The sequence below is a fragment of the Schistocerca nitens genome, chromosome 1 (assembly GCF_023898315.1).
Source record: "Schistocerca nitens isolate TAMUIC-IGC-003100 chromosome 1, iqSchNite1.1, whole genome shotgun sequence".
In the NCBI taxonomy this organism is placed as follows: Eukaryota; Metazoa; Arthropoda; class Insecta; order Orthoptera; family Acrididae; genus Schistocerca; species Schistocerca nitens.
The window spans coordinates 1026489162-1026630040 of NC_064614.1; the positions used below are offsets into that span (position 1 = coordinate 1026489162).

At 40.7% G+C, this 140879-nt stretch overlaps 2 protein-coding genes across 2 annotated transcripts; both read left to right on the forward strand.

Moving 5' to 3' along the window:
* Window positions 1-978: 978 nt before the first annotated feature.
* On the forward strand, window positions 979-116078 carry LOC126196528 (estradiol 17-beta-dehydrogenase 2-like). Its single transcript, XM_049934572.1, has 8 exons — window positions 979-1091; window positions 33879-34061; window positions 62960-63092; window positions 68323-68434; window positions 77706-77798; window positions 107825-108015; window positions 108126-108221; window positions 115904-116078. The coding sequence occupies exons 2-8, from the start codon at window positions 33977-33979 to the stop codon at window positions 116004-116006; spliced, it is 813 nt and encodes a 270-aa protein (XP_049790529.1). The 5' UTR covers window positions 979-1091; window positions 33879-33976; the 3' UTR covers window positions 116007-116078.
* Window positions 11577-19201, forward strand: LOC126223086 (11-beta-hydroxysteroid dehydrogenase type 2-like). Its single transcript, XM_049942196.1, has 2 exons — window positions 11577-11724; window positions 19035-19201. The coding sequence occupies exons 1-2, from the start codon at window positions 11577-11579 to the stop codon at window positions 19199-19201; spliced, it is 315 nt and encodes a 104-aa protein (XP_049798153.1).
* Window positions 116079-140879: the final 24801 nt, after the last annotated feature.

Below are 140879 nucleotides of genomic sequence, written 5' to 3' on the forward strand. Positions count from 1 at the left end.
TCTATCGCTGTACGTAACAGAAACGAGACAGAGTGTCGAGACTGCTATGCTAGACTGTGTCTCTGGCTCGGACGGCTAATGTTTGCCGCCGGAAAGAGGAGACTCTTCGCAGCAACCTGCTCAATCTGTCAAGCGTGGTCCAGAGGTCGCTTTTCTACAACAGTTGCACACATCGAGACTTTAGTTACGGAACATACATACATTTATAACGTATTTAATTCTTGCCAGCAGCTAAGTTCATATGTCGAAGAGAATCAAAGCCCATGACGACACCCAAAAACTTTTGTCCCGTCACATCTGCTACCCACAAAATGTATTCTACCTTCTTATGTATTTTTAGTAACTTGGTATTTACGCCAATATTAAAGGTAACAGGTTTTTGTTCTAATTGCTCCTCAGTACGCATAGAAAATTGCTTAGTATCACCATATTGCACCGTGTGCAAGAGCTACAATAGTTTACTGCTTTCGTAATCGCCACATCTTCGACATAATTAATCATTATTTCCTCAGGCAGACAACAAGCAGGATTGTACATTCCACATCCTTTGTTTCCATTATTTGCGATCTACTATCCACCCGCCCAAACCTAAGTGCGTCTAAGCAACACGTTGATTTTGACTCATGATACCGCCACGTACCTACCGCTTTGTGAGAATTAGTTGCGAAGAGTGTTGATTAGGTTTCGGTGTCACTTCAAGACGTTCATTTATAACGAAACCGGTTAATAAACGTACCTGAAACATAGCTGTCATGGTTTTTGAATACCATTTCAAGGTTCAATGTTTGTGAATATTTGTCTAGGGTATTGAATGCCAGTAGTATTTCATCTCACTAAATGAGCCATCCTTTCTCACGAAAACGCTGAGCACACTCACTATCAAGTCCAGTCGGTGTGTGGTGGCAGCTTATCTTTGGTTACGTAACCTCCAAAAGTTTCTGGCCACGATGAGAGCGACGCAGCTGACTTTAAGTTCGTCTTCGTCCTTCGAACGGCTAATAGCGGCGAAGGACAGAGTTCACGCTAACGCATCGTTAACCTGCCTAACCGGGAATCCGTTGCTTACCGTGGTTTCCTTGGTTTCGCCAAAGGTAAGATTAATGCTTATTTCTATGCAGCATTTGATTATAATCTATTAGCTGACAAACCCGACATTGGCAGGGTATTCATTTTACCAATTTCATATTAGAAACGAAACCTTGTATGTACTACTAGAGTAGACTCGGTGTGAGATGAACCAGCATGGTTTCTGTACGCTAGACGCAGCTGTCTCGCGTGTCAGCAACACGGTTTTGTAAACGTCTCTATGGCAACGGCTCTTCATAGCAATACAGACGTTCGCGCTTGACAATTGAAAGCTATCGTAAAGTGCTGCCAGGATTTCCTTAAGCTGACTCGACTAAAGGGGTGTCGTAGTAGTAAAGACTATACTTAACAAAACCTCACTTGGTATTATTAATGTTTATGACGTCATATCTTTTGAAAAATTAGGAAATTTGTGGTAAGGTCTATGGAACCAAACTGATGAGGTCATCAGTGACTAAGCGTACACGCTACTTAATCTAACTTAAACTAACTTACGCTAAGGACGACACACACACACATCCATGCACGAGGGAGGACTCGAACCTCCGAAGGGGGGAACCGCGCGGACCGTAACAAGACGCCTAAGACCACGCGGCATATCGTTTGAACTATGTGTCGTAATGAAGGTACATTCAGCGGGATACGTTTACATTGCCTGCGAAATACGCTTCGAATAGGGATAGTAGCAAAGAAGTAATAACTTCAAACGTTATGCTTGATGCGGCAATTTTCCAGGCCTTCCAGTGCATACGATGTCATACCTTCTGAGCTGTGTGCCGTACATTGATATAATTTTGTAGATACATTCAGTGGTATATGTGGATACTGTGCCGGCCGCGGTGGCCGTGCGGTTCTAGGCACTTCAGTACGGAACCGCGTGACTGCTACGGCCGCAGGTTCGAATCCTGCCTCGGGCATGGATGTGTGTGATGTCCTTAGGTTAGTTAGGTTTAAGTAGTTCTAAGTTCTAGGGGACTGATGATCTCAGATGTTGAGTCCCATAGTGCTCAGAGCCATTTGAACCATTTTTTTTGTGAATACTGTATGCAAAATGTGTTGCGAATAGAGATAGTATCAAAGAACCAATAAATTTACAGTGATTCTTGAGTTTCTCCCGGCGTATTTGATAATCAAAATATCCACGGGTGTACTGCCGGTCTACAGTGTCCAACGGGCAAAAGATTTAAACGTCATGCACAGTGCAGCAGTTATTCACGTACCTCTGTATTTGTGACGTCATATCTCCTGAACTATCAGTGGTACCATGACATAACTTACTAGTTGTCATTAGCGTTATATGTGGATTAGTAGCACAGAACTATTAAATTTAAACGTGAAATACAGTGAGGTGACAAAAGTCTTTGGACAGCGGTATGCACATATACGGATGGCGGTCGTACCGTGTACATAAGGTATAAATGGGCAGTGCATTCGCAGAGCTGTCATTTTTACTCAGACGATTCTTGTGAACAGGCGTCCAACATGCTGCACTACAGGAATTAACAGGCTTTGAACGCGGAACGGTAGTTGGAGTTGGACGCACGGGATATTCCATTTCAGAAATTGTTAGGGAATACAGTATTCCGAGATGCACAGTGTCAAGAGCGTGCTGATGCTACCAAATGTCAGACGCTACCTCTATTCACAGACAACGTAGCACCCTACGGCCTTCAATTAACGACCGAGAGCAGTGGAGTTTACGTTAAGTTGTCAGTGCTAACAGACAAGCAACACTGCGTGAAATAACCACCGAAATCGTTGTGGGACTTAAGACAAAGTCAGGTACAAAGATAATAAGAGAAACTAAATTAGAAAGGAAAGAAAATGTAGTGTGGTTGCAAGGCTGTCGGAACAAACTACGTGGATTCTGTATATCATTGATTACGACTTCTTCTGGCATCATTACCTCTGAATGAAACTGGATATCAGTTAAAAATCCTCCCAAATTTCGACATTTAACTACATTTTCGATTACGAAAAATGCGGCGAAAGACGAAAAAAGATTTAGTTAACATCCAAGGAAAAAAATTACTGTTTTGTTAGCGGTAGCCGTGCGGAGTGGCCGCGCAGTTTTAGGCGCCATGTCACGGACAGTGTGGAAAAATGTGGCGTTAATGGGCTATGGCAGCAGATGGCCGACGCGAGTACATTTGCATCCATTCACGGACTTCACGTCCCAAACAACGATGCGCCATGTCATTGGGTCATAATTGTTCACGATTTGTTTGAAACTCATTCTGGACAATTCAGGCGAATGATTCGCCCAACGAGAATTCCATGGAACACTTATGAAACATAATCGAGAGATCAGTTCGTACACAAAATCCTGCATGGGGTACACTTTCGCAATTTTGGACGGCTACAGTGGCAGCATGGCTCAGTATTTCTGCAGGGGACTTCCAACGACTTGCTGGGACCATGCTGCAAAAAAATGGTTCAAATGGCTCTGAGCACTATGGGACTTAACATCTGAGGTCATCAGTCCCTTAGAACTTAGAACTACTTAAACCTAACTAACCTAAGGACATCACAGACGTCCATGCCCCAGGCAGAATTCGAACCTGCGACCGTAGCGGTCGGTTCCAGACTGTAGCGCCTAGAACCGCTCGGCCACCCCGGCCGGCGACCATGCTGCACTACGCCGAGCAAAAGGAGGTTCGACATGATATTAGAAGGTACCCCATGACTTTTGTCCTCTGCCGGCCGGAGTGACCGAGCGGTTCTACGCACTACAGTCTGCAACAGCGCGACCGCTGCGGTCGCGGGTTCGAATCCTGCCTTGGGTATGGATGTGTGTAATGTCCTTAGGTTAGTTAGGTTTAAGTAGTTCTAAGCTGTAGGGGACTGATGACTTCAGAAGTTAAGTCCCATTGCGCTCAGGAGCATTAGCACCATTTTTTGTTGTTGTCATCTCAGTGTATAATGCGGCAGTTTTTCATGCATCTCAGTGTTTACGACAACATATCTTCTGGACTAAAGTAGGTAGCTCTTACCCCTACAGGGATTGATGCCTGGCAATAAGGGACATGTGTACCATATTTGATTGAAATCAGTACAGTGGCTTGGGAGGATATGTGGAACACACGAACGTACATCCATTTTTATAATATGTGTAGGTGAATTCGCTTGAAGAAAGCTATTTTCACGTCTCTGATTTCAAACCCAGCTAGGTGGTATAGTGGTTAACCACGAAGAACCGTAGTCGGAAGGTGGAACACAATTACTATGGAGGGGTCTCTCAAAGAGCCCTTTTATTTTGGTATGTACTAAACTATTGTTTTCGTGTATAATTATTTTTGAGGCTTCCTATTGTTCATTGCACTTTTTGAAATAGGGATTTATGGAAATTCGAATTCTTTCCCTCACGCTGTCGCGCTTGTTTTCATAACGCTAGTATTCGCGAGGAGTGTTCCTGACACCCCAAATAAAAGCAACTATAATGATATAATTTTACATCTTATCCTTAATACAAATTTGCTTACCGAATAAATGTCTCTTTAGAACGCTGCCTCACCGTATAACTTTATGAGTGACTTTTTTATATTAATAAACTATCAAATCACTTTTTTGAAGCATGTACAATATTTGCCATTTTCTAACATTTTGTGAAATTATTTAATTTGGTACTCTTTATTCTGTACTACAGATTTAAGTCATTAACGTATAACCAAAAATTTATTCTTTCAACTCATACGGAGGTTCTACGAAGGCTCTAGTCACTTTCACTGGTTGCTATGGGTGCATTGTCATAAACTTTTCACGTACATTCTTCATGTACTTTAGAGACATGGCACTCAAACATCGGGCGCAATGCGATTTAAGCTTTATGTCTTTCTTCGAGGTCAAAAACTGTGCAGTGCATAGGCTTAGATCTCCTATGTTCTGAAGGGGTTGCCGTCTTCGATTCCCGCCGTTTTAGCAGCCTTCTGTGAAGTTTGAAAGGTATGAGACGAGGTACTGGCAGAATTGAAGCTGTGAGGACGGATCGTGAGTCGTGCTTGGGTAGCTCCGATGGTAGAGCACTTGCCCGCGAAAGGCAAAGGTCCCGAGTTCGAGTCTCGGCCCGGCACACAGTTTTAATCTGCCAGGGAGTTTCAATGCGAACTTAACTCACAATAAAGTGGATATTAGTAACATTGGCGACAATCAGCTCATGTTTCATGAGCGTTCTGGTCAGGCAACGGAAAATGGACGGGGTTTGTTTTAGTAATGACATTACGTAGCCTTTATTCACATTATTCAGTGTCGAGCCTTCTCTTACGGTATATGTGAGGAAGACAAATCGCGTTGCTCACTATGAAGCTTTGTGATGGAAGTCGCCGCTAGCACTTTCATACGAGTAACTAATGTCGACCTTGAACACTCAAACTTCAAGTTCAAAGAAGATATACCCAGTCATTCTAACAGCAGGGGTTGGGTTGGGTTGGGTTGTTTGGGGGAAGAGACCAAACTACGAGGTCATCGGACTCATCGGTTTAGGGAAGGACGGGGAAGGAAGTCGGCCGTGCCCTTTCAACGGAACCATCCCGGCATTTGCCTGGAGCGATTTAGGGAAATCACGGAAAACCTAAATCAGGATGGGCGGACGCGGGATTGAACCGTCGTCCTCCCGAATGCGAGTCCAGTGTGCTAAGCACTGCGCCACCTTGCTCGGTCTCTAACAGCAGGCCACTTGACTGACAGTTATTTGATTTGAAAGTGCAATTGTTTAGTGTTTAGGTCGTGATTTATATTTTAGTATTAGCTAAAATGAGTGTCAGTCTGAGATGAAAAAGTGGTTCTCGGTACCGGAAACTCGCGGTGGATAAGGCAGTGTATAAAGAGGAAACTATGAGAACGAGTGCAAACACCGATGTGCTATTTAAAAATAAAAGACAGCCACATAGTTCCAGCTAGAGATCGAGTCTAGAAACATCAGATTGTGATAACATGGGGCGTAATATAGTGGTGAACAGTATCTAAAATAGGACAGCCTGCGGCTTAGCGTGTGGTTTATCTGAGTTAGGCGCTCCCCACATTAGAAACAATGATAACGACGCTGAAACAAACACAAATGACTCATATAAAACGAAAGATGATAGTGATTCAGTTTCTGACGATCCTGCGAACAACTTGACGATAAACGAATACCTTCGCAATCATATCGCTAAACGAGGTCATGTGGCACAGAATATGGATAGCGATTTTCATAATTAATGCGGGCAATACGCTGGCCTTCCGAGATACTTAAATAAAGATTTATTTCTCGGAACAATCGGAAGGGTGAGAAACAACAAAGGCTATTTTTAGTATATTCTCAAAGCAAGGGTAGCGTTTTTTGTGACCCATGTTTATTGTTTACTGCAACATCACAGTTGTAAAAACCTAATGAGAGATTTAATGACCGGAAAAGCGGTCATTCCCGATTAGTTTCTCATGAAAATTCTGCTGACATAGAAAATGTGTGTTAACTTTAAAAGCTGGAGGATAAATCATGGGGGAAATAGATGAGAAAGTAACATCTGAGCTTGAAGCAGAAGTAAAATATTAGAGCGACGTGTTAAAACGAGTTACTGCTGTGATCAAAAACTTTTCCATGCATGGCTTCTCTTCCAGGGATGACCTGTCTGGGTTAGGGGCAACATATTGTGGAAATTTCTATACCTTTCTTTTCAAACGTGTGAAAAGTTTATATTCTGTCTTACAGAAAGCGTGATGAAGTACATTGTAGGTGAAGTGCTAGCTCGATCTATCACGTCTGTATGCCATCAGGATCTTGCAGAAGGCAGGTTTGACTCACCCCAGACACCACTGTAATGTTGAAGCATACGTGAACAGGATTCTGAGACAATGGCGCCACATGTTAGAAACTGCTTGCCAATGTGCTTCCTCAAGTGGAAGGGTAATGTTTAGCGTCCATAGGCCTCTGCTGCTTCAGGTGAGTTGGTGGGGTAGGATAACAGTGCAGAATATGTGACATGATCTGTGACGGCTGTTGGCCAGATTTCTGCGTTACTGGTCGCTGGGCGGAAGCTGCGTCTGACATATATCTAGTCCAGTCGACTGGCAGAGTGGCTGGTAAGGTGAGTATATCCATGATGTATGAGCTATGTGTCATGGAGTACCAGGTTATGTAGCAGCACGTGCAGAGCCAGACATGGGATGTGATGCAGTATCTAGTCTTTGGGCTGCAGTTCACTGTTAAAATCGCTGCCTACTATGTAATGGTCCATGTTTCCCTGCAAAAACGTTACCAGCTCCTCCGAATGGAACAGTACTTGTCATCAAGGTGTGAAGTACCTGAGGGTGTGGAGAAGTTAATGATGCTTATCGCAGCAAATGTGAGTGCTATGCCTCACACATTTGACAAGTATGTCACGACCATTGCTTCTATGCCGTCGCGGAGAAAGATGGCCGTTCCTCCTCTTCCATCTGACTGTATACTGTAGACGGCATAACCATGAAGGTATAAATGCAAGTGTGAATGATCCTCCCAGAGAAGAACAATGCCCAAGTCTGATGCTCTTAACATATCGTGTAACACGCGGGTCTTAACGGCTGAATGAGTAACAGACACTGTTCCCACGCGATAGGATTGACACATCTCAAGTGGTGGACGTAAAGAGTGGGCGCAAGCCCATGACGGGGCAGACAATATGCATCTGCCCAGTTGCATGATGTTCATTATTGTGCCGTATGGTCTCCCTCTGAACTCAGTGCCTCCCGTGGGTGTCGGAGGAGCTATTGATGTATGCTGCATGTCATCTGCCTCCATGTCACCTGCCCAGTCGCCAAGAGAGGATCAGAAGAAACGCTGCGGTAGTTTCGTTGTCTTTCCAATGCCACTTGGGTGACTTTTGCTTGTGGGTCCATGACTTGTGCATCCACTAGATGGCGGGTTTCGGCATTGGGAGTGCCTGCTCCCTAACCTGACAGTGATGGCGGCCAGGTGCGCCTGATGCCTAGATGTCCAGAGGATGCAACCCCTATACTGTGTAGTGGCTGTGGTGTCGGCGTCGCCATCGGTGCTGTGTCGCCAGCGGAACTTGTAGGGGCTTCAAATGGTTCAAATGAGCACTATGGGACTTAACATCTGAGGTCATCAGTCCCCTAGAACTTAGAACTACCTAAACCTAACTAACCTAAGGACATGACACACATCCATGCCCGAGGCAGGATTCGAACCTGTGACCGTAGCAGTCGCGCGGTTCCAGACTGAAGCGCCTAGAACCCCTCGGCCACCACGGCAGGCTGTAGGGGCGTCAGGTGGTATCAAGTCTGCATCATCCATCACACCATGCAGTGCCGCCTCCATATATATTAGCAGGAGGGAGGTCATTGTGGATCCCTGGGGAAATTCCATGTGGGGCATCTGGACAGGTATCGCTGAATATACTCAGATTGGAGATGGCCTTCCTGACCACAGCCCAAGCAGGTCCACGGTTGTCTTTCATATGTACCAATTGTGTGGCATCCGCCAACGAAAACGTATGATGGAATGTGCTTCTTAAGTTCTATGCATACCTGGCGTACCATGTTTCAAAGGTATTCCATTTCTCTTATGTGGGGCTCAAAACTGTGCCATATGGCCGCAGCGCATAAGCGACGAGGTTGGTGGGAGCTTCGAACAGTTGTTCAAAGATGCGTACGACATGCATCCCCAGACCACCATGGCCCACCACTTCCACACTCACATGTCCGTCAGCGTGGCAGAAGCGGAAGCCATTGTTAGATCGTTGTAGGATTCTGTTACAGGCCGCTTCGTCAATCAGTTTGAAGTATACTGTGCTGGATTCAACAGACAGAGGGGTGGCTATCAGTTCTTGGGGTTCTATGTGCATCTCGTCTCGAAGAAATCCTTCTATCTCATAGGCCTTCTGTCTTCCGTTAGTTTGATTGTAGCTTGTCGATACGATAATGCCATGGCGAGGCGGTAATATGTCAGTACAACGACACAGCACCCCGTGCTAGCAGGTAAACAAGCGTACTGTGGAGCGCTACCCGGTGTGCTGAGTCCGTCCGCACTGTCTTGGGTGAAATCCAACTACGACAATGCCATCAGGACACAGTGGCCATCGCAACTGCATGGACCACCCTAGCACGTCTCCCATCAGACACAAATTGTCAACTAATCCACACACACTAATGTAGTGCCTCTTGCCCATTATTCGTGACATTTCGCTGATTTCCATATGAGTTTGGGCCTGGAGAGCATCCACACTCAAGAGATCATTACCCATCCTTGCCTGAATTATGTATATGTGATGTCTGTTCTTTCGAATATGTCCGAGACCTGTTTATGACAATTGGCACCAGATGTACCGTGGACGTTCGTCCGCAGCAGGAACATCGCTGGGAGCAAACCAGTCATGCTGCCCGCGAGAATCAGGCTCCCTGGAGCGGCAGCGCGACTGGGAAGGGAGACGCGCTTTTAAGTAACCGTACATGAACTAGGTATTTTCACCCTCAGTGGGTGACTGTCTGGTGTGCAGTGTGCAGTCACGGAATAATCGGTGCAATATTCCTTGATGGCACAGTGACTACCGAACAGTATGTGAAAGTTTTGGAAGATGATTTTATCCCCATTATCCAAAGCGACCCTGACGTCGACAAGATGTGGTTCATGCAAGACGGAACTCGAGCCCTTCGAAGCAGGAGAGTGTTTCATGTCCAGGAGGAGCACTATGGGGACTGCATCTTGGCTCTGGGGTTCCCAGAGGCCACTGGCGTGGGGCTCCATTGGGCGCCATATTCTCTGGATCTGAACACATGTCACTCCTTTTTGTAGGCTATATTAAAGACAATGTGTACAACAATAACCCCAAAACCACTACTGAGCTGAAAGCAGCCATTCAGGAAGTCACTGACAGTATTGATGTTCCGACTCATCAGCGGATCATGCAGAATTTCGCTATTTGTCTGCCCCACATCATCGCCAATGATGGGAGTCATATCGAAAGTGTCATGACCTAAATCCGAATACCTGAAGTGACGTTTACATGTTGAGTAAAGTATGTACACGCTGTAGATTGTAACTGATTTACGTTTTTTTCATATATTTCAATAATTATCATCCTGTATATTAATATTTTCAAGCAACAGCGAGCTATTCATCAAAGTTGATGCACCCAGTCCTCAACAGACAAAGATATAGGGGAGGACAGAATGAGGGGGAGGAGGGGACAGAGAGAGTAGGGTGGGGGTTATCGACAGGGAAAGGGGGTGTAGCGGATGGACAGAGAGAATAGCAGCACGAGATGGACAGAGAAACGGAAGAAGAAAAATTGGACAGAGAGCGGCGTGAGGAGGAGGTAGACCAAGAGAGAATGGGGAGAAGCACAAATGGGGGGGGGTGGGGGAGATGGAAGAAGGAGGTGAACTAATAGATGTGGAGTAAATACATGCTGCAAATGCACAATATGTGAATTGTGCCGTCCCGTTACGAAAGGCTCAGTATATGCACAATTTATGAAGAACTAATTGATGTTATTTCATAGAGAGCGAATACTAGAGATTTCAGCTACTTATTGCATAAAAGTGTTGTGGGCTGTCGTCGTCCACTTTGATGAAAATCTAGTTGCCACTGAAAAAGACTAATAAAGGTGCAATGGCATGATGGGTGCGTGGATTCTATGGCAGCACATACACAATGAAAGTAACACAGAATAGTGATAGTAAAATATACTGCTCATCTTTGGTAACATTAGTTACAACACTTTTAGCCTACCTGTCTTGCGTTGACTATAGTGCATGAACACAAATTAAATTGTTTTCTGAACTAAAATCGGAAGAAAACTTGTCTTCTGTCTTAAGTTACCATCGAAGAACAGTCCCAAACTAACAGTACTAATTTAAATCTTTAGACAGGCGTTCTTTGTCCATACACAATAATTGCATTTGCTGTTCTGTTTCTACTGAAGATTAGTCATTGCCTATCCATCGGGCATTGTTTCTATGTTACTGGATGCCTCGACGACTTGAAGACACAACGAACGTTCTGCAGGAACTCCCTAGCAACACTCGAACTTAATTACAACTTGCAACACACAACTTCTGCTCGTGTGCGGTTGCTTAAGTGCGCGTCTCACTTCCTGGTGGCGCTGCCGCTCCAGAGGACGTGATTCTCGCGGGCAGCGTGATTGGTTTGCACACAGCTATTTGCCTGCTGCGGACGGACGTCCACGGTACTTCTGGTTACCAACTGTCACAAACTCTTCTTGTGCAGTATCTCAGTACACCACAAAAAGTATCTGATGAGCAGCTCCGTCCACTATTTAATTCTTATTACGAGTGCATCGATAGGTGGTTGTTTCCCTGAATAACTCAAAATGTAATCAGTTTCTTCCCACGAAACTTCACTCTTCACGCTCATACTATACCATGTATTGCTTTTCTTTTTACCAGTTGCGCATTCATGCTTTGTGTACCAGCGACTGGCTGTTCAGCGAAGCAGATGGCGAAGGCGGCCTTGTTACCAGGTTTTTCCTTTTGTAGCAGGAATACGAGGAAGGATGTTGGCAGCACTGGCGACACTGTGCCAGTGGGTGGGCGCTGTGGCGCTGGCGTCGCTGCTGGTCTGGTTTTTAGGCGTCGCCCTGGCCAAGCTGAGGCCTCAGCAGCTATTGGACCGCCTTCCGTCGCGTGCTGTCCTCATCACAGGTCAGCCTCGTCACCGAGTAACCAGCCCACATAATAACAATATTTCTAACGTGGTTTGCGGCTTTATATACACGGACTTAACAACTGTCGTAGGTATGAACCTAATATCGCTTGGGGCCTCCCCTGATCTTGAGGATTGCAGTGAGAGGCCCTGGCCGTGAGTCTACAGGTCCTGGTACTTGTCTGGAAGCAGCTTACACCGAATCATTTACAGAGCGGCAGCCAATTCTGCTCTCTTCGTGGGTGCAGGACCCATAGCTCGGAGCCTACGTTCTATGACACCTAAAATACGATCTATAGGGTTCAAATCTGGACTCTGGGATGGCTGCCTCAGTCTTTGAACCTGCCCTGCATGTTCCTGGAACCATCCCTGGTCGATGTGGGAGCGATGTGGCAGCGCGTTATCATCTTGAAACACTGCAGAACCGTCAGGATGCTGGAAGGCCAAAAACGGGTGAGGACAGTCTCCAAACAGGTCAAACATAGTGCAGACCATTTAAAGTCCCTTCCAGAACAACTAGAGGGCCCATTCTATGCCAGGAAAATGCGCCACACACCATAACACAGACACTAACGTCTTGGACCACGCCTTCTTGACAGGCGGGATCCAGCTATTCATGCGGTCAGCGCCACACACGCTGCCTCTCATCGGTGTAGTTGAAATCGTGATTCGTCTGAGCATCAGTGTTTCGTCATTGTTACAGTGTCCGTCCCTGGTGACTGTCGACAAATGCAAGCCGTTGTGTCCGATGACGTTGGGTTCCCAGCGGCAGCTGTATGTGGCGCTGGCACTCATACTTTACGGAACCCATGTTCCTACGGATTGTCCACTGGGAGAGGTGTCTAGCACGTCCTGTGTCGAGCTCAGTCATGATTTGCTGCACTGTTATCCTTCTCTCACTACTGACGATCCGTCTCAAATGTGCCAGCCACGGTCATAGAGTGTGGCTGGACGACCGATAGTTCTCCTGTTGTGGACTATGACACCATCATTCAATCATTCACGATACACCCTGGACACGGCTGAACGTATGAAGCCGAATTCCTGCACCACAGCCGAAATCGAAATTCCCATCCGTCAAGCACCGAGTACCATATCCCGTTCGAACGGCGTCAGCTCACGACTACGTTGCTTGTTAGGCAAATAACTTGCACAATCATTTCCCATAATGTCTCCTATATAACTTCAGCTGGCACAGAGGGAGTGTTGTACGCGTACAACACACCTGCGCCATTTGAGCCCCACTCTCCATGACATTTGATAACTCAGTGTACATCACATGCTACACGTGGACCACCGCAACATGGGCATAAGCTCTTTTAATCGAGATCACGGCCAACCCTCGGTCATCCTTTCTTTAATTTCTTTCGGTAATACCGGATGCCTGTACCCCTCGTGTTGCACCGTTGATGTTTTAGTCTTCTGTCCGACTTCACACGTCCTTAATGTTTTCCTCGTGCATCACGCCTTATCATGCAACTAACAATCTCTTTGGATTTTGTCTAAGCATTTCTTGGAGCAAAAATGTCCACAACTCCATTGTGTATATTTAATAAGCTCCTCAATTCCTTGTTCAGTTATACAGATTCCCCGTTCCTCCCTTTTTTCACTGATCCGATGATACAGTACTCCATCACTTATAAGGTAAAATTTCTTAATTTTTTCTTCACTGGCACAGCTGAAACTTCTTTTTTATCAGAACCAATTTTTCATCGTCATTCTGTCCTTTCTCATATTTTTGACCAATTTCTTCACATCCTTCGTAAGCTATCCCTTCTATCAAACACATGCCACCTTTTTTATTTTCGTCTCGTGTGGAGCCTCATTCATTATTGAAAGTAGTCTCTAAAGTGCATCTGGAACGACCTGTTCACTTCCAGATACGTATATCAAAGCAAAATTCCTGCAGTGTTAACGTCTATCTGATCAGTCTTCTATGTCTTGGTTTACTAGTCAACATAAAGGAATGTGCCCTATGGACTGTCACTACTGTAGATTTTCGACCAGCGAAATAGTATTTATATTTTGCACATCCAAACACTACTGCCAACGCTTCCTTTTCCGTCACAGAATACATTGTCTCATAATCGTTCAACATCCGACTTCCAAATGTGGTTGTCATTATCACTTCTCTCCCCCCTCATCTACTTCCTTCGGGTACAGCTGAATTCCCAGTCCATAATCCAGTGCATCGCAGGACAGGTAGAATGTTGTTTGTAGATTCGGCTGTACCAGTATTGGAGCATTACACAGGGCCTCCTTAATTTTCTGAAAGTCTTCTGACAGGACCATTCTTTATTTTCCTTCAACAGTTCCTGCAGCGCTTCGCTGTTCAGTTCTTGGTCACTTAAGAATCGTCATTAGAATCATAATAATCTGAAAAAAATTTTAAGCTTTTTTTCGGCACTGGAAATTCCTTTGTATTTCTCACTTTGTCTGAATTGGTCTGTACCATCAGAGTTGATTGCAAGATCCAGAAAGTTAATTTCCTGTCCTTCAGACTCGGATTTTTCAATGCTTCTTTTAAAGTCCCAAAACGTCCTTCCCAGTTTTCACTAGCAGTTAGTAAATCATCGACGTAAACTGTAATTTTCTTGAATATCTTTCCTCCTAACACTCCGTCTAATGTCCGAACGAACGTCTAAACGGATACATTTAACCCAAAAGAAACATCCGATTTCGGTAACAAGGACTTCGTATAGAATCGTCGTGAACGACCTTAATTTTGGCTCGAGTAAAACCTACTGATAGACGTCAAGCATAGACATGTGAAAATTCGTGGCCCTTTGAATTACAGAAATAGGCTATTTCTTCCTTATTTATTGGTCTATCTCGTTCTGGCTCGAATATTTTATTCTCTTGCTGCAAATCCAAACCTAGATGAAATTTTTCCATTTTTCTTGACAACAACCAACGTTGTATTGATTTCTGATTCTTTCGATCACACCTGACGACAGCTTCTTTTCAATCTTCTTTTCGGCAGCCAGATTTTGAGCTTGAGGTACTTTATATGATTGTACAAAACACGGCTTATGTACCTTTATTTTAAGTCTGTATTACGATCCATTTATGATGCCAGGTGTCTTACTAAACATTTCTCTGTATTCTGAAATGAAATCAATTAATTTCTCCGCTTCTTTGGATTCCAGACTTGCGATGCCTTTAATTTTCGATCTTACTTCTTCTGGAGTGAGTCCACCTTGTTCTTCGGATTCTGCTGGATCTTCATCTTCTACGAATTTGTTTGCCAATGTTTCGTTATTTTCATATACTTTCCATAAAGCCAGTCGGCAAATTCGTGAAAAATTTCTTCTAATACTGTTCTTTAAAACTCCCATTTTTAGTTTCCTCATTTTCTCCAATTCTCAATTCACTTCTTTTTTTAGTCAGTTTCCGCTCTTTTCTCTGTGAACCAATCACATTCAGTAATAAATTTCTCTTGTAATCAAAGCAGCACCATAGCATCGATGCAATAAGTTTTTTTCTCTCGTTTTCACTTCCAACATTGTTTGACAGTAAATAGTTTTTCTAGCCGCCCCAACAGCTCTTTTAATTTTAAAATCAGTTACAGGCAAACTTGATATTTCTATTCCAGATAGTAATAACTCATTATAAACATTGTTGGCTATCACACAAAGCTGGCTTCCTAGTCTACCAGAGCCCTCGTTCTTCTGCCATATAACTAAGTATTCACTACCAGCATCATTACCGCTCTGTCGTCATATGCTATCTATCAATTCTTCTTGTTCTTCATTTACTCTGTCTTTTGTTATTGCAAACAAACTTCCGCGTTTGTCCATGTTATTTAATTGATACCCTTCTGCGCTCGTTTCAGGCTGGGCGACTCTTGAAACTACTGCCTGTTTCCGTTTGGCCATTCATAAGATGAGCTGCATCGCGCCTTTGCGGTCAAAAAACTCCTTTCCACGTCCTGAACAAAAATCTTTAGCTCCTTCAAAATAATTATCATTGATGTGAAATGTTAACTATGATAAAGGGGGAATATTGAAACACCATCTTTTTATTATTCAAGCAAATATCACAGTTATATTTCCTATCTACCCTAGCTCTTTCATACTAACAAGAACTTTCATGCAGGATTTCTATTTATTTCGCAGAGCTGACCATTACCGCTATAATCCACATAATTGGGTACTCCTTCCACCATTCCATCTTATCACTCCTCTCGCTACCGCCAGAGTGACTTTGTGCACCCCGCGTAACGACTGACGCCAAACCCTGCACAACGGCTGATCCCAACAGCCTTATTCTGTATCGTTCAGTCGCCCTGCCAGTCGGTTCAGTAGGCGACTGCACCGTGCGGTAGGATTACCACAATCGAAACTCAGCGCAATTCCGTAAGCTCAAAATGTTCAAATGTGTGTGCATTCCAAACTGCTGAGGTCATCAGTCCCCAGACTTACACCCTACTTAAACTAACTTATGCTAATAACAACACACACGCCCATGCCCGAGGGAGGACTCGAACCTCTGGCGGGAGGGGCCGCGCATTCCGTAACATGACGCCTCAAACAGCGCGGACACTCCGCCCATCAATTCCGTAAGCCATTCGTTAGTGAGTCAATGCGCCCGTGCCAGGTTGCCATCTCCCCTTGCATCAGCCAATCAAATGCAAGTGACTACAGCTGCGGAGATGGTGATGATGATGATGTTTGGTTTGTGGAACACTCAACTGCGCGGTCATCAGCGCCCGTCAAAGTCCCAATTTTGACACAGTCCATTTTTTTTTCAGAATCCAATCGAGCCACTGTCACGAATGATGATGATGAAATGATGAGGATAACACAAACACCCAGCCCCCGGGTAGGGAAAATCCCCAACCCGGCCGGGAATCGAAGCCGGGACCCCGTGATCCAGAGACAGCAACGCTAGCCAAAAGACCAGGAACTGTGGACAGGTGCGGGGATACTCACGCAACAACTGCACAACCGGCACGGCGCACTACAGTGTGCACAGCATGTCACACGTGAAGCAGTCAGCTGACTGAAGTACCAGACACACTATATTCCCATCATTGTTTTCGACTACAGGCACATTGGGAGCCCTCATAATTTCGTCAGTGCACCTTGAGATGCTTGGCTGTCTCATGGCAGCTGAATTGTCAGCTCCTACCCCCTTTTGATCACACCCATTGTTCCAAGAGGTTAAAGATTTGTCTAAGTCCATAAGCAATAAAAAAAAACACTGTAGTTGATGTCTCATAAGAATTGTCCAACTAAATAAAGCGATTTCAGGACTTGCCGAACAAATGTACTTTCAGGTGCAAAATGCTGCAGCTCGTTAATGGCTCTCACGTACAGCCGCTCTTCCTCAACCAAATTACAGGCCGCCTCCCTGTTCAGTCTGTACCTCGCCACAAAGTTGCTCTCGGGCATTTGAAAGGGATTCGTCTCATGCCACATATTATTTTGTCACATGGGGCCACGTTTACATGAGCCACCTTGCCTACCTTCATTGCTCTTGCCTTAACAGTCCTGTGTGCACCGTGTACACAGCAATGAATCTCGGCAGAAATGCGTGTGTAATAACATTCATTGATTCACTTTCCACTTGGATGCTTCGCAGTGATTCTTCAGTAAAACCTAATTACTAAATCCAAAATAAAAACCACTTAGTTCTTCTAAAATAACATATTATCTCCGTAATCAAAACACATCAAACCAAACGAACGGCCTTACCGATACGTCACCGCCTCTTGGTACAGTAGACGAATAGTCGGCAGGCGGACCGATCGTTAACAGGCCTCAGTAGTGTACAGAATAGCAACTTCGTCTATCGAACTGAAAATGATGTCACTACGGAAGCAAACCAACAGAACCGAAAGGCATGGACGACACAGAACAGAGCTACAGAACTCTCGCTGTTTCTAGAATGGTGGGGGTTCTTCAGATCTGCGTACAATACGAATGAGAGCAAGTGCTGAGGCCACATCAGCTGTATACTTCTAGGAAGTATGCGATGGAGTTTTGCTACGCTCGAAGGGCATGTCAACAGTGGTAAAATAAAGTGATGTGAGAGATGGTCCATGAGAGTAGAGGCATTTGAAGGTACATAGGTTTCTGATTTTTTTTTCTTTATTCAGTTTCGATTCCCCCCGAAGGGGTCGGGCTGGCAGCAGCTTAGTATGCCACTCTTCAGCTTACAGAATTTGTTTTAAAAAGAGGAAGATAATAAATAACAAAAACAGGCGATAAAATCAGAGACTTAAATGGTAACATGGCGGAAAAAGTCGCGGAACTTAAAACATAGAAACAAAGGGATGATGATGCTAATAAAATACGTATGAAGCAGACAGGTAAAATAACAGACAGACAATTAAAACACGGCGACAGTCTGGTTTCTGTTCACAAGAGACATAAAATTCACACCCAGCGACAGCATGATTTCTGTTTGCAATACTTTGGAAAGACGAACAACACTGAACATTCACTTGAACACTGCACTAAAAAGTTAGCAAATATGACATACCACAGCCGAGGGCAGGTGGAGGTAACCTGGACAGATGATTGGAAAAGAAAAATGGGAAAAACGAAGGGTGTGGAAGGGGGGGAAAGGAGCCGATGGAGGACGAGGACCCATTAGAAGGGGGGGAGGGGGTTGCTGGGCAGGTGCGACAGGGAGTGGGGAAGGCAGAGGAGGGGAATACAAAAGGACTCGGGGGCGGGGGGGGGGGGGGCGGACAGAAGGGTGGAGGAAAAGGGAGCCATAGAAAGGGTAGAGGAAAGGAGGGGGGTGAGGATCAGAGTTGATAGGAGGGATAAATGGAGGGAGAGAGCGCATCATCTGGGAGGGCGAGTTGATGGAAGCCACCTTGGGAAAGGAGATGAAGGGTGTAGAGATGGAGGATAGGGGGGACACAACAGTGAAGGCATGGCAGGGGGCGGGGACGGGAGAGGAGCGGAGCAACCAGGGGGTGAGGTGGATCAAGGCGGCGGTAGGTGTAGAGTATGCGCAGATGTTCGAGAAATAGGAGCAGATGGGGGATAGGAATGAGGTCATAGATGATCCACGTGGGGGACGGGAGGCGTATACAAAAGGCAAGGCGGAGTGCATGACGCTCAAGGATCTGGAGGGACTTATAGAATTGGGGGGGGGGGGGTTGGGGGCAGATATCCAGGCGGGACTGGCATAACAGAGGATAGGTTTCTGAATTGAAGAAGGAACCATATTTTGACAGGAATACACCGTTTGTGATAGATATCGTCTCAGAAAACTAGATTTGATGTGTCTTACTGCAAGTATTGACTCTGAGGAGTGGCATATTTTCTAGCCTTATGGTGCTGCGCAGGATGCGACTCTGGCTTCGGGCACGAACTAGCACGCCGTCTGGACGCGTTGGGGGTGCCGGTGTTCGCGAGCTGCCTGTACCCCGAGGGTCCCGGCGCGCGCAAACTCGCCGCAGACTGCTCCTCCAGGTTGCGCGTGCTGCCGCTAGATGTCACCTCAGACCAGTAGATGGCTGACGCCGTGGTCTGCGTCGAAGCGGCGCTCTCGGACACAACTGGCGCCGGTATTTCAGAACTTCGAGCGGGTTCTTACAAATAGTACATGCTTTTAAAAAACAGTAAATGAAATTCTACTTTTGCCACAATGACCATATTTTCTACCGCTTTCAGAGGATTAATCCTCCACCTTCAGGCATTCTGAGGGAAAAAAATACCATACAAAAAATCCCATTCTACGACACTAGCAAACACCTAACCAGACCTCAGACGCTCAGTACCATTAACACAATAATATTTTGACAATATATTGCCTGAAAATGCGAAGTCAAGAACAGCATAATTTTATTGGCCAATATTCATCTCCAGCATACGCCAGTTAGGCCTCAGCTTTCATAGCAAATATGGCGCTCGACGAAGTCGGTGTGTACTGCAACTATGCCACTTGTTATGTAAAACAAAAATAAAAGTTATGCAGAAGGAGCGAAGTAAGTCCGAGAAGCTCTCGCTGAATATTTCAATGGCTCAGGTACGCTTTCAAAGCAGTACAGATTCGTAAAACACAACAGTTACAAATTAATCGTGTACATGTGGTCTTTTCTACGTATTTCTCAACTGTAATTACTGTTGGAAACGAAAAAAAAAATCGATGATGCTCATTGACAGTTTGCATTATCTTATATCTGTGATTTGACAACTGCATTCAAGAAAAATATACATATACGCTCACTGGACACCTAATCTGTTCTTATCTAGCCGAGCGGTTCTAGGCGCTACAGATTGGAACCACGTGACCGCTACGGTCGCAGGTTCGAATCCTGCCTCGGGCATGGATGTGTGTCATGTCCTTAAGTTAGTTAGGTTTACGTAGTTCTAAGTTCTAGGGGACTGATGACCTCAGAAGTTAAGTCCCATAGTTCTCAGAGCCGTTTGAACATAAAAATTTCTGTTTACTCTCGTAACATCGTGATCTTTATTTTCCTCTGCTGTTGTGGACGCTGAGATAACTGGCGTTTGCTGATCAATCAGGAAATTCATTTTTTCGAAGCATCACATGTGCTTTCTTACACATATCTACTTACACTTTTTTTCAGAAATGTATTCGAAGTTAATTGAATTTCTCTTGGTCTCACCAGGAACTGATATGTATTGCACAATAGCATCCATACTACGTACAATATAATCCAGCATACATTCAACAAGCGTCAATATTATTTTAAAGCTCTGCAATCCTCTTCAGTGTATCGTGTAAACTGTCAATACCGATCTCAGATGGTCAAAATAATAGCGCAATTACCTATATTCCCATGTAATCTCTCTGAGAATTTCCATAACATGCTGACTGAACCAAGATGTTACAATTCTAAAAAAGTAGCTTTCATTTTCTTCGGCATCGTCCCTTAATCTCACCACGTAACTTTCCCAGGCTCTACAGCATTAATCAAGAGTAGGTCAGTATCTCTGGTAACGAAATGGGTGATTTGTAGTTACGGTACTGTAGTTTAATGAAATTTCATTAAATTATAATCAGTTACCTTTTTTAAATTTGTTTTTAGTTAATTTGCCTTTCTTTCCTTCTGTACGTACGAACTTTGTTGTGGAAACTCTTATTTACGTGTGGTAATAAAAATTCATTTACACAGAATTAAGTACATTTAAAATTACGTGAATTCATATTAACTGATTAAGAATATTTAGTTGAGAATTAAATCCTTTACATAATTCGGCCTTGGCATTTTCTAAATGCAGTGTTTTTTTTTTTTTTTTTTAAATATTTACTGAATTCTTTCCCGGCGTTAGCTATGGAACACAAGACTGTCTCTATTAGCACAAAATGGTTAAATATTGCCAAGCCGACGTTTAATTATCATTGATAAAACACACTTCACTATACATTTAAGTTATTTGAAAGAACCAAAATTGTTAAATTTCAACGTTAACTATCCGCCTATGAATGCACAAATGTGAAACTAGTAATAAATTCCGTCAGTCTCAGGATCGCTGTAAAAGAAAAACATTTTCTTAATTCACTGCTAATTTTTATCTGCTCCCGATTTACGGGTTTGGTTAATTTTTCTTAGCGGAACAATTTTTTAAATGTGCCGCCGCTGCAAATCGTTCGGTCGTGGCACAGCCCAGCAACACCGCTAAAAATGCTGAAAATTCTTTAAAGAAATATTATAGATGACATGGGCAAGCTAATTTACATTAGTAATACACACTTTTGTTAAATTATAATGTATTTAGACCACAACAATAATTCAACTTACATTAGTTTGTAATTTCTCCTCTAATGGCGGCTACATCTAGATACAGACAAAAGAAGTCTACCCATTCATAAAATGCTACGTCACAGGCTCCTCTCACTTTCAGCTCTCCAGGAAGACGACAAAGAATACACACTACATGGTGCTTTTTATACTACTGCTGACCATTAACATCTCTTTGTAATCTTACAACATTATTTTCCTCTGTGGCTGAATTTTACATTTTTGTTATCGCAGATATTGACACATTTCTCAATTACATTATGAGTATAGAAATATTACAATCATAAATACATCGAGAATATTACTACAGAAAATATTACAATAATAACGAATGTCCTTTACACAAAATTAAATAATATTTTTGTTAAATAATTACAGTATATACAAATTGCTTCATAGCGACGTATATAGTACAATTAAAATTTAGTTTATTAATAGTGTGAGTGTTGCCAGGGAACGTTACATTGCCCCCTGGCAGCATTTGGCAAAGAGTTTCTATACTTTGACACAATGATGCCAATAACGTTCTTTACAATTCTGTATTTTTTTTATGGAATGGCTCTTTTAATTAGTCCCAGGTTTATATATGTTCATGGCTCCCCCATTTTGGCGAAGGCAGACAGGAAACCTGGGCAAAACTGTGCCGGAGCCCAGCCATCCCAGTTGATTCATGATTAATCTTGTCTCTTTAACAGTCATTCTTTTGAATTGATTTAGCAGTTTGCCATCAACGGTTACATAATATCACAGTCACATACAGTTCAACGAAAGTTTTTTGTGTGTGATTAACAACTCGTTATTATTAATTTTGCGATATACTGCAAGGTCACTTGTCCTAGGATATATCACTTAGTTTTTTGAAATCATTTAGCACAACGTCACTTTTCATAATGTTGCCGCTACCTACGTGTTACAAATCCATCTCCTACACTTGTTAGTGTTCATTTTCTCTTGTCAACTTACGGGTATACGTAATAAATGTTCAATGTTTATCAAAAAATCGAGTTCATTGAAATGTTATGCAGTTTGTGTAAATATTTAGGAATATGTCAATAATGCTGTAGTTGGTGAGCGGTGCGGAGTGATTGTTGAGCGGCGCTCGGCGCGGCGCGTCGGCTCCGTGTAGGTCACCGCCCCCGGTGTTAACAGCTACGGCGCGGAGATGCGTGTGGCTGCCTGGTCTGCTACGGGCTGCTGCGGCCGCTGCATGGCTGAGGTAGCCGGATGCGCGTTGTGTATCAGCTCGCCCGTGTGACATATTCTTGCAGTGCTCCAGCAAACATGCAACAAGTTCACAAACAGTGTACTATGCTTATGGGCATTTTTCCTGCTGTGGGAAAAAACGCACACAGTTTAATGGCAGTTATTATTCAGTAGGCCTTCACTAGTCTGGTTTGCACAATGTTTCGTTGACACAGTAACACTTTTTATGGGCACACAATATTTTTTCACCATTTCATGACTTGTTATTAGTCACACGCAAGTTTTCACCTTAGGATGAAATGTATCTCTGTAGTCAATGCGCTTTCCTAGCGTCCCTTGACACACAAAGAGTTATAGTTTGACTCTAACTTGGTCCACCGTCCGTTATCGGCTCACTGTTCGTGTCGTGCTAGTTCCTTGTCCACTTGCACACACGACGATGATACAGTTTCTTATTGCTTGTTCAAAACAACTTCGTGACGTATTGATGCAGGTTTAACAGTCACTGTCTGTCTCTGCCACACAATACTGCACTTTTGTTTAAGTTTTTTCATTTACAATGTCCGTTGTGCAATTTTTGTAACAGCACATTCGTAACTTCTTTGTTCGCTCTTTACCAAGGTGTGTGATATTTGCGTACATGGTAACAAATATTAAAATTTCGTATTAGTTTGCCAAAAAATCATCTATATTTATGTTCGAGTAGATTTTATTTGTGCATTCCAGTCGGATTCAGGCATATTGTTCAATAACTCCTTTGAAATTATGTCTCACTTTACTTGCAAGGTCCTACGTAACTACAGTGTAGTCTCTGTAGGCTAAAATTGACTTGGACTTTATCAGGCTAGCTCCTTTTTACTGATTGGATCTGCACATGCTTCAATTGAAGCTTCTTTGTGCGTAACTTTGCGCTACTTAAATTTGCAATAAGTTTGCCTCCCATGGTGCCCTCGGGTCACTACTGGGTGCATTATTCTCTTTGATAACACTGGTTTGAAAATAAAGTTCTCAGGGTCTCGTATTATTGATATTATTCTGGGTTCGAATCTGTCAATCTGACAGCGACACATATATACGTATATATATATTTATATAATAGAAAAGATTGTACCAAGAAATATTTCAAGTTTGACACACATATAGAATATTATGCTGTACACAAACTAATCATTACTAAAATGTTCCTCCTGACTGAACTCTGTCACAATTTAACACTATAAGTAATTGCACTAATCAGGTTATCTGTGCAGACATTTAGAGCATGTTTAAGCTAACACTAATTAAAAGAAGACATAACACAAATATTCGTAAACAAAAGAGAAAGTCAATCATATTGTTATAACTAAATACTTCTACACTAATACATTATCTCTACAGATCACACATCATTAATGTTCATTCATTTTCAAAAGAATGGTGTCCTTTTTTTTTTACACATAACACATAGAACTATTAGTCATTTACAGTAGGAATATTTTCACATCCTTACGCGGATACAGTCCTCGTACTCTCCGTGATTGGGGATCTGCTAAGAGATAGCTACTATTTCCTTCTTGGACTAAGGAATGGAGTATGAGGCTCGACAGTAGGTTTTGTGAGGCTTCACTTCGATATTGTATTGATATCCCTTAACAATTCCTGGTCGTTCTGAAAATACATCTGCATGGTTAGATAATAACTGTACCAAATCCTGCTGTTGCATTGAGTTCAAATTTTCGGACTGTGATACTTTGTTCACAAGTGCGTCCACATTTGCTTTTAATTGATCACTTTGTACGTCTGGATAATAGAGATTTTGTCCTAGAGAATGATTGTCTAAATGTAGTATCCACTGATTCCTACATTTTATGTTAATAACATTACAATTAGGCACAGGTGCCTCTTCAGATCTGAGCATGGACAATTCTATCCTCCTACCCGCGTTCATCAAACTTAATTTTCCCCGAGAAAGGTCGATTACTGCGTCCCTTTCTCTCAAAAAATCTACCCCCAAAATGCAGGCTACCTTTAAACCCTTTACTACCAGGAATGAGCACGCTATGGCTTCTCCCCCTGTATACATCTCTACCCGCACCTGGAGTTTAATTATTTGTCGCTGTGCAATGATGGCTCCAGTGACTTTGCAATTGTTCACAGGAAAAGTCAGCATACGCTTTTCTTTCCCCAGTACTCTGAATAAGTCCATACTCATGACACTGACAGTAGCACCTGTATCTACGATTGCTTGCACATCAATATTGTTAATTTTGATCTCTATTATCGCTTGTACTTTGTCTTTGTGCTCCTTTATGCACGTGGGTGGTTCAGTTATTAATTCATGTCCCATCTGTACCCCGTCATTATACCCGAGGATACAGATTCCCGATGTTTTGTTCTGTGTCGGGCTGATCTCACTCCAAACCTCAGCCGACGATGGAGAGCGTATCTCGGCTGAATCTAGTTTGTTGAATTATTACAGGTGGATGGGTGTGGCTGCTCTGTGTCGCTGACCTCCACTATGTGTAAGTTGTGTTGCGTCGGCCGCCACGGTTGCGCAATTGGCGCATTTTGTGGTGGCGGTCGGTTATCGTCATATCTTTCACTGTTTTGCCGGACTGGGCCTCTGGTTCTGTGGCCAAGTTCGGTTTGCATCGTTATAGGTATTAGTGTTCCACGGTCCCCTGGCATTTTTCCATCTACTATTGCTTGGTGGGCCTGTTTCATATCGGTCCTCTGACCTCCTTTTCCGGTCATTATTCACCGGCGGACTATTGCCATTCCGGTCTCTACCTCTATTCCTGTTTTGTACATAATCTTGTCTCCTATTGTTACCTCCGCCGTTTCCATTATTTGGCGGAGGCGTGTTATTTCGACCATTTCTGTAACCGTTTCCGTTACTTCTAGCCTGTTCAGAGGCTGCCTTAACATCCTCGTGAATCAGGTCAATTGAGTCCAGAACAGACAAGAAATGTTCCATGTCGGTTAAAGGCGCTGCAGTCTGGAACCGCAAGACCGCTACGGCCGCAGGTTCGAATCCTGCCTCGGGCATGGATGTTTGTGATGTCCTTAGGTTAGTTAGGTTTAACTAGTTCTAAGTTCTAGGGGACTAATGACCTCAGCAGTTGAGTCCCATAGTGCTCAGAGCCATTTGTTCCATGTCGTTCTCCGGTACGTGTATAAGATTTTCCTTTACGTGTATCGGCAAGTGTGATTTCAAAAGTCTGATCAAATCCCGGGATGAAATCTGCTCGTCCCAGTAACGGGTCTTATTAATATACTTCTCAAAATATTTTCGCAAATTGCCTAATCGTGGAGAATACGGCTCTGGATTATATACCTCTTTCCGTAATCTCTCCTGAATACATGTTGACCAATATTTGGCCAAGAATGCCTTTTCAAATTGCTCATATGTGTCGCAACTGTCAGCTGCTTCGGTTGCCCATAATGCAGCATCTCCTTGTATGTAAGACATAACGAACTGTATTTTCTGTGTATGAGTCCAAAAGCTAGGCAAAATGTTTCTAAATCCCTTGATAAACACTACAGGGTGAACAGATTTCTTCTCCGTTGTAAAGATCTGAAACTGTCTGTTTCTAATCAGGCTTTCTTCAATCACTATTTTGGAGTGACATTTGTTTGTTTCGCTAACATTGGTTGCCTGTTCTGTCTCGCAGTCGCAATTTTTTACTGCTGTATTTATATGCCTACCATTGTTGGACCTGGCTGGCGTGACACACGCCTGTGCGTCGCCGTGCAGCGAGCTGTTTTCTAGCTCCGCAAGACGACGGTTGACATTCCGCTGCCACAGCGGAATGTCAGTGTGCACTGCCTTTATTAGGTCCTGCACTTCCGCATTGAAGCCCACGTCTTTGGCTTCAATCGTGGCGTGCACCTTCTCGTCTATTTTTTTTTATAAATTCGTTTTCAATTTTGTGCACTTGTTCGGACATTTTGTGCTCAATTACTTGACTTGTGTCAATTTCTAATTGTTCTATCCTGTTAGCCAGTACACTGATTTCACCCACGATACCGCTTTGGGTATGGTTTCATAGTTTTGTTTCAATCTCACTTTGCATAGCTTCCAAAGACTGCATTAACTGCAAATCTCTCTCATGCTGGCGTCGATCATGCTCTGCTTGTTCATGCATAAACGTAGCTCGGAAATTGAGCATGCGCTCGAACATAACTCTTAATGATTGCACTTCTGTCACCTCACCACTCTCTGGTCCGTGTCTAGTGCTTGTGGGTGGTACAGTATTTCTACCTTCTACTGAATCACTGGCTGGCAGTGGCAACATTTCTTGCCCTTCTGCCCCCAGATTCTCACATTGTACTTCCTGAACTACGCCACTAACATTACTTTGTGCCCCACTTCCTAACTCGGTATCACTGCTTGCTAACTGCTGTTCATTATCCATGTTTATATCTTTCTGGCTACTCAATCTAACCATAGTCAACAAAAGAAACAAAATCTGAACTAAATATCCTAACGCTCAAGTTTCACTGACATAATCACACAAGAAATGGTCATTTGTTGAAACACACTTATTATATACTACAATGACTAACTACTCACATGTCCTGTTATTTTTAAAAAAGAACATTAACAACAAGCACACCACTAATGATCCGAGAACACTTCAATGAGGCTACTTTACTACCCACAGGACAACTACACTGTAGCTTTACCTTACGGTGATCTATCTTGGGTGCAGCTGCCCCCTGGTATTGTGGTAGGTAATTAATTTTTCGATATAATGAGCTCTCTTCTTCAGCTTGCCTCTGGGTATATAGTGTTCTCATGCAAAAAATCATATACACAATATTGGTTAGGCAAAACATACAATACATGAAAAAAATATTAGTTGTTCTCCAAGAAAGTTCGACTACAATAATTCCCTAGTTATCTCATGGGTATTTTGTGGCCACTGCATATTCGGGCCCCACGTTGGGCACCAATTTAATGAAATTTCATTAAATTATAATCAGTTACCTTTTTAAAATTTGTTTTTAGTTAATTTGCCTTTCTTTCCTTCTGTACGTACGAACTTTGTTGTAGAACCTCTTATTTACGTGTGGTAATAAAAATTCATTTACACAGAATTAAGTACATTTAAAATTACGTGAATTCATATTAACTGATTAAGAATATTTAGTTGAGAATTAAATCCTTTACATAATTCGGCCTTGGCACACATTTTCTAAATTCAGTGGTTTTGTTTAAATATTTACTGAATTCTTTCCCGGCGTTAGCTATGGAACACAAGACTGTCTCTATTAGCACAAAATGGTTAAATATTGCCAAGCCGACATTTAATTATCATTGATAAAACACACTTCACTATACATTTAAGTTATTTGAAAGAACCAAAATTGTTAAATTTCAACGTTAACTATCCGCCTATGAATGCACAAATGTGAAACTAGTAATAAATTCCGTCAGTCTCAGGATCGCTGTAAAAGAAAAACATTTTCTTAATTCACTGCTAATTTTTATCTGCTCCCGATTTACGGGTTTGGTTAATTTTTCTTAGCGGAACAATTTTTTAAATGTGCCGCCGCTGCAAATCGTTCGGTCGCGGCACAGCCCAGCAACACCGCTGAAAATGCTGAAAATTCTTTAAAGAAATATTATAGATGACATGGGCAAGCTAATTTACATTAGTAATACACACTTTTGTTAAATTATAATGTATTTAGACCACAACAATAATTCAACTTACATTAGTTTGTAATTTCTCCTCTAATGGCGGCTACATCTAGATACAGACAAAAGAAGTCTACCCATTCATAAAATGCTACGTCACAGGTTCCTCTCACTTTCAGCTCTCCAGGAAGACGACAAAGAATACACACTACGTGGTGCTTTTTATACTACTGCTGACCATTAACATCTCTTTGTAATCTTACAACATTATTTTCCTCTGTGGCTGAATTTTACATTTTTGCTGTCGCAGATATTGACACATTTCGCAATTACATTATGAGTATAGAAATATTACAAGCATAAATACATCGAGAATATTACTATAGAAAATATTACAATAATAACGAATGTCCTTTACACAAAATTAAATAATATTTTTTGTTAAATAATTACAGTATATACAAATTGCTTCATAGCGGCTTATATAGTACAATTAAAATTTAATTTATTAATAGTGTGAGTGTTGCCAGGGAACGTTACAGTAGACTATTACGATTTGGTTCTATCACGAGTGTGGTATTACCGAGGGGAAAGACACCAGGGCCTTGTTCGCGACGAGAGATCGAAAGTTGTAGGTATATTTGTAGATCTTCTGTCGAGACATGGTTGGTAAGTTGATGAGGAAGAGAAAGAGTTCAGGAAATGGAGAAACATGATGAAAGGATTAATTTTGTTGACTAAATCAGTTTGAATCAACAAATTAATAATAAAATACATCATAATCTTTCGCTTTGCAGTATTACCTCCTCACAAATGCGGGTTGGGTAATACGCTCGAGCAATCTTACATTTACAGTTGGTGAAAACTGGGTGGTCCATTGATCGTGACCGGGCCAAATATCTCACGTAATAAGCGTCAAACGAAAAAACTACAAAGAACGAAATTTGTCTAGCTTGAAGGGGGAAGCCAGATGGCGCTATGGTTGGCCCGTTACATGGCGCTGCCATAGGTCAAACGGATATCAATTGCGTTTTTTTTTAAATAGGAATCCCCATTTTTTATTACATATTCGGTTAGTACGTAAAGAAATATGAATGTTTTAGTTGGACCACTTTTATCGCTTTGTGATAGATGGCGCTGTAATAGTAACAAGCATATGGCTCACAACTTTATACGAACAGTTGGTAACAGGTAGGTTTTTTAAATTCAAATACGGAACGTAGGTACGTTTGAACATTTTGTTTCGGTTGTTCCAATGTGATACATGCACCTTGTGAACTTATCATTTCTGAGAACGCATGCTGTTACAGCGTGATTACCTGTAAATACCACATTAATGCAATAAATGCTCAAAATGATGTCCGTTAACCTCAATGCATTTGGCAACACGTGTAACAACATTCCTCTAAACAGCGCCTTCCGTAATGTTCGCACATGCATTGACAATGCGCTGACGCATGTTGTCAGGCGTTGTCGGTGGATCACGATACCAAATATCCTTCAACTTTCCCCACAGAAAGAAATCCGGGAACGTCAGATCCGGCTTCAGCGACCAATCCGCCTGTCAAGAAATATGCTATTCAATACCGCTTCAACCGCACGCGAGCTATGTGCCGGACATCCATCATGTCGGAAGTACAGTCGTGGACAAAACGAGCGAGACCTCTTGCCTTTTCGTTATGCAGATCCGCACACCTTTAAGGTCTGCTGCACAACATAACAGCCAAGGGGACGAAGTGCTACCAACATACTATGCACAGGCGTGAAATTGAAAAACTATCCGAACTTTGTCAGACTGTTTTCAATCATGTGTAAGATTATATTAATGCTGATTAGTGTGTTAAACACAACACGTAAATATAAGATATAAATGAAGAAAGGAACGCTAATTACTAAGAACTGTAGTAATAAAAATGAATTTCAGTTTATTGAGATAGCATAACTGTTTTAGTAAGACAAAGTACCCCAGATCGTTACGAATTAGCAAAATATTATGCGCGTTTGTCCGCGAAACGGTCTGTGTCAACGTTCAGACCAGTCACACTGGATTACCGTTGCTGACATACCCTGAAAGTGTGCAGATTTAGCAATGCGTGAAGATTCATAAAGAAATTCAGTTAAAAATCATTCAGTGCTGAAAATCATTCAGTGCGGAAAATGTAGGCAGTAACAAGTATGATATTCTACAAGATTTTCTTATTTGCATCCACAGGGCGCCGGTACAGAATAAAGGTAGCAATAAAACGTATTGGGGGTTCGAGAATTTCTTAAAATTGCTTTACTGGTAGTCTCTATGCCTCCATCGAGACTATAACCGAAAACAAACCTGACCTCCCCTGCAGTAGCGAAAACCTTTCACTACGCTAGCAGACAACCCAGGCAAACAGCCCTCTATTATTAACTCAGACATGAATAAGCCGGCAATTTCGCAATGAAAGTGGCGAAATGATCTTCAGTGTGCATAATATGTTGGTAACACTTCGTCGCCTTTCCTGTTATGCTGTGTAGCAGACTTTAAAGCTGTGCGGATCTGCATAACGAAAAGGCTAGGGTCTCGCTCGTTTTGTCCTCGACTGTACATCGCCATTCTGTCATGCAGCGTCTTGCAGTAACATCGGTAGAAAACATTACGTAGGAAATCAGCATACATTGCGCCATTTAGATTGCCATCTATAAAATGGGGGCAAATTATCCTTCCTCCCATAACGCCGCACCATACATTAACCAACCATCTGGCAATACGTGTAACGACAATTCTCTCAACAGCGAGTAGTTCGCCTTCTGTAATGTTCGCACATGCATTGACAATGCGCTGACACATGTTGTCAGGCGTTGTCGGTGGATCACGATAGCAAATATCCTTCAACTTTCCCCACAGAAAGAAATCCGGGGACGTCAGATCTGGTGAATGTGCGGGTCATGGTATGGTGCTTCGACGATCAATCCACCTGTCATGAAGTATGCTATTCAATACCGCTTCAACCGCACGCGAGCTATCTGCCGGACATCCATCATGTTGGAAGTACATCGCCATTCTGTCATGCAGTGAAACATCTGGTAGTAACATCGGTAGAACATTACGTAGGAAATCAGCATACATTGCACCATTTAGATTACCATCGATAAAATGGGGGCCAGTTATCCTTCCTCGCATAAAGCCGCACCATACATTAACCCGCCAAGGTCGCTGATGTTCCACTTGTCGCGGCCATCGTGGATTTTACATTGCCCAATAGTGCATATTATACCGGTTTACGTTATAGCTGTTGGTGAATGACGCTTCGTCGCTAAATACACTCCTGGAAATGGAAAAAAGAACACATTGACACCGGTGTGTCAGACCCACCATACTTGCTCCGGACACTGCGAGAGGGCTGTACAAGCAATGATCACACGCACGGCACAGCGGACACACCAGGAACCGCGGTGTTGGCCGTCGAATGGCGCTAGCTGCGCAGCATTTGTGCACCGCCGCCGTCAGTGTCAGCCAGTTTGCCGTGGCATACGGAGCTCCATCGCAGTCTTTAACACTGGTAGCATGCCGCGACAGCGTGGACGTGAACCGTATGTGCAGTTGACGGACTTTGAGCGAGGGCGTATAGTGGGCATGCGAGAGGCCGGGTGGACGTACCGCCGAATTGCTCAACACGTGGGGCGTGAGGTCTCCACAGTACATCGATGTTGTCGCCAGTGGTCGGCGGAAGGTGCACGTGCCCGTCGACCTGGGACCGGACCGCAGCGACGCACGGATGCACGCCAAGACCGTAGGATCCTACGCAGTGCCGTAGGGGACCGCACCGCCACTTCCCAGCAAATTAGGGACACTGTTGCTTCTGGGGTATCGGCGAGGACCATTCGCAACCGTCTCCATGAAGCTGGGCTACGGTCCCGCACACCGTTAGGCCGTCTTCCGCTCACGCCCCAACATCGTGCAGCGTGGTGTCACGACAGGCGTGAATGGAGGGACGAATGGAGACGTGTCGTCTTCAGCGATGAGAGTCGCTTCTGCCTTGGTGCCAATGATGGTCGTATGCGTGTTTGGCGCCGTGCAGGTGAGCGCCACAATCAGGACTGCATACGACCGAGGCACACAGGGCCAACACTCGGCATCATGGTGTGGGGAGCGATCTCCTACACTGGCCGTACACCACTGGTGATCGTCGAGGGGACACTGAATAGTGCACGGTACATCCAAACCGTCATCGAACCCATCGTTCTACCATTCCTAGACCGGCAAGGGAACTTGCTGTTCCAACAGGACAATGCACGTCCGCATGTATCCCGTGCCACCCAACGTGCTCTAGAAGGTGTAAGTCAACTACCCTGGCCAGCAAGATCTCCGGATCTGTCCCCCATTGAGCATGTTTGGGACTGGATGAAGCGTCGTCTCACGCGGTCTGCACGTCCAGCACGAACGCTGGTCCAACTGAGGTGCCAGGTGGAAATGGCATGGCAAGCAGTTCCACAGGACTACATCCAGCATCTCTACGATCGTCTCCATGGGAGAATATCAGCCTGCATTGCTGCGAAAGGTGGATGTACACTGTACTAGTGCCGACATTGTGCATGCTCTGTTGCCTGTGTCTATGTGCCTGTGGTTCTGTCAGTGTGATCATGTGATGTATCTGACCCCAGGAATGTGTCAATAAAGTTTCCCCTTCCTGGGACAATGAATTCACGGTGTTCTTATTTCAATTTCCAGGAGTGTAGAACGCGTGCAAAAAATCTGTCATCGTCCCGTAATTTCCCTTGTGCCAGTGGCAGAACTGTACACGGCGTTCAAAGTCGTCGCCATGCAATTCCTGGTGCATAGAAATATGGCACGGGTGCAATCGATGTTGATGTAGCATTCTCAACACCGAAGTTTTTGAGACTCCCGATTCTCGCGCAATTTGTCTGCTACTGATGTGCGGATTAGCCGCGACAGCAGCTAAAACACCTACTTGGGCTTCATCATTTGTTGCAGGTCGTGGTTGACGTTTCACATGTGGCTGAACACTTCCTGTTTTCTTAAATAACGTAACTATCCGGCGAACGGTCCGGACACTTGGATGATGTCGTCCAGGATACCGAGCAGCACACATAGCACACGCCCGTTGGGCATTTTGATCACAATGGCCATACATCAACAAGATATCGACCTTTTCCAAATTGGTAAACGGTCCATTTTAACACGAGTAATGTATCACGAAGCAAATACCGACCGCACTGGCGGAATGTTACGTGATACCACGTACTTATACGTTTGTGACTATTACAGCGCCATCTATCACAAGCGAAAAAAGTGGTCCAACTAAAACATTCATATTTCTTTACGTACTACACGAATATGTAATAAAAAATGGAGGTTCCTATTTAAAAAAACGCAGTTGATATCCGTATGACCTATAGCAGCGCCATCTAGCGGGCCAACCATAGCGCCGTCTGGTTTCCCCCTTCAAGCTAGAGGAGTTTCGTTCTTTGTAGTTTTTTCGTTTGATGCTTATTTCGTGAGATATTTGGTCCGGTTACTATCAATGGACCACCCTGTATATCTCTATCAGACAAAACATGCGTTCTGAAGGTACGCTATACTTTCGTTCTTATTCTAGAGTTATGGGCGGTGGTAAACAACGCATGAATCGGCGACTGCGGCGAAGTTGATATTACGCCGCTGGGGAAATTCCAGAAGGTGCTGGACGTGAACACGATGGGTGCCATAAGGGTCTCCAAGGCATTCCTGCCGCTCCTCAAGAAGTCCAAGGGCCGCCTCATCAACGTCACCAGTTCTTATGGTAAGTACAACCACGGGAATCTTTTGGGGCAAGTTAGTCTTACCATCAGTGAAAAGAGAAATATGGCGACAAGGAACGGTGTAACAAGTAATCTGCTAAGAAAGAAGAAGGTTGTTTACCGCAGAAAATTTGTACATACATATAAAGTTGAGATGGTACCTTGCAGGAACTGGTGTTTTCAGTTTGTCAAAGCGTTTCCGCCAAGACGAGTTTTAAGTGCCATAATCTAAAGTTGAGGCTTGAAGGAGGAGCACGTAATTGGAAGCTATAGGCAATAAAATGCTGCCTATGAAACGTATAAACCGGACTATATGAGCTCTTTTTGACTAAAAGTAACGGCAACCCCAGAGTAAGAATCCCATAAATGATTGAAATTGATGTCAGGCGTTATTGTTTTAGGAGTGTTACTGTTATTGGTACTTAGAACTTAGCGTCATTAGAGATGGAGAAAAAGACCGGATTGTGAAAGAACTGGAAACGAAATCGGCAGTGTCACTTTCAAAGGTACTTTTCCAGTATCCGCCGTTTGGACTAAGTAATCTGGGAAAACACGGAAAACCTTAATCTTGATGTCCGTAAGTGTAGTAGTTGTTCTTTTTGTTGTTGTTGTTGTTGAGGTCTTCTGTCCTAAGACTGGTGCGATGCAGCACTCCAGGCTACTCTGTCTCGTGCAAAGCCCCTTCATCTACTGCAACCCGCATCCATTTGAACTTGCTTACTGTACTCATCTGTTGGTCTCCCTCTGTAATTTTGGTCCCCCCACACTTTCCTTCAACATTAAATTGACAATCCCCTTATGTTTCAGAATGTGTCCTATCAACCGATCCCTGCTTTTACGCAAGTTGTGCCACAAATTTCTTTGCTCCTCAGTTCTGTTCAGTTCCTTGTGATTAGTTACGCGATTTACCCACTTAATCTTTAGCACTCTTTTGTAGCACCACATTTCAAAAGTTTCTTTCTCCTATTGTCTGAACTGTTCACCGTCCACGTCTCATTTCTGCACATGGCTACGTTCCAGACATATACCTTCAAAAAATACTTCATAACATATTCGATGTTAACCAATTTATCTTCTTCAGAACACTTTTTCTGCCATTCGCATTCTACATTTTATATTTTCTCTACTTCGGCTATCATAAATTATTTTATTGCGCAAATGGCAAAATTCATCATATACTTTTATTGTCTCGTTTCAAATCTAGTACCCTCGGCATCGCCTGATTTATTTCGACTACATTCCATTACCCTTGTTTTGCTTTTACTAATGTTCCTCTTTCATCCTTCTTTAAATACATAGTCTATTCCGTTCAACTGCACTTCCGAGTCCTTTTTGCTATCTCTCACACAATTACAATGTCGTCAGCAAACCACAAAGTTCTTCCTTATCCAATTTCCTCCTCACTTTGCTTCAATGCTTGCTCAGTGTACATAAAAGTGCTATATAATCATTTGCTAACCCTATTTTAACCCTGATAACTTCATAAATTTGAAGAATTTATTCCAGTCAACATTCTCATAAGGTTTATACTAACATACAAATGAAATAAACGTAAGTTTGCTTTTTCTTAAGCTACCTTCTAAGTTTGGTCTTTTAAATTCTTGTCGCAGTATCATATCTTCCGTCTTGTCGTCATCTACTACCACTTTCCCGTCCATAAAGCTGCCTTCAAATTCATTTCCCTTGTACAGCCCCTCTATGTATTCCTTCCACCTTTCAGGCTTCCCTTCTTTGTTTAGCGTTAGTTTTCCATGTGAGCTCTTGATATTCATACAGCTGCTTCTCTTTTCTCCAAAGGCCTCTTTAATTTGACTATAGGCGGTATCTATTTGTACTTTCCCTAGTTATACATGGTGTATCCTTACATTTGTACTTCCTGTCAATCTCACTTTTAGATGTTACTATTCCCTTCCGCCTACTGCGTTTTTATTTCCTCCTTTCATCAATTAAATTCAGTATATCCTTTGATGTCCAAGAATTTCTACTAGTCTTGTCTTTCACTTACTTGATCATCTGCTTTTTCCACTACTTCATATCTCATGTCATTCTCAATGGAGAGAGGTCTTCCGAAGTAAGAATGATTTCAGGTATGCCGCAGGGGAGTGTCGTAGGACGGTTGCTGTTCACGATATACATGGATGACCTTGTGGATGACATCGGAAGTTCACTGAGGCTTTTTGCGGATGATGCTGTGGTATATCGAGAGGTTGTAACAATGGAAAATTGTACTGAAATGCAGGAGGATCTGCAGCGAATTGACGCGTAGTGCAGGGAATGGCAATTGAATCGCAATGTAGACAAGTGTAATGTGTTGCGAATACATAGAAAGAAAGATCACTTATCATTTAGCTACAATATAGGAGGTCAGCAACTGGAAGCAGTTAATTCCATAAATTATCTGGGAGTAGGCATTAGGAGTTATTTAAAATGGAATGATCATATAAAGTTGATCGTCGGTAAAGCAGATGCCAGACTGAGATTCAGTGGAAGAATCCTAAGGAAATGCAATCCGAAAACAAAGGAAGTAGGTTACAGTACGCGGGTTCGCCCACTGCTTGAATACTGCTCAGCAGTGCGGGATCCGTACCAGATAGGGTTGACAGAACAGAGAGAGAAGATCCAACGGAGAGCAGCGTGCTTCATTACAGAATCATTTAGTAATCGCGAAAGCGTTACGCAGATGATAGATAAACTCCAGTGGAAGACTTTGCAGGAGAGACGCTCAGTAGCTCGGTACGGGCTTTTGTTGAAGTTTCGAGAACATACCTTCACCGAAGAGTCAAGCAGTATATTGCCCCCTCCTACGTATATCTCGCTAAGAGACCATGAGAATAAAATTAGAGAGATTAGAGCCCACACAGAGGCATACCGACAATCCTTCTTTCCACGAACAATACGAGACTGGAATAGAAGGGAGAACCGAAAGAGGTACTCAAGGTACCCTCCGCCACACACCGTCAGGTGGATTCCGGAGTATGGATGTAGATGTAGATGTAGATGTAGATCTCAAAGCTACCCATTCGTTTTCTACTGTATTCTTTTCCCCTTTTCAGTCAGTCGTTGCCCAGTGTCCTTTTGAAAATCTCAATCTCTGGGCTTTCAATTTATTCAGGTCCCATTTCCTTAATTTCCTACCTTCTCACAAATTAAGCTATACTTATATGTAGTAAATGGTTAAGTATATGACGTTAAAGGACTTCTGAAGCTGTACGTAGATGTTGCTTTATAGATAGCGAAGTACAGCAGCGTAAAACTGTAAATAAATGCATAAAGAACTGAAGAAAATCTACTTGTGGTAAAGGTGGCAATTGACCCAATAGAAAACATAGGTTTGTGCATAAACGGGCGGGAAAAACCCATACTTATTCGATTACACAGCTGCCAATAAAACAATGGAAGCAGTAACAAGAGTATAATACACTGACAGTTCAAAACATGATGACCACTGCCCAACGCCACGTTGGATACCTCCAGGTGGCGTTGCGGGCACCTGACCCGATGGCAAAAGTACAATACTGGCCATTAAAATTGCTACACCAAGAAGAAATGCAGATGATAAACGGGTATTCATTGGACAAATATATTATACTAGAACTGACATGTAATTACATTTTGAAGCAAATTGGGCGCATAGATCCTGAAAAATCAGTACCCAGAACAACCACCTCTGGCCGTAAAAACGGCCTTGATACGCCTGGGCATTGAGTCAAACAGAGCTTGGATGGCGTGTACAGGTACAGTTGCCCATGCAGCTTCAACACGATACCACAGTTCATCAAGAGTAGAGACTGGCGTATTACGACGAGCCAGTTGCTCGGCCACCATTGACCAGACGTTTTCAGTTGGTGAGAGATCTGGAGAATGTGCTGGCCAGGGCAGCAGTCGAACATTTTCTGTATCCAGAAAGGCCCGTACAGGACCTGCAACATGCGGTCGTGCGTTATCCTGCTGAAATGTAGGGTTTCGCAGGGATCGAATGAAGGGTAGAGCCACGGGTCGTAACACATCTGAAATGTAACGTCCACTGTTCAAAGTGCCGTCATTGCGAACAAGAGGTGACCGAGACGTGTAACCAAGGGCACCCCATACCATCACGCCGGGTGATAGGCCAGTATGGCAATGACGAATACACGCTTCCAATGTGCGTTCACCCCGATGTCGCCAAACACGGATGCGACCATCATGATGCTGAAAACAAAACTGGATTCATCCGAAAAAATGACGTTTTGCCATTCGTGCACCCAGGTTCGTCGTTGAGTACACCATCGCAGGCGCTCCTGTCTGTGATGCAGCGTCAAGGGTAATCGCAGCCATGGTCTCCGAGCTGATAGTCCATGCTACTGCAAACGCCGTCGAACTGTTCGTGCAGATGGTTGTTGTCTTGCAAACGTCCCCATCTGTTCACTCAGGGATCGAGACGTGGCTGCACGATACGCTACAGCCATGCGGATAAGATGCCTGTCATCTCGACTGCTAGTGATACGAGGCCGTTGGGATCCAGCACGGCGTTCCGTATTACCCTCCTGAACCCACCGATTCCATATTCTGCTAACAGTCATTGGACCTCGACCAACGTAAGCAGCAGTGTCGCATACGATAAACCGCAATCGCGATAGGCTACAATCCGACCTTTATCAAAGTCGGAAACGTGATGGTACGCATTTCTCCTCCTTACACGAGGCATCACAACAACGTTTCATCAGGATACGCCGGTCAACTGCTGTTTGTGTATGAGAAATCGGTTGGAAACTTTTCTCATGTCAGCACGTTGTAGGTGTCGCCACCGTCGCCAAACTTGCGTGAATGCTCTGAAAAGCTAATCATTTGCATATCACAGCATCTTCTTCCTGTCGGTTAAATTTCGCATCTGTTGCTCGTCATCTTCGTGGTGTAGCAATTTTAATGGCCAGTAGTGTACGTAAGTGCAGCAGAGACGGACGGAGGATCACCCTGGCGAACATATTGGGTGCAAGTGGGGAAATTCATTGAGATAAGTGACTTTGACAAAGGCAGATTGTTACTGCGCAGAGCCTGCAGTGGACACAGGTCCATCGAGATTCGACCGTCGATCAATGGAGACATGTCGGCAATTCGGGTGATTCACATTTTTGCTGCTCTAGGTCTCTGGTCGTCTCCACAAATACCGTCATCGAGGTAAATAGCGACTCGAAACGTACAGCGCGCCACGGACTCGGGCTGATGGGAGGAGCATTATGCTGTGGGAGACATTCTACTGCGCTTACGTGGGACCTGTGATAGTAATCGAAGATCCGCTGAGAGCTGCGAACCACCTACATCCCTTCACGGTTGACTTCCTCGGCGGCGATGTTGTCTTTAAGCAGTGTGAATGACCACGTCTCAGAGCCAGAAATGTGCTACAGTGGTTTTGGGAGCACTATAGTAAACTCGCATTGATGTCTCGGAGACCAAATTCGCCTGATGTAAATCCTACGGAACCCATTTGAGCCGCTATATGGCGCTATTACCGCATACGCAAATTAGCGGCCAGTTATTTACGTGAATTACATGGCCTGTGCGTGTAAATCTAATACCACATTCCTCCACAAACATACCAACAAAATGTCGGATGCCTGATACGCAGAATCAGTGATGTATTTTGTTCCAAGGACGGTCAAACAAGCTATTAAGCAGGTGGTCATAATGTTTTGTCTCATCAGTGCATCTTAGACTAACTACACAGGGCGACCTAAACCGGTATGACAAAGCCGATACATTGGAAGAATCTTAACGAATTTTAATTCACTCACAGTAGATCTGGCGTGCAACATATCACATTGCTCGTTAGTTTGAGACCCTTATAAGTAGAAGATATACAGATATACAGATTCAAATATATGCGGCGCATCTGATCGCAATTTCGTTGACTAAGAGCGAGAGCGGCCTGGAGATAATTGAAGGCCAGTAGCAGATATTATAAAAAAAATCGTTGTGCAGCACAGAGAAATTACCTTTTAAAAGTCGGAAGGCGTACGTTTCAAGAAGCGTCAGGAAACTGAACTTATTCCCACATATGGCTAGCGAATTATCTACGATGTGAAATTAGAGGCATTAGAGCTAACATGGCGGCTCATACTGTCTCCGTTTCTGGGAAATAATCGCGAATGGAAAAGGCAGAGGAAAATGATAGTGGTGTCACGAGAAGTACCATGTGCCATACCATATGCCGTAAGATGGCTTGGTGACAATAGAAGTAGATGTAGATAAATGCCGATAAGCATAATCGTTCTTAATTTTATATTAATATGTACACCGGTATCACAACTAGGAAGGAGGTGATTTGTGACCCCACTTCCCACGATAACGACATATCTTTTAAGACTTCAAAATGTGAGGCACGTGATGTCACAAGGAGGGGAACGACTTCTAAGGGGTTGCAGGGAAGGAAGGAACCAAGGTCCTCCCGTCGACTCCCAGTGCATTGGCCACTGGCGTGTGAGGGGCAGTGAGGCAGTGCTGGCACTACACTTGCACTAATAACTCAACCTCTCCACCAAGTAGCGTTTAGGAGTGCCATCTACTGGTCGTTGTACGCCTACATACTACATGCTACATACAACACAACAGAGGAGTTTCTGTTGAGAGGCCAGGCAAACGTGTGGTTCCTGAAGAGGGGCAGCAGCCTTTTCAGTAGTCGCAGGATCAACAGTCTGGATGATTGACTGATCTGGCCTTGTAAATCAACCAAAACTGCCTCGCTTTTGCTCGTATTGCGAACAGCTGAAAGCAAGAGGAAATTACAGCCGTAATTTTTTCCGAGGGCATGCAGCTCTACTGTATGGTTTACTGATGATAGCATCCGCTTGGCTAAATTATTCCGGAGGTAAAATAGTCCCTCATTCGGATCTCCGGGCGGGAACTAAACAGGACGACGTCGTCATCAGGAGAAACAAAACTGGCGTTCTACGGATCGGAGCGTGGAATGTAAGATCCCTTAATCGGGCAGGTAGGTTAGAAAATTTAAAAACGGAAATGGATAGGTTAAAGTTAGATATAGTGGGAATTACTGAAGATCGGTGGCAGGAGGAGCAGAACTCCTGGTCAGGCGAATACAAGTTTATACATACAAAATTAGATGGGGGTAATGCAGGAGTAGGTTTAATAATCAGTAAAAAACTAGTAACGCAGATAAGCTACTACGAACAGCATAGTGGACGCATTATTGTAGCCAAGATTAACACGAAGCCCACACCCACCACAGTAGCACAAGTTTATATGCCAACTAGCTCCGCACATGAGGAAGAGATTGAGGAAATGTATTGTTTGATGAGATAAAAGAAATTATTCAGTTAATTAAGTGAGACAAAAATAGTTATGGGGGACTGGAATTCGACAGTAGGAAAAGGAACTGAGAGAAAAGTAGTTGGTGAATATGGGCTGGGGGAAGCAATGAGAGAGGAAGCCACCTGGTAGAATTTTTCATAGAGCATAATTTAATCATAGCTAACACTTGGTTTAAGAATCATGAGAGAAAGTTGTGTACGTGGAGGAGTCCTGTAGACAGCGGAAGATTTCAGATTGATTAATGTTTAGACAGAGATATAGGAACCAGATTTTAAAGTGCAACATATCTCCAGGGGCAGATGTGGACTCTGACGACAGTTTATCGGTTATGAAATCCAGATTAAAACTGAAAAAACTGCAAAAAGAGGACGGGATCCAGATAAACTGAAATCACCAGAAGTTGTAGAGGGTTTCAGGGGCAACATTAGGGAAAGGTTGACAAGGACAGAGGAAAGGGATATAGAAGATAATGGTTGGCTCTGAGAAATGAAATAGTGAAGGCAGCAGAGGATCAAGTACGTAAAAAGACGAGGGCGAGTAGAGATCCTTGAGTAACACAAGAGATATTGAATTTAATCTATGAAAGGAGGTAATATTAAAAGACAGTAAATGAAGCAGGAGAAAGGGAATGCAAACGTCTGAAAAATGAGATTGACAGGAAGAGCAAAATGGCTTAGCATGAATGTTTACAGGACAAATGTAAGGGTGTAGTAGGATATATTATTAAGGGTAAGATAGACACTGACTACAGGAAAATTAAAGAGACCTTTGGAGAAAAGAGAACCACCTGTATGACTATCAAGGGGTCAGATGGAAAACCAGAACTAAGCGAAGAAGGGACAGCAGAACAGTGGAAGGAGTATGCAGAGGGTCTATACAAGAGAGATGCACTTGAGAGCAATATTATGGAAATAGAAGAGGATGCAGATGAAGATGAAATGGGAGACATGATACTGCATGAAGAGTTTGACAGAGCACTCAAAGACCTAAGTCGAAACAAGGTCCCGGGAGTAAACAACATTCCATAAGAGCTACTGATAGCCTTGGCGGAGGCAGCCATGACAAAACTCTTCCATCTGGTGAGCAAGATGTACGAGACAGGCGAAAAACCCTCAGACGTCAAGAAGAATATAAAATCCCAGTTCCAAAGAAGCAGGTGCTGACAGATGTAGAAATTACCGAACTTTCTGTTTAAAAAGCCACGGCTGCAAATTACTAACAAGAATTATTCACAGAAGAATGGAAAAACTCGTAGAAGCCGACCTCGGGGAAGATCAGTTTGAATTCCGGAGAAATGAAGGACCATGTGAAGCAAAACTGACCCTACGGAATCTGCTCAGGGATTCTTCAGGGGGACTTCGATTCTTGTCTGCACACCGCCGTCACCTGTTGTTGATGTTGTTCAGGCAGTGCTTGCCACCTCTCTGCTCACAGCTGGTGCCAGCCACTTGTCTCACTCTTGGCTATTCTGGCAGTTCATAGGCTGGGGCAAATCAGATGCCTGTCTGCTGTGCCAGATGGCGGCGTTTTCTCGTCCTGCGGTTCATCTTTTCAGGCCCTGCTACATTTCCATTCGCGGGCGGTCCTCACCCATCACTCTCGATGGAAGGATATTCCGGTCAATCATAGGCAGGTGAGTCCGAGTCCGGCTTGCCTCTCTGCTGCGTCAGATTAGAGTCAGCCAGTTGATGGCGTTTCCGTCTTCTCTGGTGTGCCTTTTTCGCTGGTGCTGCCATCCCCCATTCCGTCTGGCTGCGGACTAAGACTGGCAGCTGTGCCAGTTTGCAACAAGGAATCCACCACAAGAGTCCCATCTTGGCCTCCCTTCCCTTTTTCTCTTTTCTTTTGGATAGAGTGGATAGGAATGTGCGGCTGTTTGCTGATGATGCTGTGGTGTACGGGAAGGTGTCGTCGCTGAGTGACTGTAGGAGGATACAAGATGACTTGGACAGGATTTGTGATTGGTTTAAAGAATGGCAGCTAACTCTAAATATAGATAAGTGTAAATTAATGCAGATGAATAGGAAAAAGAATTCCGTAATGTTTGAATACTCCATTAGTAGTGTAGCGCTTGACACAGTCACGTCGATAAAATGTTTGGGCGTAACATTGCAGAGCGATATGAAGTGGGACAAGCATGTAATGGCAGTTGTGGGGAAGCCAGATAGTCGTCTTCGGTTCATTGGTAGAATTTTGGGAAGATGTGGTTCATCTGTAAAGGAGACCGCTTATAAAACACTAATACGACCTTTTCTTGAGTACTACTCGAGCGTTTGGGATTCCTATCAGGTCGGGTTGAGGGAGGACATAGAAGCAATTCAGAGGCGGGCTGCTAGATTTGTTACTGGTAGGTTTGATCATCACGCTAATGTTACGGAAATGCTTTAGGAACTCGGGTGGGAGTCTCTGGAGGAAAGGAGGCGTTCTTTTCGTGAATCGCTATGGAGGAAATTTAGAGAACCAGCTTCTGAGGCTGACTGCAGTACAATTTTACTGCCGCCAACTTACATTTCGCGGAAAGACCACAAAGATAAGATAAGAGAGACTAGGGCTCGTACAGAGGCGTATAGGCAGTCATTTTTCCCTCGTTCTGTTTGGGAGTGGAACAGGGAGAGAAGATGCTAGTTGTGGTGCGAGGTACCCTTCGCCACGCACCGTATGGTGGATTGCGAAGTATGTATGTAGATGTAGATGTAGATGTCTTGTCGCAACTGCAACTGTCGTGATCGCCAGGGAATCCGACATACGTCTTCTGTGCTGCGGCGGTACTTTGCCACATGGTCCAGGATGGGCAGGACAGCTTATATGTCGGCAGGGAAGCCTAACAGCTTCCGTAGCTAGATCTCCTCCAGCTCTTCTCACAGTTTTTTTAAGGGGACCACACCCTGCCTATCTAACCCATGTTAATTTAGGCAAGTATTTGACCCATTTCCGAAAAAACTATTTGATGCATGATCTTAATATTTTTACTGCATGTTACATGATGCTAGTAGAGTCAACTGTACTAAAATCTACTTTATCCATTTTATAGTTTTTAAGATATACTTTTTAAATTTATTAACAAAAAATTTTAAGTTTTTCTGCAGAAAATATCTTTTGTGAACTTCCTAATGTGGGAATATTAATGAATGTAGTACCAGGGGTGGCTTTTTATGTTATGCAGTCTTTGAAAATATCATTCATTTATCTATGATAGTTTCTGATATAATGTGGCATATGTACTGAAAATTTTAGTTTGCAGGAAATTGCCTTTAAAGAAAAAACTTTTGAAATTTGTTACTTACAGTTAATTAAAACTGTCCTGCTGCATATGGTGGCCCTTCTTTGGCCTCTAGCAGGTCTTCCAGGTTCTTTTTCACCGTCCTGGATGTTTGTCTTGCTTTCTTGGCCATATTTGATGCAGACCTGTCTGCATCGGCTATACTCATTTTATCGCAATGTTGGAGCCCAGTGATCATATTTTCACCACGATTAATTCCCAAATTTTTTCAGTACCCAACACTTTCCGATATTACCACAATTGAACGTAATAACAGCATCATGAACTCCTAGTTTCATTGTATGCATGCCTACAAATAAAGATTTAGGAAGGCGGTTCCAACAGCAGCAGGAAGAGACTGCTGGTAATAAGATTCTCCAGTTGCCTGAGCCCTATTGTATTTGCACCACGAATTTTCTCCTGTTGGACAAAATCCATGACATGGCTTATCATCAGCAGAGGAATTATGGAAGAATATAGCCCAAACATCTCTCTTCATTGCCTACTGATTTTCTTTATTTCTCCTAATTGCCTGCTTATAGTATACCTGCAAGTTTTCAATTTCAGTTCTAGTTCACCGACCTTGTCCGGTAAACAATTTTCCATCTTCTAATTTTTTTTCCTCTCAAATCAATAGTTAGTTTTCTCAGCCTTGTTCCCAAACGTTTTTGAACATGGCCTACACATTGTATTTTGCTAATAATGGCCTCTCCATATGGCTTAGAGTTCAGCACATGGTTGTATGCCTTACTGACACCATCGCCCATATATTTGGTGTACCGTATGCCTCTTGTTTCTATGGATCGATGAAATATTTGTTGTACTCCATGAACTTCCATACCACCACTTGTTCCTCTAAAATTAGCCACACAGTTGTGTTCTTTATGTTCATTGACTTTACAACATTTTCAATATTTAGACATTATCTCCACATCTAACACTTTACCGGTGTCTACACTCGTGGCAGTCACTACTCCATTCAGAGAAGTATGTCCTCTTTTCTGCCAACTTCCATCAAGTACAACTGCAATATCCGAAAAACCATCATTTTCTTCCACTGCTTCCCTAGCAGCCAGTTTCATGCTTTCCTCACTGACCTCACATACAGTTTTCTCTAATATTGCAGTCAGTTTTTCAAATTTATTTGGTGGTTGATGTAAGTTCATTACTGAACAAAGTGTTCTCCCTGCAGCCATGCCCTTGCCAATGGATCGTAAGGCATAAACTAATCTAGTATTGATTTCATAAGGGCCACTTGCATCTGGTTTTGAAGAACTAATAAATGAAATCATAGCGGAGCATTTAGCGCAAATTAAATCTAAAGCAATTGCTAGGCCTTTTCTCTCACTGGCACTCTCACAAATTTTCACACTCTGTGACTCACCACACTGTCTACATTGTACAAATTTAGAAATTACATCTGATAATATTCTCAAATTTATAATAATGTTACTGCAGAGTAAATTCGTTGTAACTGTCTTGAAATGGTGAGAGCTTCTTTGATGATGCACTTGTTGAAGAATTACAATTAGAAACATCGTTGCCAGGCGACATAAACTCCTGTACAGAAAACTTTCTAAATGTGTTTCCTCTAAATTGTCGTTTCTTGAAAACGCCTTTACGTTTCGTCATCTTTTATAAACACAACAAAACACACGTAAACAAGCACTGCAAACGTAAGTAAAACAACTATTCGCAATCACACTTGAACAAAACTAACCGCGTGCTTGAAAGCGTGTAGTTTACAAACAGCAGAAGGAAAAGAACACCGACCGTTGCATTCCAAGGATAGCCAACACACTCTGGAGAAAAAAAAAAATCCCTAATGTGCGATGTAGGGGATATAAAGATCTGAAATATATCCAAAAATGTGGGTGACAGAAAAGTGGGCGTGGCACATAAACACACGTGGTAGGAAAATGCTCTTCAAATGCTCGAAAAAAAATTTTGTCATCAAAATTCTTTTCAGAGTACTTAAATAAAACCTTAATCCATCGAAATATGATGAAAACCGAATTTTTTCGTCGTCGTAACACTACAGTCAGCACGCAGCAGTTCTTCTTGATCGTGCGTTTGGAGTGAATAGCGCCCATATCGTTGGCCTGAGGTTTTACCTCAAGACTATATGTTTATCAGTGGGCTCTTTGGTTTTTCTGAATCTTAAGTGGGAGCCAGCGCATAGTTGTTGGGAGAGCCTGGAGAGAAGCTGGTGGACTGGCGGTGTTCGTTAGCAACACACAGAGGGTAGGGCTGGCTGGCACGTAGTGCGGCCGCATGTGTAAGGTCGGCCTTGGCAGAGCGTCGTGGGCAACGAGCGCACCTGGGCTGCAGTGGTGGCTTTAGAGCGATGAATTACTGTCGAAACACTACGCAGGAGTAGCAGTCGCATGGCTGAACTGGATTTCGGTTAGGGCAATGTGTGGCGTCTCATGGAATTGCTTGCAGTACTGAATCCGTGTGAGATTCTCTGCTGGTCGCTACCCACATTGATGAGCCACTTTGTTTGAAAGTTACTGGTTTGCAAGTTGTTCTTCAGTTCTCACCATTAATGATTACTGTTAAAGCTCCGTAGCCCACACTAACTGTGTTTTCCTATACCACATCTGCATAGATGTTATTTGATCTTACTTGGTTGTACCAGCATTCGTAGACCCCTCCAGCGTGTTAATTTCAACGGGACTCCCTAATTAATAGTTGTAAATTGTAATTCTGTGTCTTCTGCCCCTGAACTGGAACTGACCTGGAAGACAGCGTGTTCACCGTTTGAGGTTGGCCTAGTGCAACCTTACTATTGTCAAATTGTGAACATGAGTTTAAAATTTGAAAGGTTTAGTTTCCATTTGTAAGGAGGTTTCAGCGTAACTTTACAATTGCGAACTGTCCTTGAACTTTTGAAAAGTTTTTTAACTCATATCATAAGGCGCCTCAGGATACATATTTCTCTGTTTTAACCCACCGTTTAAAGGTGGCTTAATTTTTACGTTGTATGAACATCTATTTAAAGTTTTGGAAAGATTTTAATCCACCCTGTAAAGTTTGCTCACTTGAATTGTTGCCTTCGTAAGCATTGACTTAAACTAAACTTTAAAGTTTTCTTCTCTCCTCTTGTTAGTAGTTGTGTTAAAGTTAACCATAAGTCTTAGTCGCTTGGTTCACACTAGCCTGTTGTTCAGCAGAAGTAAGAGTATGATGTATTAATTACTGTTTGGTGTACTTAGATAAACTCAACTAGTCTGTGTAAAATTGCTGAAGTTATTCCATGTGTACCCTGGTGCCTAGGCCAATTAAAAGAACCAACTCGTGATCGCCATGTAATGCACTGTTCTTAAAATTGTGAGAAAATTTCCTTCCATCTAAGCAATGAGCAAATAGTTGATGAGCATCAGAATCTTGTTCTGCGGCAGGTTGAGTCACGCCAGATTAATATTGGAAATGGGCCGCACACTACCACATTTTGTTGAAGCCTAAGTAAATTTATGGATCTTGTGTGTACATATATTTTCAAGTATCCAAATTTTCTCAGTTTTACTACATTGAAAAATGTTTACTGTTTTCTGATTTCGCCAATTGATATTTTGCTTTAGTTAAAGTCTGTCTAAACATTGGTTCCAAGTCTCTGTTTTATGGTTCTGATTGCTGAACTTGTCTGTAAAACTGTATTTTGGTTAACTTTTTTATACATTCTACCAGCAGCTTGTGCACCGCTTACCTTCCATACGACTTCTTGTACTGCTGCCAGATCGCATGTCCAGTCCTGTGAGGAGTGCCTCGGTTGGCTTTTCCCACTGCTTAGGTGGCTGCGGCGTCTTCATCTCACGTGCAGCTATGACGCAGTCGGCAACGACATTCTTGACTGCTATCAGATCAGCCTTTCTTTGGGCCTGAATTTCGATCGTGGCATCCGAGTCAACAGAGCTCACACCGAAATCGAAATGACAGCTATTCATCAAGGCGTCATGCACCTCACTCCACCCCTTGCCTCTGCACCATAAATAGATGCAATCATTGCGTTTATTTATTTTTGCACATTATCCGGGAAGATAAAACGAATTCTCCGAAAACGCCAAGCGAAGACCAGCTAAAACACGGGAACTGCTAGATAGTGACAAAGACGATCTCGGACTAAGAATATTCTGGGTCTATCAGATACCCTTCCAGTGTGGAAGCTCAGACGCTGCGTATAGTCTAAGACCATTGGCGATAACACCATTGACACACGTTATTGCAGCAGCAACACATTTGGGTGGTCAAGGATCATTGCCTACCGGAATTACATGGAACGGATTACGACCCTACTAGCGTAATGACACAGACGTCAAATTTCTTGGACGGTGATCGAGCGAGGTGGCGCAGTGGTTAGCACACTGGACTCGCATTCGGGAGGACGACGGTTCAATCCTTCATCCGGCCATCCTGATTTAGGTTTTCCATGATTTCCCTAAATCGCTCCAGGCAAATGCCGGGATGGTTCCTTTGAAAGGGCACGGCCGACTTCCATCCCTGTTCTTCCCCACTCCGATGAGACCGATGACCTCGCAGTTTGGTATCTTCCCCCAAACAACCCAACCCTCTTGGACGGTGTCATTAAATAATCGAGTAAGGGAACCGTTGAGCAGTCGTGGTAGTGGCTACATCTTTAGTAAGGAACTGGATCCCGCAATGAGTGTGATTAAGAAGAGGAAAGACATATCCCGTAACGAGCTGGTTGCAGGGGCTACGTACTTGGCTACGAATCGACGGCGCAGTAGTGCGTCGGCTGGAGGAATGTGGAGGAGATGCTATCTACTGACAGCGGACAGACCGGCAGGGCGGAGGGAGTGGGGGAAGAGATGAAAGCCCATACCAACCTCTGAGCAGTCTGCAACCACCAAATCGCAATTCGCACATACAAGACATGCCACAGTACCCTTATGGGGCATAACAACCTTTGGACATTAACAAACAGCAGAACGACTCTACTCAACCAAAAGACGATTCTTACGTAGCATCTCCAGACGGCCGAGGCTAACACCCAGTGACGACGTACTGAATATGACACACTGGTGTGGAGTCACTGCAGATCAGACTGACCAAACTTAGAGCAAACTACGGAAGACACATACTTACGAAACGTCCACACATTGAAGACGTCCTGACAACGAGACCACGAACAGACAGATGACCCACATTCAGAGATATACAATCAGCGAACACAGTAGCCCACAGCACCAGCAAAGAATAACCGGACCTTGCCCCAGTATGGAACTCTCCGCCGGCCGGAGTGGCCGAGCGGTTCTAGGCGCTACAGTCTGGAACCGCGCGACCGCTACGGTCGCAGGTTCGAATGCTGCCTCGGGTATGGATGTGTGTGACGTCCTTAGGTTAGTTAGGTTTAAGTAGTTCTAAGTTCTAGGGGACTGATGACCTCAGAAGTTAAGTCCCATAGTGCTCAGAGCCATTTTTGTTTTAACTCTCTATCCGAGAGATCCCGCTCCCCCCCCCCCCCCCCCCCCACCCCGGCCACTTGGACCAAAATCAAAACAACTAACCACACAACACACACACACACACACACACACACACACACACACAACGCACATATTAGAGTTTAATTAGCCATAAAAACTAGCGTAGATTAAAAGTTTGTAACTGCCCACTACTGTTGTCTCCATATGGTGAGCGCGGCTCTACCCGTCGAAGGTTCTAGTCCTCCCTCGGGCATTGGTGTGTGTGTGTGTTGTCCTTAGTGTAAGTCAGTTGAAGTTAGATAAAGTAGCGGGTAAGCTTAGGGACCGATGACCTCAGCAGTTTGGTCCCGTACGACCTTACCACAAATTTCCAAATTTTTCCATATAGTGACAGGTGGGCGTGGCGGAGAATCGAGGGTCGCTGGGACAGGCAACAAATTGTCAATTGTACTCCAAATTCAAATGTAAATTATGCTAAAATTATCCCCGTCTCCCACCAATAGTTGACCACTATTAGGTAGCATAATATCGTAAAACGGCACAAAAAGAGCAAGAAATATATCTCCTGTCACGGGCACGCCAACGATACTACTACTATAACTTCATTAGTCTTTAATTTGTACAACTACTCCCGAACCCCATGTACCCGAGTTACTGCTTAGTTTTAGTACTTTGCTCCATTTGCTAACTGGTTTAAGCAGTAGCCTAATAGAAAGGGACCAACACAGACACATTCAAAACAAATGTAACACCACACACTTACATCAAAACACGTAAATCGGGCACCTCCAAACATTTGGCACTAATTTTATTGATTCAGTGACGTCGCTAAATTATTTGCAGCAAACCGATATAGTAAGTATCCATTTCAACTTCAAATTCATAACGATGGAAACCTGAGGTCTCCAAATTTTATTAATTCATCAACATTCTACCGCTTTACTAATTTTATAATTTACGCATGTATTGTAGTGTCTTTTCAATATCATGTTCAAAGCTAGTTTCATTTTTGTTTTGTCAGAATTTATTAATTGCACTTATGCATAAAATATGAATGATCATCATTTAACAGTTCCAGTTTCCCGGGTAATGAGCCTCTTCCACTTCGTCCTGTCCACACCTGTTCACGGAGAAAATCATCCATTGTCCATTCTCTGGTCACTAGATTAGCCTCAGTCAAGTCTATCACAGCGGGTTCGAGGTCTTCCTATGAAATATGAATAAGTAAAGAAAAAAGTTGTACGGCAAAAGGCGGAGAAGCGCAATCCAAGCCCTCAAGCAGCTCTCCCGTCCCCATCAGGGAAGGGGGAAAAAGAAGACTGATCAATCAGCTCATCAGCGGACCTGCTGATAACAACGTGATCACCTGCCACAGTATTGCAAAAAAAGTTCAAAAGTGTGTGAAATCTTATGGGACTTAACTGCTAAGGTCATCAGTCCCTAAGGTTACACACTACTTAACCTAAATTATCCTAAGGACGAACACACACACCCATGCCCGAGGGAGAACTCGAACACCTCCGCCGGGACCAGCCACACAGTCCATGACTGCAGCGCCTTAGATCGCCTTTTTTTTATCGTTGTGTTTGGTCGTTGCGGACGCTATATGACATCCGTTCAAGTTCGTTTGTTGATCCTTCCACTCAGTTTTTTTTTTTTATTACAGAGGCCAACCGGCTCTCTGGCCGAACACGCTGAGGTACCGTGCCGGCCAGTTAGACCGCTCGGCTAATCCCGCGCGGCGCAGTATTGCCCCCGCTCGACAATGACATCCGACCGTTCACCTGTGAACTATTTCGTTATAACGAAATTAGAATGTAGGAACAGACATCATCAACGGCAGGCATAAGGGAATAAATAGTGCTGGAAAACTATTCGAACTCAAACATCATAAAAATAACATAATAAAATAAATAATGTCGTATAAACTCAGCCACAGTTTAAGCAATAGATGTATGCAACCTGAACTGAATAACGCCGGAAACGAAGGCGTTAATAAACATAATAAAAGAGCATAGTAAAAATGTGTAATGTTGTACAAACGCGTTTACAATTTAAGAATTAGATGCATGTGTAACATAGTCTTACATCTCAGAACGACTAATGAAACGTGCGACGAGGTGGCACTTAAGTATTGGAAGTAAGACATTAAATACTGAATACATTCTCATAGGATTTTTCGAGCTGAAAAAACGCTCGACAATGTAAAATTGTGCAATGTATTTTAAACACTCAGGAAAACGCAAACTGTACACTATGTACAAACAAGACCCAAGAGGGAACAACAAGAATGGAAGGCCAAGAAGAAGTGTTCGGGTTAAAATGGATGTAAGATAGGGATGTAGTCTTTCGCCGATACTGTGCAACCTATACGTAGGTACTATATGAGAATGGTTAAAAAATGGTTCAAATGGCTCTGAGCACTATGGGACTTAACATCTGTGGTCATCAGTCCCCTAGAACTTAGAACTACTTAAACCTAACTAACCTAAGGACATCACACACATCCATGCCCGAGGCAGGATTCGAACCTGCGACCGTAGCGGTCTTGCGGTTCCAGACTGCAGCGCCTTTAACCGCACGGCCACTTCGGCCGGCCAGAATGGTTAAAGAATGAGATTAAAACTGAAGGTGAAATATTATCTATGAGAAGATTCGCAGATCATGTTACTATTTTCAATGAACGTGAAGATAATTGCAAGCCCTTTTGAATGGTCTGAACAGGCTAATGAGTACGGAATACGGAGTGATTTCAAAACGCATCACCCATGCTTAAATACGAGTATAGTCCGACGTGTCACAAGAGTAAACCGACCAAAACACGTCACCCACTCTCACATACAGTCCGTCGTGTCTTAAGAATAAACGGAAGAAAGACGAAAGTAATGAGGATTAGAAGATATGAGATTAGGAACTTGAAGTACACGAAATGAAGGAATTATGCTACCTTGGAAGCAGAACAACACATGGCGGACGAAGCAAGGAATAAGCCTTAATTTGAGAAAGAAATTTCTGAGATTATACGTTTGAGCACAGCGTTGTATGGAAGTGAATCATGATTTGTGGGAACATCGGAAAAGCAGACTCGAAGCATTTGAGATGTGGTGCTACAGAATTATGTTGAACATTAGGTGGACTGATGCGGGATGATGTGGTTCTTCACAGAATCGGCAAGGAAAGGAATATATGGAAAACATTAACAAAAGAGGAACAGGATGATAGAACATGTGTTTTAGACATCCATTGTACTAGAGGGAGCTGTAGGATGTAAAAAGTATAGTGGAAGACAGGATTTGGAATAGACGCAAATAAATAATTGAGGAGGAACAGTGTAAGTGCTACTCTGAGACGAAGAGGTTGGCACAGTAGAGGAATTCTCGGCGGGCAGCATCAAACCAGTCGGGAGACGATAAAAAAATAACAATAAAGTGGTAAGACACCTGCCCAAAACATGACTGACCCACATCGCTGCTGAAACGGTGGAAACGCATATCGATGCCTCCACCTTCTCCCACGGCTCTCACCTGCAGTCGCTGAAGAGTGCAAGATGTGATGATCCAGATTCCATTCCCTGTGTTCCCTTGCCCACCTCCTTTGAGAACCACGGCACTGGGTGTTTTTGCTGCTGTTGATGGACTCCTGGAGTCCAGACTGATCGTGTACAAACCGTTTCGTATTGTCTAGGTCGACACTGCCATCCAAGTTTCCTCCAAATCAGTAGCGTCCAGTTTTGTTTCATTTTCCTTTGGGTATATGCGGGCCCTGATTTGTAGGTCGCTGATGGCGTTCACCGTGTGTGACTACTACGAGGCAGATCATCAGTGTTTTGTGTCTCACAATAGCGGCTGAGTATTCGTATAGCGTCACTGTGCATAGACCGATTGGAGGATAACTTTATGTACTGACAAACCGTCTTGCCGTAAAGTGCATTGTCTGTGAGCAGACGTTGTCAGTTCATTTGTTTAATCACCTGCAAATTATTGTCCGTATCCTATAATTATTGACCCTCTTGAACGTGATGTTACGTCGCATGAAACTAATCTTCCTGCAAACTCTCTAAGAAACGATCACAGTGTTTCCTCGCAAGATGACATTCGTGACGTGCTGACAGAGTGAACACTTACGCAAGCTGCAGTGTCCGGTTCACGATTGGAAACACAGCACACCCCACTGGACTGCGCTGAGAATGGAGAAGTAATTACTTGTACCCCCTTTACACAGATAGCGATTTCCTGTGATCAAAAGAGTGATGAAAAGGAAGTTTCCGATATTGAAACAACCACACGGGCGCACACACACACACACACACACACACACACACACACACACACACACACACACACACACACACATACTGTACACCAAACTATGCAAAACAAGATGGATCTGCAACGTATTGACGCATGGTGCAGGGAATGGCAATTGAATCTCAATGTAGACAAGTGTAATGTGCTGCGAATTCATAGAAAGAAAGATCACTTATCATTTAGCTACAATACAGCAGGTCAGCAACTGGAAGCAGTGAATTCCATAAATTATCTGGGAGTAGGCATTAGGATTGATTTAAAATGGAGTGACCATATAAAATTATTCGTCGGTAAAGCAGATGCCAGACTGAGATTCATTGGAAGAATCCTAAGGAAATGCAATCCAAAAACAAAGGAAGTAGGCTACTGTACACTTGTTCGCCCACTGCTTAAATACTGCTCACCGGCGTGGGATCCATACCAGATAGGGTTGATAGAAGAGATAGAGAAGATCCAACAGAGAGCAGCGTGCTTCGTTACAGGATCATTTAGTAATCACGCAAGCGTTACGGAGATGATAGATAAACTCCAGTAGAAGACACTGCAAGAGAGACCCTCAGTAGCTCGGTACGGGCTTTTGTTGAAGTTTCGAGAACATACCTTCACCGAGGAGACAAGCAGTATATTGCTCCCTCTAGCGAAGAGACCATGAGGATAAAATCAGTGAAATTAGAGCCCACGAAGAGGCATACCGACAATTTTTCTTTCCACGAACAATACGAGACTGGAACAGAAGGGAGAACCGATAGAGGTACTCAAAGTACCCTCCGCCACACACCGTCAGGTTGCTTTCGAAGTATGGATGTAGATGCAGACGTAGATGTAGTGTCAACTGTTCATGAGATAGGGTATTCAAAATACCGTAGCTCAAACCATTTCGCTACGCTTATTGAAACCAATCGCCCTAAGTTCTCTGAAGCATATTTAAACTATACCACAGGTTTAAACGTGCGACGCCGGTTTCAAATAGAAACAATATTGTTACTCTTTGTTCAAAGAAAACCGAAATGTTATCCTACCTAAATCTTTTTTCTATGCTTTTTTCATTTTGGCATCTGAGCAGGACTTACACGTACTTCGCCATACATGTAAGGTTCAACACACTGAGGAGCAACGTAGACATTGGATTTAGTATCTTACACGTCGTCATAAACATAAAATTATAGTAGAATCATATAAGCTGAACGGCGCGTCCAACAAAAGGCATAAAAACGGCGATATACTCTTAAGTCTTTCAAGCAGCGGAGTACGGTAGCAAATGTCGGCAAAAGTAACTGATGCTGACCGGACAGCGTAGGAGGCCTGGCGTTGTATCTGCTCTTGCAGCCAAAAGGGAAATGATTGACATCATCCTCTTTACCACTGTCGCGTAACGGGTACGCGAAAGAACTTGCCCCCCTTCTAACAGCCGTGTACCACAAGTCTCTAGAGGAACGGAAGGTTCCAAATGATTGGAAAAGAGCACAGGTAGTCCCAGTTTTCAAGAAGGGTCGTCGAGCAGATGTGCAAAACTATAGACCTATATCTCTGACGTCGATCTGTTGTAGAATTTTAGAACATGTTTTTTGCTCGCGTATCATGTCGTTTTTGGAAACCCAGAATCTACTCTGTAGGAATCAACATGGATTCCGGAAACAGCGATCGTGTGAGACCCAACTCGCTTTATTTGTTCATGAAACCCAGGAAATATTAGATACAGGCTCCCAGGTAGATGCTATTTTCCTTCACTTCCGGAAGGCGTTCGATACAGTTCCGCACTGTCGCCTGATAAACAAAGTAAGAGCCTACGGAATATCAGACCAGCTGTGTGGCTGGATTGAAGAGTTTTTAGCAAACAGAACACAGCATGTTGTTATCAATGGAGAGACGTCTACAGACGTTAAGGTAACCTCTGGCGTGCCACAGGGGAGTGTTATGGGACCAGTGCTTTTCACAATATATATAAATGACCTAGTAGATAGTGTCGGAAGTTCCATGCGGATGATGCTGTAGTATACAGAGAAGTTGCAGCATTAGAAAAATTGTAGCGAAATGCAGGAAGATCTGCAGCGGATAGGCACTTGGTGCATGGAGTGGCAACTGACCCTTAACATAGACAAATGTAATGTATTGCGAATACATAGAAGGATCATTTATTGTATGATTATATGATAGCGGAACATACACTGGTAGCAGTTACTTCTGTAAAATACCTGGGAGTATGCGTTCGGAGCGATTTGAAGTGGAATGATCATATAAAATTAATTGTTGGTAAGGCGGGTACCAGGTTGAGATTCATTGGGAGAGTCCTTAGAAAATGTAGTCCATCAACAAAGGAGGTGGCTTACAAAACACTCGTTCGACCTATACTTGAGTATTGCTCATCAGTGTGGGATCCGTACCAGGTCGGGTTGACGGAGGAGATAGAGAAGATCCAAAGAAGAGCGGCGCATTTCGTCACAGGGCTATTTGGTAAGCGTGATAGCGTTATGGAGATGTTTAGCAAACTCAAGTGGCAGACTCTGCAAGAGAGGCGCTCTGCATCGCGGTGTAGCTTGCTGTCCAGGTTTCGAGAGGGTGCATTTCTGGATGAGGTATCGAATATATTGCTTCCCCCTACTTATACCTCCCGAGGAGATCACGAATGTACAATTAGAGAGATTCGAGCGCGCACGGAGGCTTTCAGACAGTCGTTCTTCCCGCGAACCATACGCGACTGGAACATAAACGGGAGGTAATGAGAGTGGCACGTAAAGTGCCCTCCGCCACACACCGTTGGGTGACTTGCGGAGTTTAAATGTAGATGTAGATATAGGTGTATGTGACCAGCCCAGTAGATGTGAATCCTTCATGTAACGGCTGCGGTTGAATGTCGGGCGCCTTTTGCTATCCGTGCGTCTTCTGGAGAATTGACTGTAAGAACCTCCTTATTCTTTAACAGTCCGCTAAATTCTCAGAATCCCCTCGCAACACACCATGCTTCGCATGTCTTCCTCTCCTGTTGCCCCACTTCCATACGATGCTATGGTCCAGAAGCACTTTCTGAGAAACAGTAAACGAATATTAATATTTTATTTCTCCCTGCGCTTGCAGTGTTCGATACACAAGATCCAGTTCAAATAGGTATATGGAATGGACGTAAGTCCCCGAATGTTGTCAGATTTCTCCGGTCAAAAGAATATTCTTAGCGTTCGCTCTGCCACTCAGCTTCTCGAATTACAGCTCTGCTCTCTCTCCAAGCTTGTCACCAATCACTCATGTCTAATCTACAGCATGGCACTTAACTAGAACAATGCGCATTTCTCCTAAGCTCACTTTTCCTTTCAGTATAACATTTTGATTCTACATACACGTGATCATTTGTTCAAAATCTTGTATCTTCAAAAGTTCTTGACCGATTGCTTTGAAATTTTGACACAATATTGCAGTCGAATACTCACGTGTTTTATATACCTACTGGAAAGTCATCTGATACATATGTAATAAAAGGGGAGTCGCTATAAAAATGTAAATGTTTGTATTTTCAGAATCGTGTATCTCCGAAAGTTCTTCGTCGATTGCTTTGTAACTTTGACACAACGTTCACTTCTAATACAGAGGTGTTTTTAGGCATGTAATTCTTTAATATACGATGTTTATTATATTTATATGTAACTTATTGAGATTTTTAACAGCATGTTCCCGTTGTTATATAGATATGATATCTGTTACTGTACGTTATCTGTCTTGAGCTGACTGCAATTTAATTAAAAAGAATTACATCAATTTTTTTTTTTTGAAGCATCTTCCGTGATTATTCTGCAAATCGGATCCATAGTTTTGTACATTTTTCATTTTTTTAGGTTAATAACAGCGATTTCTTTATAAAGTTGGTCTGCAAGTTACTTACGGTGTTTCTTTACGTATTCGGCTCCTTCCCTCCTTGCTAGCAGCGGTTGGCATCGAAAGGCTTCATTTCACATTTGTACTTGGCAGTTTTTGCCATTCTGCAGAATTTCCTGCACTGCATTATTTTCGCTTCACTTATAAACTGTTTCTCGTTCTGCACTGCCACAGCCTTTATGTCCGTTCGCTTGTTTTCGTTCGTGTTGTGAGTGTTGCCAACCTGTGAAATGAAACTATTGTATCTTTTGTGTGTGTGTGAGAGAGAGAGAGAGAGAGAAAGAGAGAGAGAGGGGGGGAGAGAGAGAGAGACAGAGAGAGAGAGAGAGAGAGTTAGTGCAATTGTCTTGTATGTAGGTAGAGAAGTGGGGATGGGTTCACATTTTTTTTGCACGGGGGGGGGGGGGAGGGGAAGGGGGGCAGGACGGGAATCTGGGAGGAGATGGTAGTGGCAAATGGAGCTTGTGGTTATATGTGTACATTTAATGTTACACCAAGTGCCAATCAGTTTAAAGAGTGTATGGTTTGCCATGTTGGTTTGATCATTTATGAGTTGTTTGATTTCTGTTATGGTTTTTCGGGTGTGGTAGTTGTCTTGTAAGATGGAGAGGTGTTTTTTGTTGTTGTTTATCCTTAAGATTTCCGTGTCTGTATCTCTGGCTGTAATTTTATGTTGCTGTTGGTGTAAGTGTTCTGCGAAAGTTGAGCGATTTGTCCTATACTTCCAAGCTCTTACATGTCCTTTGTACCTGGGTCAAATGTCCTCCTGGTTTGACATATGTATCCTCCATCACAGGTATTGTATTTCAATTTGTATATTCGTGATATCTCAGACAGATCAGTTTATCCCATTGTTTTTGGGAAGTATTTCTGAACGGAGTTGTTGGTTTGGTGTGCTATTTTTATGCCCTGTATTTCGAATACATTGGTTATTCTGTTTGTGTATTTGCAGTTGTATGTCATTGTGTACCATCTTTTACTTTCTGTTTCTTTCACACTTTGTGTTGTATCTATTCTTGTATTTTGTGTATTTAGTTGTGTGTGATTTTGTCCTTGTGTGGATGACAGCTGGGTGTTTGTTCTATCCTGTTTCTTGATTTTATTGTTCAGCTTTGTTACTCTCTTTGTATCCACTGTTTGTGGCTATTTGTATTATGGAATTCATTTCTTTTCTGTAATTGTCTGTATCTAATGGTACTGTGTTTAATCTGTGGAGCATGTATGTAAGTGTTGCCTGCTTTTGAGAACTGGGGTGTTCCGATGTCTCATTTATAATTGTAGCTGTTGTTGTCGGCTTTCGGTATATGTCAAATGTGTGTTGATTGTTTCTAATCTTTACCATGATGTCCAAGAAATTTAACTGTCTATTTTGCTCTTTCTCGACTGTAAAATGTGCCTTATCATGAATAGAATTTATGTCTGTATGTCACTGGTCAATTTTATTGTTTGGTTCATCTATCAGGCATAAGATGTCATCTATATATATCTAACCCAGTATAGGATGTTGTCCCTATTTGGCACTATTTTGTTGAATATAATCTATCCTACATGCTTCATAAATATGTCTGCTGTGGTTCCAGACACTGGGGACCACATTGGTAATCCTTCACTTTGCAGATAGAATTCATTATTGACATGAAATAGCTCTATAAGCCTGACTGTTTCTTTGATATATTAATGTGGGAGTGTACTATGTGTTTTAAGATTTTGTTCTGTAATGTTTATTGTTTCAGTTATTGGGATATTGGAATATGTATTCTCTACATCAAGTCAGAGGAGGGTGGCTGTGTCTGGAACTTGTATGTCTTTTACGTGCTGAATCAATTGAGTGTGATTCTTATAGTCCCATCCTCTTGTAAGTTGTAGTTTTCTGATAATATTTTCAACATATATCTTGCAAGTTGGCAAGTAGTGGGAGTGTTTCTTTAATTCACAATAGCTCTGCTGAGGAGAGCTTCCTTTTTAGCTGTGGTTAACATCGGAGGGAAGGTGCACTCGGATATGTTTGCAGCAGTTTTCTTTTTCCATTGTTTTCTATTGTATGTTGAATGTCTTTCAGAGAGTTCCTCAACTTCGTTTGGAATCTGTTAGCTGGATCTGATTATAGATTTATAATTTTATTTTTTGTAATGAACTCTTGTGTCTTACTGATGTATTGCTCTTTATCCATGAGAACCACTGTGTTTCCTTTATCTGCCCTTGTGATGATGGTGTTGTGTCCTTGTGGTTTCTTTCTAAGTTTTGTCAGTGTTATGGAATCTGTATTTTTTCGGTTTCCTCTGCTTGCTTTTTATGTTTTTGATTTCATTACTGACTAGCTCTCTCGTCACACCAATGTTACCTCACTAGTTTCGTTGCTGTTTTCCTGTGTCAGCTATGAGGTTTTCAATGTATTTTTCGTCGATAAGTGTGCTGACATTGTGTTTCAGACCTTTTTCGAGTAATTTTACTTCTTCTGTATGCAAAACAGTGTCATTGATGTTGACAAAGGCACTGTAATATCGAATGTTTCATTTTCTGTGACTCGTTGAATTTTTTATTCTCTGTTTCTCTCTTACTATACGAATGCTGAGCTTTTCGATGAAACCGTAGGGTGCTAGTTGGAAATTGCATCGCACTGGGGTTGGGATGACGATAGTATTGGGTGACAGATACTCCCCACTGTGACCTCAAATTGCCGAAGTGTTCGGAACTACTCAAAGAGAACATCAGTTACATATATTTGGCATTTGTTAGCAATGCAGAGGTGATTTCAAAACGGAAATACTTATGGAAGAGATTATTTTGATTTCATCTCGAAATGTTTAATTCATTTCATCAACCTCATTCCATCTAAATTCGTTGCCTTACCAATGCTAAAGTTTTTCAAGTTATTCCACGGTGATGTAGAGTCAGATGTATGGCCTACATTGCCATTTTTTTTATCTTACCCTATTTATTTGAACCTCGACTTTTAATTAAGCAAAAGCGAAGAGCAATCGTATCAGGAGACAAGTTAATGTGTGTGTAATTAAGCCCTTCCAATAGTCTCCAAGATGAAATGAAATTACAATTAGCGTTGCCTATTGAGTCAGATCTGACTACAGCTGCTACAATGTTTAAAATAACAATTGCACCTCGATAATTCTCATATGAAAGTTGTGATAGTCTGAGGGGATCACTAGTGTGAAACAACCAAGAGATAAGCTAAGGGTAAAATGCGCCAGCTGCGAGATATTACACAGAAATTCCTAGCCCACGCTTACCTAGGGTAAACCCTCCTAGATACTTTGGTTACTTGCTGTTTTACACTATCTGAAAATTGAGGAGCTCCTTCATTAGGCACTTTGTGCTGTTGTTTACAAAGCATCACCAGTAAGTACGCTGTAATCGTTGCGAGTAGACTATACTTTCCTTCTCTGGCTTTTTATATGTTGAATGACAGCTTTGCTGAAGAATTACACTTTTGAAACATTGCTATGACCATTTTTTACTCCTTGTTACACATTCTTATCACAACTGCTTCTCCTTTCATGTTATCAGAAGCAGGAATCGAACTTGCAATGCAACAATTCACTAGTTTAATCATCTTCGCGGCTTTTGAGTCCTATTCTTCGGTCATTGCAAAAAATTCCCTTGCACTGTTTGCTTTTATGATTTGAAAGTATATGTTATTCGCATCTTACGAAATTTGATTACAAAACACAAATGTTCACAGGTAGTGTCACGCTGTCTTTCCGTTTGTGTTATTACATACTAGATGTATTGCCAATGCAATCATTCATAAGGAAAACTGTTTTCAAGTATATAATTTTAAAATGAATGTTATTTATTCACAATGTTAATATTGTCTGGTGATGCTAGATAGAAAGCGTATCATTTTCGGTGAATGATTAGTTCGGTGAACAGTTATCAGTTAGCATAAAGATAGAGAAACAAAAATATCCATGAGTTTCTGAAGTCTGTGCATCTGGATATTATCCGTAAATGTTGCAGTCACGTATACGCTACTTCAGTGTAACTGTGGAAAGTGCGTATTATCCTCGTAATTTGTGAGAATTTGAGATATTTGGTTTTGTTTAAAAATACTTTTTTAACGTTATTAAGATGAGTTGAAATTTACTGCATAATTCAGTGCTTATTAAATAGCGCTTGTCCGCTAGTTTCTTGAAGACAGCAGATAAACATTTGAGATAAATTAATTAGCAGCAGTATAATCATTCACATTATCTAAAACAGTCTGACAACGCTCGGATGGTTTACCAACTTAACTTCCAATTATTCATTAGAGCTTCTGTTATTCTTTTGAATAGTAATTGGCATGTAATAATGGGATGTCGTACCACTATTTAAGTGAAATTTATTTGTACGAATTGAACAACGTATACGAATTTTGAATTCCCAGATTTGCACGATTGTATCCTCCTGCATAGAGTGCAGTCTCTTCACAAGGGCAACAGCATGCTCGTTCGCATTTATCGACACTGTCGTCTCGCTAAATGAGATTCGAACAGTTCTATCATCTCCAGCCATGAGATTCGTTCGTATTAAAGTGTATCTCGCTTTTAAGACCACCGCGAACTGTGTGTTGAGACTTTCATTTATATATGGTGTCCGTTTTAAATTACCCATATGAATATTGTGTTACACCTTTTCTTGTAAGGTTTTCGTATGAATGCCTGCTAAAAAAATACGGAGGGAGAACAATGACGCTAAGATGGAGTTTGTCGTTTGTGATGTTACAGGCAGATTGCCATTTCCGATGGTGACTACTTACTGCTTGTCCAAAAGTGCTCTGACGATGTTTACCGACGTCTTGAGAATGGAAATGAAGAAATGGTCCGTCACTGTCTGTGCTGTCGAACCGCTATTATATGAGTGAGTATATTACCATATCATATAAGTGTACACCTTGCGTGCGGCAAATGACACGGACTACCTAAAATATATGCAGAACGAGTAAATGTAACGAGTCGTGGTTTCCGCTACGTTATTGCGGACATTATGAAGAGTCTTCTGAAGTACGTAAGTAATTTTTAATTTTTATAGCTGCCGATTTATGACCTTTTTTTAACTAAGTACTTTTCTCTCTGGTGTTAGAGAGAGCGTACAAGTGCGGGATTTGATGAAATAGTAACAAGACAGCAGCGCCAAGAATGACTGTCTCTCGATCAGAAGAGATTGCTATTACGGCTGCCATATTAAGAGTAGTGATACCCACGTTAAAGATTCCACGCTGGCAATGCTGCCTGCTGAATTTCATTTAAACTTACCGCAGCCCAGGTCCTGTACTGCATATCAATGGAGTCCTCAGTGTTCATGTAGACGTGTTGTTTCGGTTTTTCCCACGGAAACTGCTAAATCTGGTGATCGTTCAATAAACTACCTATACGACCTATACTTGAGTATTGCTCATCAGTGTGGGATCCGTACCAGATCGGGTTGACGGAGGAGATAGAGAAGATCCAAAGAAGAGCGGCGCATTTCGTCACAGGGTTATTTGGTAAGCGTGATAGCGTTACGGAGATGTTTAGCAAACTCAAGTGGCAGACTCTGCAGGAGAGGCGCTCTGCATCGCGGTGTAGCTTGCTGTCCAGGTTTCGAGAGCGTGCATTTCTGGATGAGGTATCCAATATATTGCTTCCCCCTACTTATACCTCCCGAGGAGATCACGAATGTAAAATTAGAGAGATTCGAGCGCGCACGGAGGCTTTCCGGCAGTCGTTCTTCCCGCGAACCATACGCGACTGGAACAGGAAAGGGAGGTAATGACAGTGGCACATAAAGTGCCCTCCGCAACTCTCCATGCCTGTAACCTATGAAGCCTCTTCCTCTTTGAATAAGTACTTTCATCTTACATCCTTCTGAATCTTACTGTATTCATCTCTTGGTCTTCCTCTACAATTTTACCTCCCCCCCCCCCCCCTCCATACACAAACACACACACACTCCTTTGCAGTACTGAATTCGTGAGCCCACTATGTCTCAGAATGTATCCTATTAACCGATCCCTTCTTCAAGGCTGACACAAATCTTTTTTCTCCCCGGTTCTATTCAGTGTCTCCTCATTAGTTACGTGATCTACCCATCTAAACTTCAGAATTCTTCTGTAGCACCAAATTTCATTCTTCTGCAGCGCCACATTTCAAAAGCTTCTATTCTCTTCTTGTCTAAACTGTTTATCTTCCATGTATCACTTCCATACATTGGCACACTCCATACACATGCTTTAGAAAAGACGTCCTAACACTTAAATCGATATTCGCTGTTAACAAATTTCTGTTCCTCAGCAAGGCTTTTCTTGTCATTACTAGTCGACATTTTGTATCCTCTCTACTTCGGCCATCAGTTATTTTGGTGACCAAATAACGAAACTAGGTTATTGTTTCATGTGTCTTGTTTCCTAGTCTAATTCTACTACATTTCATTACCCTTGTTTTGCTTTTTTTATGGTTGTCTTACATTTTCCTTTCAAGACACTGTCCATTCCATTTAATACTATGCCACGACGTTTGCTGCCTCTGACAGTATTACAATGCCATCGGCAAACCTCAAAATTTTATTTCTTCTCCCTGAACTTTAATTCCTATTCCAAATTTTTCTTTGGCTTGCTTTACTACATGCTCAACGTACATATTTAATAACATTGGTGACAGACTTCAACCCTGTCTCACTCCCTTCTCAACCACTGCTTCCCTGTCATGCCCCTCGACTCTTATAACAGCCATCCGATTTCTGTAAAAGTTGTTAATAGCCTTTCGCTCCCTGCATCTTATACCTGATACTTCCAAATTTCAAAGTGTTCCACTCAACATTGTCAAAACTTTTTTCCAAGTCTACGAATATTATGAATGTAGGTTTGTCTTTCCTTGTCCTAACTTCTGAGGTAAGTGGTAGGGTCAGTTTGGCTCGCGTGTTCCTACATTTGTTCGAAATGTAAACTGATCTTCCCCGCGGTTTCCTTCCCCGAAGTGTCCTTATCTCTACTACAATAACTGCAGCAACACATCTGTTATAAACTGTAGAGTTCTACTAAAAAAAAACGGAGACCAGTTGCGCGATACTTGAAAATCCCGCATCACACGTTGACAGACCAAGGTCAATGTTTAATCAGTTCTTTGAGCCAATGCGGCCATCAAACTGACCGGTAGTGCATGTTGCCAAGACTTATTTGTCTTTGGTTTCTAAATGACGCAGCACTCCAATGGGTCATACAGACGACAAAGACAGTACAGCTATCGGAAGTGATCATGGCTGGCTGCACTCAACGCTGCTTTCCACTGACGTCACATTTCGTCAAGTTGTGTTACCTGAAAACTGCAGGTACCATACAACCTACAGAAAGCATCCCAACATGTCCCACATCTGCTCACTGGTGAATGTTTTTTGTTGTGCTGTAGGTCCACGCTGACAAAAACCTTATTTTGTTGAGATAGAGGTCTCTTACTGTCTGCGGACTGATTTTTTTATACGTGACTAGTTCAACGCGTATGCCAAACTGATATGCGTATTCACACATTCCGTGAAGTGTGAGAGAATTCTTTCTGAACGACAACCCTGAGCCAAAGTCCCCGTTACATCATGTCCCTGGTAGGATATGGCCTCACAGCACTGTTCGAGTTCGGTGGAAAAGGCTGTGGAGACTCCTTGAGGCAACCACTGAGGCGTGTTCATTTGCATTTCTTACGAAAAGACATTTACGTTTCGCCCAGATGGACATTCATTTCCGAATGGCGTCTTTTTCAGCAATGACGACGGCGAACAGGAAAACATTCCGTGAGGAAAATTTCAAAAATAGGCTAGCGCCTTGAGCCAAAGAATACGTTATGACGGCGAGCCTTAGGCGAGGTTTTAAAGGCTAGAATTAATTTAAAAACCAACCATTTGGTTGATACATGATGTACAAGAACTGTCACAGCAAGGAAAAGAGCAATGAGAGAACAGTGTACAAACCACTCGCTAGTTTAATATCTGTAAAACATTGAACTAATAAAGTGTGTTCCTTTTTCAACAAAATTATCAAGACGGCATCTGATTTTGATTTTTATAAATATAGTGTCACACAGATACCTAGAGGTGAACTGAAATTCTGTAACGTAAGATTTAAGGACTTAAATATTTTAAAACGATTGCCGAGTCTCTCACAGGGCATTCTTAGGATAAATAGTGCGCCTTTCCGTATTGTAAAAACCTCCAGAATCTCTAGCAGAAGGAGCAAATCATTTTTCGTTATTCATTAATGTCGAATTATGCAATATTTGAACGCAGACCGAGATGACACAATGATTAAGACACTGACTCATATTGGGAGGATACTAGATCAACCAGATTTAGCTTTTTTGCTGTTTCCCTAAATGCTGCGACAGTCCTTTCGTAAAGGACACAACGGATTTCCTTCCATAATCCAAGCTTGCAGTACATCTCTAATGATCTCGAACTCGACGAAATGTTAAACCTAATCTACATTCGTTCTAATACTTTAACCCTTGCAGATCTGTAGAGGATAAGCATATATTTTTTTGGCAGTGCTGTGAACTTTCTCAGAATGTGTGAAAGATTTGCTACTGTAACACTTCAGTAATATATGTTTTGCGAATCATTTTCTACTTACCGGTTTGCACAAGTAATTACTCCACAGGTCGAAAACTGGAGACAATCCTTCGTCCACCTACTCCTATGGATCAATACTTCTCTCATCTTACACTGAGGAAACTTATTAACCAGTTTCTAATAAAATGCTACTAAGCTACCAAAATAATTTTCCAACAGCTCTCTCTGATTGAGAGAGAGGCAGCTTCCCAACTTGCTACACTTATACAAAAAGCAGACTGATTATGACACTAGGAAAAACATTAGATGTTTGTTTCTAAGAACTGTCATATTGTATACCTCCCAGAAATGTTCCAGCTTCTTCTGAACGTGACGCGCTTCTTAACAAAACTTTGGTGAGGACTTTTGATATACAGGAGTATCATACGATCTAGAACGAAATATGACTGCACTCTCTTTATAAGAAATTTTGTAAATTTGTGGTAAGTTCCTATGGGACCAAACTGCTGAGGTCATCGGTCCCTAGGCTTACACACTACTTAATCTAACTTAAACTAACTTACTCTAAGGGCAACACACACACTCATGCCCTGGGGAGGACTCAAACATCCGGCGGAGCGAGCCGCGCGAACCGAGGCAAGACGCCTGAGACCACGCGGATACCCCGCGCGGCTCCTCATAAGAAATGCTATGTACAAACTAGAAAAAAATTCTGTTTAATTACAGTGGGGCCAGCTAAGGAGCTATGCGTTACACACTAACAAGCAGATTGCTGGTGAAGTATGCATAAATGTCAAACCGATATACCTGTCAGACACTTTCCTGTCCAAAATACATTCTAAAATGAACGACACAATAATAAAGAAACTGTAAACACTAATATCTTGAATTTCTGTATTCAGCCAGGTGATATTGCTCTTCTAGTTGAACAGTCCATTTCGAGAGAAGAAACTCCAGAACTACATTAACAGCGTTATCCACATTAAAGGAATACCATGTCAGTATGTATGTTTCAGAAAGATCGTCTTTACTAGTGTCCATAAATGTAACGAGATGTGATGATTGCACAATGAAGAATTATACAACCACCAACTGAATTCAAAGGCTGTCCAACTACGCATCTTACGGGGTCCACCGTGAGATGAGGAAGATAACGTGGTTGCCGACGAAAGAATAGTCCTCCTCCTTAGCAGAACATTTTCTCTCTTCTCTCTCTCTCTCCTTCTCTCTCTCTCTCTCACACACACACACACACATTCTCTCTCGACATTCATCTGTATTAAAGTAATCCGAATACTTGTAGGAAGACACGATACTACGAATGCCGAACAACGAATTAACAAATTAAATATAGCTATAAAACAAGGAAAACGTGAATGTAGGCACATTTTGCTGTTGTATGCACGTTTTGTCATTGACACATTTCGTTATACGTTCACATACTCAGCATGTCCTGATATGGTATAAAAGTTTCAAGCATAATTAGGTTCTCTTTGTTTTTGTTATTTTGCGTTCACTCCGTACATGTGTTATTTCTTTACGTTTTGGTTTCTTGCAGAACTGCTCTTACTGATGCAGAATACTTGCAGTCGGAATATGTTGAAAATACAGAGAAGACTCTCTCGGATGACAAAGAAAGCATTCGACAGGCAGCAAGAAAGAATTGTGAGGTAAGTTTCTAACACACAGTAATCTACGCTGTGTCACCTGATGTCTTCACGTTCACACAGCTGTTTATTCAAAAGTGACGAAATACCATGGGTGTGTAGACCTTCTTTTGCTATTGCTGCAGTCTTCAGTCTTTTTCACTAACGACTAATAAATTGAGTACAGAATTTTTTTTCCATTCGTCGTGTATTATGTTTATTTATTTATTTCATTCCATTATAGCTTGTGGCCCGTAATTTGAACACTTGCTGTATTTCTCTTTCACAAATTATGCAATATAAATTAATAATTTTACACTGCACAACATTACTTCCCATCACCATAACTACTTCAACTATTATTATTATTATTATTATTATTATTATTATTATTAGAATTTTCTTTAATTCATCAGTCTTCTGACTAGTTTGATGGGGCTCATCACTAATTCCTCTCCTGTGTCACCTTCATCATCTCACAGTAGCACTCGGGGGCGTCCTCAATTATTTGTTGGATGTATTCCAGTCTCTGCCTTCCTCTAGTTTTTACCCATGACAGTTCCTTCACTTAAAAGTTATTGCGTGACATCTGAATAGATGTCCCTTATTCCTTTAATTTTCAACATTCTTCTGTTGCACCACACCTCAAACACTTCGATTCTCTTCTTTTCCGGTTTTCCTTCAGTCCATGTTTCATTGCCATACAATGACGTGCTCTAAACGTTTCTCAGAAATTCCTTCCTCACATAAAAGCCTATATACTAGTAGACTTCTCTTGGCCAGAAGTACTTAACGCCAGTGCCAGTCTGCATTTTTGTCGCACTCGCTCCGCCCGTCAAGCGTTATGTTGCTGTCTAGGTACCGGAACTCTTTATACTTCGTGATCACCAGTCCTGATGTTAAGTTTCCCGTTGTTCTCATTTCTGCTACTTCTCATTACTTTTGTCATTCTCCGATTTACTCTCAATTCATATTATGTACTCACTGAACCGCTCATTCCATTCAGCAGATCCTGTAATTCTTCACTTTCACTCAGGTAGCAATGACATCAGCAAATCTTATCATTGATATCCATCCACTTTGAATTTTAATTCCAGTCCGGAACTTTCTTTTATTTCCAACATTGCTTTCTCTACAGTACAGATTGAACAGCAGCGGCAAGAGAATAAATCGCTGTCTTGCACCCTTCTTAAACCGAGCACTACGTTCTTTGTGTTCCACTCATTATTCTCTCTTGTCTCTTCTACATACATTACTGGCCATTAAAATTGCTACACCACGAAGATGACGTGCTACAGACGCGAAATTTAACCGACAGGAAGAAGATGCTGTGATATGCAAATGATTAGCTTTTCAGAGCATTCACACAAGGTTAGCTCCGGTGGTGACACCTACAACGTGCTGACATGAGGAAAGTTTCCATCCGATTTCTCATACACAAACAGCAGTTGACCGGCGTTGCCTGGTGAAATGTTGTTGTGAGGCCTCGTGTAAGGAGGAGAAATGCGTACCATCACGTTTCCGACTTTGATAAAGGTCGGACTGTAGCCTATCGCGATTGTAGTTTATCGTATCGCGACATTGCTATTCGCGTTGGTCGATATCCACTGACGTTTAGCAGAATATGGAATCGGTGGGTTCAGGAGAGTAATACGGAACGCCACGCTGGATCCCAACGTCCTCGTATGACTAGCAGTCGGGATGATAGCCATCTTATCCGCATGGCTGTAACGGATCGTGCAGCCACGTCTCGATCCATGACTCAACAGATAGGGACGTATGCAAGACAATAACCATCTCCACGAACAGTTCGACGACGTTTGCAGCAGCATGAACTATCAGCTCGGAGACCATGGCTGCTGTTACCCTTGACGCTACATCACAGACAGGAGCGCCTGCGATGTTGTACCCAACGACGCACCTGGGTGCACGAATGGCAAAACGTCATTTTTTCGGATGAATCCAGTTCTGTTTTCAGCATCATGATGGTCGCATCCGTGTTTGGCGACATCGCGGTGAACGCACATTGAAAGCGTGTATTCGTCATCGTCATACTGGCGTATCACCCGGCGTGATGGTATGGGGTCTCATTGGTTACACTTCTCGGTCACCTCTTGTTCGCATTGACGGCACTTTGAACAGTGGACATTAAATTTCACATGTGTTACAACCCGTGGCTCTACCCTTCATTCGATCCCTGCGAAACCCTAAATTTCAGCAGGATAATACACGACCGCATGTTGCAGGTCCTGTACGGGCCTTTCTGGATAGAGAAAATGTTCGAATGCTGCCCTGGCCAGCACATTCTCCAGATCTCTCACCAATTGAAAACGTCTGGTCAATGGTAGCCGAGCAACTGGCTCGTCGCAATACGCCAGTCACTACTCTTGATGATTGAAGCTGCATGTGCAGCTGTACCTGTACACGCCATCTAAGCTCTGACTCAATGCCCAGGCGCATCAAGGCCGCTATTACGGCCAGATGTGGTTGTTCTGGGTACTGATTTCTCAGGATCTATGCACCCAAATTGCGTGAAAATGTAATCACGTGTCAGTTGTAGTATAATATATTTGTCCAATGAATACCCGTTTACCATCTGCATTTCTTCTTGGTGTAGCAATTTTAATGGCCAGTAGTGTATTATACATTACCCGTCTTTCTCTACAGTTCACCCCTATTTTTCCCATAATTTCGAGCATCTTGCACCAACTGACATTGTCGAACACTTTCACCGAAAGACACATCCTATGAAAGTGTCTTGAATTTTCTTGTCTTGTTTCCATTATTAAACCCAGCATCAGAACTGCCTCTATGTTACCTTTACCATTCCTAAAGCCAAACTGATCGTCTTCTAACACATCATCAATTTTTTTCCATTCTATTGTGTATTCTTCTTGTCAGGAACTCGGATGCGTGCATTAATTTAGAAAAAGGGAACTACTTCTACTATGAGTAAAAGCAACACCTACTACTATCATAATAAATCTGACACATTCCACAATCCATCGCTCCCCAGTCCACCGGCACGCCCTGCCAGTTCCTTGGGCGCTGTAGAGGGCGTTTTGGTTCCATGTGCCTCTTCCATTGTTTGATGTGTCCCTGATTGCAGGGTATGATTCCTCTGTTCCAAGGGAGCATCGTTGTTGCTGGTAATGAGAGCAGCCGCAAGGCGATCCACGTCACCCCGGTTCTGGTTCCTTGGGTGCACACGGTGTTGGCAGTTCATCTGGCGCAACTGTTGACCTTAGCTGCCCTTGTCGCGTAGCTTCTCGCTCTACTGCCGCAGCCTCTCGTAGGGCAGTAGACGGGGGTTGATCGATGAGGTGACGCACTACCCAAGCCTTTCTTGAAATAGCGTCGCCAGTTTCGTTCAAGATATGCCTTCATTCTCGCAACGCTGTATTTCCTTGACATAGGAGGGTCTTCCGTGCCGATTCAGTTGCTGCCGATCAGTATCAGCAACATCGGCATGCAGGGGACATCCCCACCTCGTATGTTCTGTCGTGCCTTCTTCGCAACAGGTACACCCGGATGTCTATCAGACCAATTTGATGCCAGCAGACGGTGTAGGATCCATTAACAATAAAGAAGTGAGTCAGACTCCTTGAGGGCTTCAGGTGCGTTATACCCAGTCTCTGTTATATATGTGGTAGGAAATCACAAGTGCGCCTCGCTGTTCGGGCATCATACAATCGGTTCTCCCATAGGTTGAGGATCTGATTTAGAATTTTCTGCTTGCTTGTGGCTCGTATTCCTATTGAATTCAGCACTTCATGATACTGTTCTTTCTTCAGTCAATACAGCACCGCTTTTTTCCGTATCTGCAGATCGAATGGACATATTCAAAATATTACTTGCAACATCTCAACTGACACAGTGCCGAAAGTTCCCGTCAGCCGAAGAAGTATCCTACGTCACACCCTGATAATTATCCGTGGTAGTGTAACGAGCCCGTAGACCCAAGCACTCTCATAGAACCCCAAGATCACAGTTAAAAAGGCGTTATGATACGCTCGTATTGTTTGCATTGGCAACTTTTAATCGTAACTGGCGCGACTAATAATTTTGTTCATTATGTTATGGACCTGTCGCTTAATTTCATGATAGGGGATCTTTCGAGAACCCCTTTTAGCAGCATTTACGTGATCTTTTGATGCACAACAGACAATTTGACTCCCTGCCATCACTGACGTAATTGTTGCCCATCCACCTCCCAGATTGCTTCTGAAGCTTCTCTTCACAAGGACCCTCAGGTCGTCAGCATACGCCATTAATTCTACGACCTCTTTACTATCCTGCAGCTTTCCTAATACCGGTTCGAGTAACAGATCCCAGAAAACAGAGTCGCTTTTGTTAGGGTCTCTCGTGGGCACGACAGTGTCGGTTCTCTGTTTTCAAAGAAGTTCTTTAAACATTTGTATAACGCTCGTGGACAGTTCAAGTCCCCTGTCAAAAATCATTGGCCTCCATAAGTGATCGAACGCACCGGCGATGTCCACCATATTTATGCAGATCGTTTTTCACAAGTCTTATCGCTTTATTTACAGCGTCTTCTGTTAGCTTCCCACATCTGAAACCATACTGTTGCGAATTCATTCCATAAACATCTCTTTTGCCCTGTAGTGTATTGCGTAACAGTTTCTCCAGAACATTCTCCAAGGTATCGAGAAGGCAAATAGGATTGCAGAACATTGGAGTTAGGGGGCTCACTGTCCTCACCTTTTCTCAAGACGATCACATTTGTCTTCTCCCATGTATCTAGTATTCTTCCCTGCAATAAACACGCCTTGTAAAGTTGATATAAATATAAAGTTATGTGCACATAAAAGCTTGTAGGACTTCAGCAGGGGTGCCATCAGGGAAATTTTTTAGCTTCAGGATTTATTTTTCTCTCCTCCTCTTCCGAAAATGGACAATCTATCCCCTCTGCACAGTACGCTTTTCTTCTTTTGTTCCGCAGGTTCTCTGCGTTTATCAAATTCGTCCTATCCAGTATCGTTTGGAAAGGGAGCGCCGATTGTTTTCAGTCATGTTGCAGATTGTTCGTTTCAGAGCTGATAACATCGTTGGAGATTTTATCCTTTGACAGGCTACACTGCTAGCCATTAAAATTGCTACACCAAGAAGAAATGCATATGATAAACGGGTATTCATTGGACAAATATATTATAGTAGAACTGACATGTGATTACATTTTCACGCAATTTGGGTACATAGATCCTGAGAAATCAGTACCCAGAGCAACCACCTCTGGCCGTAATAACGGCCTTGACGCCTGGGCATTGAGTCAAACAGAGCTTGGATGGCGTGTACAGTTACAGCTGCCCATGCTGCTTCAACATGATGCCACAGTTCATCAAGAGTAGTGATTGGCGTATTGTGACGAGCCAGTTGCTCGGCCACCATTATCCAGACGTTTTCAAATGGTGAGAGATCTGGAGAATGTGCTGGCCAGGGCAGCAGTCGAACATTCTTGGTGTTTTACTGTTCCTGTTAATGTACATCCATAAAGCGAATATCGGGATAAATTAATTTGGGAGCGCTCTATCGAGTGGGAAAACAAAATTCCGATTTAAAAACAATTTTATATGTAATTGGAAACAAACCGACGCTTTCTTATAATATTGGACGTTGCGTGGAAGAAGTGACGTGCAGCAATCGTTTGGGCTGACTCTAGCTACACAATGCAGAGATCAAATTGCAGATATGTGCCGGAATGCCAGAGAAAATGCGCCTGACGACTCTTAGGAAAGCCTCAAGATACTGCAAAGTGTGCAAGTTTCTGCTGTAGCTATCATTGTTTTTATTGCTAAAGTCGTGGTGATTTCTAAGCTTACACTCCGAATCTAATACTTATTATAACACGTTTATTATAATAATACAATGTAAATTTTAAAAAAACGCCCGATTAGAAATGCTGTTTTTCTCATAATCGCGTCAGCATAAAGTTTCTGATAGTTCGATTCTGCTATAGGAGTAACAGCATCACACCAAATAAAGCGCATTTCCTGTCACTGTAACACACTAAAGTGTCCGACGTGTGATCAAAAAATAACGGGAACTTTCCTATTTCATGAGTCTTTATTTATTCATGAACATTAACTTTGTTCCCTCAGATGTAATACAACTGTGCAGCGCATTTTCTAGTCTTTGAAGCACTTCTGGAAACCACTTTTCGTTACGACGTTCAATTCCCTCAGCGATTTCGTTTTTATCTGAAACGGTGGCAAAATGACGTCATTTCATGATTTTCTTCCACCTCTGGAATAGAAAGAAGTCACTGGAGACCGTGTCCGGCGAAAACGGCTATTGAGGCAACATAACAATTCTATTTTTTGCCAAAAAATCACGAACAAGCTCTGAGGTGTGAGCGGAAGCACAATCGCGATGCAATTTCCACAAACGGTTTTGCCACAATTGTGTTCGGTTTCTTCGGACTGCTTCACGCAAACAGCGCATAACTTCCAGGTAGTATTCCTTACTGACCGTACGACCATAAAGCAAGAACTCATAATGATCTGACGGCCGGAGTGGCCGAGCGGTTCTAGGCGCTACAGTCTGGAACCGCGCGACCGCTACGGTCGCAGGTTCGAATCCTGCCTTGGGCATGTATGTGTGTGATGTCCTTAGGTCAGTTAGGTTTAGGTAGTTCCAAGTCCTAGGGGACTGTGTGACCTCAGCAGTTAAGTTCCATAGTGCTCAGAGCCATTTGAACCATTTGAACCATGATGAACTAACCCACTGTAAGTAAAAAAAAAAAAAAAGTGAGAAGATTCCATTGGAACGACTGGACCTTGGTTTCGGCGTCATACCCATATACTTATGTTTCGCCACCTGTTATAACCTTCTTTAGAAGTTCTTGATCATTCAGCAATTACTGAGCGATGTCCACGCGACGTCGTTTTTAGTCAAAATTCAACTATTTAAATACAAACTTTGCTCCTACACATTTCATTCCCAAATAATCCAAAATAATATGCTGACATCATCAACAACCTCTCTGTTAGTGATTCGGCGATTTTCCAGAACCATTTTCTACATCTACATCATATTCCGCAAGCCACCTAATGGTGTGTGGCGGGGGGTACTTTCGTTACCACGGTCTGATCTCCCCAGCCCTGTTCCACTCACGAATAGTGCGTGAGAAGAATGATTGTCGGCAAGCCTCTGTGTTGGCTCTAATTTCTCGAATTTTTTCCTCGTGGTCAATACGCGAGATGTATGTGGGGGGGATCTGCTAAATAGACTACTTACAGTATGCTTGTTCGCTATCTTCTGGACTATTGTTGTGCAATATGGGATCCAAATCAGGTAGTATTGACGGAGGACATCGAAAAAATTCAAAGAAGGACAGTTCATTTTGTACTATCGCGAAATAGGCGAGAGGGGGCTACGGTATGATATGTGAAATGGGGTGGCAATCATTAAAACAAAGACTTTTTCGTGATGGAAGATCTTCTCATCAAATTTCAGTCACTGCTTTCTCGTCAGAGTGTGATTATATTATGTTGGCGTCCATCTACATATGGAGAAATAATCATCATAATAAAATGAGAGAAATCAGAACCCACACGGAAAAAATTAAGTGTTCGTTTTTTCCGCGCGCTGTTCGAAAGTGGAACGACAGAAAATAGCTTGAAGATGGTACGATGAACCCTCTGCCACACTCTTAATTGTGAACTGCAGAGTAATCATGCAGACGTAGATCTAGTGTCATCTTTTCCAAACGTTTGCACTTCGCGGTCACATCACGAATTATGGACCACGTTCAGTATAATTTATTTCAAAGTTCTCCGATGGAATACTCGAATTTGTGGTTTCCTAGTCATTTTCCATTTTAACACACACGCATCTCTCCGTTGGCTCTTTGCGCTGGTGAAAAATCACGTCTATGATGATGCGTTCTGTCAGTAACTATGTTCCCTCTGCTTGGCGATACTGGGGAAGAACAGGAAGGAAACTGGCAGTGCCTTTTCAAAGGAACCATCCCGACATTTGCATTATGCGATTTAGGGAAACAACGAAAAACCTAAATGTGGATGACCGCACGGGAATTTCAATAGCCAACGTCCCATGTCTTACTTCTGCGCTTCCTCGATGATGAGTCATCAGGTGACGTTTCTCCTGCAGTTCATTGGGAGATCTGAACGCCTGCCCCGACCCTGTCAATGATTTACTTGACTCTGCTTTTCCATTGACATTGGCTGCTGGTGTCGTTTCAAAAGCCAGATACTGATCTTCTCATAACTCCTATTGATGCTTCGCCTCCTTTAGCGACCGTTAAAACTCGCTGATCTGGCATTCCTGATGCAATGTTATCTGTGCCACTGAGTTTGCATTCCCGCTTGAGACTTCTTGTGTTTTGAAACTCACCCAATTTATTCGTTTCATAAACTGAACAAAATTGGCATCTAGTTTAGCTGTGTTTATATTGTTGACAAGTTCGTCAACCTGATATTACTTTTACTTATTACGGACTATAAGTTACACACAATCGGATTTCATGTCCACTCCCTGCGCCTCTCCGCAGCGTCTCATGGAGTGAGAGCATTAGTACTGTAGAGTATGAGTCGTCCATCCAGTGCAGGCGTTACGCTCTGCGGCCCCCAAGGAGCTGCTCGCGATCTATAGGCTATGTACCGGCACCGGTTTCCAGCTTTTCTCCTCTTTTTGATCGTCAACAACACTAGCACTTAAATAGAATCCCCACGTACTCATCATGGCCGCCTACACGTGAGACACAACACTCACACTGGGCGAGGGAAAAGCAGCCTATTACAGGAATAAGAATAAAAAACACCTTTCTCATTAGGCAGCCCTTAATGCCACATGACTACTAATTTTACGGGAAGTTTAAATTGGGTGTTGGTCGGGACTCAAGGCCTGATCCCCTATTTTGCATGTAGTTACAAATTATGCAAATCGTACACGCCTCACAGACGCCATCAAAGTTGTAACTTGGCTTGTGTTTCCCATCTTTCGTTTCAAAATCTATAGAGCTCTCCTGCTAAGTTGCTGAACTGTCGCGTCTGGGAGAAAAGACACAGCGGACAATTTGACTTGACCACAGTCGGAACGTGTGAATGTGCACGGATGGTGCACGCAGTAGTGCAATGCAAGGATTCAGGGTTCGAGCTCAGGTCCTACACACGAGCTTAAATATTCAAAAATGCTAACGGCACTTGTGCCATACTTCGATAAAATGTATTATGATTAACTTAACTTTTTACAGTTGCTCATATTTCAGTTTATTTCTTTTTTAATCTCAAGACTAATTCCTTCTCTGCCTTACCAGGTAATGCTTAGAGCATCCAAGTGGCTCGCCAAGAAAAACATCTCAGAGGTCATCGACGAGATGGTGATAGCCTGCGTCGGGCAGAATGTACAGGTTTGTACATAAGGAAAATCTCCATTTCCAATAATCATTTCGAGAGGAAGTAAAGAAAAACACATAATCCCTACAGAAACATTTGTTTAGAATCACCATCTACATTAAGTGCCTTTCGAATCAGGGACGGGTGCTTCATGACTCACGTCTAATCATCTGTCGTGAGAAATGTAATGGTTTGACATCATATTAGTTGATTCCGTCGAGTATTAACGAAACAATATGGTGGTTCTGTAATGCTCCATTTTTGTATGGCTGTGGGAACAGAGTAGGGTCGCGTGTATGTATACCGGAGAAGATGAGGGTTCTTGGCCTTAGTTGTGGAGAGTTATTCACACTTTGCAATGCGGGTAAATGGTGTCTTGCAGACCAATGCTTTTAGGAAGCGATATTTTGCGAGTTCTAGGACAGTGCATATCTAATCACTTTGGTCTATGTGTCCGGGTTCTAAATCTTCAAACGCTGTATTTAATAAAAACTTTTATCCAATATTTTTTTGCTTATTCTTTCATTGTGGTTCTTTACCTAGCCATCGATTTTGAATACGCGATAAAATGTCAAATATTATCTAGTCCAGCAGTTCGAAGATCGTGTGCAACGACTTTCTTGCGGAGGTGCCACAGAAGTATTCCAAAACTGGGTACTTACTGTAACTGAACTGAGAGGGCGAATGAAAATCCAGTGACCTGTGCTCGCAATCCATTGAAAGACACGTGACATTCAGCTCTGATCGAAGTAGTAACGAATATGAGTGTAGAAAAATTTCACTCTTTTCGGAAAAAAAAATCGCGGATATGCTACTTCATTAAATCAGATTTTTTTGTTACACTAGAATACGTACATCAAATTCTTAAAATTTAAGTACGTTGAATCTCTACTTGCAAAGATACAACGTGCGCATATTAAAATTAAATGATAACGTTACATGTTTCAGAAAAAAGTACAGCTATAGAAAAAAATTATTCCGGATGATAACGATACTTCTCTTCACTTGAAATCTCCAATGAAATTGACTTGTTCACAACATAAAATTTGTTTTAAATACCGTATGTCACAGCTTATTAGACGTTTCGAAAAATATTTTCAAGCTGATAATATCTAGCAATTCGCACCTATACAACATTAATTTACCGCCAAAGCTTTCTCCGAATTTTCTTCGTTAGAAGAAGAAAATCAGAGTTGTTTTGCGATAATGTATTTAAGGCTAAAGAGAAAGACGACGACACGATTTCTGAATGCTAATAAAAGATAAAGACACGCTGGTCACCATAGCGTTCAACGAACGTTAATGGGTGAATGTTTTGAAACTTGCAGGCGGGTTAAAACTGTTTGCCGGGCCCTGAATCATACCGGGAACTTCGTCTGTTCCGACTGAGCTATTCAGGCGCAACTCTCGACCACAGCATAATGCTTTACCTCTGACAGCATATCTCCCGTACCGAACTTCACAGAGCTTTCCAGGATTTTATCCTGGACTAGCACTCCTGAAAGAAAATAAAGTGGCTTACAAGCAGCCAGCAGAGTCTGCATGCGGCACACGGTTTTAATCTGCCAGGAAGTTTCGAAACTGCACACACTCGTTGCAGATTGAAAGATGTATTCTGAAACGATTCCTCTGCTGCAACTAAGTCACCTCTCCGTGATGTCACTTGTCAAGGTTTGATATGGCCCGCCACGAATTCCTCTCCTGTGCCAACCTCTTCATCTCAGAGTAGCACTTGCAACCTATGTCTTCAATTATTTGCTGGATGTATTTTAGTCTCTGTGTTCTTTTCCTCTCCGATTCTGCGCAGAACCTCCTCATTTCCTACCTTATCAGTCCACCTAATTTTCAGCATTCGTCTGTACCACCGCATCTCAAACGATTAGATTCTCTTCTGTTCTGGTTTTCCCACAGTCCGTGTTTCACTACCATACAATGCCGTGCTCCAAACCAACATTTGAGAAATTTTTTCATCAAATTAAGGCCTATGTTTGATACTAGTCGACTTCTCTTGGCCAGGAATAAGTTTTTTACCATTTTTAGTCTGCTTTTGATGTCCTCCTTGCTCCGTCCGTCGTTGGTTATTTTGCTGCCTTGGTAGTAGAATTCTTTAACTTCATCTACTTCTGATATTAAGTTTCTCGCTACTCTCACTTCTGCTACTTCTCATTACCTTCGTCTTTCTTCGATTTACTCTCAGTCCATATTCTGTACTCATTACACTGTTCATTCCATTCAGCAGATCATGTAATTATCCTTCACTTTCACTCAGACTAGCAATACCATAAGGGAATCGTATCATTGATACCCTCTCACCCTGAATTTTAATCCCACTCAACAATCTTTCCTTTATTTCCATCATTGCTTCTTCGATGTACTGATTGAACAGTATGTACGAAAGCCTAGATCCCTGTCTTACACCATTTTTAATCCGAGCACTTCGTCCTTGGTCGTCCACTCTTACTATTCCCTCTTGGCTCTTGTACATACTGTATATTACCCGTTTCATCCCTACAGCCTACCCCTACTTATTTCAAAATTTCGAACATCTTGCAACATTTTACATTGTCGAATGCTTTTTCCAGGTCGAAAAATCCTATGAATACTTTGTCTTTATTTTCTTTAGCCTTGCTTCCATTATCAACCGCAACGTGATGATTCCCGTTCTGGTGCCTTTACCTTTCCTAAAGCCAAATTGATCGTCATCTAACATATCCTCAGCTTTCCTTTCCATTCTTCTGTATATTATTCTTGCCAGCATCTTGTATGAATGAACTGCTAAGCTGATTGTGTGATAATTCTCGTATTTGTCACCTCTTACAGTCTTCGGAATTCTGTGGCTGATATTTTTGCGAAAGTCGGATCGTATGTCGCCAGACACACACATTCTACACCCCAACGTGAATAATCGTCTTGTTGCCATTTCTCCCAATGATTTTAGAAATTCTGATGGAATGTTATCGATCCCTTCTGCCTTATTTGATCTTAACTCCTCGAAAGCTCTTTTAAATTCTGACTCTAATATTGTATCCCATACCTCTTCTAAATCGACTCCTGTTTCTTCTTCTAACACATCAGACAAATCGTCCCACACCTATAGGCCTTCAATGTACTCTTTCCACCTAACCGTCCTCTCCTCGAACTCCATTGCACTCTTAATGTCACAACTTTGTTATTAATCTCACCAAAGGTTGTTTTGACTTTCGTATAATACTGAGACAGTCCTTCCCACAGTCATTTCTTTTTCTATTTCTTCACATTTTTTATGCAGCCATTTCGCCTTAGCTTCCCTGCACTTCTTATCTATTTCATTCCTCAGTGACTTGTATTTCTGTAAAAGTAACTAAATTGTCCTGGTAAGTGGACAAGTCCCAGGGATTCTCAACTTTCTATGCCTGAGTACATTCTTCTGTCTTACTTTGATTACATCCTTCCGGTTTCTCGTTGTGTAAAGTTCACCAACAAGGGATGGAGGAATACCTGTTTTAAAGCAGTTAATTACCTCTTCAAAAATTTGTAGAAAGTCAGTCTGGAATGTGCACCTTCCTCAATTATATTGTGACGTTTTCTAGTAATTTTGTCACAGTTAATGAATTCTATGGGATGATCTTATTCTGGAGGTATACATATTTATTAACAACACCTTGTTTTGGTTCACTATCTGTCAATAGAAAGTTGTTCTACTGAGAAGTTCGGTTGTTTTCATTGCTGTGGAGTGTAACACGTTCCATCACATTGATGTTAGTTTAAAAACCTGGATTTGTTGATGTAGACTCTTTACTACATGATTACAATCATATTACATCTGTCTTCTTTTACAAAAATACGTAATGTATGTAAATATTAATTCTTTATTGTTGAAACATTTAAAATCTTCTTAAGCTTTTTCATTGTAATTTAATTTGCCCTATTTTGTATTATGTGCACTGTTATTTTGTTGGAATGCAATGTATGATGTTTCAGGCTGCTAGCCTTCTTGTTCCCTTCAGAAATCTTGTGCTTCAGGGTTTATTTAACAAGAACAGATCTTTGTATTAAATACTACACTGTATTTTTAAGAACTCTGTGATAGAATTTGTTGCTTTAAAATCTTTCATAAGGCTAAAGTAAAATCGTGAACCTGTATTCAACCAGAAGGTTATTTAAGCACTGCAGTACTTGAATATGAATAGTCCTGTAAGAGGTAGCATGCCATCGCCTTCGTCTCACCTGTAATTGAATACTGACAATGGGCCCTACTTCATACATGATATTTCAGACAAAATTTGAAACGATACTGCTCTACCTGGACAGTACTTTTACATTATTACTCTACTCATCAGCAATGTAACTTTTTTTAATTCTGTATTTATTATCAATAACGTTAATAAGCTATATGTGCAGATAATTCATTATGTCTATTTGTTTATAGAGCTATTACACTGTAAATTTTAGAGAAATAGTTTCACATTATCTTTTGCACATCTCTGAGAATTTTTTGTTTGTCATCCACACTCAGATTTATATAGTTAAAGTTAAATGCCTTTTTATGCAGAATGTCATATATAAATCTATGACATTCTGCATAAAAAGGTATTTGACTTTATAGCAACAGTGGTGTTCTATCAGTTTAATGTTAAAGCTTCTGCAAATTTTCATCATTCAGTTCACATTACCATCATCAACTCTGAACCTGCTCAGGCTTGAAAAATTTGTTCACAGGATGAACATACTTAATGATTGTAATATGCAACTGGTTATAATTATTGCTATAATTAGGCTCAAATTACTCATCATCTGCTCTCACTTCCTAAGGATTCAGAGAAATTATAACACATCTCATCTAATCCAGTAACTGCCAACAATATGTATCAGAAAACGAAGGTAAACGTTTTGAAACATATCATGGAGAAACAATATAGGTTTCTGGTAGCAGTTTCATGATTTTGCATGACAATAAAATTCATCTAATGTAATTCACATTCATAACTCTCCATACAAAAATGAATTAAAACGAAACAGCAGAAATGAAAGATCCATACACACTATGGCTTTAACCCAAATAGACGGAAACAAATGAATTTGAAGTATCAACAGTAGTTATACACTCCTGGAAATTGAAATAAGAACACCGTGAATTCATTGTCCCAGGAAGGGGAAACTTTATTGACACATTCCTGGGGTCAGATACATCACATGATCACACTGACAGAACCACAGGCACATAGACACAGGCAACAGAGCATGCACAATGTCGGCACTAGTACAGTGTATATCCACCTTTCGCAGCAACGCAGGCTGTTATTCTCCCATGGAGACGATCGTAGAGATGCTGGATGTAGTCCTGTGGAACGGCTTGCCATGCCATTTCCACCTGGCGCCTCAGTTGGACCAGCGTTCGTGCTGGACGTGCAGACCGCGTGAGACGATGCTTCATCCAGTCCCAAACATGCTCAATGGGGGACAGATCCGGAGATCTTGCTGGCCAGGGTAGTTGACTTACACCTTCTAGAGCACGTTGGGTGGCACGGGATACATGCGGACGTGCATTGTCCTGTTGGAACAGCAAGTTCCCTTGCCGGTCTAGGAATGGTAGAACGATGGGTTCGATGACGGTTTGGATGTACCGTGCACTATTCAGTGTCCCCTCGACGATCACCAGTGGTGTACGGCCAGTGTAGGAGATCGCTCCCCACACCATGATGCCGGGTGTTGGCCCTGTGTGCCTCGGTCGTATGCAGTCCTGATTGTGGCGCTCACCTGCACGGCGCCAAACACGCATACGACCATCATTGGCACCAAGGCAGAAGCGACTCTCATCGCTGAAGACGACACGTCTCCAATCGTCCCTCCATTCACGCCTGTCGCGACACCACTGGAGGCGGGCTGCACGATGTTGGGGCGTGAGCGGAAGACGGCCTAACGGTGTGCGGGACCGTAGCCCAGCTTCATGGAGACGGTTGCGAATGGTCCTCGCCGATACCCCAGGAGCAACAGTGTCCCTAATTTGCTGGGAAGTGGCGGTGCGGTCCCCTACGGCACTGCGTAGGATCCTACGGTCTTGGCGTGCATCCGTGCATCGCTGCGGTCCGGTCCCAGGTCGACGGGCACGTGCACCTTCCGCCGACCACTGGCGACAACATCGATGTACTGCGGAGACCTCACGCCCCAAGTGTTGAGCAATTCGGCGGTACGTCCACCCGGCCTCCCGCATGCCCACTATACGCCCTCGCTCAAAGTCCGTCAACTGCACATACGGTTCACGTCCACGCTGTCGCGGCATGCTACCAGTGTTAAAGACTGCGATGGAGCTCCGTATGCCACGGCAAACTGGCTGACACTGACGGCGGCGGTGCACAAATGCTGCGCAGCTAGCGCCATTCGACGGCCAACACCGCGGTTCCTGGTGTGTCCGCTGTGCCGTGCGTGTGATCATTGCTTGTACAGCCCTCTCGCAGTGTCCGGAGCAAGTATGGTGGGTCTGACACACCGGTGTCAATGTGTTCTTTTTTCCATTTCCAGGAGTGTATTTAGTATGTCCTGGTTCACTTTCCACTTCCTAGCTCACTCACTTGATTCACTTGTTCCTTCACTAGCAGATGAAAACATACCCAGAACCTACCAAATCTAGCTAATATAATCCACTTTTTCAGTGCTAATTCACTTAATTTCATTTAAATTACTTAGAAGAATTTAAAAAATGAATATTCTTTCATATCACATTCACCAGTTTTCAAAGTAATTGTTTTTTCATGCATAAGGGAATAAAATTTAATATTCTTTATAAAAAGTGTGTAACAAAATAAAATTTAATATTTTTATAGAAGGTGAATGTAAGAAAATAAATAATATGAATTATGGTAAGGTAAGATATCTATTCCTTGTCCAATATTTTCCAAATTCTTTCTTCTTGAGCAGTCATAAGATTTTTATGAATTGAGATTGTAAATGTTTTTTATGAGAAGGCTTGTTTGCAGTTCTACTTCATTCACAAGTAACTTTAGTTTCCAGGTAATATTTTTTACATTCCTTACAAATCCAACAATAACCACCTTTTCGATGATTCTCTTTATAAAATTCATTAATATTTTTTTTCTCTAGGCACTCACCATGAAACTAACTCTTTAATTATTTTTTTTACTAAGCACTCTACCAACAGAATTTTCCCTGACAAAGACAACTCAAAATTAACCTATTCACTTATTACCCACAATATACAACCCCAACACATTCTGATTGCTATACATTGACATCATGACTTCCAATAATTAACACAAATGAATAGCCCTGAAGTGCAAGAAATCTTAACGGTAATATAAATCCAAATTAAAGAAATATGATAGTATCTCCAACTCTGTTAATTGCCTAAACTCATTTCAATCACGAATCCCACTGGTGGAAACCCCATTGTTTTTCATAAGTCACTTACCTCACAAAACTCTTCATAACAAGAACTACAGCAATTGCAGCAAGTAGCAGCAACAGCCAGCTAAATAAAAAGATTCTTATTATTGTAGACTCTAGCTACTAGGAGGCATATAGTTAGCAAAAGAAAGATTTTGTCGAATAGCAAACAATGTATTTAGAAAATTTTACCTTATTCATGTGGCACCCAGTTATATAGTTGTCAATAATTCCACTACCCAAACATTATCAATTATACCTCCATTCTCATATCATTCCTTGCATATTTTCGTATAAGAAATTTCATCTCACTTTACATTGTTGTCCTACCAACACAGAGACTCCACGAAAAAAACATGTACATACACTTCTCTACCCACATGCTAACAGGTTGACTGTGCAAACACAGAATCTCATGCCGAGGGTGCAGAGTGCTCTCAGTGATATTAACACAGACTATAGCATTGCCAGTCTATGAACAGGCTACGTACAACCACATTGCTTCATCTGTTTCGTATTGTCCATTTAAAGATTGTTAAAAATTAATAGTAAAAATAAAAAGTCATTCCCAAAAACCACAAAACAACCACCACATCATCCTTTTTTAGGCTCCTCTGGACCTATGTGCACAGTGCTACATGAAGACTAAGTTCTGAATTAAGAGAACTGCTTTGTTTATTCGTTTCGATGATTTTGTCAGGTAAGGGCCAAAATCCTTCAGTCTACATACAGAGCTTAGAGTTTTGAAACTGTAAAGAACCTCTAAGATTGTATATATAGTTGTTATATGACAAAGTACTTTCTAAAAGCACTACTTTCATCAGTTTATTTCGAAATAAAGAAATTATTTTCTTCACATTTTAATATTTTATTTGAGGAGTTGAAATATGAATTACATGTAAAAGTTAGTATGAATACTGAAAACTTTTAAAAAATTCATTTGTGTTTAAAGTGAAATATGTTTCCCTATTATTTTATATGGATTGTACATCACCGCCATCTCTGAATGAAGTTATGGATTGCTTAGTTCGGCACGAGAGAATGTTCTTCCGCAAACAGTGCGAGAAAATGTTTATATAAACTCACACATCACACGACCTTCCTTGCACTGACAAAAACTGTTGCAATATCTTTATCTAGAGGCCACATGCTGCCATATAATTACAAGTTGTAAACTAGCGGTCCATCTGCATAAAAAGAGCTACTTAGATATATGAGGATTGGAGATCATTTTCAAAGTGACATAAGATATTTAAGTTTTTATTTTCTCTTTCTTTCTGTAAATACTTCAAAATGAAATGCGAAAATGCTGTATAGATTTCTTTAACTTTTCCTATTTTTTTATTCATTTATATAGCTAAAAATTTTCAGTACTTATTTGGATGATTAATATTCCACATTTCCAATGGGAAAATTTCGTTTCTTCCATTTTTCATGTATATATTCTGTGGATTAACATGGTCAAATAATGAAGAGTCAAATAACATTATTTTTACGATTTGTTTGAAATGTAGCAAACAAGAAATATGGTATTTTAGAATCCACTGAGTTATAGTAACTCATGATATCTATTTCAAAATTTTTCTTACCACTCAAACCTGCAACTTCCGCAGCATATAGTTCATAAAACGATATCAGAACTTTTCGAGTTTTCAGAATATTTTCCCCTTGTTCTAACTCATATATTGGTTCATATTTAATAATTGGTACCCAGGTTGGTCATCGACTTTATTACAATTTTTCCATCCTTAGGAAGTGTATCTTAAATTCAATTCCTGCATCATTATATTCAGACCATCTAAGAACTGCATCTCCAGAACTAGAAGACCTAGTAAAAGCTGCTGTTAATTCTCCTTCCTGCATAGTTTCTTTTTAATGTTTAAAAACACCACCAAACATTGATAATGGATAAAGTACTTCATTTTCCTCTGTTAGGTGCACTGAAATTATTTTTTCATTTCTCATTCACAGCGTATGTGTAAAACTGAGAACTATCGATTTTGTTCTGCTGTTTTAAGGATAAAATTCATTAAGACGTTTTTTAAAAAACTGTTACATAAGGACCATTAAAGTCAATCACGTTATTAATTTCATCAGCTACAGAAATTTCTAAATCTTGAATAGAATCAACAGGTATATCTACAGGATAATGTGGTTCATAAATTATTGGTCTTCCAAATTCATCATTAGGTTTAAATGAAACAATAATATTAGTTTCTCTATAAAAATGACCAGTGTGTTTAACAAACATTCCATCAGCCAAACTAAAATTTATAATAATTAATTGGAATGGAATAGGTTTAGAAACATCTTTATCAACAGTTTTTTATTGGCTTCAAAATTTGATTTTTAAATCCTAAAAATTGACCAATGTGATCTTCTTTATCCCAAAACAATTTAACATCACTTTCAGTTACAACTCTATTTAAAATAATACGAATATTTACCTTTTTCGATTGAATAATGTTTTCTAAGTTTTTCAAACAATATTGACCAACAGGGATTTCTATTGCTTCTACATCAGAATAAAATTTAACTTTTGATAAACTTTTTATGTCTCTATCACAGTAATTTTAATCACTTTTTGATATAATATTTGGTGTTAAAAAGTTTAATAAGAACCAACTAGTAAATCATTTTACAGTTATTATTTTTTTAAGAATAGATGACTTTAAATAAATGAGACTTAGTCAAGACTGTTTTAGCAGTCACACAGATTGGGAACTGAAAATAAGAATTCCAGAAAAGAAATCAGAAAATAAACATGGTAAACTTTTGCCAAATTCGATTCCATGTGCAATCATAGTACCAAGTGGTTTTGGAAAAACTACATTATTAATTGACAATTATATTCTAGCACTAGGCTGGCTGAATTGGAATAAAATTAATAATTTGTATGTTTATTCAAAAAGTTTAGATCAACCAAAATATGAGGACATTATAAAAAAGTGAAATAATTTAAGATAAATACAACAAAAAAATTACTGCTTTTATTGAAAATAATGAAGAAATTATTCCATTAGAGTGATGTCTAGATAATACAGTAGTACTAATTGACGACTTCATTCTTGAAACCCAAGTTATAGGTAGAGAATATTTTACTAGAGTAAGACATGAAAGAATAGAAACTTATTCAAAAATCATAAAAAATTATTTACAGGTATTCTTAAATTTTAATTATTTTCAAACAAGATGAAACAAATTTAAATCATATTTATCATGAGTTCATTGGTGGTGCTTTAAAGTTATTCATTTTTAAAAATTTGTAGTAAATGATGCAATGATCAATTTGGTTTTTTTATATACATAACTAGAAACCAAATTAAGGTAATATTACGGTATATTGATAATTTTTACTTATGGACCATCTGACAGCAACACAATTTTAGTGCCATACGCGTTTCGCCTTTATTTTCTGCAAGGCATCATCAGTGGCCTGGAATATGTACATACAGGGTGTTACAAAAAGGTACTGCCAAACTTTCAGGAAACATTCCTCACACACAAATAAAGAAAGGGTGTTATGTGGACATGTGTCCGGAAACGCTTAATTTCCATGTTAGAGCTCATTTTAGTTTCGTCAGTATGTACTGTACTTCCTCGATTCACCGCCACATGTGTGGGCTGACGAGAATCTGCACGCAATTGTGCAATCACGTCATCAACACAGATTTTCTGTGAACGTTTGGGCAGGCATTTTTGGTGATGTCTTGATTGGGCCCCATGTTCTTCCACCTACGCTCAATGGAGCACGTTATCATGATTTCATACGGGATACTCTACCTCTGCTGCTAGAACATGTGCCTTTACAAGTATGACACAACATGTGGTTCATGCACGATGGAGCTCCTGCACATTTCAGTCGAAGTGTTCATACGTTTCTCAACAAAAGATTCGGTGACCGATGGATTGGTAGAGGCAGACCAATTCCATGGCCTCCACGCTCTCCTGACCTCAACCCTCTTGACTTTCATTTATAGGGGCATTTGAAAGCTCTTGTCTACGCAACCCCGGTACCAAATGTAGAGACTCTTCGTGCTCGTATTGTGGATGGCTGTGATACAATACGCCATTCTCCAGGGCTGCATCAGCGCATCAGGGATTCCATGCGACGGAGGGTGAATGCATGTATCCTCGCTGACAGAGGACATTTTGAACATTTCCTGTAACGAAGTGTTTGAAGTCACGCTGGTACGTTCTGTTGCTGTGTGTTTCCATTCCATGATTAATGTGATTTGAAGAGAAGTAATAAAATGAGCTCTAACATGGAAAGTAAGCGTTTCCAGACACATGTCCACATAACATATTTTCTTTCATTGTGTGTGAGGAATGTTTCCTGAAAGTTTGGCCGTACCTTTTTGTAACACCCTGTATGTTAGCTATTTAATTTACATTTTTTGTCACTGTGCCTATAGCTTATAAACAGTTCTGGTGGTTGGTATTTCCTAATAAGTAGTAATATTTTGAACTGTACTTATAGGTTGCGTGGACAATTTCTTACATATTACGCACCTGTTGCATTTTTGGTGTTGTTCTTCTTCTTATGACTGCCAATTTGCGGTTTTTTCTCACATTCCACAGCACTCTGAACTGAACGCTTGTTTCAATGCAATGTTTTGGTTTCTGTTGCCGTCTGTCAAACTTTCGAGTGTAGTTATTGAAGTATCTGTGATCTGTGTATGCATTTGTGTGTGTTTCTGTGTGTGTGTGTGTGTGTGTGTGTGTGTGTGTGTGTGTGTGTGTTTTTGTGTGTGTGTGTGTGTGTGTCCAGATGGTGTGGGGAAGAGTTTTTTTGTTTTATGTTATCGTTTCCTTTATTGAGTGTAGCAGGGAGCCTGTGTGAATGTGTGTTTATTCATTTATCACACATTTGTTTTCTGCAATGGCTTCTTGGATGTGGAAGTTTTCTTGTGTTTGTATAAGATGTTTGTCATGGTTGCTTATTCTCATTATTTTCATTTCTTGTTCCATGTTTGTAGGATGATGGTGATGGTGTTTTAAATGCTCTGCAAATGTGGATTGGTTTGTTTCATATTTCCAACATCTGATATGTTCTTTGTATCTTGTTTCAAAATTCCTGCATGTCATGCCTATGTATACTGCATCACAACTTTGACAGACAAGTTTATATATTCCTAATTGTTGGAATTTGTTCCTCTTGGTAGCTGGCTGGCTTAGATGTGATATATGGCACTAAAATTGTGTTTTATTTAGTTGCTGTGAGACAGTCCATAAACAAAAATTATCAGTATACCGTAATATTACACGCAACTGAGGAAGACAGGACTAAAAAAGTTGAAGATGTCAAATGAAGGTAAGTTCAGAAATTAAATACAGAATTTCATAATAACATAAACGTTAAACATAAACATTAAACATAAATATTTTAAAATGTTTGAGTAATGTTTTTTCATCTGTAATAAATGTTTACAAAGTACAACTCAGAAGTTGTTAAAAAAGCTAAATGGAATAGAAAGATAACTGAAGGATTGGATGAACAATTCAAACTTTGGAAAAACCAGCTTCGAACTGAATATGAAAAATACAAAAAAAGGACAAGCAGTTATTGTTGCAATTGAACAAATAAAACAAGGAATTATGGGGTTAGGTGATAATGTTTTGAAAGCTACTGAAGAAAATAGAGAAGTTGAAAAACAAATGATTGCATATCGTTATCAAAAATAGATCATTTTTATATTTAAATGGAAGCCTTTATTGAAACTGTAAATCAGTTTCATATTGATTATAGTATTCATTCTGCTAACTGTTCTATTAAAGAAGATAGAGTATGTTTTGATATTCAAATAAAAGTTCCTTTAATTTAAGAATCATTTGAAGATTTTAAATTTGAGTTGATAGAATTAAATGATGGGTTTTGTGACCTTACCAGACTTAAATTTAACTATGAAACAAGTAATTAGAAAAATACTTTTACTGAGAAATATTGTATTGCATGTTCAAATAACTTTGTTCTTAGTAATTGCACCATCTTCAAGTAACTAAATTTAAAGATATCACATTTAAGTTTATATATACATAAATGTACCAAACAGTACCAACGAAAAAAATTGCACTGTCAGTTCTCCTTTCTTTGTGTTAACCAAATGACAATAAATATATAATCTATATATTCATTAATTAATTAACTGATGAAAATGTGAATTATTTATTTGTATTGTTTATGAACGTCTTAAAAAACAGACTTACATTCATTAAGACTGATGCAGACTAAGTATACCTTTAACTGGTCTTGTGTATATTCATCCATATTAAAAGATAGTTCAGATGACAGACAATCCTCAAATTTTCAGTCATTCCTTCGTATAAACTTATTGAGTAGGGATTGTACACAAGTTGTTACATTTCTTCACAATTTGGATGTTTATGTACAAATTCAAAAAATTGTCATTGTTAAATTCTTTTTTGTATTCTAGTGGCATAATAATCATATTCATCATTTAGTGATTCTTAAATAACAAACATATGTCTCAAGTAAATATCTTGATCTGGTGTAACTACAGGTGGTTTTATTACTCTAATTATTTCATCTTTCTCATTAATGTGTTCTCTTAGATTTTGAATGTCTTCTCTTCCTCACTTCAGAACACACATAGCTATTTCTTTATCACTTTGTAAATCTTCACTTTATTCTTGTAAATTGTCAATTGTTGATTGTAGTTTATATTGGCCATTTTTTTTAATTGAAGGTAAGCCTCCTTCAGTTACCCAGTTTTGGAAGTCTTCAGTTTGCTTCATGTTAGATTTTATTATTAATGAACATAAATATGATTCATTAATAAAAATAGTATGGAGAAGTAAGGTGAGAAATTTGCTCTCCTTTAGGGCATTGTATACCTTACGATGTTTTTCTCTAGTATGCTCGTGAACTGCTTCTTGGGGATTCTTACATTCTAAAATTTCTGCAACATGTTTACCTTTAAACCATAAATTATTCCCTTTATCAATTATGATACCTACTTCTTTGTTGTTATAAACAATCGTGTTCTTATCCTGTATAAATTAAAAAATATTCTTCATAGTTGTTTCTCAACTAGCGACATCGGCTTAGATGTATTTGGAATAGCTGTCATTTATTAAAAATAACCTTTATTAGCTTATTAATTATTTCAATAAAATTAATACATTTCTCATTCTTATTTCAGTGGTCATATTATTCGACTGCTGCCTTTTTCACATAAATTATTCGGTGTGATTTGTTTCAGGGGTCAAATAATTGACCATTGAAAATATATATTATAAAATATATTTAAAAAATTTAGCTACCTAAAAGTTCATCCTATATGGATTTCCATACAGAAAACATCAAATGAAATTGGTTCTGTTTTTTCAGGGTGCAACTTCCCACAACCTGAAATAGCATAATGAATAAAAGTTTAAAATTTTCATGTCAATAATTCGATTCTTCGTTAAAATAATAAAACCTCATTTCTTTACAGAGGTGCTGCTCCACACCTCTGGTTTTTAATATCTTTTAATGTCTAGAGAAGGAGACGCCATTTGCTGAAATTCTGTGTAGAATATATAAATTTAATTTTCCATGCCTAGATTTATTAAATCATTAATCAATTGTTCTTGAGTATAATCATTCAAAACGTAAAAATAATTGTGCCAAGTTCCCTTCATTTTTTGATATAAAGCTACTGAAGTAAGACTGTAATTAAGTCCTCACATTTCTTCACAATTTGTATGCCTATCTTCGATTCTGTTTAACTATTCCTGTAAATTTGCTCTCTGAGTTCTAATAATATAGTGCGTTCACAATCATCGTCAAATAATTTCAAAAGAACGAAAGTCGACCTTAAATTTTTGTTAACTGTTTGAGGTGCAACATGAAGTAATAATGTATTTGTTTCTTTGTTCCTTTAGTTTATTATTTCAAATTCATCATGAAGTTCTCTCAAACTATCCATCCTTTTATCTTTGATTTTATTTAAATTTTCTAACTGAGTTATTCTGTCTTCCATTTTATATTTTCCATGGTTTCTCTTAGATGGTAAAACTTCTTTGCATTCCCAATCTTGAAAATTTTCTGCGAAACGCATTTTAATCTCATAACTAAAGAATATAGACCAACTTCACTGATAAATTTTGTTGAATTTTCTACATATTTAGATAGGATCGGTTCAATCCTACCGAAATTTTCATGTCTTATAATATTTTTTCAAAAAATTGACTTTAATTGATTTTCTGTTTATTCACATCCTAAAATTCTGCAACTTGATTTGGACAAACCATGGATTATTCTTTTTATCACTAATCATTAACACGTGCTTATTACTATCTATAAGCTTCTTGTTGATTAGATCTAGAGTCGACTCCATTTAAGAGAAAATATTTTATTAGAATTTTTGTTTACATTTTATTTTATTATTCTCACTCATATTAAGATATGGCTCTGAGCACTATGGGACTCAACATCTATGCTCATCAGTCCCCTAGAACTTAGAACTACTTAAACCTAACTAACCTAAGGACAGCACACAACACGCAGCCATCACGAGGCAGAGAAAATTCCTGACCCCGCCGGGAATCGAACCCGGGATTTTAAGATATTTTTGTGTATTCTACTGATAACGTCATAAATATTAAACTTTTCCTAAGTAAGATTAAATCGAATTAATCTACAATTCTGTTGCTCTTTTATAAATTGCTGCCTTTTAATTCCTTCTGTTGTATTTTTATTTTGATTATCATTTTCATCTTATTCATCTGCAGGTCTGTATTCTGAAAATCCAGTACTTTGCAACAGAAAATTGTGTTTCAGATTTTTCAATCTTGAAACAGTTAATTATAATTCCGATAAATTATTTTTCCATTGACCATGACATTAAATTTATTGTGAAATCAAAATCATTAATGAAGTTTTCTGTTTCTCTTTTAGAAATAACTGTTCTATGTCTCTGTGACAACCTAGTTAAACCAATTTTGTTACTGATACAGTATGAGGATGCACATACTTAACAATACTTTAGATAGTTTTCAACTAACTATAATTTTTCTTACCTTTAACATTCACATTATTAAAAACTGCATCTTTCTTTTTTTTGGCAATTACCTTAGCAATATCCTTCACTTTGGACCATAGATTATTATTTTCAGCAAATATAGTTTACACATGATTATCACATGAAAGCATATTTGATGATACTTTTCGGTGCTGCCATTTACTGATAATATTTTTAATACAAAAATGTAAACTCAAATATTTGTCTTGTAGATTTATTACATGGTTAAATTTTCAGGTATCTGAAAGCTTTCTGAAAAAATTTCATTTCTTTACAAATCTAATAAAAATTATTTCTAATAAACAGTAAATAGTCTTAAATTCAGCAAACTGAAAGTTAGAGCAAAGTAATTAGGACTTAGACATTCTTCTAAAATGAGAATACAATAACTTCTTGATCTTATTAGTAACCATTATATTGATGAAGAATTGATTAATAATATTAACAATCATTTATGAGTTCTTGGCAGTGCATTGAAGTGAATGAATTAAAAACTAAACAACAACAACATATTGAGATGATTCATGTTATGTGTAAAATATTATATTTTAAACAGTTATTGACTTGTATTTAACAAATGAAACATGTGATGAAATTGTTGTTGATTATATGAGATAGTTAAATCTATACTGTGAATCTGAATGAAAACATCTAATACCAAAGCTTAACAAATTATCTGAAAACTTTGAGAGAGAATTTCAAGGTAAATTTGATTGGATATATATACTGAATTATCAAATGTTAACAGAATATTTTATAAGGAATGTCAAGACATAGTAAGTTGGGATTATTTTTCGTATAAACAAGTATTGTCTGAAGATTTCATGAGAGAATTTCAAGGTAAATTAAATTGTGGTGTGAATATCAGATGAAAAAACGATATCTGAACATTTTTAATAGATTTAAAAGAAAAAGTACATTGGAAAATAGTTTGAAGAAATCACAATCTATCAGAATCACTCTTAGGAAAATTTATTAAATCTTATGAAATACTGATAGAACAATCTAAAACACATGAATGTCCTATACGCTTAACTAATGAAAATCAACAATTAAAAAAACAAGCTGTAATCATATTTTCATAAAGAGTGTAAACATGAATGCATAAAAAACAAATTAAATGTCTAATGTAATTAAAAGAATTAACGAAAAGTCTATTACAAAACACATTGATGATGATTTATTAATTCTTGATTAAGCTTACAGTAATAATCATTATGATGTAGGAGAATAGATTAATCTTATAAGATTTTACTTTTCACAAATCTAATAAATTTTTTCCATATAAATAGAGCAGGTTCAACAACCAGCAGAGTTGTCTTGTGTCAAATCCAAATTTTGTAAATATCGTAATACTGAAAACTCAACTGATAAAATTACTTCACAGAAATACACAAATGATGGTTCCAGAATGATGTGTAGACAATGTGTAAATGAATATCAGGTAAAAAAATACAACAATAATCGTATTCCTTGTGTATGTGGAAAAATAATTCTAAATATTGTTGTAAAAATCATTTATAACGAATTTCGAGTGGAGATCATTCAAAAATATTATTAATGGAATGTGTCTCCATCATATTCATCGAAACGTTGCTATGAGACGACGATGCCACTTGGCTGACAACCAGTGAAGACTTCATATATTATGAAAATTGTAGAATATAATCTAAGAATACATTGTGGATTCAAAATAATTTTCAGTCTTCTTTGTGAGTACCAAATGAAGACATGCAGAGATTTGTGGAATTTCAGTTCCAGACAGAAAACTATAAGTTCACAAATGAAAATTACGATTGATATATAAAATGTTTTATCAAGAATCGTCTATTTTCAAGCTTGCAAATTAGTGTGGATATTTAATAGAATCATTGGTTTACAAAGAAAAGAGATATATTTCATTGAGAGGATCAATGTACATCAAAATACCAGATAAAATAAAAAAATAATGTATTAATATGAAAAATAAAGATCAAAAGTGTTTTCTGTTAGGTATAAAATCTGCTTTACATCCTGTAGATAAAATTCCAGAAAGAGTTACGAAATATAAAATCGTCGGTTTTGTCTCGATTAGAAATCTGAAAAATTTTTCATGTTCCAAAAATTGAAGAGAAAATTCATCTATCAATTAATATTTATTCATTTCATGAAAAATATTAAGTGTATCCATTAAAAATTATGAAAAGTAAGAAAGGGAAATACATAAAGCTATTTCAATGAAGGAAAAGTTTCACATTATTATTCTATAAAAAATTTAGGTAGGCTTGTTTTGAATCAAATTAATAAATATGAAGAGGTAAAATTTATTTGTGATTTGTGTTTACTACATTTCACTAGTAAACAAAACTTAGATAATCACACATGAAGCTATTTAGGTAACAAACCATTAAAGGTAGAAATGCCAGGGAAAGTATGCTACATAAGTTTTGGGAATTATCAACATATGCAGAAAGTTCCATTCATAATTCATACTAATTCTGAAAGTTTACTACTGAAGATGGTAAAATTGATGTACAATGAAATATCAGAACAAGAACCAAGTGGATTCTGTTATTATATTAAATATGTAAATGGACCTTATAAATATCCTGTTGTTTACACAGAACCAAATTGTCATAAATAATTTAATGTATGTCTAAAAAAGATAGTTGAAATGTAAGAATTTAACTCCTGAAGAACAATCAAGATAGGTGAGATCAAAGAAATGTACATTGTATAATGGTCATTATTCACTGAGAATTCGAAGTTTCATTGTCATGATCATTTGACTGGAAAACATACAACTCCATTAAATACAAAACGTTATTTACAGTTAAAACATCCGAGTTTTGTGCCAATTTATTTAGATAGTTTATCATGATATGATTTGCAGTTGTTTGTGTAATAAGTTGGTCTTGATAGACATAAGTAGGTTAATACCAAACAACAGATAGATGTATTAGTTTTTGTAAGAGAACAGAAAATTTTAAAACGAGGTTTTTTGATACTTCTAATGTTATAGCTTCTTCACTTGATAACCTTTCATCAAATTTAGATAGAGATCGAATGAAAAACATTAGAAAATTCATCCCCATAAGGGTTATTCGATTTAGTGATCAAAAAAGATGCATATCCATATGATTATGTGGATTCTTGGAAGAAATTTGAAGAGATACAGTTCCAACAAAGTATGAATTTCACAGTAAACTGCATGACTGTGAAGTAAGTGATAAAGATTAGAAACATTTGAGAATAGTTTGAAAAAAATTAATACTAAAAATCTAGGAGAATATCATGATCTATATTTTAAAACTGATCTATTGCTGTATGATTTACTTGAAAATTATACAAAAACATATATGAAATGTATGATCTTGACACAGGTTTATCTTGGGTTTCAATGTTAAAAATGACAGAACAACCACTTGATTTATTAGATGATTATGATATAATTTTAATGGTTGAAAAAGTAATATAAGGAGGAATATCGAAGTGTTGTAAGAGATATTTTGAAGCAAACAATAAATGTATGAAAGAATTTAATAGTAAATGAATATCAAATTATCTAGAATATTTTGATGCATATAATTTACGTTGTTGTGCTGTGAGTCAGTATTTATCTTATGGAGAATTTGAATGGAATAATCCAGACTCTTTTGATAGTACAAAAATAACTGAAATTTCAGATACTGACAAAAATGAGATATATTTTTGAAACCTTTTATTAAAAAATGTTAAGTTTTATTTTCGTACGTTCATCTTTTAATAAAACATTAAATTTTATCATTTGTTGTTCTTTTGTATAAAAAATCATTTTTGAAAAATGGTGAACATGATATTAAAAAATATTCATTTTATAAAAATTAGATTATTGTAATTAGATTCAGTAGGTTTTTAATAAGTTTTCATTTTCTAGCAAAGGAACGAGTGAAACCACTGGGTGAGCTAGCAACTGGGAAGTGAGCCAGAACCTTCTGAATCTAGCTACTACCGATGAACACTGGCTAAGTGAGGAGCAAATGTAGTTCTTCATTTCACCTTGCTTCAGTCTACTTACTGGATAATATGTGCAAGACCCGAATTTTGGAAGCACTTTAATTTATATTAATAATAGCTTAGATCTGCAATGTAAAGTACTGATGAAACTCATGTCAGAAATATTTATCAACCTACTGCTATAACACTGCCACTCTTAAATGTATTATTGCATGATTGTGTTGTACCCCAGATATTAGAATTGAATTGTTCTTAAATTTAAAAAAATACACTAAGTATAGAATTTTTATCTTTGGTAATATCAACAATCAGAACAAGCTCTTCAAAACATCTCAAATTTCCTAATATGATAATGTCACATGACAGATTCTGTTCTAATGATAACACAACACATTACTCCTATATCGGTAATGTCATAACCAGTTATGATAAATATAATTTTGAGGTAGAGGTTTTTGATACTCACTTCTTACTTGACCATAATGGCGTCTTAATAAAGGCTGTAGTTAATAATATTAATCCTGTTTGCATGTAGACTGAACAGATCAGGAGAATTATTGTTAATGTTGCTGACCACAGGACCAATTTACAAATGAAACTGCATGTGGTACTCTCTGAATGGTTTAATATTGATGATTCATTTAGCACAGTTATTACTGTATTTTCTGATAGACTTAAACAATGATTACCAACGAAGTTAGAAGTCAGAGTTTCAGCCATAAAGCCTTTACAACCATCTGTATGTAAATGGTTCACACCTAAATTACAAAAACGCAGATCTTGAGTCATGATTTATTATGATAATTCAAAAAACTGTCATACAGATAAAATTTACTACATAACAATAAAACGTAAATACAGGGCAGAGATTAGATGTGCCAAATGTTGAGCAATGGATGAATATATTAGTACTTCCCATAATAAGTGCAAAGCTGCCATGAAGGCTGAAATAGCCTAAGTTAAAAACCATAAAAGTCTTCAGCTGATGTTGGTATTACATCCGATGAATATAATAATTTTTTTGTCATACCTGAAATGTAACTATCTCATGTTTAGATGTCTCTCAGTGTGAACAAAGCTTTCATATTACAAATATATTTCTGGGATAGTCACAAAAAGTATCAAAAATTAATAAATGGTCAACAGTTAAGGTCCAAGAAACCAAAAAATATGTAACAAAATTAAGCAATTCAAAAACTTAAGGTTTTTATGGTTTATCCAATTACATTGTTAAAAAGATAACAGACACAACAGCAGCCAGTCTGTGCATATTTATTAACTGCATGTTTGAAAAGGATTGTTCTCCAATCTGTCTAAAAGAAACAGTGAGTTTGCTCTTATACAAGAAGGGTCACAAGTCAAGCCAAGCCCTAACAATTTCTGTCCAATATCTCTTGTACCTGTATTGTCAAAAATAGTATAATACTTTATGCCTTTAGAAATTTCTAAACATTTTGCTTGTCACTGATTTTTGTCAGGATCTCAAAATGGATATAGGCCAGATCTGTCTACAGTTAACACAGTCGAATATCCTGTTTTATTTGTATTAAACTCATTAGAATCTAATTTATCTGCTCATGCTATACTTGGGAACCTTAGTAAGGCTTTTGACTTAGGGAATCACAAAATCTTTTTACAAAAGCTATAGCAGTATGGCATGAGAATAAAGAGCTTTCTCTCAATGAATCTTACTCAAATCAGGTGCACGAATTATCACCCAGACCTTTATTGGGAGTCTTGTCATTGATCACTTATGTAAATGATCTTCCAAGTGTGGTAAAATGCAAATCACTTTCTTTTTGTAGATGATACTACATTTATAATAGCAGGGAAAGAGATATATTAAAATAACTAAGTGAAGAACAATTAAGAGGAACTTATGACTGGTTTGTAATCCATGAGTCAAGAATCAATCCTTCTCTTCTGTCTATGGAACACTGAAACAAATAATAAATCAGCAGAGCTACTTGGTATTCACCTTGACTCAAGATTAATTTGGGAGACACCTATGAATTTTGTATTCACAAAACTATCAAGAGTCACTTTTTTATTGGTTAAACTTGGAACTTTAGTTAGTGATGATATTTTACTTGCTTCATATCATGCTTTCTTCCATACACATTAACATATGAAGTATCGCTTGGGGATAAGTCACCAGGTATGTGTAAAATCTTTATTTAGCAAGAATGGGCCACCAGGTGCATCTTAGGAATTTCTGAGAGTAGGGCTTCTTCTTATAGAGTGAATTTTAAAAATCTGAAAATACTGCTCTTACCATCATTATTTATAGTCAGTTATTTATTGAACTTAAAGGAAAAATAACACAAATGCACATCAATTCATCTGCATCGCCCAAGTCAGATAGAAAACATATACCTCCAACTAGGCTTCAGAAGAGCATTAACAGCTAAAAGTATTTAGGAGTTAAGTTTTTTAATTCATTGCCTCCATAGGCATATGATGTTCCATTATCTGCTTTTAAAAATGTTACAAAGAAATGGTTAAAAGATGAAGTTTTCTATAAACTATAAGAATTTATATATGCTGTAAATATAGCCTTAGTTACTAATATCTTATCTGTTATAATGTTAAAGTCATGAAGTTCATACGTGCAAATATTTTAATTAACATACTGCAGTTGATGTTCGATGTATAAAATGTCCATATATTTTCTACATACTTGCTCATATGCACTGGATGTAATATATACCTGTATGACAACATCAGCTGCATTGTAATAATTTAAAGAAGAAATAAAATGATTTGATTTGAAAATAAAACAAAATAAAATTAGGGGGCGCATAATATGCAATGCAGTTCTACATCATGCAACTACAACTGAAGCATCTACAACTTATAAATTTACACAATAGCTTTATTTTCTGTGTTTTTTAATGTACTGGACATCAACGTTAGTATTATAGCATACAATTTCTTTCCCTCTTTGCAGAGAAGAGCCACTCCAGGTTTCCTAGAAACAATAATTCTCACTGTATTTGCAAAACTACCTGACTGGCTGAAAGAGTTCCTAGCACAGTTAGTCATCACACTGGTGACAATTATATGGGGTTAAAAAGTGGATGATGTAATGTTGACTGGGAAATTGTACTGCAGTGGATGGAAAATGTGTGCAGACAGTGAAGCAAAGAATACAGTCAGTATTTGCATTAAAACACATGGAGATCATCTATCTTTGTATTATACGATTAACAACTGTATTAGTGCATATTTTATGAATTATTTGAACTACCTGTATTTATTTTTATTATATTTCTATTTTTATTTACTTGTGCAGTTCTTGAGGCAGTTGTTTTGTTATTCCTAAGATCCAAGTCGACATGAAATGAAGAGGTCTCTCTGAAATCAAAAGTCGAATAGAAATAAAAACACAGGAAGCACTATCCGGTCTGTCTTCAATCATTATGCTCAACAACATATATGTACAATCATTAAATCGTCATATATCATACTTACTTGAATTTATTTTCACCATATTTCCTCCAAGGAATGTTTTGTACAAATAAACCTGGAAATTTTACTGCTCTGGAGAAAAATCTCATTTCAGAATAATTTTATGTAGCTCTCTTTGTTGTCATATTAAGTAGCTTCCAATGAGCACTACCTAGCCTTTTATTCTTATCTCATATCTTCTTTCTAATTTCATTCATACCCTTAGCTTCAAGATTCGTCAGTAGCTCAGCATTTTAATGCTTTTATTTATTTCCTTTAGTTTCACCTGAATAAAGCAGGGTGCTTCAAAAATGTTGCTTCTGGTACTGCCTCAGTTTTAGGCCTCTAATTGTCACCAATATTATTTGTTTTGTTCATGGGGTAGACCTTGTAAGAGATAGCAGGATGACAGATATTGGAACAAGTGACTATAGCACCTAATCCTTGGAAAGAGATGATGATGATGATTAATGCTTGGTTTCCATGAGTCTTTGCAGAATCTACATGTCACCCATATTGTGTTATTTTGCTCCTAGGTAAATATCATCTTTTCGTCCAGTATATTGTCATCAATTGTTTTTCTTGGTTCCTGTTACCGTATCTTTTCTAAACCAGTGATTATCGATAGAAAATCTCATTCACAAGAACAAAATCGTATGTAACACTTAGCTGAAAAAAGGAGAGAAATTACACATTTATTTTTAGTATTTTACTTACTTAACTTTTACTCTAATATTAAAATTCAACAACAGTATTTAAAAATCATAACTTTGTCATAGTTTATTTAAGGCATTATTGTCTTTCTTTCAACTTCAGCTCTCAGTTCCTGTAAATATGAAGGGAAATGAGAATCATAAAGACTATCTTCAAAGTTTCTACTTACTACTATCATATTTGTTCTCTTTCTATAGTGATGTTATGTGTTAAAGTACGATAACATGTCATGTTGGAATTATTTTAAAGATGTCACAGAATACCAGAATTTTACCTCGAATTATTATCAAATTAAAGTAATAATAATTTTTATTAGTTGCTGTAAAATAATATGGAACTGATAATTAATATTTCTATGAAATTTCTAAAATTGTTGGAAGAAGTAACAAATGATGATTATTTAAGTTAGTCTGTTGAATCTATGAAAGTGCAGAACAACATTTAACTCTGGAGGACAGGCCTCTCCTACCAGTTCCTATACAATGCAGGATAGATTCCATGACAGGTGCACTTTCACATTGGCTCCCACTGAGTACCATTCTAATTGGATACTGGCGCTACAGTAACGTTTTTGTCCATAGAGATGTACCAACAATTGATTTCTAGGCTCACTTACAACATACCACGACTTTGCTTGGGTGTGGCCAAGCAAAAATTCCAGTTTTAGACGTATACCATGTCTTGCCCACAGCCAGTCTGTTTATTCACCATCTGCAGTTTGTAACAGTCAGTCACAAGGATGTTCCAAACATAATTCACGTGTACACTTTTAATGCATTTTGTGTCATAAACTGTGTTCATGTGATATCCACTGTGAAACATACTACCAGTTTCTCCTTGTGCAGGGTCTCAAACATTCAATGTCAGCAACACACTACTTCAATTTTACCCAGCACTGTGTGGCATTTCAAGCACTCTAGCAATATTTCAGAGGTTCCTTGACTAATTACTGCAGGACGATCTCCACTGTTCAAATTGTTTGGGCATCATAGTAACTGTAACAAATAAAAAAGAAAATATGGCGTTTCAGTCTTCGATCGCTATTCTTTATTCTCAATAACCGGTTTCGGGCTAGCTGCCCATCTTCAGATCTGTTAGACAATGTTAAAAATGTAATTAATAAGAGAGATACAGTTAGCGATAAAAATATCTTAGTTTACAAAAAGAAATTTTGGAACGTATTAAATGCCAACATACCATATGTTGTAGTTACAGAGTAACTTGTCCGTACAGAACACACAGTTCACTGTCATAAGTAAAGTAAATTTCAATCTGTTAAAACATTATATCGCAGTATTTAAGAGTAACCTGATTGGTAACAGTAAAAAGTGCCCTCTACCTATAACAATTGTGGATCTGTCATTATTTCGCCGTATATATTAATGGCGAATATTCTTTTTAATAAAACAATTTTTAAGGTAATAACATATGAATAATCATTTTGAGTGGACTATGAAACGAAAAATTTTTCATTAATTTAAAATTTTTTTTTATAGAGAAAAATAAAATATAATTAAAATGTAGATATTCTTCCGAAAATGTGCGTTTGCTCTTCTTTGTTTTTGATTGGTGGTGGAGTGGATTTCCCTACGTCAGAACGTATACAACGCCACGCCGAGTCGTCTTGCGCCGCGCCCAATTCACCTCGCCGCCGGTACGCTGAGGGCCGTTCCGCTGTAGCTGTTTCTTACTGGGGCGTGCTGTTGCATTCAAGAGGAAGCCTAAAACAGGTCTTTAAAAATCTCATAATAATTCCTGTGCATAAAATCACTTTGCTCATTAAGTAGTAGGTCTGGGGTTTTATTGTGATGTGCGTATATTTCAATCTCTTCGAGCACGTTGAGATAGAGACTTTTTGGAGCTTTATGTAGCACCTCCATTTGATCATTTATATTACTCACTTCATGTCTACTCTCTTTTACATGTGTTCCAAATGCTGTTCGATTGCTATGACTGCAATGTTCCCTGTATCGAATTTCAAAATTCCGCCCTGTTTGTCCTATATAATAACTGTCACATTCAGCACATTTAATCTTATACACTCCGGATTTATTGTATTTCATTTGTTTCGTCGTTGCTGGTTTATGTCTTAATCTGTGTGCCATTTGCCCTTGGTTCTGAAATGCCACTGCGATGTTTATTGGAAAGCATTTAGCAATTCTTTCCGACACACGCCCTTTGTATGTCAGGGTGACAAACTTCTTCTTAACTTTAATTTTCCTAGAATCGCTACTGATGCCTGCGGATCTGTTTTTGATTTTGTTAAACATACGTGTAACATTTTGTGTCCTGTATCCGTTAGCTGCTGCTACTTGCTTAATAATATCCAGTTCTTTCTGCAACTCATCTTCATGTAGTGGCAATCTGAGGGCTCTGTTGCACATTGCATACAAGTACGCTCTTTTATGCTGTGCCGGGTGGTGCGACGTCGCTACTATGATGTTGTCGGAGCAAGTGTCTTTTCTATAGACGCCGAAAACGTGCCTGCCTCCCTCCTTTCTGACAGTCAAATCTAAATAGTTAATCGCCCCATTGTTTTCCATTTCTAGTGTGAATTGGATTTTTGGATGCTGCTCGTTTAAAACTTTAGTCATTTCCTCTACGTCTTCTTTTTCCCCTTTGAATAATAAAATAGTGTCGTCAACATACCGTCTGTAATAAATTAACTTCTCCTTAATTTCTGGAAAAGAGCTAAAAACTTTGTTCTCAAAGTCATTCATAAAAATTTCAGCTAAACTTTGTGTTCTGTACGGACAAGTTACTCTGTAACTACAACATATGGTATGTTGGCATTTAATACGTTCCAAAATTTCTTTTTGTAAACTAAGATATTTTTATCGCTAACTCTATCTCTCTTATTAATTACATTTTTAACATTGTCTAACAGATCTGAAAATGGGCAGCTAGCCCGAAACCGGTTATTGAGAATAAAGAATAACGATCGAAGACTGAAACGACATTTTTTTGCTTAATGAACGATCGCGGACCTCCCAGTGAGACAACCATGTCTTGTTTTGAAATAAAAAAGACCATTTACATAACTGCTGGTGAGTGTAATGGTGCTGCGGCAAACAGTCCACTGCTGCAACCTGTAAAAGTGCTTATTTATACACAGAAAATTTAATTAGGGCATATTATTTGAAAAGATGGAGCAGGATCAAGAGAATGTCACGTACAAGCCATACAGAAACTCTATGTGCAAAATTACTTAGGACTGGTTATCCTCTAGCTTGGTCATACTGAATACAACCTTCCTACAGAACAAGCATATCATCATGGGATGTCTGCATCTAACATGAATTTATTGCAATTCTAATTATGTGTCCATTAGATGGACATACATCACTTTTTGTGTCATAACAATTATCTTTTGTTTTGGTTTTGTACTTCCTTTTTGTGTACTTAATACCTAGACCTCTGTCTACGCTTTATTTTGATGCTGTGTCATGCATGATTCATGGACATCGACTGCGAAGTAGATAACAGATATGCCTCATATTATTTGTGAAGCAATGCTTGATTTACGATGTACTACTCTTTTTGTCATTTACTAAGACCAGGATTGTTATACAGCACCAAGACCTGAGACTACATTGTGGATTGACCTCATGACTAATTTCTACATAATGAATCAAAGGTTGGCTTGTTATTTTCTTATTATCTTAATTGTCAACAAAAGCAATGTACTGTTTTAGAGTCATAATTATATATGCTACTCCTATTGTATTTCGTATTCGAGAGGTAGTACCTATAGCTCAGTCTGCATTTTATTTGACATGATGGGTACACTATACATGACCAATTGACTTTTTTTTACCTAATATATGCATCAAATTCCCTGTGTATTAGATCTACAACTTTTCTTCTACCATTTTGCAATCGATACTCGACCCCATATTTCAAAACCTGTCAAAACTTACGAGTACTTGGAAACATTGAAATAGGAAGTCATGCCCAATCAGCCGTATTCCCTTTTTTATCAATGTCACACGGCCTCACTGTGCAAAATTGGTTCGATACATGGATCTCCTCAAAAAACTGCCAGTTCTTCTACTGTGGGATGCATATGCAGCCTGAAAAATGGGAGAAATTAAAGCCAGTGATGGCCAGTACTATGAATCGTGAAGTTTCTGTAAGTTTTTCATAATAAAGCTTCAAATTTGTAAAAAAGTGGCGGAAGTAAAGTTATAGACTTCATATATTTTATCTATAATCAGTGCACTTGTAACATTGCAACTGTGTTATGTAGTAATATATAAATATAACCTCCTTTATTTTTAATTTTACTTAGATTTGATAATGATAGTAATAGCAATAACTACAGGCTTCATCAAAATTAAAAGTTTAGAGTCATTATTGAAATAACTGCGTGCTAGAGCAGTATTGATCAATGCAAGCGAAAGTTCCTTTACATGTTACTTTTTTGTGTTGTAACTGTGTTAAACTACCAAGTGCTTGAGATATATTCCTGGAGTTCTAGATGACTAACGTGAGTAAAGATTTTCTTTGAGCGAGTATGTGAATTGTGAGAAAATCATATTTAATGTGAGTAATGGAAGTATCATACAGGCACATAAAGGAATACGTTCGCCAGATACCGCTGTCTTTCGTGTACTCTCGCCTTAAGCGATAGGTGCCAAACAGAACTGTAACGATCAACCCTTGTTATTGTAACTGCTGTTTCTTAGAGGATAAAGTGCCTCTGAGTCACATTTGAAGGTTAATGCTGTTTATTTTGATTCGTGGCTAACCAACACTACTTCCCAGACCACCACAATATAACTATGATTTGGATAATTACACTGTGTACTTATGAGAGCGGATTAGTAGGGCTATCCTTGAGTACTACTAGATCGTGAATTATCGGAGTTTGTGGCACTCACAGCATTTCACGAACGTGAGATGGACACTGGTACACTGCTCACCCCAGTAAATGAAGAGAGTTGCATTTTCACTCAAGTAACAGGTAATTGACATCAACTGATCTGATTCAAACACGTCTGCGTTTAGGTTTTTAAATCAGAATTTGCATGCTACCAATTACATAGATGGTTATGTGGGATTGATTAACACATTTTATAATCTTCTGTCGAGCCTGCTGTTCCATGCCATACTTTAATTACAATTGAATCAGTTATCATGAAAAGGTCATGAGTCCACTTTTTCACAAATTCAGATATCAGTATTTTTGCATTCTCCATCTGTAGGCACATATATGTGTTGAGAACGTCATGAGTTTCTGCCTTTAAAGCTAAGAAAATCGTTGCCACAATATTTAGTTGGTATAAAAGTGTCAAGAGTCCAGGACTCATGACGTTTCATTCTACATCTTCTCATTAGCATTATGTAACATTTTTTAAATCACCAGAAGTAGCCTACGGTTTATGTCCCTACATTAACAACAATCAGATTTTACCAGCACCGATTTAATGCTCTATTGTTGACACCGCATTGTACGACAAATCTTGTGTGGTTGTTGTCTAATCTTTCATTAGTTGCGGCAATTTAATCATAAAAAGGGCATGGACTCAAATAAAGAAGGTAACAGCCATAACAAGAGGAAAGGCATACAGCATTATGATAAATATAAACACTTCACAATAAAGAAGGCTAGATTACGAGGAGAAGCGTACATTAACTACAAAGGACAAAACATTCCTGCAACTGCAACGGGGAAAAATTGCAAGTAAGTATGAATTTAAAAACTAAATGTTGACTACATGTTTTGTATATGTATAGTAAAACATGAAGCCTGTTTCCCTTGTATATTCTAAACACTGTTTTCTTCTGTTGCAGTTATAAGCTTCGCCGTTTTGATGCCATTGATGAGATCGAGAGAGCCCAGATCTTAGAAATGTTCAAGGAATTCGGGAGCAAGGATGCACAAGACAGGTATCTACAAGGTCTTACGGAAGTTACAGAAATTTTCCGCAGACGCCCAAAGAAGGATAGTCCAAAAAGTAGGGAGAAGAACTTCATTTATCATGTTCAAGTTCAGGAAACGGAATACTGCTATGTAAAACTGCATTTATTAGTATTCATGGCCTGAAGAGTGACAGGAGGATTCGAAGATAAGGAAACCTACTGGTTTTAGGAAAATCTCCTATAGAAAACAGGAGTAAGAGCATGGGAAGCAGTGTCAGAGCTATAAAAGATGATGTTATTGATAAAATAAAGGAACACATTGAATCGTTCGAGGTAAAAGTTACTCACTGCGCAAACAGATATATTAAGTACTTGAAGGCCGGTTTGAATGTAAAGATCATGCATTCGCTATTTCTAAAGACGTTCCTTGATTTGGATGTAAAATATGGATTTTATTTCAAGTTTCTTCACGAAAATTATGATTACAGCTATGGTAGACCTCAAAAAGATGTTTGTAGTTACTGTGAGAAACTTAAAACTAAACTAAAAACCATTTTCCTTTGTGACTCAGCTAAAAGAGTGATTGTTGCCGAGTAAATTGTTCATATTCGAAGGACCAAAAAGTTTTATAAAAAGATAAAAGCTGTACAGGAAAAGTGCAAGCAAAACGACGATGTCGAAGGCATATGTATGGATTTTATGCAGAACGTACCACTACCCTGCATTCCAGTGCAGGAAGTGTTTTACCTACGTCAGCTCTGGGTTTTTACTTTCTGTATTTACGACCTTAAGACTGGTAAACCTCATTTCTTTGAATTCCATGAAGGAATAGCCAAAAATTGACTGAATGAGATTTGTAGTTTCTTGCTTGCTTTCTTCGAAGAACATTACTTTGGTAAAAATATTAAGGAGATGCACATTTTCTCTGGTGGTTGACCAGGAACAAAACCGTAACAATTCAGTACTTCGATTCCTAATGGCATTAGTAGGGCTCGGTATGTTTGAAAAAAATTTTCAATCCTTACCCATCGGGGGCACTCTTTCCTACCTTGTGATAGGGTGTTTGGGGGTATAAGAAGAAAGTTACGACAAACTGATACGAGTTCACACTGTGAAAGAATATATTGAACTTATTCTTCATTCTGCCAATAAAAAGATCTCATTCATTGTCAACTACCTTGAGGATAACAAAATTGTGAAGAACTATAAGGACTGATGGCCAGATCTTTTTAAACGGAATTCCAGAGTTTAGAAACAATGGGAAAAGGCAGTTCAATGAAAGTGAAGTTCAGTGTTTCACAGTACAATATGTTTGAGTATGACAGCCACAACCCAGGGGTATTAGTAGCCCAATCATTCATTGATGGACTGACTTAAGACATTCTTAGACTTTTAAAACCCCTAGCAAATATCAGACTCTCAACAACCTTAGCACGTGGAGAGAAATGTCCCATAAACAAAGTTAAGATAAACGACATAAAAAACTGGAACAGTACATTCCAGAGGAATGAATTATTGGACGTATCTCTTTCCTCCAACCTAAAATCTCAGGTAGGTATGTCAACAACATACAGTGAGGTGCCAAAGCCATTTGATAGCGTTCTGCTTCAATACAGATGGCCAAAGCATCACGTACAGAAGGTCTAAATAGGCATTGTAGTAGTGGAGCTGCCATTTGTACTTAGCTAATGCATGTGAAAAGGTTTACGACGTGATTATAGCGGTAGGATGAGAATTAACAGACCTCGAACGCAGAATGATAGTTGGAGCTAGACAAATGGAATATTCCATTGTGGAAATCATTAGGAAATTCCATATCCCGAGATCCACAGTGTCAAGAGTGTGCCGAGTATGTCAAATTTCAGGCATTACCTATTACTATGGACAACACAATGGCCGACGGCCTTCACTTGATGAACGAGAACAGCGGTGTTTGCTTAGAGTTATCAGTCCTAACAGACAAGCAACACTGCGTGAAATAACGGCAGAAAGCAAGTTCGCCGAACTTATCCGTCAGGACAGTGTGACGAAATTTGGCTTTAATGGGCAATGGGAGCAGACGACTGATGCGAGTGCCTTTGCTAACAACACGACATCGTCTGCAGTTCCTCTGGTCTCGTTACCTTATCGGATGGACCCCAGACGACTGGAAAACCGCTGCCTAGTCAGATGAGTCCCGATTTCACTTCGTAAGGGCTGTTGGTAGAGCCTAATTGTGGCACAGACCACATGAAGCCACGGACTCAAGTTGCCAACAAGGTACTGTGCAAGTTGGTAGTAGCTCCATGATGGTGTGGGCTGTGTTTGCACGGAATGGAATGGATCTTCTGATCCAACTGAACCGATCATTGACTGGATGAAGCTACTGGATGAAGCTACTTGGGGACCATTTGCAGCCATTCATGGACTTCATGTTCCCAAGATACATCATGTCACTGGGCCACAATTGTTAGCAATTGGTTTGAAGAGCATTCTGAACAATTCGAGCAAATGGTTTGGTCATCCACATCGCCCAACATAAATAGCATCGAACACTTATGGGTCATAATCGGAAGATCAATTCATGCACAAAATCCTGCACGGGCAACACTTTCACAATTATGGACGGCTATAGAGACAGCATGACTCAATAGGGAGGGGACTTCCAACGACTTGTTGAATCCATGCCACATTGGGTTACTGCACTATGCCGGGAAAAAGGAGGTCTGACAAGATATTAAAGGTATCTCATGAGTTTTGTCACCTCATTGCAAAAAATGGTTCAAATGGCTCTGAGCACTATGGGACTTAACTTCTGAGGTCATCAGTCCCCTAGAACTTAGAACTACTTAAACCTAACTAACCTAAGGACATCACACACATCCATGCCCGAGGCAGGATTCGAACCTGCTACCGTAGCGGTCGCGCGATTCCAGACTGAAGCGCCTAGAACCGCACGGCCACGTCGTCCGGCTCACCTCATTGCACTCTGCCCTTTTGTTATAAAGCTAACTATTAACGAAGAAAGTACAGTTATGTAATGACGGGCAAAAACTGGAACACACATCGGCGATGCGTGTCGCGGGGTTTGATTAAACGACTTTCTTAATGTTCCGTTAAAACAGACACGCCGTCTTCGACACCGTCCAAACAACGGGCCCGATTGTCATGTGGTGATTGCAGACTGCCTAGGGGTTAGTGGTTGGCACGCGACGCTGGACATAGCGTCGTAAGCGAAACACTGTACTTGCTACTTGCAAGAGAACTGACAACTCCAATTTCGTAAATTAACATTAACGACCGAGAAGTCTGCTATATCCTCGCCATTGCATACCGTCCTTCAATTCCGCCTAAAACCCGAGCGTAACGTAGCGAGAGATAGACAGAATCATGTTTAATAAAAATCACTAGCAATACTAATAATGCTGTAACAAACCTGGGTATTGTAACATTCATCATCTGCTTTGCAATGTGCCTAATTCCGTAGAGATCGAAAATATTTTGTACACCGCACTCTAGGCAACACGCTACGGTCGCAGGTTCGAATCCTGCCTCGGGCATGGATGTGTGTGATGTCCTTAGGTTAGTTAGGTTTAATTAGTTCTAAGTTCTAGGCGATTGATGACCTCATAAATTAAGTCGCATAGTGCTCAGAGCAATTTGAACCATTTTTGAAAAGTCAGGAGCGCCTGCGATGGTGTACTCAACGAAGAACCTGGGTACATGAATGATAAAACGTCATTTTTTTCGGATGAATCCAGGTTCTGTTTACAGCATCATGATGGTGGCATCCATGTTTGGCGACATCGAGGTGAACGCAGATTGGAAGCGTTTATTCGTCATCGCCATATTGGCGTATCACCCGGCTTGGTGGTATGGGGTGCCATTGGTTACACGTCTCGGTCACCTCTTGTTCGCATTGACGGCACTTTGAACAGTGGACGTTACATTTCAGATGTGTTACGAAAAATGTTCAAATGTGTGTGAAATCTTATGGGACTTAACTGCTAAGGTCATCAGTCCCTGAGCTTACACAATACAAGTTGCGCATAATGCAGCCTATTGTGCACAACGTCCCGTGGCTGCACGAAAGCATTATTCAACATGGTGGCGTCGCAGTCAGGATTCAAATGGCTCTGAGCACTATGCGACTTAACTTCTGAGGTCATCAGTCGCCTAGAACTTAGAACTACTTAAACCTAACTAACCTAAGGACATCACACACATGCATGCCCGAGACAGGATTCGAACCTGCGACCGTAGCGCAGCCTTTTGCGCACAGTTTTAGTTGTAGCACGACGTGCTGTGGCTGCACGAAAAGCATTATTCAACATAATGGTGTTGCTGTCAGGGTTTCTCCGACTCATCATCCGTAGGTAGCCGTCGTTCACAAATTTATAATATCCCTATATTCACATAATGCATTTGACATAGATCTCCCTGGGACAGCACTCATTTGATAAGGGCCAAGTACCTTCGGCAGTACCGACTTCATTCTAATATTTATGACTCGGGTGAATATTTTACAGTCGGAATTGAGTAGAGTTAGTGGTCGATAATCCTTCAGCTGAGTGCTACGTGCTTTTTTTTGGGGGGGGGGGGGGGGGGAGATCAGGACAATCAGTTATTCCGTTAACTGAGGTGGCATCTGCACGTCTCCCAATAATTCATTTCATATTTTGGGGAACTCTCGTCCTATGACGTTCTAGAAGTAAGCATAAAATTCTATGGGTAGGCCAGCTAAACCATCCGATTTCTTTATAGGTTGGTTGGTAGGTTTGTGGGATTGAAGGGACCAGACTACTAGAGCCGAGGAGAGCGGCGAAACTTCACAGTCAGTTACATTATCAATAAAGCCTTTCGTTACATATAGCATGTCCAGTCTGCTTGCCGAATTACTGAATACGTACGTGTAACCTCGGATTTGAGGCTACGAGTATCTATCACGTATGGTCCATTAGTTAACAACAAAAGTTGAAATTCGAGATTGATCTTCTGGACGCAATATGCAGTTAAAATCTCCACCCAAAATTGTGTGCAATCGAAAATGTGTTATTAATGCGACAATATCATCCCAGGACAGGTTACTCCTTCTCGTTTTCCGTTGATCCGGAGGGAGCATATACAAGGGTGAGTCAAATGAAAACCTTAAATACTTTTTTAAATATTAATTATTGCGCAGAAGTGGTACAAAGCTGTATCACTTTTCAACATAATCTTCCCCACGCTCAATGCAAGTCCTCCAGCTCTTACAAAGTGCATAAATTCCTTTAGAAAAAAATTCTTATTGTAGTCATCGCAACAACTCATGCACCGCGTGGCGTACCTCTTCATGAGAACGGAACTTCTTTCCTCCCACTGCGCCTTTGAGTGGTCCAAACATATGGAAATCATTTGGGGCAAGGTCTGATGAGTATGGTGGATGAGGAAGACACTCAAAATGCAGGTCTGTGATTGTCGCATCTGTTGTACGGGCAGTGTGCGGCCTTGCATTGTCATGTTGCAAAAGGACACCTGCTGATAGCAATCCACGTCGCTTTGATTTGATTGCAGGCCGCAGATGATCTTTTAGTAGATCTGTGTATGATGCACTGGTGACAGTGGTCCCTCTAGGCATGTAATGCTCCAAAATGATGCGTTTTTCGTCCCAAAAGAGAGTTAGCATAACCTTCCCTGCTGATGGTTCTGTTCGAAACTTCTTTGGTTTTGGTGATGAGGAATGGCGCCATTCCTTGCTCGCTCTCTTCGTTTCCGGTTGGTGGAAGTGAACCCAGGTTCGTCCCCAGTAACGATTCTTGCAAGTAAGCCATCACCTTCTCGTTCAAAGCGCCGAAGAAGTTCTTCGGAAGTATCAACACGTCGTTCTCTCATTTCAGGAGTCAGCTGCCGTGGCACCCATCTTGCAGGCACTTTGTGAAACTGGAGCACATCATGCACAATGTGGTGTGCTGACCCATGACTAATCTGTAAACATGCTGCAGTGTCAATCCGTGTCACTCGGCAGTTTTCCTTCATTATGTATTCAACTGCTGCAATGTTATGTGGGGGAGTCACAACTCGTTGTGCCTGAGCTGGACGAGGAGCATCTTCCACCTAAGTCACACCATTTGCGAACTACCTACTCCATTCGTAGACTTGCTGCTGTGACACACATGCATCAGCGTACTGAACCTTCACTCGTCGATGAATTTCGATGGGTTTCACACCTTCACTACGCAACCAAATAACAGAACGCTGTTCTTCCCTGGTGCAAGTCGCAAGTGGGGCAGCCATCTTTATACTCATACTGCGACGGTATGTGTGCATCTGCACTATGCTGTCACCTACAGGCCATTCTGCATGCTGTTTGTAGCACGCTTACCAACATACAGGATAACGACGCGAAATTTCGATTTGTTATTACAAATTCAAGGTTTTCATTTGACTCATACTCGTACATTAACAAGAAGTACATCTTATATTTTTGCAGATTTTCCTCGTCCAGATTCAAGTATAGCTCGTGCTGTACAAGGTACGCCATGTTTGAACGATATTCCCGTTCCGTATTCATTGCATATTCAAGATTGCCTCATATTCGTACACATCCGCTATTTTCGTCGTAACTACCTTTTGTATCATCGCTGTGTCGATGTCGGCAGCGTATAAGTAGTCCTTCAGAGATTGTAACTTCACGTCAGAAACTATTCTGTTTACATAGAGCGTGGCAATTTTATACGTCTGTGTCATTCAGTAGTACTACCAATCACATTCAGTGTCATCAAACCACGCGGTCTCCTTATCAGGTCCACAGCGGTCAAACGTTTCCTCCGGTTTTTCAGTTAGAGGGGCCAGGTTCATACGTGCGCTCTCAATCGTGTTTCGGATGTCTGTGTTTCCGACGCCTGCCAGGTTATGCTTTCCGCCTTGATGTGTTTTGAGATTTTTTTGCTCCAGTACTTCAATATCTTCAGGGCTCTATTAACGTGTTTGTGGTTTAGGTTTTGCCGGCTGCTGTCTGAGGTTTTCTTTCTCAGTATTCTTCAAATCTTCTAAGAGGGTGGTGTTTCGAGTCAAATTGTCGCTTTCAGTAGAGAAATCGGTTCACTATGAGATTACTCATTCACAATTGGTTCTTGCATATGTCATTGTCAACAGCGGAGGAATCGGAGAATTTGCGGTGGTTCACAATATCTTTCGGGGTCTACTGTGTTGAAACCGTTACAGCTGTCACGATTTTCTTAGATTCGGATGATCTCGATTCCGTTGTGTCAGTGATGGCACTCTGGGCTTCTGCTTGGGTTACATAGTTGTCCGTGTAGGTAACTTTCTACTGTGTGAATGATGGATGTATGGAAGGCAGATGTAAGTCTGAAGTCTGTAAATAGTGGAAGTTTAATTTTAAATCTTGTACATAATCTGACTGTTCTTAACTGAGGATCATTGAAATGAATAATTTACTTTAACTTTTGACAATACTTGGTTGTAATAGCCAAGAAACTAGCAAATGTCTGAATAATGGATTTAATGAAAGCAGATGTAAACATTAAACCTGTAAATATTAGAAGTTTAAATTTAATTCATGTACATAACTTAACTGATTATTGACTCAGGATCATTAAAATTAATGAAACTCAAGTTTTTCTAATTACACTTTTGTAATGGGTTTATCTGACATGTTCCACACCCAGGAGGATTCCCTCTTTTATGGGTCTATGGAATGAATAATTAATCTAATCTAACCTTCACATTAGGGCTTTGGATCAGGACTCGGCCGCGGGCAGCCATAGCGTTATGTCGCTGGCAACGCAGTCTCGGCGCCTCGCCAGCCGGCAGCTGCGCCACTCGCCGCTGTAAACACTCAGCGCGGACGTGGCCTGCGGAGTTGCACGCCGCACACGTCCTCGGCTGGCCGTCGTATATAACGATGCCTCGGTAACCACAACCGCTGATTTAAAATGGTACATGCCTGTGCAAGTCGACCTTTAATCGTCTCACTCCGTTGAGCACTTGGAATTTACGTGCATGGGACCACCGTTCGGCAACATTACTAACAAGGGAACCTCCCCATCGCACCCCCCTCAGATTTAGTTATAAGTTGGCACAGGGATAGGCCTTGAAAAATTGAACACAGATCAATCGAGAAAACAGGAAGAAGTTGTGTGGAACTATCAAAAAAATAAGCAAAATATACAAACTGAGTAGTCCATGCGCAACGTAAGCAACATCAAGGTGAGTCTAAGCTAATGAGTGCCATGGTCCCGTGGTTAGCGTGAGCAGCTGCGGAACGAGAGGTCCTTGGTTCAAGCCTTCTCTCGAGTGAAAAATTTAATTTTTTATTTTCAGACAATTATCAAAGTTCAGACACTCACACATAATCAAATTCACTCTCCAAAATTCCAGGACATGTTCAGATTTGCTTGGACATATGCAGGATTTGACGGTCTACACACGGAAACATTTGAAAACGTAAAAAACATATGTTTTGACAGAGCACAGGGAAAACTGTGCGACTGTGAAACTGTTGCATTCATTTGTTGCAGTTTATGTGACAAACTGTTGTGTCTAGCTCCTACAGCATAGACACAATGAGGTAGCTAGGTGCACGCTAAACTAACGCAGACGGGCGTGAAGTCTGAAACAGGATACTGGATGAAAACTATAAAGAAAAGAAGGGAGCTTCTTTTATACTTAACTTTAATGAATCCTTGGAATACATCTCTCTTGAATAGTAGTAAGCTATGAGCACTGATACAAATGGCGCCTTGCTAGGTAGTAGCTATGGACTAAGCTGAAGGCTATTCTATCTGTCTCTCGGCAAATGAGAGGAAGACTTGGTGGGTCTAGTCGCAAGCAATGTCGTCCGTACAACTGGGGCGAGGTCTAGTCCGTGTCTTGTGACCTGCCATGTGGTGGCGCTAGGTTTGCGATTACACAGTGGCGACACGCGGGTCCGACATGTACTACAGGACCGCGGCCGATTTAAGTTACCACCTAGCAAGTGTGGTGTCTAGCGGTGACACCACACAAACTCTTATGTTTTCATCACTTTTTTGGGAGTGATTATCACATCCACAAGAAAACCTAAATCGGGCAAGGTAGAATAATCTTTTTACCCATTCGCCAAGTGTGCAAGTGAGGTGGGTCGACAACATATTCCTGTCATGTGACGCACGTGCCGTCACCAGTGTCGTATAGAATATATCAGACGTGCTTTCCTGTGGAGGAATCGGTTGACCTATGACCTTGCGATCAAATGTTTTCGGTTCCCATTGGAGAGGCACGTCCTTTCGTCTACTAATCGCACGGTTTTGCGGTGCGGTCGCAAAACACAGACACTAAACTTATTACAGTGAACAGAGACGTCAATGAATGAACGGACAGATCGTAACTTTGCGAAAATAAAGAAAGTAAAATTTTCACTCGAGGGAAGACTTGAAACAAGCACCTTTCGTTCCGCAGCTGCCCACTCTATCCACGGGACCACGGCGTTCGTCAGCTGGCATGGTCCTTGATGTTGCATATCTTGCACATAGACTACTCAGTTTGTATATTTTGCTTACTTTTTCATAGTTCCACACAACTTCTTCCTGTTTTCTCGATTGATCTGTGTTCAGTTTTTCAAGGCCTATCCACTGTGTCAATTTATAACTAAATCTGAGGGGGGTGCGATGGGGAGGTTCCCTTGTAAGAACTTTCCCGTACGGCGCTATCACTGCATTTATCTGTTCCGTTGGTACTTGGAATGGCAATTCAAATGTCCTGATCGTCCGTTTTCCAAATTCTGCATCTGTTATGATGACTTCGCCTGCGTTTCCGTCACAAAACTTCATAATTCCTTCGCAAGACTCGACTACTTTGTCGCATAAGTTAGCATTCTTAAATTTGACAAAAAAACGCCGCTCATTATCGAAAGATGCATTCCAATGACACCCTCTGAATCAAGTTTCACTTCGTATTCTAACCAATCTTCGATTTGATGTAGCTTAGGTCGGGCGTAATTACGGTCAAACGATGATTTCAAAGTATCTGTTCTGTTCAAGTGGGCAATGATGGTATCAGATTCCAGATTTCAATAAGCGCAGAAATTTCTGCAACGCTGCAAGAAGCCCTGCGACTTATCACGCCGCTGCACACCAGACAGGGGCGCACGAAACGCACCACACGTCCACACATCACGGCTGACGCGGCGAGACTGTTTTTCCGTTTATTTAAGTTGCACACCAGGCTCGAACTCTTATGGAATCAGCGAAATGCCACGAGTAATGAGGATAATGGGCAAGGGGCTCTACATTAGTAGTGTGAGGATAAGTTGAAAATTTGAGTCTGACGGGCGGCGTCCTAGGATGGTCCGCGCCGTTGGTGACCCCTGTGTCTGGATGGCTCAGTGGTCAAATCATCTGCCTAGTAAGCCCAATTAGTCCGCAGCTCGTGGTCGTGCGGTAGCGTTCTCGCTTCCCGCGCCCGGGTTCCCGGGTTCAATTCCCGGCCGGGTCAGGGATTTTCTCTGCCTCGTGATGACAGGGTGTTGTGTGATGTCCTTAGGTTAGTTAGGTTTAAGTAGTTCTAAGTTCTAGGGGACTGATGACCATAAATGTTAAGTCCCATAGTGCTCAGAGCCATCATCATCATCTAAGCCCAATTATTTCGACTTCCAGTCGAGCACAAATTTTCATCTTTCCCCATTGATTTAAATTAACGCCCACGCGCAACCAATATTTGTAATTCCTTTGTGTCTTAATTCGTAGTGGCTGCTGGATAAAAATTGTGTCTGTTCGTTCGCACAGGTCCGAAAGAACAGACACTACATATACGTCCTTTAAATGATTCTACATGACGGTGAACCCCGACTGTGAGAAGTTGATCACCAAATATATTATTGTAACAGTTTTTCTATTGCAGACTGTATCAACAGAAAGAGATGTTGCCGTGCACATTGTCACCTCTGTTGGGTTCAAATGTCCAAAATTAGAGTGGCTAAGATTGTTGGTCAAATCTTTACGCGCAATTTAGAGGTTTTGACCCTTTATAATCTCAGTATTTTCATTATATAACTTAAACGCCGAGAGTATGCCTAACACTGATACACCTGTTACCCAGAAATGTTTGCGACTACGCACAAGCACATCGCCACGAGAAGCAATAGGAACACTTCTGACATCTAACACCAGCTTTCAGTCGGGTTTGTGCACGTAGTTTCCTTAAACGTCCATAGATGTCAGGAGGCAATGCACGAGCAGTCTCATTTTGCTAGTGAATGGGGTACAGGCAATTTTCAGATGGTGACGACAGTCTACTGCCTCAAAACGATAATTTCATGCAGTTCGATTTTTATTTAGGTTTTACAGTAATAATATGCAACTGAATACAACTGAAAAACTTACTGTCACCACTCATCACACAACGCTCCTGTTTCCACATTATCTTGATGTAATATGAGAATTTTCTGGACTCTTCACATCGATTGTTCTGCGAGTTCACATACCCCAAGACATGCAGACATGATTCAGTGGAAAAGAAAACAGCGTTCAGGATCAGTCTCTACACCATGCACCGACTGTAGTAGCCAGTTGCTACACTAATGTTGGCAACAATATTTCAATTGGTCAGTTTGTGCATTATCTTTATTTTTTATACTTCTGTTTGAGTTCGTGCACAGTTCTGTGAACAGTTGATCGTAACCCGCCAGTCAGAGGTACTAAATGGATCGATAATTTTCTCGACGAATTAACAGGCAAATTCAAATTTACAAGTCTCTCCTATCCATTTTGACAGTGTTCCTTTTATTGTGCACCTATACCAAAATTACATTTTTTTTTTGTACGCAGTAAGAGAAAGAGTACCTTCTATATCCTGCAGTGCCTTGTCACCAGGAGTGCAGCACATGTGAACATTTTAACGTCATCAGACGTCGAATTAATGTGGACTGTTGTCTTCGACTGTCGGGCCCGAAGAACAAGTGTTTCTCGTCCTCCGTCGTTTCACGTTCACGAACCGGTGACTCAACAGAATGAATGCTAAGTAGAGCTGCCTGAAACATGCATAATTGAAGTCGTGCTGTTGTGGTTCCAGGCTTTCTGCCACAACAGCTCTTCGTATACGAAGGTTTGCATGGTAATCTCTGATGTGTCTTTCGAAAGAAATGAGGGAAAACATCAGTGACAACGAGAATTTGAGTCATGCCCGGAAAGCTTGTTCGATTGCCCGTGAAATGCAGGAAATATGGGTTCATTTATTAGCAAATATTCATCACATTCCAGATCGAGCATTTATGAACAGTTTTCACCGCTGTCACTCCTACTACTGCATCCTCACTGACTCCACTCATTTAAGTGAATCTAATTTAATATTCACTGTATCCAAACGGGTTCCAACCGAAAATTTATTTGCTTTTGGAACCAAGCAGAAGACAGTGCATATAAAGAGACTTACAATAATTCGTACTTGAAACCCCTCAGTGTTCCCATTTCCAAAGCACTTCCATATGTTGAAGGCATAATTCTTGTACATATTCTCCGTTGAAATATAATAAATTTCTGTCACACGGAAAAGCTTTTCTCGACAAATCAGCTCGGATTTAGAGAGCTTCACTCGTGCGAAACTCAGCTTGCCCTTATCTCACGTAATATCCTACGAACCACGCGTGAAAGACAACAGGAAATTTGGAAATTTGTGGTAAGAAATATGGGACCAAACTGCTGAGGTCATCGGTCCCGCCGGCCGAAGTGGCCGAGCGGTTCTAGGCGCTACAGTCTGGAAACGCGCGACCGCTAAGGTCGCAGGTTCGAATCCTGCCTTGGGCATGGATGTGTGTGATGTCCTTAGGTTAGTTAGGTTGAAGTAGTTCAAAGTTCTAGGGGTCTGATGACCTCAGATGTTAAGTCCCATAGTGCTCAGAGCCATTTGAACCATCATCGGTCCCTAAAGACAACAGGTGAATTCTATATCCCAGATTTCCGAGAAGCTTTTGACACGGTGCCACACTGCAAACTGTTAAGGAAGGTTCGAGTATTTGGATCACATTCCCAAATATGTAAGTGGTTCGAAGGCTCCTTAGGTAACAGAACGCAGTATGTTCTCTTCGACGAGGAGTGTTTACCAGAAGCAAGGGTATCGTCAGGAGTGCCCCTGGGAAGTGTGATAGTACCGTTGGTGTTCTCTATATACATATATGATCTGACGGACAGGGTCAGCAGCAATCTGCAGCTGTTTGCTGATGATGCCGTGGCGTACGGAACAGAATTTCTAGCCGGTCTGATGAATGGTACGTAGCTCCACATGTAGAAAACTGTAAGTTAATGCCGATGAGAAGGAAAACCATTCCCGTAACGGTCGAATACAGCATTAATAAAGTGCTGCTGAAGACAGTCATGTCGACTAAATATCTAGGGGTAACGTTGTAAAGCGATATGAAATGGAATGAGTAAGTAAGATCTGTAAGAGGGGATTACAGAAGACGCTTGAAGTTGAACGTAGCAAGATTCCACTGCCGCCAACATACATTTCGTATACGGAAGCACGTATACAGTCGTTTTTCCCTCGCTCTGTTTACGAATGGAACAGGAAAGGAAATGACTAGCAGTAGAAGATACCCTATGCCGCGCACCATACGGTGACCTGCCGAGCATGTATGTAGATGTAGAATACAAACGACTGCGATTGGAGTAGTGTACTGGTGATGAATGACGTTGCATTGTATTCGTTGACATCCAGACCTCCCTCGCTTGGCAGCTATAGTAATGTTCTTAATTGTGTTGCTCTTAATACTCCCGAGAAGTCCTGCCTACTAAGAGGAATATCGACGTGTTTCATCAGATAGTTTCGTTCATCCTGAGCCTGGTCCTTGATTATGCGAGCGGATACCTTTCCTGGCATCATTTTACTCTATGCTAAAATAATCAATGTTGCTTGTGCCATCTGTCGGTGAATCGTGTAAACTTCCTCCTGTATATTTTGCTGCCTTGTCTGTTCGTGTAATGTGCTTTTCAGACGGCTGTGGAAAATTAGTGCAGTGTTAGTCTAAACGAGTGGAAGTAAATCGCTTGACATCATGTCCAGGTTGTCCGTGTTTCAAATCTTATTATTCTTTTTGTCTTTTTCCTCTCCATTGCTTTCGTATGACTGAGCCTGCCGATATTCTGTGGCCAGATAACTTTCCTATTTGCCACAAATGTCAATTGCCCTAAGGAGGAAGTTTCTGTGCATGTCCTGTCCGTGAATTGTGTGAACTCCGTTCTGCATGTATTCATAGTTTAACTGTTTTTTTGCGTCGTGGTTTTGAGATTTAGAGTATCAGAGAGTCGTATGCCGGAAAAAGTGTAGATAACAGCCTAAAAACAACACGCAGGCTAACCACTGGACCATACACACAGGGAGTGCAGGTCGACGAGTCGTTGCGCGTAGAGTAATTTTTATAGCCATCCAGATTAGTTCGCTGTCCGTTACACATCACTAGCAGGCGAGAGAAAAAGAATAAATAACAATTAAGAGACAATCGTATGGTATATTAACACGCTCCAGAGTGTTATCAAGACAACAGAGTATTAAGAAGCGCGCAATGTGTGTCGTATATTTCCCAGCGAGCAGTTGTAAACACCTGAGTTGAGCAGCTCATATTTCACTGGCGCCCAACCACACGGACAACCAAATTTCACTTTAATCTCCTCGATATGTCAATTTAGCAAGTTTCCCTCGCAAATCTCTCTTTCCATAAGCTATTTTTGGAAGCACTGGTGCGTAGTTACAACTTTGGGATCTTCATGAGTTGCCGAGTAATCGATACTGTTAACACAACCGTTTATAGGATGCTTCGCACAGACAGTATTGTGAATTTCGTGAGTAATCTCCGTACAGATGAAGCTAAGGACTTTAACATCTGCAAAAATAAAAGAAAGTTGAAGCGTGCTTTCACAACTTTTTCTCTGTCCCAAATCAACATTGCGTACAACATCAAATACTTTCCCTAAAAACTACAGGGTTATTACAAATGACTGAAGCGATTTCACAGTTCTACAATAACTTTATTATTTGAGATATTTTCAAAATGCTTTGCACACACATACAAAAACTCAAAAAGTTTTTTTAGGCATTCACAAATGTTCGATATGTGCCCCTATAGTGATTCGGCAGACATCAAGCCGATAATCAAGTTCCTCCCACACTCGGTGCAGCATGTCCCCATCAATGAGTTCGAAAGCATCGTTGATGCGAGCTTGCAGTTCTGGCACGTTTCTTGGTAGAGGAGGTTTAAACACTGAATCTTTCACATAACCCCACAGAAAGAAATCTCATGGGGTTAAGTCGGGAGAGCGTGGAGGCCATGACATGAATTGCTGATCATGATCTCCACCACGACCGATCCATCGGTTTTCCAATCTCCTGTTTAAGAAATGCCGAACATCATGATGGAAGTGCGGTGGAGCACCATCCTGTTGAAAGATGAAGTCGGCGCTATCGGTCTCCAGTTGTGGCATGAGCCAATTTTCCGCGGGCTTCGCGTGAAACTTGCCCGCACACGTTCAACCGTTTCTTCGCTCACTGCAGGCCGACCCGTCGATTTCCCCTTACAGAGGCATCCAGAAGCTTTAAACTGCGCATACCATCGCCGAATGGAGTTAGCAGTTGGTGGATCTTTGTTGAACTTCGTCCTGAAGTGTCGTTGCACTGTTATGACTGACTGATGTGAGTGCATTTCAAGCACGACATACGCTTTCTCGGCTCCTGTCGCCATTTTGTCTCACTGCGCTCTCGAGCGCTCTGACGACAGAAACCTGAAGTGCGGCTTCAGCCGAACAAAACTTTATGAGTTTTTCTACGTATCTGTAGTGTGTCGTGACCATATGTCAATGAATGGAGCTACAGTGAATTTATGAAATCGCTTCAATAATTTGTAATAGCCCTGTAGATACATGTAACCTACCACGGCAGCTCCTCCTATTTGTTGCACGGGAGATCCAGAGAGGTTCGAGGTTTCAAGGGCGCGTCTTTTCTAATGTCCATTAAGAGCTTTGTGGCAAAGCATTTGGTTCACAAGGCGAGACAGTAATGGTCGAAGCCCCGGTGGCAGGTGAATGTGATGTACGTATTTACTTTCTCTTCTCTGCTACACAAGCGTTATTAGATACAAGGAGGCTTTTCGTTCTTTTTCAGCTTTTCAGGGCTGCCCCCAGTGAAATTACAGCTAAAATCTATATCAGTGCCATTATTTTCTTAATATGAACCCAATTAGAAATTCTTGTTCACTGTTTGTTTTCATTATTTCATAACACTGGCTCTATGTACAACTCAGTCATTGTCCACCATGTCGACTCACGGATAGCAATTAACGAGACTGGTGTAGTTCATTCCAAATTAATAAAGCTTCACAGTCTGTTTCATCTCCTGACACGTCAACGGGAATGATAGATGATGTCTGATAGACGGTTCGCAGCATTTTGCTGTGTTAATATCCATCGTTTCATGACTGGAAGCAAACTGCTGTTAAGTTTCGCTTTGTTTGTGGCAGTATCTTTTGAAACAGAAATACTTCATCCAGTGTCAGTTGTTCAGTATCTTTTAATACCCACCACATCACTGTTAAGTGTGGTGCGTAGCTGAAACCACACAACAGAATATTAAGAACAACACTCAATAAAAACTTTTAATACTCAAAAAAAAATACCATGAACCAGATCAAAATATCGATTTATGTTATGATATCCATTGATCTGAATGTTATTGTTCTGAACGTCATGATAGTAACAATAAAGTGGAATACAAAGCAAGTTAACGTTGTTTACAGGCGAAAAAGTGCCCTGGCGACAGTACATGTCGTTAGAACGTGCTCATTGCACGTACATTTCTCCTTACAGTCAGAACAGCAACAAACAGCTGTACTAAATCATGTGTACGTGAGAAAATATACTGCGACAGCTCAATGACACTGAACTCTGATAACAAATGAATTATAGATCTGTCCCATGAAGTCCTATAAGTTAGTTCATTATTCGTTTTGATAACCAGCCAAGTCAACTGTCAAGATAACGAGAAAAAAAAAACTGTACGTTGTAAGTTAGGGATAGGAGTTCCATTTGCGCTCTAGACGAGCTTTTAATGCCCTGTTTCCATCTAAACCGTAAAGAAAATCAACATTACTCTCAAGTGAAATCAAACTGCAGGCGCATTTTATTAGGATAACAATAACAGAGCAACACACGCATGCGTCGTAGAAAAGAAGTTTAATATCCATAGTTCTAATCATGAATGAATACTCACCTTTTTCACATAATTTAGATGTATAGGGTTTGACGTTAGATTAACAAGGCATTATTTGATCCATCTCAATTTCAGTCGTAGCGTAATCATAGTGACCATCTTTGACAAAACTGAACAACAAAGAACCATGTGGTCTCCGCCGTGAGATCGTCTATATTTTTCTAAAAGTTAGCAAAGGTCATTGCTTTCTGTAAGAAATTTTCAATTAATATTAATCTAAAAAAGCCGTTTCATGGTTTATCCCACACAAACATTTTTTCAGTGTGTTAGTTCGCGATTGACTATATAGCGTGTAGAAAAATGTATGCCCAAACTTTCAAGAAACTTTCCTCACATATAAAGGAGGATAATTTTTTGCATGCACCTGGATCCGGAAACGCTTTGTTTTGTGTTAGAGCTCGTTTTCTACTTCTCTTCACAATCATATTAATCACGGGAAACACAAAGAAACAGAATTTATCAGCTTAACATGAAACGTTCTCTTACATTAAATGTTGAAAATACCGTCTTAGGAACATGTGACCCTTAAGCCAGCCGTTCGAGACCGGGGGCGACCTAGAAGGACGAGGACACCTAAATTGAAGGACGAATTTCTTCGACCTGTTGATAATAACACTTTAGTGAACGTAAGACAATTAGCTGCAACAGGTAATTTTGAGCACACGACTGTCTGGAGAGTGCTACATGAGAATCTGCTGTCTCCGCACCATGTACAGCAGTGGTTCTCATGCTAAGTGTACTTATTTCCTGAGGAGTAAAATGAAATTTTCCGAGAGGTAAAAACAAAAGTGTTCGGCTGCTTCGGTCACAAAACTAAATAACTTTTAAAGACCATTATTGTTATCACTATTTCGTGAGACCGTAATATTGATAATTTATCAAGTATAACATTTTTAAACACTAGCATTAATGTGTGACACAGTATGTTAGAGGTTACATAGTATGAAACGAAAGTATGAACATCTTATTCCTGGAGGAGGAAATTAGTGTTTAACGTCCGGTCGACAGCGAGGTCATTAGAGACGGAGCACAAGCCCGGGTTAGGGAAGGATGGGAAAGGAAATCGGCCGTGCCCTTTGAAAGGAACCATCCTGGCATTTGCCTGAAGCTATTTAGGCAAATCACGGAAAACCTAAATTTGGATGGCCGGACGCGGGTTTGAACCGTCGTCCTCCCGAATGCGAGTCCAGTGTGCTACCACTGCGCCACCTCACTCGGTATCTTGTTCCTCACACAGTCCACCTGGTGCACATGTATTTTTTATTTTATACCATGCATCCACAACAGTAAAATTGGTGATACGAGTATATGCTTAGGTGTCTCATGGTAATGTCTTCTTTGAGTTGTAGTTGGTTCCAACAATGAAACCGAAATTGCTTCGTCATTCACTTTGCAACAAATAAACGAAGTAATTGACAGCACAGCAGAACAGTAATTATATAATAGATAATTCATTGTTATAGGACTTACATGTTATTATTATTATTATTAGTGTCAGTGGTGAGACACAAAGCATTAAAGTCTCCCATTTTGTGCCAGTTCAGAAGTAAGGCATCCAACAATAGAGTGATGTACAAACTTGGTTAATTTTAAATGCGGATGCAGACTCTGTGCAGCAAGTGTCGCTAGGGAGAGCAGTGGTGCAGAGGAAACATGTTTTGTAACAAGTATCTACCCTCAATGTGGATAATTAGCTTTCTTTTCTAAGAAGAATTTGTAGATAGCACTCGCGATGTACTGATAATTGCTTGATCATTCCATAAACAGAAGATTGTTAGAAATAAGCACTATTTATTTGTCTCAGTTCGTGGTTTACAAAACACCTACAAAAATTAAATATTATTTATATTTCGTCATTTTAAAAATAAAAGTATTCAAAGAAAATTCTTCTTCGTTATAAAGTTTGCTTAGCATTAATGTTTATGATGGTGTTTGGAAGAGCGGGAAATTGGTGGGTATTAGCTGATACCTGTTTGCAGACACCTGTAATGGTCTCAGAAGAATTGGGAACCAGTGACGTGCAGGCACTCTCAGCGGTGATTTTCCTGCGTGGTTACACTTACGTGAATGGTTCATTCAACAGTGTTTCAACACCCACTTTAGTGAAATATGCTGTTCATGGACGACGCTTCGTTTCATCGTCATCAGATTGTAATTTTTCACAATCAGCATGTATGGGCTGTCGAGAATCCTCACCATGTTGTGCACTCACATCATCAAGAAAGATTTCCTGGCAACTTTTTGGCCGGCATTGTTTGTGACCTCGTGTTTTTCCATCCTGCTTTCTTAGAGAATATCACACCTATCCTGCTAGAACATGAGCCACTGTGAGTGTGACAAAACACGCAGTTTGTGCACAAAAGAGCTCCTCCTCAATTCAGTGTTAATGTTAGTAGGCTTCTAAATAACAGGTTCCATTCCTGTTGAATATGTAGAGGTGGAGCAATTCCTTCATGCTGTTCGGATCTACACCCTTTCAGTGCACCAGGGATTCGATGTGACGTGCTAACGGAGGGCATTTTGAACATTTCATTTGGAAAAATGTTTCGTACGGTGCTGATATGATCATTTCCTGTGTGGTTTCGAATGATTAATGTTTTGAAGAGTTGTCGAAACTAAGCTCTAACATGGAAACAAACCATTTCCAGACTGGTGTTCACACGACATGTTTTCTTAGTCCACGTGTGTAGAATGTTTCCTGAAATTTTTGTCATACATTTTGTTACATCCTGTATTGTGAACTTCCGTGTAAATTAGGTTCTTTTTCAATTAACAAATTAATTTTACATTAGACTTGTATTATATTTCCCGAACAAAAATTAGTACTGTTTATGGTTTTGACAATTTCCCATGTCTATTCAGTAACCATTTATCATCAAGTTACCGTCTACAATCAACTTTTTCCGAGTAGTAATAGTTTTGTATAAGAATTTCTATTATTTTATTACGATTAACAGTGAAACATGCAACCGCGCTCCGTCATTATCAATTACAAAATTATTTAGGAATTTTAAAAATAATCTATCATTTATGTACTTGCATGTTAACCATATACCAACCGACATACCGAAATACCATTATCTTGGATAGCCAATATATTATGTGACGAGGAACATAGGGACACGATACCAAACTGCGGCATCAGACTACGTTATTCACCTCCTGGGTCAATTAAATTTCAAGCTAAAGCTTAACCCGGTGGTACACTTGCCCACTTCAGTGAACAGCTGTTAATGATCGCTTCTTTGACGTTTTCAATCAGTTCTTAAACAGAAAATGCACGCAGGGCACAGCAGCAACAGGAAGCATCCACTGCAGTGGACTTCGTGCTTTTGTAGCCTCAGGACTGACTGAGAACACGAAAGAAGCGTCATTGACATCTGCCCAATGCAGCGGACATATGTAACGCAGCTTTAAATTATGAAACTTACTTGGGACCTCCGTTCGGTATGCTAGGCAGAGGAACCGCTTGGGCTCTGATGCACTCTCTAAGATGGCTTGCCATGAAAGGCAACCACAGGGACGTAGAATATCGTCGACGTACCACTGTGCCGTAAGGGTGCGACGGACGACAACCAATGGGTCCTACTATGAAAAGAAATGACACCCTGAACCATCACTACTAGTTGTCTGGCGGTATGGCAAGTGACAGGTTGGTATCACATTGCTGCCTGGGGAGTCTCCAGATACGCCTTCGGCCTGGAATCTCATTGACTAGAGTAGAACTGTGTTCAGTGATGAGTCCCGCTTCGGACTGAGCCTCGATTACCGGCGAAGATGTATCTAGAGACTCCCCGGACAGCAGTGGGATACCAGCCTTACGATCGCCCACCGTATGGCTTGACAACGGGGAGTGGTGGTCTAGGGTGTTAGTTCTTTTCATAGCACGACCCCTTTGGTCGTCATCCGCGGCGACGATATTCCACGTCCCGTTTTGTTGCCCTACATGACAAGCCGTCCTGGCCTTATATTTCAGCAAGGTAATGCCCGCCCGCGCACGGCGAGAGTTTCTAGCGCTTGTCGTCGCGCTTGCCAAACCCTATATTGCTAGCAGGGTCGCTCCACAATTGAGAACATTTGGAGCATTATGGGCAGGGCTCTCCAGTCAGCTCCTGTATCTGAGGCTACTGGAAAGGTGATGGTGAGGTTTACTCTCAAAATTCCAAGAACTTACATTCCTAGAAAAGTCAGGCAATATATTAGTCCATCCTGTATACATGTCTAATAAGCCCGACAGGAATATCAGAAAAATTCCAGCTTTGCAGAGGCATAGGAACGGGAAACACACGAGTGACTGCAATGGTGGTGAAATATAAGGGTTGAGTGAGCGATTGACCCCCTTTTTCTACAGCGCTATGGATCTTATGGAGGAACAGAGCGAGCTGGGTTTCACGAGATCTTTGTTTGCGCAACTGATGTTGAATTTTGTAGAGGAGATTTTCGTTCTCAAGAAATGACGTAATTCTTAAACATAAAATATGTTCCATAGTTCTACAACAGATTTTACATTCGTTGGTATAGTGGGCAGTAGTGACAAGGGCTGGGTGCCGTTGGGCTTGGCTAAACATACTGACAAGACAAAACAGCAGACGCCACGATTCTGATTTTCTTGACGAGCTTTTCAGGTTGTTTTTGACCATCCTGTATAAGTTAACTGGCCAAGAACAAAATCGTTACATTGTCCCACTATAAAGCAGTCGTTACTTTCACTCCATACTCCAGAAAAAAATTTTAATGATGGACAACAGATGTAATTACGAGGTTTGTTGAAAGATTAAGTCATCATTGCACTCAACGTAAAATTCGAACAGTGGATTTTTCGAAGCAAGGTGCAGGGAAACAGTAGCACAACTATAGACGATATTTTTGTTCATTTTTCATTACTAGATGGGCATTCTGTTAGTAAAAGGGAGAATGGCCTCTCAGACCACAATGCACCAAATTTAATACTAAAAGGCTTATGTACTCAAACAAATGTTATATGTAATTACAAACTATGAAGAAAAATCCAATAGCAATAGAGAATTTTGTAAACCTTGTTAAGGAACAAGAGTGGCAGGATGTCTATAGTGCTGATAACATAGATGACAAATATAATGCTTTCCTTAACACATTTACCATGCTCAATTGCAATTTTTTCTTTAGGAATGTTCAGTTTCCTGAACGATTAAAGTACTCTGTAATAAAGCCGCTTTATAAAAAGGGAGAAAAGGATGATGCAGACAATTTTAGCCTTAATTTTTATGCCAGCAGTGTTTGCTAAAGTTATTGAAAAGGCTGTAATGTAAGGATAAGTGATCATTTCGTTTTATATAATTTGCTGTCAGATGTACAGTTTGGTTTTTTAGACTGTTAAAGCAGTTTCTGAAGTAAGTGATAGTTCGACACGAAAAGTAGTCTACTTTGCTTATTTTCATTCGCTTGACGTTTGGTATCATGTTTTGGGGTAACTCTTTTCACACTCAAAGGGTATTTTGAGCTCAGAAACCGGCAGGCCGGCCGAAGTGGCCGAGTGGTTCTAGGCGCTACAGTCTGGAACCGCGCGACCGCTATGGCCGCAGGTTCGAATCCTGCCACGAGCATGGATGCGTGTGATGTCCTTAGGTTAGTTAGGTTTACGTAGTTCTAAGTTTTAGGGGACTGATGACCTCAGAAGTTAAGTCCCATAGTGCTCAGAGCCATTTGAACCATTTTGAGACCGGCGGTTCGGGTAATGGGTGGTGTAAGTTAGCGAACCTCTTGTTGACCCCTGTTCATTATTCTGGGTATTCTGATATTGGCCTCTCAGTATACATATTCTTTAATGTCGTTTCTTATTAATAGTATCACCTTATTCCCAGGAATTAGCTGATTTTACTCAGTTAAAACTAGGTGGAAATCCAGTCTGCATTTGAATTACACGTCCTTGACTCTTGTGCAGAAAGGCCTGCAGTATTCTGCTGCATTCATTTTTAATAATCTAATACAAATATTCAAAAATCTTAGCAGTAATCCACGTGCTTTCAAATCTAAACTGAAGAGTTTCCTCATGGGTCACTCCTATTCTGTCGAGGAGTTCCTTGAAAAATTAAGCTGATTCCAGTGTTATATTGTTGACTGCGTTTATACAAACTTATTTCCTACCGTCTTTTTGTAATTCATAAACATTTTATTTTATCTATTATTACATTTCTGTAGTAATAATATGTATTGACACGTTCCATGACCATGGAGATTTGCTCCTCGATTTGGTTCTTCGGAAATAGATGTATAAAAAATAAATAAATAAGAATTCACTGGAAAGTGGTGGTGGTAGTAGTATTTACTCAAGTCTCTGTCTTTTTTACTTGGTATACGCATCCACACATTCACCACTGTTGTATTATCATTATTGCAAGAGTTTTCCTGTTACACAGGGAATTACATTTTGCTTAAGTTTTTTCATCAAGAAATATTTTTCAGATGAGTGTTTTAAGGAGATGAAGAAGGATTTCATAACTTACCACTTGCTTAGAATGTCCAGCATTCGGTGTAAATTGGTCTGCGGAGCGGCAACTATCTCGTATGACACAAACGCCTTCGACGTCTGATAGACTGTATGCTATTTTCCCGTTTCGTAGTGATAGTTCTACGTAGTTAATACCGAATGTATTGTGATCGAGTCGGTCCATCTCGTGTATCACGCGAAGGGCGGAAGTACGTGTTCTGCGGAGCGATCTAACAGCTGCTAAGTGCAGCAATTCCGGAGAAATGTTCTGTGGTTTCCCTTCCTGGAACAAGATGTGTTCGCAATCGTTTCGTAAGACGGACGTTGTTACTGCTACACGAGAACAGCGTAACATTTGCATTGGTGAATTATATCTTACGTAAACTTTTATACTCACCAGAGAACTGCATTTATCAAAAAGTTTCTAACATATACGGGTAATTTCGAGCTTATTTCACTCTTCCGTTGCAAGCTGTTCGACGAATGACTTTTTACTCCATTAATGTCCGTAATGTCCGAATAAAATAAGGTTGGCTAGATTTCCCTGTACACACACGGCATTGCGTTTTGCTGTGAGAAACCTGTTAGATTTAGGCTTGAAAGCGAAACTGAAATGGATAATAAATTCAAATTTTTTCATATAAAGCTACTGCTGTCTGCGAAGTTTTCTTTGCCTCTTAGCTCCTCAATCCTTAATGACCAGAAATTCGATTCCTTTCCGGCAGGCAGCGATAGTGACTGACTCTCGCGCTACTACTCTCTGGAATCAACTGACTGATCGTCTTAAGCCGGGAAACGTCTCTTATGTTGGAGTGCAAACTCGCTAAGGTCCGGTGATGCTTCGTGTTAGGGAAATCACAAGTAGCTTTCAAATTTTAAAAGTGGTCGGATGTTGTTACGAAAAAAAAAATTGATACGTTGCGCCGTTTCCGAGTTATTTAGCACTGAAGTTAGCCATTCGCGCAAATTCAAGCAGGCTTTCAGAGATGGAGTCTCCAATCTTGACCTTCGTTTGGTTTCCTCTGCCCCAACAAACGTAGCTTATTTTCCCTAGCTAATATTTATCACTTCCAAAAAAGCACGTTTTAGCTGGTAATGAGTATTTGAACAAATAGTAATTCACGGACCCACAGAAGACTGCATGTTACCGCAATTTGGCGCGTGCAAGTACTTGAATTTGTAACTCTTACAAGCTTTTCAAACTGTTTCGGAACACTCGGTATACGTCTATTTTGTACGTAGAGCAAAGCGTCCACGGAAACAGAGTTGACACAAATATGTAACATATCTTAAATTAAAATTACCTTTTTATGTATCGAAATACTATTGATACCTAGTGCTACAAGCTACATACCGGTAAAACAAAGTATTGAACAGTAGCTACTACGAGTGTTGCTGCACACAGTATTGTATAATCATTTAGGATGGCAGTACTGCACACCAAATACCAGTTCAGTACCTTGATGTCTTTGATTTCTGTTAGTTAACAGCCAGAAAACTGAGAAGCCAACAAAGCGCTGTATGAGCTCCCTCACGTAAGAAAACTCAAAAGCTGATAGCTGTTGTTTTTTATCGAGACGTAGTTCCTGCATATTATTCGAAGAAGTTATGGTAATTTAGCTACACTGGTATCAAATTTCTGAACATGGTTCCTAAATCCATGACCTCGCTTCGCGTGAATGTGCCTTTTTAATATGAACTGGAAACTGGCCAGAAGAAGTACTATTTTCTAACAGTGAAGGGAGGGGAACTGTGAATAAGGATGATGAAAGAGTACTGTAGTTGAAATTTCTTCAAAAAATTAAAAGAAAATTGACTTCACTGTAAAACTTTTCTAGAAGCTATCGTATTCCTTACGCGTTAATATTTTTCAACTTAATAATCTAGAATTATTTTACATGTTGTCTGAGTTATCGCTGACTGCATCTGCATCTAGCACTTTGATGTATCCACATCCTCCGTGACGCAGTGCAATACTTTCAAAAACCAGAGCTAAAAGAATAATTGTATTTATAAAATACGTTTTGGACATTAATCTAAAATTAAAACAGAAGACTGAGGATCACATCTCCACAGACATACAGACTTCTATAAAAGTTATTTAAAAGAAACAGCAGCCTGTTCCTTTTTTTTTTTTTTTTTTTTGCATTTATATTTAAGTTTACACGCGTTTCGGGCTTTCACCCATCTTGAGTTCGCGTAATACATATTTAAATCTTCAGTATATCGTTGAAACATTGACAGCAAAATGGACGTTGCAGCTGCCTTTCTATTCTACTTGTTATTCCGATTTTCGCATTTGTAGATGCGACGCAAACACTCTTTTCTTCCACAAAAACAACCCAGTTCCCGCCACATCTACAAACGCGAAAATCGTAATAACAACAAGCAGAACAGAAAGCAGCTGCGGCATTCAATGTGCTGACGATGTGTTAATGATGCACTGAAGACTTAAGTATGTTTAGGCTAACTGAAGATGTGTGAAAACCCGAAACGTGCACTTGCTTAAATAAAAATACATAAAATGTGTCTGGTTGCTGTATTTCTTTAAGTAATACAGTCCACAGCCTTATGGAGCTCAACAATTAGTAAAATGGATAAATTATTGTTCCAGGATAATGTTGATGCAGCCTGCTTTCAAAACACTTTTTCTCTTTAAATCGTTTTAGACATCATCCTAAAAACATGATGACAACTCTCTGGTAGGTAATATTTCAGGAAACTATACAATGCTCTCGGACTGTATAAATAATCTTTATCTTGATTATCAAGACGTTCTGCTCCGGTATCACATTATCTGTAACAGATTTGGTTCTCTGAAAAAGAACCGACTCAGTTAGAGCCTAATTAAGTGTCGAAATAGACTTACCACAGCACATTCCGCTCCAAAAGTTGAAACAAACTCAGGAACATTAGCGAACAGTAGGGCCGCAACAGTTACCTACCTACACGTACGTCGACAGGAAATACACCGTACGAGGCTGGTTTAATAAGTCTGGTAAATTTCCAAGAAAGAGTGGAACAATTTTGTTGCACCTTCATGGTTGACGAGCTTGGTTATTCCATGGATCGTAGAAAGAAATTCGATAGTGTACAGCCGTCTGAATTGATCAGTGTGTCGACTGCGACAAAAAAGGAAAAAACTGAGTTTCTTGTTGCTATTTAACATTTTCATGTGAAGAGTTGGACTGCCACAAAAATCAAAACAGAACTGCATAAAGTTTACATGTTTCTGCATCATCATTGAAGACCATTTACTTTTGGATTAATGAATTTAAACGTACTCGGACAAGCGCTGAAGACGAAGTGCACTCCGGATGTCCAGTTGAAGTCACCACAAAGGCAACTATTGACAAAATCCATGATATGGTGACGCAAGATTGCCGAATAAAAACTCGTGAGATGGCTGAGACTGTAGGCATCTCAACTTAGCGAGTGCGTAATACGCTGCACAGAGAACTGACTATCAAAAGGCTGTGTGCGATGGCTCGAAGTCGACCAAAAGCGTATCCGGTACAACGCTTCAACACAATGTCTGGCGACGTTTTCTCATAAACCATGAGACATTTTGAGCCGATTTGCGGCTTCTGATGAAACCTGGTTCCATCATTACGCAGAAGAGTCAAAAAAGCAGTCAAAACAATCAACCTAGGCTGGTGAAAGTGCACCGAAGAAGACAAAAACCCTTCTGTCAGCTGGTAAGGTGACAGCCACTGTTTTTTTGTTGTTCCTAGGGAATAATCCTTATAGATATCTCGAAACAATCCAGAACCATAAATGGACCCTTTATGCTTCATCGTTCGATAGTTTGAAACTTGCGTTGGCTGAAAGAAAACGAAGGTTGGCACTCAAAAAGTACTCTTTCAGCAGGATAAAGCACCATCCCACACAGCAGCGATAATAAAGGCGGAAGTGCATGAATTTGGCTTTGTTCTCCATCAACCCTATTCATCAGACTTAGCCCCATGTGACTTCTACTGTTCCCTAAATGGCTCTGAGCACTATGGGTCTTAACTTCTGAGCTCATCAGTCCCCTAGAACTTAGAACTACTTAAACGTAACTAACCTAAGGACATCACACATACCAATGCCCGAGGCAGGATTCGAACCTGCGACCGTAGCGGTCCCACGGTTCCAGACTGTAGCGCCTAGAACCGCTCGGCCACACAGTCCGGCACTGTTCCCTAACTTGGCACTTCGGCTTGCTGGGAAGAAACTATCATCGAATGAGGAAGTGATAGTTGGAGCCATCGAGAGTTGGCAGAGTTAGCAGAGTTTGACAGAACCTGTTTTCCCGATGGGATGAAAAAGCTGGTGGATCACTGGACCAAGTCTATATCCGTCAAAGGAGACTATGTCGAGAAGTGAGATGTATTGTTTCCTCTTATTTTTACCAGTTTTATCAAACCACCCTCGTCGATTGCTGCGCACGATCACATTAACAATCGTTTGAGACTTCAGGGAAGTTCACTGTGTTTTAGACACATGGTTGCGAATTTACGTTGGTTTGAATAATCGAGGCATCGACATTTCCAAAATGCGTTGTTATAAAGATAACTTTTCGTGCTGCTATGTACTTTCTCGCCCACCTCCATAGTTATAGGGTCTGCGTATCTCGTAAGCTGAGGACGCAGGTATTACGCTCAGAACTGCCAGGAACTTTTCTCTAGTGGGAGGATTGGAACATGGTCTACACAGCCTCGTGATGGCAACTGAGGACTACCTGAGTGGGAAGTAGCGGTTCCAGGGTCAGAGAAACTAACAGCGACCGGGAGAGCAGTGTGCCGACACCCTGCTCATACATAACAGATCAGAGGATGACGCGGCTGCCGGCGGTGCTGAATCGACTGTCAGGGCCAGTGCGCGGTTCTGATACACTGCTGTCAGGGAATCAGCGAAAGCTTCCGTTTCACTGTGTCGCGAGAAGGTTTGTGAAATTTCCTGGTAAACCACAAGTAGTCGTAGGCTGCTCCCAGGAATACCGCTCTTTTCCTCATTCTCACACAGTATGACACTGGTTGATTCTGCAATCGGAAATGTCTGACACCAGAGAAACGATTGTACTTCTCTACAGTATGCTATGACAAAGTGACATACGAACTTCCACAAGCAAGCTGTCAATTACTTCAGCTGGAGGTAGCAATTTTTAAAGGTAGAATCCAGGATGAAGGTAAAACTACGGAAATTTCACGTACGTCCTGCTGGCAATGCAGTGAGTAAAATATTAACGACATTATTTACATTCGCAAACCTATCGTTTTACGTTCCAGCCATATAAGTAGTTACTTTGTTCTCAAGGGGGTCCAACCAGACGAAATTTTAATGACAAATTAGGGAGTTTGTGGGAGAGTAATCTGACAAAGCACCGTAGAGTGGTGTATTGCTGCAGACTCAGCAAAGTCGCTCATCTAAAGCAGTTATTTTCTTCCTTCTTTATAAGGAATTACTGACATTCACAGATGCTAATCTCAACGGCCACTACGTAGGCAACAACGCATTTGCTGCACTACCCAAACTGGTGTAATGAACACATTACAACCGCTAGTGTTGTCTTGGAACTAATAAAGAGAAGTCGACTATTTTGTTAACTATAAGAAGGCCTTTGCTATTACGTCATGTAATATAATGGCCTTTCAGCCTGATAAAAAAGTGATAAATTACTTACATGCCCTCTCACGCACAAGGAGAGTAAACAGTTGTCACAGCAAGAGATATCCCAATCGGGCAAACTAAATTCCAAGAAGGCAGTGACAGTACTCCGTTTTTGGGAGCTCTGTTTTGAAATCATGTGTAAGAGCACGTAACAGAAAACAAATTGAAACGTCACGCTCTAAGGCATAATATTTAAAGATAATGATGATAATGTTTGGTTTATGTTCACAATCGTTTGTGCGTCTTCTGTTTGATGACTTGAATGTACATGCACTTTCAGGAGAAGAGGACGTTGTAGGGGAAGTTTTCACGTCAGAACTCAAGAAAGTTCGATGATGATGGTGATAGACATACGAGCTTCACCACCTAATCAAATGTATCCGGATACCTTGTAAGTAGGCTGATAAGGTTTTTATGTTGGTAACGCCACGTAGTGCTCTGTAAGAAAATTACTGACTGTGCTGTGTGCAGTCTGTGGCTGGTTGGACTCCTTGTTGGGATATTCGCTATCGTAGTGTTGGGCATTTGGGTGTGAACAGCGCATAGCGTTGGGCAGTTGGAGGTGAGCCGCCAGCAGTGGTGGATGTGGGGAGAGAGATGCCAGAGTTTTGAGAGCAGACGATCTCGACGATATATATATATCTGTGTGTGTGTGTGTGTGTGTGCGTGTGTGTATATATATATATCAGCCAAATTACACCATTACGACACGGTGGTGCTCCCCGAGGCACTATATGCAGCAGAGACCACACTAATCCTAGGGCATACACGTATCAGACAATTAGAAAAAGTAGAACGGAAAATACTTAGGAAAATATTTGGCGCAACTAACAACAGTGGAATATGGATCAAGAAACCTACAGAGGAACTGTACAAACATACGGAGACAATCACAGAAAAGATTAGAAAACGCAGACTACAATTCTATGGACACCTATACAGAATGCCATCACACAGGCTGACCAAACAGATCTTTGACTGGGTAACCACTAGAAACAACAAATGGGTGGCAGAGGTAGAAAACGACCTGAACCAACTCAACATAACAGCAGACACAATAAACGACAGAATAAAATTCAGAAACATCATTAAGAAAAGTAAACTACATGAAATACAATGTGACAAACGAACAGGCATGAAATGGACCGAAGAACGCAAGCAAGATCACAGTCAGAAGATGAAAGAAATATGGGCAACCAAAAAGGCAATCAAGATGAAGCCGAAGACACAAAGCCGACAAGAAGCATGGACAGAGGACCGGAAACAGAAACACAGCGAGCGAATGAGGGAAGTTTGGGCAGCAAGGAAGGCAGCAGCCGGCCGCTGGTGGCCGAGCGGTTCTGGCGCTACAGTCTGGAACCGCGCGACCGCTACGGTCGCAGGTTCGAATCCTGCCTCGGGCATGAATGTGTGTGTTGTCCTTAGGTTAGTTAGGTTTAAGTAGTTCTAAGTTCTAGGGGACTTATGACCTCAGCAGTTGAGTCCCATAGTGCTCAGAGCCATTTGAACCATTTGGAAGGCAGCAAAAGGAACTGGCCATGTAGTTTAATCCAAATGCGCTCTTTAAGGGCAAAACACCAATAATAATAATAATAATAATAATAATAATATATATATATATATATATATATATATAATGACTTTTGAACACTATTAAGGTAAATAAATTGTTTGTTCTCTATGACAATCTTTCATTTGCTAACTATGCCTATCAGTAGTTAGTGCCTTCAGTAGTTAGAATCTTTTATTTAGCTGGCAGTATTAGCGCTCGCTGTGTTGCAGTAGTTCGACTAACGAAGATTTTTGTGAGGTAAGTGATTCATGAAAGGTACAGGTTATTGTTAGTCAGGGGCATTCTTTTGTAGGGATTATTGAAAATCAGATTGCGTTGCGCTAAAAATATTGTGTGTCAGTTTAGTGATGATCAGAATACGTAAAGAGAGAAATGTCTGATTACGTTTAGTTTTGCTCAGCTGTTTGAAAATCAAATAACGTAAGAGGTTTACCAGCACAGTAATTTATAATTTTTCTAAGGGGACGTTTCAACCTATTATTGGACATTAGTATGCGTTGTGTCCACCCTTCGCCACTATGACGGCTTTGCTAGGGAGTCTTTCAGTAAGCTGTCTGAATGTCTATGGCAGGCTATTGTTCCCCAAGGGCTTCATAGAAGGTTGTGATGTTGGACGCTTGAGTCTGGTGCGAAGTCGACGCTCTGACTCAACCCAAAGGTGTTCCATTGCTTTCAGGTCGGGACTCTGCGCAGGCCAGTCCATTTCAATATCATAGATGGAGCATTATGACAGGGCGCATCGTCATGTTGAAACAATCATCGCCTCTGAACTGTTATTCTACTGCGCACGCTACACAACGCTGTAGGATCCACGGCGTGAACAGCCCGATCGAGATGATCCTAAAGATTTTCGACAGAGTTTAAATCCGGGGAGTTCGGTGGCCAGGTGTGTACAGTAAATTCATCCTGCTGTTCTTCGAGCCACGCATGTACACTGCAAGCTGTCTGAGACGTCGCACTGTCTTGCTGTCGTGCTAAGAAAAAACAGGTTGCACGGAAGTGCGGACATGATCCCAAAGGACAGATGCATAATTGTGTTGACCCATTGTGGCTTCCAGAATAAAGAGATCACCTAGGAAATGCCCTCCGGCCTGGAACCTTCCGACAATTGTTGCCGGGCATTTGTTTTCAGGCGTTTCACGCTGTACACGCCAACAGCCATCGGTCCGATGGTGCATAAAACCAGATTCCTCTGAAAAGGCCACCTGCTGGAGTGCAAATTCCAGCCTTCGTCGCCGATTAACAGCAGTCAGCATGGGTACATGAACTCGGCACCTGCCCCTATGCAGAAATGTTTCCTGAACGGTCGTTGAGAAGATGCTGTTGGCAGCCCCTTGGCCCATGCGGGCGCTCAGTTGCTCAGTAGTTGCACTTCTGTTCGTTCGTACACATCTCTCCAGCCGCCATTAACCCCTGTCATCTATGACCGTTTTTGGATAGCTTGATTTTGTCAAGCATGGTATAATTTAACCACAGCAGCATGCGAATAGTTTACAAATTTAGCTGTTTCGGAAATCCTTCCACCCTTGGCCCGTAAGCCAATGATCATGCCCTTTTGGACGTCAGATAAATCGCCTTTACTAGTGCTGCCACCTTCCTTCTGTGAATAGTTAGTGCACGCTGGCGTCGAACGTAGGCGGTGGTCACATTGATGTGACTGGATTGTGTATAATAACACTGATATACGTGAATTTTAGAATTTTCCCGGCGAATTGACTGTTCAAACAAATTTCTGACTGGCAGGTGCCCAGTTGAAATATCGTGCGAGATATCGAACGACGGCCGG

What these genes read in the sequence shown, in the direction of transcription:
- LOC126196528 (XM_049934572.1), top strand. Translation starts at nt 33,977, where the DNA reads ATGGGTGCCATAAGGGTCTCCAAGGCATTCCTGCCGCTCCTCAAGAAG. An exon ending in GCAACGGGGAAAAATTGCAA is followed by an intron (nt 108,016 to 108,125) that starts GTAAGTATGAAT and finishes CTTCTGTTGCAG; the next exon opens with TTATAAGCTTCGCCGTTTTG. An exon ending in AGCAAGGATGCACAAGACAG is followed by an intron (nt 108,222 to 115,903) that starts GTATCTACAAGG and finishes CCTTCACATTAG; the next exon opens with GGCTTTGGATCAGGACTCGG.
- LOC126223086 (XM_049942196.1), top strand. Translation starts at nt 11,577, where the DNA reads ATGTTGGCAGCACTGGCGACACTGTGCCAGTGGGTGGGCGCTGTGGCG. An exon ending in GCGTGCTGTCCTCATCACAG is followed by an intron (nt 11,725 to 19,034) that starts GTCAGCCTCGTC and finishes GGTGCTGCGCAG; the next exon opens with GATGCGACTCTGGCTTCGGG.